General features: G+C 45.5%; 1 protein-coding gene across 1 annotated transcript; it reads left to right on the top strand.

Annotated features, from left to right (window-relative positions):
* Nucleotides 1–451: 451 nt before the first annotated feature.
* FAM163A (family with sequence similarity 163 member A) lies at nt 452–104,822 on the top strand. Its single transcript, XM_083621674.1, has 5 exons — nt 452–880; nt 90,686–90,780; nt 92,618–92,640; nt 99,219–99,333; nt 103,219–104,822. Exons 4-5 carry the CDS (start codon nt 99,241–99,243, stop codon nt 103,624–103,626), a joined length of 501 nt encoding a protein of 166 aa, XP_083477800.1. The 5' UTR covers nt 452–880; nt 90,686–90,780; nt 92,618–92,640; nt 99,219–99,240; the 3' UTR covers nt 103,627–104,822.
* The last annotated feature ends 9,297 nt before the right edge of the window (nt 104,823–114,119 follow it).

The raw sequence follows: 114,119 nt of genomic DNA on the forward strand, positions 1-114,119 counted from the left end.
CCTGCAACCTGTTGGGCCAAATGGGCTCGTAGCTCCCGCTCTCTTTCCTTTTGCTCTTCTGCTCTGCAGCTCAAGCGAAATCTCTCGGGGCCTCCTTCCCTTCAGAGGCTCCACCCTTCGGATGCTTCTCAGTCACCGAGTCGGAGCAGAACTCGAAGTTTCCGTGTGTGTGTGTTTAAGCAGATGCTGCAGCTTTTTTTTTGGGAGGTGGGGAGATGCTCTGCAGCGCCTTCTGCCCTCTTTGCCCAGCTGAGCTGTGCTCAAACAAGAGCGGCTCGCGAGGTCCCTGAACCCCAACCTGGGAAAACGCAAACCGCTTAGCTTTCTTTTCTTCCTTCCTTTTCAAAACGTCTTTTTAAACGTTGCCTTGTTTCGGCGAACTTCAGTGATTTTGCTCTCCGCGCATCACAGTCTCTAAACGGGACTGCTCGGAGCTGGCTGAAAACCGCGGCCTCGGGGAAGTCATCCCAGCAGACTGAGATTGTGGCTTCGGGCTCCTGCTGATCGCACCCCACATTTACTCCCCCCATTCGCATGCTCGTCTCTCCGCCTGGCTTCTCGCAGTGCGCGTGGGCGGAGGAAGGGGGGTCCCACTCCCCTCGGCAGAGCATGAAGCACCGGCGCCCCCTGCAGCAGGGGGGGATCCAGCACACGCTTTTGGAGAGCCCGGCCAAGAAGCACGCCAGACGCGCCTCGGCGAGAGCTTGAGGGCGCGTGGTGCGCCACCTCCCTCCTGCCCGCGCCGCTGCGCTCCCGCCGCCTCTGCTGCCAGTCTACACACTTTCCACCCGCCACTGCCTTTCCTGCTGGAACCAGGAGTGCTCAGACCCTCGCAGGATAGGCAATCGGCCCATCCAGCCAAAGCAGAGACGCCTCCGAGGTAAGTTGCTCTGGAATCCACGCTCGCCTGGGTGCATGTGTGTGTGTGTATTTTTCTCTGTTGCGCCCCTGCCTCTCCGAAAGATCTGTTGGAGGGAATCTGCAGCGAAGTGGCGGCACTGTGGGCTTTGTGACACGAGGGGAAGGGAAGTCCGAAAGGCATTTCCCTGTAAAACGGCGCGAAGGGCTTGCACAGTGTGTGTTTGTGTGGTGTGTTTGTGTAGTGACAGGGTTGGGGGACCGACCCGTCCTCGCTCCCTCCCTTTTGCGTGGAGACTCGCGGCGCGTTTCCACCTATCTCCAGCTGCCATGGTCTTTCGTTTTGTCGGCTGGAGTGACACTCCACCGCCACCCCCCTCCCTATGGAGAATGGTCACTCGGTTTCCCCTAACATCCCGCCCCTTCTTGAAGACAGCTTGCTTGTTCTGGGATCCACGGATCTGGCGCGATCGCGCCTTGAAAAACAAACCTGCGCGGCGCGGAGACGCGGTGGAGACACGCCTCGAGGCTGCTTAGCATTCAAAGGGGTCTTCGCAGACCGAAGCTTTCTTCTGTTCTTTGCTCCCTTCCAGTCAGTTCCTGAAATATATATATGGATTTGTGTGTTTTGCTTTCCTTCCCTCTGGCTTTCCTTTGTTGGAGAAGGGTGTCTTTGTGTTGGAATTCTGCCAGTTGGGGGGGGGCATGCAATGCAAATAAACACAAGATTGCTGAGTTATGCTACGGCTGGTTCCTACCCGCTCCCTTTGACAGACCTCCAAGGCGTTTTGGCTAATTGAACTCTGTTACATTTCGAGTTTCTCTCTCTGTAAAAATTAGAAGGATCATAAAATTGGGAGAAAAGAGGGTAACTCTTTGTAGCAGCCTCCGTAAACGAAGCTGGTCCTTTTGCTTGTGAGTTTATGGGTGGTGGTGGAATGAAATCCAGGCATCAAATATAACTACCGAGGGGAGCAATTCCGTATTTTGTTTTGTATTTCCCCTTTTGAGTTACACTCAGGGGTTCCTTTGCCCTGAAGGGGGGCAGGCAGAGTGGGATTTCACCCATGAGGCACACTTCATTAAGAAGTTTTCATTGGGCACTCATTTCAATGGGGCTTGTACAATCTACATCTTGGTGGATTGTATGTGAGGCTGATGAGCAAGAGCAGAGCATACTGTCTGTGTTTTTATTTTCTTCCTCAGGCACCAAAGTATCTCAGGTCAGCCCTGAGTCTGTTTTTATGTTGAATCCAGTTAAGTTGTTGGTGCGATGTAGTCACTAAAGAGACCACATTTACCAGCTCTGCACACAAACGAAACCACACCTGATTCTATCCCAGTAGTCATTACTATGGGATGTTAGGGGGGACAGTCTTCGTTTTTTGCGATCCCTCGTAGCCAAGTAAGATGGTCTTCCATGAACACGGTCTTAACAGTGAGTCCGTAAGTGACTGTGGAGGCCAATTCTGGATCCACACATCCTTCCACAGTGGGGACATAGGTTTCCGGGGTGGGAGCTGATCATGGTGAGGGTTTGCCAAACATGCCTTCCTCTTAGCACATTTCTCCCTTTTGTCCTGAGTTTGAGCGTCTTCAAAGTCCATGACACCTTTGGTAGAGGCTATTCTCCAGTTGGAGCACTCGCAGGCCAGTGTTTCCCAGTTGTTGGTGTTTCTCAAGGCAAATCTTTAAAAAAGTAGTAGAAAGTCTTTAAGTTGACCTCTGGTGGGGGACATGTCATGCTCCTTCTGGGGGTAGTTTGTTCACATTTGGTTCCCACCTTGCACTCAGGTCTCACCTGTGGCTCCTAGAAGCATGTGACAGAGGCCACACCCTGAGAACGGCTTCAACAGGCCAGCTAAACCATGTGAGGGTAGCTGATGTGTCTCAGACCCTCAGTGAGTTAGGGACTTCTTCTGCATGCAAAGGCAGGCTCCAGCAGATTGAGTGGACAAGACCAGTCCAATGGTCAAGAAAGTGGTTTCTGCATGTGGGAAGAGGGAAGTGAGTTGGCAGATGGGGCTTGTCAACCTGGGAAAGGAGCCCATCTAGGAGAAGAAAAACTCTGATTCTAAACTCCACTGCCTTCTCCTTGAGAGAAAAAAAGGTTAAGGAGCAGCCCCCCTCCCAGTTTAGTTCCAGCACCTCTCAGGTGGGTTATGCCAACTTTCAGGTGGGTACCATAGGTGCCAACTCCCTGGGGCCCTGGGTGCCCAAGCACCCACAAAATTCCCCATGAAGGCACTGGGCACCCACAAATTTCAATGTCAGGGCCATGCATGCTGCATGGCACCCACGGCCCGGGCACCCATGGTCGCGGGGCCAAGTTGGCACTCCTGGTGGGCGCCACTGCCCATTTCTAAGGAAATGAGGGAGGTGTTTGTGGTGAGTTCCAGCCCCTCTTTTTCTAGAAGAATAGGAGTGAACCCTCCACAAATTCAGGGTCCCCAAGTTGTATGCCTCCTTCTGGCAACTCTTTCAAGCCAAGATCGTGCAAATGTATTGCTCTGTGTGGATGCGCCCACAAGTAAGATGGCAGTTCTGAAGAAAGAAAGCTTTCTTTGGGTTTAAATGGTGGGATGCCTGAATCGCAGCACGCATGAGCATCTCAGGAGATGCATTCCCTCCTATCTGAAAGGAGAGGTAGGAGAGAGGCCTCTTCGTGGAAGGCACAGGCCACCCACGGGCTTGCAAAAAATCCTGAACATCTTTTTTTTTTTTAATTTGCTGCCTGAAGAACTGAGGACACACATCTAAGTCAGTTAATAGATTCTGTAAATGTATTTATATTTCAGGGTTTTATACAACAACATGTATACAAAAAAAGCTAAAGCCATTAAAAACAGGACTGGCCACTCAAAGTTTTTAAAAGTCAACCTCTTTCATAGAGCAGCTGTGTGTGAAGTGTTGCCTGTGGACAAGCAGTTTTCATGGCTCCGTCTATCCTTAAAGGAAATGTATATCATAACTTTCTTTTGAAAGGAATGTCTGCGAATTAAAACTCATTATCTTGCTGAACAGAAATCTTGGGTTGCTGTCACCGTTCAGCAGCCTGTAACACGTTCTGGTGAATGTACCTTTCAGTCCTGAAAATTGGAAGGGGTGAGAGTTATATGATTATATCTCTTAATAGTGTTTATAGCGGGGAGGGCTCAAGCTGGCAGGGGGAAGGTTTCCCTGGAAATATTTTATTTGTTTCCTTCTCCACATCCATAACAGAAAAGCACACTGTGTACTGCGTTGTGCTCTGCCTAGCCTGGTCATTTATATCCCTCCAGTGCACAACTCCATATAATAATCTCTGTCTTAGGCTTATCATGGAATTCTAAATGCTGATTCTTGCAAAAGAGCACCTCTTCTTTCTTCTTCTTTCTTTGGCGATCACTCGTAGCCGATTAAGATTGTCTTCCATAAACACGGTTTTAACAATGAGTCCGTAAGGGACGGTGGAGGCCAGTTCTGGATCCACACGTCCTCCCACAGTGGGGACTTTGGACCTATGAAAACATTCACCATATATTCTGGCTGCTATTTCTCTCCACAGTATTCATTGTGCATGATTCTGATTGTGTGTGTGAGAGAGAGAGAGAGGGGGGGGGGACTTTCAAGCATATTTTAGAATATTCTCTGCCTGCTGAGATAGACAACTTTATCTGGAGAGAGGGGGTTTTTTTTTAGCTGTAGTGTGATGTCAGTTGTAGGGCTTCTGTTATAGAACAGCATTCGGGTTTGCTCAGCAGCCAGGCAGCTGCTGTGATTAATATAGCAACAGAAAGCTTAGGTTGTGGTTCTTTGACTGAACATCTTTACTAGCAGTTTAAGGATTGCAATATACTTTGTAGGTAATTAGGAAAGAGCTTCACTTTGCAATAAAGCTAAAGGTTAATGATCAAACGGATTAAACAAATGCCGATGACACCTAAGGAGTATACCTGATTTCACTGTGCGTAATAATAATCTGTAGTTACACAGGTCTTCACTTTAGCCAGAGATCAGTTTCAAAATACTGTTTATTTGACTAGTAGCCTGCAGCCAAAGAGCTGACTAGTTGGTTCAAATCAAAACATAAAATGTATTCTCTGTGACATATAAAAGTGGTGGTGGCAGTGGCTTCTCTTGAGACTTCATGCTGCGTCTCCTTACTTCTCAGTCATCCGGAGCAGATCACAGGTGGAGCAGCCATAGCAATGCCACCCCTTGGAGTCTGCCGCCTAAGGCAGCTGCCACAGGTCACCTCATGTGTGGGCCGGCCCTGGCTATATAGCATTACACAACTAGCTGACTGTAGGTGACTCTTGTGCAAAAGTCAATTACCTAGGGTTGCCATATTTCAAACAGTGAAAATCCAGACAGAAAAGTATTCCAGATATGTCTGGGAAATTCTTGGCATACGGCAACCCTACAATTATCTTTTAAAACTTTTCTGGGCAGCCATTTGTGGTGTGTTGAACAAGGAGTAGCACGGGCTGTTTCTATGCGACCGGTGTTGATTCATTCCATTGTATTTCTAACTGGCTGCATTTAAAATCTGAATAAGAAGGGGAGGTCAGGGAGAGGAAAGGTCACATTTATTTGTTTTTCTTTCCCCCCCTTTCCACTTCCTATTTATTTTTGCCCACAGGGTCAAAATCCTCCCAGGTAGGGACAGCATAATTCAATCCACGGTCACCTTCCTTTAGCAGGCATGAGTAAATTATGGCCTTAATAAAAAACTGTTCCTGAGCAAGATAATTTAATATAGGGATGTTGCTCTTGTCAATTTGCTGTTGACTCTTATGTGACTAACTGTTGGACTTCAACCAGCGTTCATTTAGAAGAATGGGAAGCAACAGGCATTCTCTTCACTGCAGTCTGATTTTTTTCTTTCTCTCTGTGTGTGCTTGTGTCAAATTCAACAGTGGAACAGTCTCCAACGAGAGGTGGTGGAGGATTTTAAGTAGAGGCTGAATCATAGAATCATAGAATTGTGTCATTGGAAGGCACTCTAGTCCAACCCCCCTACGGATCCGGCCACTTGTCATGCATGATCCAGCTGAGTTCCCTACATTTCAAGGGGTTGGACTAGATGACCCTCAGGTTCCCTTCCAACTCTACAATTCTATGATTTCTTCCCCAAGCAATTTTGCAGTTTGAAGGTCAGAATCCTCAACATTAATGGGTTTGCTCCTGAAATGAAATATTTAACTTGGCTCCGTTACTGCCTCTTCCTTGAAAGTATGTTTCATGCTTCATTTGCCAGTGATGTTAAGAGATTTCATGCCATATTTTTGCTTTCCTCTCAGCTGGAAATCTGTAAAGGGTGTGTGCGCACACTCATGAGACGTGCAGAGGTGTGTGTGAGCGTATGTACAAATATGTTCAGTGACCATATGATGCATTCATCTGTGTGTACTTGGATCTTGTTGTACATTTTTCACCTGTTTAAATCTGTTTCAATGTGATACTATTTCACTGCAGAAGTCCCTGTATAAATGTGGATCTCCTGGGCAGTATCAGTGCCTAGTTTTAACAGAGGCTGAGGAAACAATAATTTGGCATGTACCTGTCAGTTGACTACTTCTTCTTTTTTTTACTATGGTCAGGTATTTCAATAATAGGTACTGCTGCGGCAGGAAGGTAAATGGTGTTCCCGTGTGCTCAGTGGCGTAGCGTGGGTTGTCAGCACCCGGGGCAAGGCAAGTAATTTGCGCCCCCTAACCCATGGATTTGCACCCCTAACCCGTGGATTTACGCCCCCTAACCCTAACCCCCAGATGTTGCGCCCGGTGCGGCCGGCCCCCCCTGCACCCCCCACGCTACGCCACTGCGTGTGCTCTGGCTTCCGTTACGGTGTTCTGTTGCAGAACAGCAGTGGCATACACTGAGAGAAAGAAAGTGGTGGTTGGTTCAAAACAACAGCAGAAATTTTAGAGGAAGACAGTGATTTTAAACAATGGTAGAGGTTTGAGTAAAATGCTGTGGAATCTTTGATGACTCCACATCCTTTCTTTCACATGAGGCAGCTCTGAGGAATGGAAGTGAGAGAAGTTTGAGTACAGTAAGATGGGGAGAACACTGAAAGGGGGGAAAGTGGGTGGTTTAAACCACAGTTGAGGTTTGAGTAAAGCTTGTATGGAATAATACTGAGTGGCCATTTCAAACAACAGAGGTTTGGATAAAGCAGGAGTGGAGAGACACAGAAGGGAAAGTGCCATTTAAAACAATGTCAGGCAGAGGGCTGAGTAGTAGTAGTAGTAGTAGTAGTAATAATAATAATAATAATAATAATAATAATAATAATAATAATAATTTATTATTTATACCCCGCCCATCTGGCTGGGTTTCCCCAGCCACTCTGGGCGGCTTCCAACCGAATCTTAAAATACAATGGTCTGTTAAACATTAAAAGCTTCCCTAAACAGGGCTGCCTTCAGATGTCTTCTAAAAGTCTGGTAGTTGTTTTTCTCTTTGACATCTGGTGGGAGGGCGTTCCACAGTGCGGGTGCCACTACCGAGAAGGCCCTCTGCCTGATTCCCTGTAACTTGGCTTCTCGCAGAACAAGCAGAGAGTGACACTGGGGAGAGTGGCAGTTTAAAATAAGGTTTGAGTACAGCAAGAAGGGATTTTGGAAAGCCTCTGTTCTGCCAGCTGTTTAGTGTTGGCTTCTGTGTTGCACCCATCTCTGCTATTTATCTTTGTTAAAAAACAGTTTTAAAAAATGACAACAACCTGTCCGTGCCTCTCCATCCCAGCTTTACTCAAACCTCTGCTGTGCTTTAAAATTGCCATTTTTCTCTCAGTAATATTCCGCTCCTACTTTACTGAAACTGCTGCTGTTTAAAACAGACACATTTTTCCTTTCAGTGTCTTTCCCTTCTCACTCTACTCAAACTTCTGCCTCTTTCATTCCTCAGCTGCCTCATACATGTGAGAGAAAATATGAAGAGCCCTCAAATATTCCACAGTACCTTCACACAATGTATTTCACTCCTGGCACCGTGTGTTGTCTTCAACATGAAGTTCCAGATTCAATGTACAGTGGTACCTCAGGTTACATACACTTCAGGTTACATACGCTTCAGGTTACAGACTCTGCTAACTCAGAAATAGTGCTTCAGGTTAAGAACTTTGCTTCAGGATGAGAACAGAAATCGTGCTCCGGCGGTGTGACAGCAGCAGGAGGTCCCATTAGCTAAAGTGGTGCTTCAGGTTAAGAACAGTTTCAGGTTAAGTACGGACCTCCGGAACGAATTAAGTACTTAACCTGAGGTACCACTGTAGTAATTTAGAAGATATATTTTATTAACAAGCAAACACCCATATATGTACAACATTCATAACTGAACTAGCTTGGCTCTTCAGATACAACAACGTATATAATCATGGGGTGTGGGCCCAAAAGAGGCTGCATATTAGGAGAGAGGATGAGCCATAGGCGTGGAGAGGTCTGTGTTCAAGGGAGAGTCGAGAAAAGCAAGGAGCAGGGGAGATAATGAGTGGAAGTAAAAATGGAGGTGCAAAAAAGGAGGGAGTGGGAGTCATGAGGACCGGGGTAAAGATGAAAGCGGAGGCATGAAAAGGTCTGCAGAACAGAAGGGATGGTGGATTTATAACTGGGCAGAAGGTAAAAAGAGGGCTTAGTAGCTGCAGTGTGGGGGAGAAAGAGGATGCAAGCCGTCTGTGTGCACGGAGGGGTTGCACAAAAGGAGGGTGAGGAGGCAGGGAGTGAGAGAGATACCTGGTGCAAAGTGGGTCTTCAGAATAGAAGGAAGAAGTGGCTTCAGAAGTGAGGTTGGGCTGGGGAAAAGTGAGCTTGGGTAGTTGCAAGGGGTAGGAAAAAGAAGCTCTAGAGGGTTAATGGGAAGGGAATAGCAGGGGATGGGTGAGCAGGCTGAGCCGAGGCACAGCCTCTGGTACATACATAAATAGATTATCTCCCCTCCACCCCCAGTTTCTCTTTCCTCCCGTCCTTCCCTTTGAGTTCTCCCAAACTCATCAGGCTGGATGTTAACAAAGCAGGGCGTGGATGAGCTATAATAAATGATGTCATGGCTACAAAATTAAATAAATGACCTAACGGCTGCAATATCCAACTTAATTGTTTTGTTTTTCTTCATCCTCCCATCCCTTGCTTTGTGTAACATCCAGCCTGATGAAGAATTCTAGAGAACGAAAAAGCTTTTCCTCTATTTTGTGACATTTATGGTTTGTTCAAATGGAAGTATTGACTAGTTATAGATTTTTGAGGGTCCCCCCTTTATGGACCAACATGCTTACTTTTTGCTTTTCCTGTTCCTGGAGGTGTTTTGTCACTCGGTGTAATGTATAATATGTAATACGTACTGATGCTATACAACTTAGCTGTGATTGCTAACACATTCCTGTGTGTTTTATTCAGAAGTAAGTTCTGCTGTATTGACTGGGTTTACTCTCAAGTAGGTGTGCCTTGAAATGCCCAGACTACCATCAGCTCTGTCTGTTGTTGCCCCTGGCTTTGCCTACCATTAACTATGCTGCTGTCAACTCTGTCCCTCCAGCAACAAGAGGCACCAGCTGCCACAGATCCTGTGCACACAGCTCCAGAAGTTCTGGTTTGCGTCTCCCTCTGTGTGAATGGAAAAACAAACCATGAAGCGGTAGCTTAGCATTCTATCCAAACTCTGGATTGTGGGCTTTTTTGCCTTAACAAACCATGGTTGCTAGGCCTGCAACAAATGTGGTTTGTTTATCTGCTTCCATGAAGGGAAAAGTGAAGCAGAAGGGCTTGTCTGGATGCGGTCTTGTATGGTACAGTAAACCAAGGCTTTGCATTTCGTATGACTGTGGCCAATGTGTTAAGTCATTTGGCAGTGATTTCCAGAACTGAACTTACCTGGCATTAAAAGGAGATAAGGCAAATTCCTCCATTGACATATCTCCCAACATCTGGTAGCTAAGTCTGCTCTATTCCGGTTTCTGCCAACGTAGCAGTTCGAAAGCACACCAGTGCGAGTAGATAGATACCACTATGGCAGGAAGGTAAATGGTGTTTCCGTGCACTCTGGCACTCGTCACAGTGTCCCGTTGTGCCAGAAGCACTTTAGCTGTCTGCGGACAAACACTGGCTCCCTCTGCCTGAAAGCGAGATGAGCGCTGCACCCCATAGCTGCCTTTGACTGAACTCAACCGTCCAGAGGTCATTTACCTTTTTATTTTATTTTTTACCAGCTTCCAGGTACACTGATGCAGCAAAATAGCCCAGGTTTCCCACCATAACTTTCTGTGATGCAATATGGATATAACCAACTTGTTCATTGTTGGAAGGGCAGAAGTGCTACATCTTATGTGTGTGCCTATTAATATGTAAAACGTGGCCTTTACGCAGGGCATGGCCTTTACGCAGGGGGATTGGGACTGGATATTTAAGGGCAAAGACGTGCTGAAGTAGAGACAGCCTCTGCAAATGCTTTATGGAAGCCAGAAAGGTGTTGTAAGGATCATCAACCAATAGAAAGGCTTTGTTGATAGCATGAGAAAACTCACTGGATATATGAGGCCACTTTGAAAGGGGGATTGCGTAGCTTCCTGGACTGCCTGAAATGACCGTAAAGTTGTTTGTTTTCCATGTGGAAAGTGGTACCTATTATATTTTTATTTATTTATTGAATTTATATCTTTCCCTTTCTCTTGAAGGAGCCCAGGGTGACATATGACAGTAGATAAATGGATAAATTGTTTGACAGCTGATTTTTATATTTTCTTTACAAAAGGCACTGGTAGTCAATGTCAAATTTTTGGCGTCATGAATTAGCAAATGTTTTAGAATTCAAAGGAGAGAAGTGTACCGTAGCTGTATGATGGATGGTGTTGCTGGGGGTGATGACTGATAGTTTTGACTGTAATCTTCTGAAGTGTCCTTCCTATCCTTTTTAATAACAAATATTCCTGATCATCCTCTGGAAGTGTATCTAACCAGTGATGAAGAAGGATTTGGAAATGTGGAGTTTGAAATATAATAATAATAATAATAATAATAATAATAATAATAATAATAATTTTAAAAAATGTTACTTATGCCCTGCCCTCCCTGGCCGGAGCCGGGCTCAGGGTGGCTAACACTAGTAAAATTACAATAAAAACATAATGGGGTGTGTGGAATTGATTTAAAATAAAGGTTAAAATACAATTTAAAATGCAGCCTCATTTTAATAGTAGCCCATAGATCAAAACCAAAAGGGGAGGGAAACATAAGGGTCAGACTAAGTCCAAACCAAAGGCTAGGCAGAACAGCTCTGTCTTGCAGGCCCTGCAGAAAGATGTCAAGTCCTGCAGTGCCCTAGTTTCTTGTGACAGAGCGTTCCACCAAGTCGGGGCCAGTACTGAAAAGGCCCTGGCCCTAGTTGAGACCAATCTAACCACCTTGCAACTTGGGACCTCCAAAGTGTTGTCATTTGTGGACCTTATGGTCCTCCGCGGGGCATATCAGGAGAGGCGGTCCCGTAGGTACGTGGGTCCTAGGTTGCATAGAGCTTTAAAGGTCAAAACCAGCACCTTAAACCTGACTATGTACTCCACCGGGAGCCAATGCAGTTGGTAAAGCACTGGATGAATGTCCTTCAGTTCAATGAACTCCTTCAGTTCAGATTTCGATGCTGCATTGCAAGCCAAGCTCAGATCTCTTCAGGCCCAGTTCATAAGAGGGTCTTCTCCTGCCATTGACAGCTAGTTTCCGCCATGGGCAAGCAAGCTCATTTTGGCAAAGGGGGACATGAAATGAATGGCTGGCAGTTGCCAGTTTTCCCAGCACAAGACCTTCCTGCTGGTGCCATGATCAGTGGAGAAGGAAGGCAAGCAGGCAAATTTCAGGGTCTGTGGGAATTAACAGATTGGGGAAAGTTCAGAAAAGGGCAACTGAAATGTTCAAGAGGATGGAGCAGCTGCTCTATGCAGAAAGATTACAGTATTTGAGCATTTTTAGTTTGGAGAAAAGGTGAGTAAAAGGAGACATGATGGGCAAGAGTATTGTTAGCTCAGAAATGGAAACAAGAAGAAATACCGACGAAAGAAGAATGGCAGACAAAATTAATGGACTATGCAGAATTGGATAAAATGACAGGAAGGATTCGAAACCTGCGGGACCAGAGATTTACAGAAGATTGGAAGAAATATACAAATTATTTGAAGAGCAACTGTAATCAACAAATTACACTAGTAGGACTACAATAAGTTTTGTAAGGAGAAATATATGAAATATTGCAATGAAGAGAAAGAAGAGAGATATTAGTTATGAGACTTAAATGTAATAGTGAAAGTAAGAAATGTAAATTAAGTGAAAAGATTGGAAAATTTTCAGATGTGATTGATGGAAGTCATAAAAAAATTGTATAAGATATAAAAGTATGTTTAATTATTCTTCAAAATGATATGTTAAAAAACTAATAAAAATATTTAAAAAAGGAGACATGATGGACTTCTATAAAACTATGCATGGCATGGGGAAAGGAGCTAGAGAAAAATTGTTGTTTTTCCTGTCTCTCTCATAGAAGTTGTGGATGCCCAATGTAGCTGAATGTTGGAAGATTCAAGGCAAAAAAAAAGAAAATGCTTTCTCCACACAGTTAAAGCAGTGTCTCCTTGCTTGTGGAATTGTCAGGGTTGGAGTCAGGCGTAGCACAGCAACCAAAACAACAAATCACCCAAGGCCAGTGCAGTTAGATCTTTATTCAATTAAACAAAGCACAGCTCAGGCCTAGTGGTCTCTGCAGCTCTTTCTAGGAGGCCTTGCCCCACTGAAGCAGCTGCGAGGACTGGCGGTCCCTGCCTTCCCAGTGCCCATCGAATCCATCATCGTGTTCTCATCATGGCAAAACAGTTGCCTGTAGAAGACCAGAACTCAGGATTTGAACTCATGAGCCGTCTCACCTCCTGTGGTTTCCAGAAATTGGCATTGCTGCCTCCAACTGCAGAGGCATAGCCATTATGGCTAGTGGCCTCCGTGAATTTGTCTGCTCCTCTTTGAAAGCCATCCATGTTGGTCGCCATCCCTGCCCCCTGGAGCAGTAAGCTCCATAGTTTCACTATACCCTGTGTAAAGAAGCACTTTCTTTTATCCATCTTGATTTCCCCAGGATTCAGCTTTATTGGATGTCTAGTGTAATGAGGGAGGAAAACTTTTCTCCATTCATTTTCTCTGTGCTGTGCATTTTTTAAAATAACGATACGATACGATAATCTTTATTGGCATTATCCCATACAGAACAACAAAATTGAAAATCTACACCAGACATTCAGAAACCAACAAGCCTGCTATCCCAGCCTGGTTAGCCCCCTAAAAACTGTGATACCCCATAATTAAATACAATATACTCCCATAGAGACTCCTACACTGTGTTTAAAACCAAAATCGCATTTGAATAGAAACTGTTTCTCAGGCAGCTAGTCCTAGTCTTTATAACCCTGTACCTTCTTCCAGAAGGCAGAAGCTGGAAGAGATCATTTCCGGGGTGCGCACTATCCTGCGCTATCTCTGCAGCTTTCTTATGGTACCTGGTAGCATAGATTTGATCTAAGGTAGGGTTGGACTTCAGTCATGTCTCCTTTTCCTCGCCTTGTTGTTGTTTAGTTGTGTCCGACTCTTTCTGACCCCATGGACCAGAGCAGGCCAGGCACTCCTGTCTTCCACTGCCTCCCGCAGTTTGGTCAAACTCATGCTGGTAGCTTCGAGAACACTGTCTCACCATCTCGTCGTCTGTCGTCCCCTTCTCCTTGTGCCCTCCATCTTTCCCAACATCAGGGTCTTTTCCAGGGAGTCATCTCTTCTCATGAGGTGGCCAAAGTCTTGGAGCCTCAGCTTCAGGACCTGTCCTTCCAGTGAGCACTCAGGGCTGATTTCCTTAAGAATGGAGAGGTTTGATCTTCTTGCAGTCCATGGGACTCTCAAGAGTCTCCTCCAGCACCAGAATTCAAAAGCATCCATTCTTCGGCGATCAGCCTTCTTTATGGTCCAGCTCTCACTTCCATACATCACTACATCACTACTCACCTTATCGTATACTAAAAAGTTCAAAATGTTGCAACCTTACTTCATAGGGGAGTTGCTCCACCCCCTTGGGTCATTTCAGCTGCTCTTTTCTATCTCTACAATATCCTTTTTGAGGTGTGGCGCCCAGAACTGAACACAGCATTCTGAATGTGGTCGCACTGAAGATTTATATAATTACCTTAGTTTTATTTTCAATTCCTCTCCTAATGATCCCTCGCATGGAAGTTACCTTGGCACACACTGGGTCAACATGTTCATTGAGCTTAACAGGACTTCGCTTCCTCCTCTCCCAGACCCTGTTTCCCCCCTAAATCTGCTCTGGAGGGTTTGGGGAACCCCCCAAATACTTTTAGGGAGGTGTGAGGGGAGGAGGGGGAAATTCCTGTTGCACAAGTGGACCTCATCTCCCCCCCCCCAAATACCCCACATTGCTATATTGAATTCCAACTAACATCTGCAGGTCAAGTTGCACAAAAGCAGAGGCTGGTTAAAAACTACCAGTGCCACAGCTGAGCTGCAGGATGAGTATTTTTTTCCATTAGATGACAGCATTCAGCTTCCACCTGGAGTGTAGAGAAGAAGAGGAAGAGTTTGGATTTGATAGCCCGCTTTATCACTACCCTAAGGAGTCTCAAAACGGCTAACAATCTCCTTTCCCCTTTCTCCCCCACAACAAACACCCTGTGAGGTGAGTGAGGCTGAGAGACTTCAGAGATGTGTGACTAGCCCAAGGTCACCAACAGCTGCATGTGGAGCAGCGGGGAATCGAACCCGGTTCACCAGATTATAAGTCAACTGCTCTTAACCACTACACCACATGGCCCCTGAGACACTCCCGAAAGAGGCTTATGTCTCTGGGCAGACATGCTAAGGTTGTTCGGTTACCTCCTCATTTAATATGGAAGTGCAGTTTCATCCAGAATATGGAACTGAGATCAGCACCTTTGAATAATGAACTAAGGACCACATAATTAAAGGATTCGAAACCATCTCCAACCTTGTACGGCAATTTCCTCCAGCTCATAGGCCCTATTTTGATTTACAAGTTCTTCAGGAATTAGCCTTGCTCTTTTCAAAGGTTTATCTCCCCCTCTGGCGCAGTGCACAATTAATATAAACTATCATTGGGTGCCACTGGAAGAGCCGCAATTACAAAACTTCAAACAGAAATATTACCCCCCAAAAAGGTGACAATTAAATACGGAGCCATATCAAAAAAATATTTCACAGCCTCATTCATGAGCTAGACAGTCTAGACATCAGCGGCTGCACTCCTTTAATTTGATCACCTACTATTTTAGGGTAATGCCACTTCTTCACTAATGGAAAAGTAACTGGGGCAAAAAAAGACCCCCCAAAACCTCCTGCTAAGGCCAAAGTGCACATTATATATTACAGTATAGACAAGCAGGTGTATTGAGTTATAAATGGCTAATGGCAGATTCAGTGTAGTGCACAGTAAAGGTAAAGGGACCCCTGACCATTAGGTCCAGTCGTGGCCGACTCTGGGGTTGCGGCGCTTATCTCGCTTTATTGGCCGAGGGAGCCAGCATACAGCTTCCAGGTCATGTGGCCAGCATGACTAAGCCGCTTCTGGCGAACCAGAGCAGTGCACAGAAACGCCGTTTACCTTCCTGCCAGAGCAGTACCTATTTATCTACTTGCACCTTGACATGCTTTCAAACTGCTAGGTTGGCAGGAGCAGGGACTGAGCAACGGGAGCTCACCCTGTCGCGGGGATTCGAACTGCCGACCTTCTGATCAGCAAATCCTAGGCTCTGTGGTTTAATCCACAGCGCCACCTGCGTCCCGTAGTGCACAGTATACTTAGACAAATGCTGGACATGCCTTCAGAATGGAACTGCCTTGGATATTCCTGGGCAAGGCACAAAGGGGTACAGCACTTCCCCTGCTGAGCTGCAGCTTCCCTTAGTTAAGCAAGAAGAAGAAGAAGAAGCAAATAACCAAGATGGACCACGCAGCCACCTCAACCTACAGGAAGAACTCTCTCGTCTGCACATCTAGTAAAACCAAATGCTGCATCTGATGTTATGGGACATTTGGGGAAACTGGATACCACCCTGGGCAGCACTTGCAATACCAGATTGTCTGGTGCGAAAGGGGACACTGGGCACCCCTAGCGTCCAACCACACAGCGGTGGCGCTCCTGTCAGTGCCGCTGGATTTCTGCCACTTCCAGTAAGCCTGCGGGGAAGTCTCATTGGGCGGGAGAAGCCCACAATGAGCACTTCCCCCAAGGCATGTTCAAATCTGGAGCTCTCCTTGGCTGCTTCTTCTAGGGAAGCATCCTTTTGATAGGGGTGAGGGGCTATTTTCAGTTGAGAAGTGACAGATTGGAGGACAGCATTCCTATTGCCCTCTCCAGCTCCAACAGAGCCATTTCCCTTCTACTGAGATCCAAGCGAATTTACCCTTGCAAGCATGCATCTGGCTTCCCTCGGATGGGAAAGCAGTTGGGTGGGGGGATCTGAGTGGCAAAGCACAAAATGGGGGACAGTGACGCACCCCACAATCTACGCTTGTCAGCTGAAACTCTCCTCTCAAAGCTGCGTTTCCCTAGAAGCAGCAGCTGTTGGAGTCTTAATGAGCACGTTGGCATGCAACTGGTGTGTCCTCTGGCCCTAAGCCAGGGTTGCCGTAATTTGATATTGGCACCTAGGAATTTGAAAAATGTTTTTGGGATTAGTCTAAGCCGTGCAATGAGGTACAAATTAGATAAAGTGATACCACCCCTTCTGAGTGGGGCTTATGTTGCTGTACGAGTTGGCAAGGTTGTGTGTGATGCAAAGGTCACTGATATTTAAAACAGTATTTCTCACATGTCTGATACTTTCAGAGTCAGAATTACCAACCCTTGGAGACGCTTACGCCCTGGGCCTGTGACTTACCTGTGCTTCTTTACCGGAAGGAAATATGCCTACACTAGTGACTTAGGCAGGTGTGCAAAGGGCAGAATCATGTATGATTGGTTCGCACTCAGCAGAAATCACCTGCCTCTAGCAGAGGCTGATTGGCTGCCGCCTGTCTAGTTTGGTATTTTGGATTCATTAAAGTCCAAAATTCATTAAGGGGACATCCATTGCTCAGCAGTAGATCACCTGCAATACAGTGGTACCTCTGGTTACGTACTTAATTCGTTCCGGAGGTCCGTTTTTAACCTGAAACTGTTCTTAACCTGAAGCACCACTTTAGCTAATGGGGCCTCCCGCTGCTGCCGGAGCACGATTTCTGTTCTCATCCTGAAGCAACGTTCTTAACTCGAGGTACTATTTCTGGGTTAGCGGAGTCTGTAACTTGAAGCGTATGTAAACCGAGGTACCACTGTACACACAAAACGTCGCTAGTTCAGGCCTGGATAACTTTTGTGTGCAACCCTAGACAACCTCTGCCCGTCAAGGGGAAACTTTAAAACTGTGGTTGTTGTTGTTTTGGAGGTAAAGAAGTCAACCAGCAGCTGTTTCTAATCCCATCCTCATCTGCAGCAGAGTCTGGAAAAGAGGGGTGCAGTGGGATCCCCAGCCAGGAAGCCCTCTGGAACCACCTTGGCAATGCCATCTTCTCTGAGCTTTCCTGCTTGGGGCCGGGGTATCCTTTATTGGGCCAAGCAGAGGGAGTGGGGAGGGGTGGCTGTACTTGCTGGCTCACATGGCTTTAAGCAGGGAAAGGTCTGGCTGAGTTTAGAGGGGCTTACTGCCAAGTGAGTGTGTCTATGGTCCCTTCCAGTTTAATCCAGATTGTCCCTTTCTGATGTTAAATCCAGCAAGTAAAACAAACGGTTGCCAACGACTCGTTTGGTAATCTCAATGGCCGATGTTCAAATTAAACCCCAGTCTGGAAGCAGCCAAAATCCCTTCACCTGAAGCCTGGCTGTCTATCTGCCTAGTTCCCTACCTAGTATAAAAACATCTCTTGGTGAAGCGACAGCAGTCTTGTGACAGCAAAGTATACAAGGAAATAAACAAATGCCAAAGAGAAGCAGACCTGTATGGTAATGTATTTGGCCACAGATTCTATCCCTGATTATACAGCAACTCTAGTTCTAGCAATTTATTGGTTCCTTGTGGTTTAGTAACAGTAGTAGTAGTAGTAGTAGTAATTGTTGTTGTTGTTATTTATATGCCACACATCAGTAAGCAGTAGACTCGTAATCTGGTGAACCGGGTTCGCTTCCCTGCTCCTCCACATGCAGCTGCTGGGTGACCTTGGGCTAGTCACACTTCTTTGAAGTCTCTCAGCCCCACTCACCTCACAGAGTCTTTGTTGTGGGGGAGGAAGGGAAAGGAGATTGTTGGCCGCTTTGAGACTCCTTTGGGTAGTGATAAAGCGGGATATCAAATCCAAACTACATCTGACTGGGTTGCCCCAGCTACTCTGAGCAGCTTCCAGCAAAAGATAAAAACACTGCCCCATTTCAAACATTAAAAACTTCCCTATACAGGGCTGCCAAACATGGCACAAGTGTTGCAGGTCACTGCAGCAACTCCATTGCCATCCATGTCTCTTGGTCCTACAAACAGCACTCTGGGCCTCCCCTTCAAAACACCCTCACCCAACAGTCCTGCATACAAGTCCTGCTCATGGTTTTAGAGCAAGAGGCTGGTTGATAGAATAAGCAAGGGTCGTTGTTATGTACTGAGTTGAATAGGATCCAAAATGCAGCAGTCTGATTGGTCCTAGAACAATAGGATTCAGAATGCAGCAGTCCGATTGGTTCTAGAACAATGGAGCAGTATGATTGGTCTGCAGGAGCCACCCAATCCAGCTCCAGGTGGAAGTGAATCCACAACCTGATTGGCCTACAGGAGAACCCCGGAATTAGCCAATCACGTGCAGCCCATTGTGTAAATAATGTATATAAAGCATATATTGTGGGGGAACTTCCATTCCTCCTCACCACTATGAGCTGAGTAAAAAGCTTGAAATCCACTCTCGACTCCGAGTATATTTCAGTCGTCTAGATCAGGGCCAGGTTTCTGGGGGGCCTTGGGCACCTTGTCCCCTTGTTTTTCTCCTTGAAACACCCCCTTCCCCCTTTGTCTCACCCCTTTGAAATCAAATCAAATCTTGACTAATATGGCAACCCCCTATTTGCAGGGAAGGTTATATCAGTGGTTTTTTAAAAAGCAAAAAAAGGTGCCAGTACTCACCATGAAGTTGTTACAGTAAGTCAGTGGCGTAGCATGGGTTGTCAGCACCCGGGGCAAGGCAAGTAATTTACGCCCCCTAACCCGTGGATTTGCGCCCCCTAACCCGTGGATTTGCGCCCCCTAACCCATTGATTTGCCCTAACCCCAGATGTTGCGCCCGGTGCGGTCCGCCCCCCCTGCACCCCCCACGCTACGCCACTGCAGTAAGTGCCACACTTTTAACATTTTGAGAGGGAAGGTGCTTGTACTGTGCACCCCTGAATGCCCCCAGGAAAAAAAGCACTGGTTATAATCCATTTTGTGCCAATAATGCACTTTCTCGGGTCACATCCTGTTGGGGTACACTGCAGGGCTTTGTCAGTCTCCCTCACCAGGTTTAACTTGTCTGTGAGTGAAATTTGTAAAATAGGAAGCACTATAGTAACTTAATTGCCTCTGTGTCCTAATATACTCTTGGCCCAGTATACCTGAAGGAGCGTCTCCACCCGCAGCGTTCTGCCCGGACACTGGGGTCCAGCACTGAGGGCCTTCTGGCGGTTCCCTTACTGTGAGAAGTGAAGTTACAGGGAACCAGGCAGAGGGCCTTCTCGGTGGTGGCACCTGCCCTTTGGAACGCCCTCCCACCAGATGTCAAAGAGAACTTTTAGAAGACCTCTGAAGGCAGCCCTATTTAGGAAAGCTTTAAATACCGGATGAATCATTATATTTTAATATTCTGCTGGAAGCCACCCAGAGTGGCTGGGGAAACCCAGCCAGATGGGCAGGGTATAAATATTATTATTATTATTATTATTATTATTATTATTATTATTATACCAGCACACCAGTTTCCAGCCCCTCTCTTTCAGAAGCCTGCAAACAGTATTTTTTTTAAAAAAAATTAAGTCTGTGGAAACACCAACTGAGAAGGAAAAAGAGAGCAACATTGCACACTAATTCAAAAACATGCCTACCTGTGTGTGTACACAGCTGCCACTTTAGATTACGTTATTGCTCAAAGGTGTGTACGATTGCAAATGGCTGTGTACAAAAGGGCACTCTGCAAAAATGACCCCTGTCCATTTCAAATGCTACGTGTGCACAGAGCCTTGATGTTAGCCAAAAGACCATGCTGTACATCTTCAATAAGATGGAGTGACTAAAAAAAACACCTTTCACAGAATCTTTCCAAAACCAAAACAAAACCTGTCCATTGACCTAGGTCTCAGATCCTATCCCAGATGCCATGTGAGTGTAGAACCACACGAAGTAGCACTGTTTTCAGACATCTGGTTTAAGGATCATATTGCCTTATCAAGGATGGGAAAGTTTTCTAAACTGCTAGTTTCTCCAACTGCACAGTAAAAACAAAGCTTCCTGGGTAGAGATGTTTCTTTAGAGCAATTTCCCTCTTAGGGGCAAAGGCTAGGCTTTATTGCAGATGTCTAATCTTACACCCAGATCTTCTATTACTCTTCGTTTGTCCCTGTCCTTGTTCTTGTCGTGTTCCCATCAGCTTTTACTTAATTGCATTCTCTTGGAAATGTGAATTGTCATAGCTTTCCTCTGCATCACCATATCTGGAAGGGACAGGAAATTATCCGTGGTTTGAGAGAACTGAGTTGGTCAAGCTGTGATGAGGTTAGATAAGGAAATGGCATTAGAGATCTTCATTTGTGGGCAGATTGAACTTGCAGAGCAAACGGCTCCCTTGTCGTGACCCAGGCCTCGAGCTCAGGGCGAGAGGGGAAGGATGAGCAGTCTAGGGCTGGATCTAGAAATGGGTTTCAGGAAAATGCGTTGTAAACCTCAAAGTGGGAAATCACGTTGGCGAAAGACGGGACTCCACAGCGCCATCTGGTGTTGCAGTGTTATAACGCATATTAAACGCTTTTTCTTTGCTAATGTAGTAAGGTAAAGGGACCCCTGACCATTAGGTCCAGTCGTGGCCGACTCTGGGGTTGCGGCGCTCATCTCGCTTTATTGGCTGAGGGAGCCGGCGTACAGCTTCCGGGTCATGTGGCCAGCATGACTAAGCCACTTCTGGCAAACCAGAGCAGCGCACGGAAACGCCGTTTACCTTCCCGCCGGAACGGTACCTATTTATCTACTTGCACTTTGACGTGCTTTCGAACTGCTAGGTTGGCAGGAGCAGGGACCGAGCAACGGGAGCTCACCCCATTGCGGGGATTCGAACCGCTGACCTTCTGATCAGCAAGTCCTAAGCTCTGTGGTTTAACCCACAGCGCCACCCACGTCCCCTTTGCTAATGTAGCTGAGTCCTAAGTCAGAAGCTGCTATGCTGATGGCTGAGGAACAGCCTGCTAACACCGAACATGAAGGTGGTGCCTAGGAACCAGCTAAGTGAGGAGTTTGTGGACAGAACTGGGACTAGAACCCCGATGAACCTCTTCTCCCAAGCCTGAGAAGGTACCAGGAAAGTGCCCATCTTCAGGCCAGGGGTCTGGCTGTTAAGAATCCCCATTCTTCTAGCAAGGGGGTGGAGCTTAAGAGAGGTAGACTGATGGCAGGAGCTTTTAAGGCCTTTAGTCCAATCAGCTGCATAATTTGAGCCAATATGTGTTGGACTTTGCGCATGTACTCTGTATATGCAAACATCATGTCCAAATATGGACGCCTTGCAGGCTACAAGATGGGATAGTCATACCTGGTGGAGTGGGGTCAGAAAGCAGAACTTTACTTCCCTATCCCATGTAAGGAGAAAATGGTTCAAACAAGACCAAGGTCTTTCTAAAATACCTAAGTCATTTTGCCTTTGTACCACTGTATTTAAGACAGAAAATTGCAAATGCTTTGTGTGACTCAGGAACTTGCATACTTCAGAGTTCGTATCTCTGCTGTTAGACTAAGCAACTGAGGGCTCATCCACACGTTCTTTTGTGTTGCATTTCTAGTCACAGATCTGGGCTTTCCAAGTCTGTGTCCAGGTGTCGTGTTTTTTTGGTCCTGGCACTTTCCCCAAGGAAACGCACATTTTGCAGCTAAATCAGATCAAACGGCAATCGAGGGTGGTTTCGTTTTGTTTTTTGCGGATTGCAAAGGTGAGTGTGGCTGAACCCTGAATTACTCTTGACCTGTTTGAGCTCTGCAGAGACACTGTTTTGGATAGAGAATTAGGAAAGAGCACAATCACTTAGGCCCAAACATAGGATGTGACTTCAAAACGCCTTAAATAGATATTTTGGTCTAGGGTCATTTTAAACAGTTGGACTTCATGCTGGAGGTATGCAGTGTCAAATCCTTTTGCCATCCTGCTTCAGTTTTCCAGATGGTCCGCAGGCAGATGGTTCTCGTGGGTCCGGTTATCTGGTTATCTTCCCTCTCTTTCTCTTTCAGTTCTTCCTTTGTGCTGTAAAGTTTCCATTCAGACAATTTCCTAAACACACACACACACACACACACACACACACACACACTCTTTATAAAAGTTTCTGTTCCATCTGTTAATAGCAGCTAATAATACCTCTTGCCCAAGGGGACTCTGAAACTTAATTAAAAAGTTTGTTTCAGTGTTTGAAGATCTCTGAATGAAATATTGCATACATGTACCTACTACTTCGCTCAGCTGGCAAATGGTATTTCTCTATCTTATGGGAGTTGCTATCTACAAACTGCAGGAGAAAACGAACTGGTCATAATCATTTTTAAATGAATTTTAAATATTCTGATTTTCTTTGATGGCTGTAGATTTTGCCTTGGAGCAAGCTCCAGTGGCACAGTCTGTAGTGTCTCGTGTTCCTCCCCTTTGGACTTAAAAGGACCTCTTTGGTTAGAGGCCTGGTCAGCAACTCATTTGAAACTGACTTATATGGAGTCAGATCATAGGTCCATCTAACTCAGCATTGTCTGCACTGAGTGGCAGTGGCTCTTCAGGATTTGTGGCAGGGTCTCATCCTAGCCCTACCTGAAGATGCCCAGGATTGAACCTTCCGCATGCAAAGCCACTGTTCTTCCACTGAGCTATAGCTCTTCGCTGTGCAGTTTTGAACCTCAATTGTTTTGAACCACCAGGCAGAGGGCCTTCTCGGTAGTGGCACCTGCCCTCCCACCAGATATCAAAGAGAAAAATATCTACCAAACTTTTAGAAGACATCTAAAGGCAGCCCTGTTTAGGGAAGCTTTTAATGTTTAATAGGTTATTGTATTTTAGTGTTTTGTTGGAAGCTGCCCAGAGTGGCTGGGGGGACCCAGCCCGATGGGCAGGGTAATAATAATAATAATAATAATAATAATAATAATAATAATAATAATCTCTTCAGAAATGAGCCCTCCACCCTGTCTCTGCTTGCATGTTGCTTTCCCTCATGAGCCAAAAGCCTGAAGAGGAGGGCAGTGCTTAGGTGTCAGAAGCTGCTAAACCAGGGGTCGGCAACCTGTAGCCCATGGGCCACAAGCAGCCCATGGGGGTTGTTTAAACGGCCCCTGAGCCGCGCCGCCCACTTGATGAGTCCCCGCGTGCTGCGCTAAACAGGCACAACATGGAGCAGGGACTCACTTCCGCAGCACTGGAAATCGCGTCTGCGCAGACACAGACGCGATCCACAGAGCGATCTCTGTGGCAGTGAACCGGCCCAGGCGAGGTAAACCTTGCTGACCCCTGTGCTAAACCCTGTCGCATGAGGTGTGTCACATAACTGCAGCCTCTCAGAAGAGTCTTTTAGGCTGACCATTGGCTCCTCCCGGCCAGGAAGGAGCAGGGCAGGCCCAAGACATTTTGGCACCTGAGGCGAACCACAAAATGGTGCCTTCCCCACCAGGGAGGAAGGGGTGAGAGGGGTGGCCCAATGGAGGTGGTGGAACCAACAGTAGCTCGCTGTGATTTGTTGCAAAGCATTGTGAGGATAAAATCCTGACTCCGCTGTTATAGCAGATGAGTATCATTGGGTGTCTAGAGCACTGTCTAGTCCTGTTGTGTTGGATCAGTTTCAGTTAGTAAGGCTGGAGGATGTGGTCATGGCAGTGGCGCAGCCTGGGGGGTGTGTCAGAGGGGTTGTTGCCCCAGGTGCAATTTTCAAGGGGGCGCAAACTAGGCACCCTCACAAAGGTGCCCCCAGCCCACCCCTCCTCTCTGCCGATGTTGGGAGGAGTCACTCACCACGTCGGCCGCCGGGGCTTCCCCTTGTGTGGGTGGGCAGGGGGCTCTGCATGGCCCCACTTTACGGGGTGGGGTCATGTCTGGGCTTGCTGGAGCCCTCGGGGGGGGGGGGGTGTGCACTGCCTGGAGCCCCCAAAACAGGCTCTCTCACCAAGCCAGAGCTGTGGAGATGCAATCTGCTCCTGGCCGGGCCTTTGGGGCTGGGGTGGCGGAGGTGCCTCCTCTCTCCTTGCGGTCAGCTAAGGGACACCCGCGTGGGCCCTGCCACTGAGCCAGCAGAGAGGGAAGGAGGTGTAGACTGCCAACCAATGAGTGAGGAAGGGAGAATGCTTGGTGCACCTCCCTGTCAGCAGTTAAGAGGTGAAGTGTGACCAGTCGCGGCAGCAGCATCCATGCACCCTATTTTCAAATAAGAGAGGTTTATAACCAAGATAAGAAAATTGGCTTTCAGGTGGAAAAATCAAAGTTGGAAACAGAACTGTTAGAACCCAATGCTAAGATATTATCAAGAATGTATAATCTGCTGTTGAAATGGAGTACTGAGGAAGAAACAGTAAAATCTGCTATGATTAAATGGGCACAAGATGTTGGACATAACATTATGTTTGCTGACTGGGAACAGTTGTGGACCACTGGGATTAAATTTACGGCATGTAATGCCCTAAGAGAGAATATTATGAAAATGATATACAGGTGGTACATGACCCCAGTCAAGCTTGCAAAAATCTACCATTTGCCCGAGAATAAATGTTGGAAATGTAATGAAATTGAAGGTACATTCTTTCACCTTTGGTGGACATGTCCGAAGAAAGCAGATTAAGGCTTTCTGGGAGATGATTTATAATGAAATGAAAAAGGTGCTTAAATGCACATTTGTGAAGAAACCAGAGGCCTTTCTCCTAGGCATAGTTGGCCAATTGGTGCCAAAGAAGGACAGAACTTTCTTTATGTATGCTACAGCAGCAGCAAGAATACTTATTGCGAAGCATTGGAAGACGCAAGATCTACCCACCTTGGAAGAATGGCAGATGCAAGTAATTGATTATATGGAGATGGCTGAGATGACTGGCAGAATCCGAGACCAGGGAGAAGAATTGGTGGAAGAAGATTGGAGGAAATTTAAAATTTATTTACAGAAGTATTGTAAAATGTATGAATGTGGATGATATTAAAAAAAAAGAAGAAGTTCTAGTAACAAGAGATAAAAATTTGGAAACTATAAATTTGGGAGGTAAACATTTAAGGACAAAGTAGACGATATGAATTTGCTGAGCTAATTGTTAAAGAAGGATACAAAAAAGGGAGGTGTGAGGAAGTCAGGAAAATAAGTTAACCAAAGATGAAAAATTAGAAAAGAGTGATTTGTGTTTGTTATATGTTATTTATGTCATTTGTGGTGTTTTTGATTGTTTTTTTTCTTTTTTGTGAAAGATTGTATTGTTGATTTTTACTTTTCTGTGTGTTTTATGTATCTTTTTATTGTTAAACTTAATAAAATATTATTATAAAATAATAATAATAATAATAATAATAATAATAATAATAATAAAGCAGCATCCATGCACCCAGGCTGCTGTAGCCACTGTGCATGTACACTCCTTCACCCGCCAAGCCACCTCTGCCTCCCTGCGTGCCACTCTGGACTCGGGCAGCCCCCTCCACACACAACAGTCAAGAAGTGTGACTAGGCAATGGCTGAGGGGAGGGGAGGGCAGCAGGTGGCTCACCAACCCCCCCACCATCCTGCTGCCACCGTTGCAGAAAATGGTACAAGGTGTTAACGGAGAAATCTGAGGGCTCTCTTGGACAAAAAAACAAGGACACCAGCCAGGAATACCAGAGCAAAACAGCAGCCAGTAGGCTTGGTCTTTATTGAAGACTGTCGCGACAGGACTCCCACCTGCCACAAGGTGGAACAAGATGGAAGCCCCGAACAAAAGAGCCCCCAAACTTTTATTAGCTACTAATCCCCATGTTACACCGCCCCAAACTACATTACTAATACATCACGGTTACATCATGAAAGGGGAGGTCTGGTGGCAGGAATCTGAGCATCCTGGACCCTGTCCCATGGTTCCCCTTGCCCTCCACCAAACACCCATCAAGTGTAACAAAAGAGATATTTACATTTCCCTGTTTCCCAGCCAAGTTAACCACACCCTTTTGTTTTCACCTGGGTTTGTTATTTCTGAAATGGCTACCTGTCTGGCACTCAGGTATCAGGATGCCAGGGATTATCACTCAGTCAGAGGGGCTGCTGAGTAGCTGAGCTCACATGTCTTTTTTTTTAAAAAATTTCTTTTTATTCGTTTTCCTTCAATAATACAAACAGCAATAAACAACAGATACTAACCTAAATTGAACAACATAAACTAGCCTAAATTTCCATTACAATCTTTCGATAGTTACAACATCTTATTAATATCCCTATTATATACGCATGTTGACCTCCCTCCCTCCCGATTTCGGGCTTCTTACACGTCTTTATGAATTTCTGAAGTTTTCCCTGTGAGCCAGTACATAGATACATTTATCAGTGAATTGTTACATTTGGTATCGTGCAGCAAAGGCCCTTTGAATAGATAGGAAGAAACAGTGATGAAGTGTTTTGTGGGGACAAATCACAAAAGTCACAAAAATGGTTGTGCTGATTTTGGTAGTGGGCTGCATGTGCATGATATCTGCTGGAGGGGCAACCCCCTCCCAACCTATACATAAATTCCTGCAACAAGGGCGAAAAAATGTGCAGTATATGTTATGATGTTCTCCATGTTCCTGTGGAGGCGCATAGATCTTATATGTGTAGCAGTTGATGTAATGCTAGACTCAGTTTTTCTGTCCAGTTTATGAGAAATGCAGTGATGCCTACGACTGTTCTTCAGGGACTGAAATGCTAATCTCTGTCTTTTAGAAGGAACTGGGAAAGAACAGCTTTAGACAGAAGGTTCATGAGGTTGAGACTAGAGCTGGAAGACTTATGACACTCCCATAGAGCAGAATACCTAATATGCTGGAGGCTGTTCTTCTCTCACAGTTCCCCCCGTGCTTTAGTACACTTCTCTCAACAGCAGTTGCCGAGGCCTGGTTGGCACATCTTTACTTGGTTTTTTAAAATGTTGCTTCAAAAGTGGTTCATGCTGAAAGAGAAAAAACAAATGAAGAAAAAATAAACGAGTATAGCTCAAAATAGAAGTGCATTTAGGACACTTTAGGCAGCTGAGTTGAGACTGCAAATGCACATAATAAACAACCTAAAGTTAGGGGCAAACAGTGAGGTAGATAAGTTTGCTGATGATGCTGTTGTTTAGTCGTTTAGTCGTGTCCGACTCTTCGTTACCCCATGGACCAGAGCAGGCCAGGCACTCCTGTCTTCCACTGCCTCCCACAGTTTGGTCAAACTCATGCTGGTATCTTCGAGAACAGTATCCAACCATCTCGTCCTCTGTTGTCCCCTTCTCCTTGTGCCCTCCATCTTTCCCAACATCAGGGTCTTTTCCAGGGAGTCTTCTCTTCTCATGAGGTGGCTAAAGTACTGGAGCCTCAGCTTCAGGATCTGGCCTTCCAGTGAGCACTCAGGGCTGATTTCCTTCAGAATGGAGAGGTTTGATCTTCTTGCAGTCCCTGGGACTCTCGAGTCTCCTCCAGCACCATAATTCAAAAGCATCAATTTGTCAGCGATCAGCCTTCTTTATGGTCCAGCTCTCACTTCCATACATCACTACTGGGAAAACCATGGCTTTTACTATACGGTTTTCCCAGTAGTGATGTATAGAAGTGAAAGCTGGACCACATTGCTGATGATACCACATTGTTAAGGGCAGTTAAAATAAAAAGAGATGGTGAGGAGCAATAAAAGGATCTCTCAAGACTACGTGAATGGGCAGTCATTGGCAAGTCTTATTCAGTGTAAGGAAGTGAAAAGAGATGCATACTGGGGCATTTTCTCTCTCCCAATTTCACATATGCATTCATGGGGTCTGAACCAATGACTGACTAGGAATGAAAGCTTGGGGTCGAAGTGGATAGCTCCATGAAGATGTCAACTCTGTGTGTGGCAGCCGTGGAAAAGGTGAATGCTATGCTAGGGATAATTAGGAAAGGAGTTGAAAATAAAACTGCCAGCATCATAATGGCATTGTGAAAATCTATGGTGTAAATGCGCTTGGCACACTGTGTACAGTTCCAGTCTCCTCAACTCAAACAGGATATTGGAGAGGAAACGGTTCAGAAAATGATGACCCAAATTATTAAGGAGTTGGGGCAACTGCCCTAAAAAGAAAGGTTATGCTATTTGGGAGTTTTTAGTGTAGGAAAAGGGTAAGGTGGAGGGGGATTTAAAATCATGCATATTATGGAGAATATGGCTAAGGGAGAACAAAGACTGTCTCCTAGCACCAGAGCTTGGTGCCATCCAAGAAGGATGAATATTGGAGTTTCAGGACAGGCGAAAGAAAGTGCTTCTTCACAAAGCACACAAAGGGCACATAAACGGGAATCTGATACTGCAAAATCCACCAGCTTAGATGGCTTTAAAAGAGGATTAGGCAAATTCGTGGAAAACAACGGATTGTTCCGCCTCCACTGGTGGAAACAGTGTGCTCTGAATACCAGTACCTAGGAATCATAAGCGTGGAGGTCGCTGCTGTGGTCAGGTCCTTCTTGCGTTCTTCCCAGAGGGTTGACCCCCGTGAGAGCAGAGTGCTAAGCTAGATGGGGCTTTGGGCTGAACAGCAGGGCTCTTCTTACATTCTTGATGCCCTGTCACCCTTTGCCTTCCATTTTGCTTTCCTCTCAACTCATATTTCAAAGATTCCTGTACCGTGATACCTCGGGTTACATACGCTTCAGGTTACAGACCCTGCTAACCCAGAAATAGTGCTTCAGGTTAAGAACTTTGCTTCAGGATGAGAACAGAAATTGTGCTCCGGCGGCGCGGCAGCAGCAGGAGGCCCCATTAGCTAAAGTGGTGCTTCAGGTTAAGAACTTTGCTTCAGGATGAGAACAGAAATTGTGCTCCTGCGGCACGGCGGCAGCAGGAGACCCCATTAGCTAAAGTGGTGCTTCAGGTTAAGAACAGTTTCAGGTTAAGTACAGACCTCCAGAACGAATTAAATACTTAACCCAAGGTACCACTGTATTGCAGAGGTTGGTTCTTCATGGTCCCTTCCAACTGTACGGTTCCATGATTCTGTGTCTCAGCTACTCTCAACCATTGGCTTAAATGGTTGTACCTACACAGTTTCACCCAAGTGTCTGCATCCTTTGACTCTTTCTGCCCCAGGGGAGGAAAAGTGAGAGCTGCCAGAAGAAAACAATGTTAGGAATCCAGGATTTTTGCCTAGCTGTGATTTGGAAGGGAACAAACAAATGATTTGTGTAAACAGAAGGGGATAGCGAAAAGGGGAGTTCCTGCTCTCATTGATATTTAGTTTAGTGTGAACCTGGAAGTCCCAGACAGCAGAGTGAGTTATTCTAGAATTTCTAAATCTAGATCTATTCTAGAATTTCTAAATCAACTGTCACCAACTTTCTATAAGTCTTGGGAGATCACAGGTCCTTGTTCAGCAGTTTTGGAGTTTTCCTTTATAATTTGCAAATGTGTACATTTCCATGTACTCAGGAGAGTCCCGCACAGGGGTGCCAACTTGAATAAAATATTGTGGGGGCACAGGTAAGCCCCGCCTTGCATAATCGATGCAGTGCACACACACACCATTTGAGTGGGAAGGTTTGCCAACTTTCTGGGGTCTGCTCCCCCAATCTTTTATTGTGGGGAGCAAAGCCCACACACCCCCTAGGAGTTGGTTCCAATGGTCCCGCAGGTGTGCAGAAATCACTGCCTTATGTTTTGGCCGCCCCATTTCACTTGCAAATGTACTCAACCATCACAATTATCTTTAGATGGAAGGAAGATGGTGGCGATGATAAACATTCAACTATCACCCAGTTTGGAAAAATTCCACACTTTCACTGAATCGTATGCCAGCTTTAGCCCGCTGGCTGTTTAGAGGTCGCTACTTTTATATAGCATTTCCCCTAATTGCTCAAAACAGGACAGACACACAATACAACTTCCCCCTATGTAAAAGGCAACACCTCCTGCAAGAATCCATGCTCTCCTAATTCCCCCACATGTCTGGAGAGTGTAGTACACATTTGTATCTGTCACATCCTATCCTCACGCACGGCCGGCTTCTCCTCGTGGCTCTTCCCTCCCTACCCAACCAGAACCCTCTCTTGGGGATGGCCCATCACTAATTCATTTCTTTCTCTGTCCTTTTTTTTCCTTTTCTTCCCTCCTTCTTTCTTTCTCCCTACCTTTTAAATAAGTTGCTTGCCCTCTACCTGTCTGTGCTGCCTCCTAGAATAAAAACATCAGCACTTCTCTGCTTAGGAAGAAAGAAGAAAGCATCAAATATTGAACAGGTTCAGCAAGGTGCAGTCGTACCAGCTCCAAGGAGATGGGCTGTTTAGCTCAGTCATTGCAGGCTTCTGACATACTCATTGCTCTATTGCTACCTGAAGATACCAATCTGGACTTAGAATGGAAACAATTATCAATACAACGACCCCTTATTTTATCCTATCATGCACTGTCCAAATTTTCTGTCTTCAGCAAACCAATTAATGGTCTGATAGCGCTGGATGAGCTGCAAAGTTTTCATCCAGAGCCAACACAGAATTATAAGTCCCTTGTGATCTTCAAGCTGCCCATGTTTTGCAGCCTGGGCTTAATCTTGCTTTCTGAAGGATGCATCTGAAAATACCTTTGGGTCCTGGCAAAGGAGCACAGGTGACTTAACAGAGTGAATTCATCTAAATGTCTTTCTAAGAGCTTCTAACAACAGCGCCATGCCAGAGGCAGAAACGGCACTTTTCAAAGGGGAAAAAGAGGCACCCAGCTTTGGAAGAGGGTTTCAGAACTTTGTGAGCTAGGTCTGGTGCACAGCTTCATTACTCCTGATTTAGAGTCTTGATGGAAGGGGAAATAATAGCAGCTCTTCTGCACTCTTCCAGACACTGACTTAGAAGCCCCTTCCCATCTCTCCACAACAGGTGCAAAACAGTGGCATCAGTGTATCAGGGCAAGTATCGGAATCAATAGTTCACATGTTCCCAAGGTCAGATTGGTAAACTGCCAGGGGCAGAGGTAGACAAGCCTAGCATCAAAAGTGGCTGGGGCATTTCTTCCCTCCACCCCCTATCAGACACCTCCTCCTTTCCCTCTTCCTCCCTGGGCAGTAGTCTGCCAGGAGAAGGACAGATCACTCTTTCCAGAAGTCTGAACTGATAAATTGTGGAGGGCTTTTGCAGACCTAAGGGATGTGGGTGGCGCTGTGGGTTCAACCACAGAGCCTAGCACTTGCCAATCAGAAGGTCGGCGGTTCGAATCCCTGCGACGGGGTGAGCTCCTGTTGTTCGGTCCCTGCTCCTGCCAACCTAGCAGTTCGAAAGCATATCAAAGTGCAAGTAGATAAATAGGTACTGCTCCGGCGGGAAGGTAAACAGCGTTTCCGTACGCTGCTCTGGTTCACCAGAAGCGGCTTAGTCATGCTGGCCACATGACCCGGAAGATATACGCCAGCTCCCTCGACCAATAAAGCGAGATGAGCGCCGCAACCCCAGAGTCGGCCATGACTGGACCTAATGGTCAGGGGTCCCTTTACCTTTGCAGACCTAGGGCTCCAGGTTGTCCTTTCAGGCTCTAATATGAGTGGTTTGGGTCAACTCATGCTGCTATTATTTTTTTTTCAAAGTTAATCAGCTGCTGGAGAAAGTGATGCCATGATTATGGAGAGAGCTGCATATATAACCTAGAATTGTAGAGTTGGGAGGAACTCTGAGGGCCATCTAGTCCAACCTCCTACAATGCAGGAATCTCAACTGTTTGAGCCTTTGAGCCTTCTGGGTTCCCATTCCCTCCCTAACTGCCAGTTTTTAGGGAAACCATGGTTTACATTTGCTCTCCAAACCAAAATTGGAAACCCTGGTTTGAACAGGATTTATACTAAGCCAGCCAAACACTACCGTAAACAAAGGCTGCTGGCTCTTTCTCTTATTGAAGTATGTCCGTATGTCTGAGAAGTTGCACAGTTGGTAAATATGCCTAAAGTAAGCAGGACTACAGTCTCCAAATAAAACATAGGTCCAACATAGTAAAAAATTTAAAGACATGGGAAAGCAGGCTGCTCCTCTGCTGTCTGCGGGCTGCTGTCCAAGACACAGAAGCCCTGCTGGTTGACAACCTTACACATATCTTTTCAGAATCCGTTCCCCCCCGGGATAGTGCAGAATAAAGGGGGAAATTTGGTAGCCTGCTTGGCCCTTAAAACAAGGGCAGAAGCACGTTGCCTTTATTTATTCTATTTGATTCCTAAGGAAAACACAGGTAGCTATGAAAGGAGAGAGCTGCACAGAAAAAGGGGATTTAGCTAAGCTGTGTAAGTGATTAACTGATCCTGCCAGGCGCTGTGGCTTGGAATGTCTGAATCCCATCTGGCGGCTCTTTCGGCTAAACGAGGTATGAATTAAATTAGCTGCTCAAGGAAAGGTTTCATGAACCTGGCACGTTTCAATGCAAATACTCTGCTTCATCATTGGGGTGCTGTAGCCATCACCATACAGAGTTGTGCTGATTTAGAGGGAGGTGTAATCCTGACTCACCGGGATAAAACCACCTGCAGCCTGTTCTGGGTCTGAGAAGTGGACGGTGCTGGAAACGGAGAAATGGAAGCCAGCTGGTATGTGGAGAAGGGATTAAGCAATCACCATGCAGACGAATCCTATGAATGTTTATTAGGAATTTAAGTCCTTCTGTGTTGCACAGGGCTTCCTTCAAGGAAAGTATGCAGCCAGTCAGGACCCACAACTTGTAACCCCCTGGCCTGCATTCATGCTGAACAGATTTTGGCTGCTTTCATCCAATTTCCAGTATGCTGTTAACTGCTAGCTTTGGCACTGTCACTTCTCAAGGACTTGAATGGATTGGTTGCCCATTTTGTTAGAGGGTGGTGCTCATAATGCCAAGGTTGCAGGTTTGATCGCAGCTGCATATTCCTACATTGCAGAGGGTTGGACTAGATGATCCTTAGCGTCCCTCCCAACTCTATGATTCTGTGATATGAGCATGCAAAATGACCAGGACTTCTTGGAATCTGTTTTGACAGAAATGACACATATTCTGGGTCATGCTCTCCTACTGGTAACATGTATTTTAAGGGCATTATACCTGACGACTGGGGAATAACAGTTTGTCTACTTATGATTGCTCAGGAATCTGTCAAAAAAGGGAAAAATCCCACACTACCCAGAGACGTCTTTAGCATATGCGCCGCTGGAGTGCAAATATCCGCCCAGTACCCCCAAATTTAGTTTAGCCCCCAAATTAACCTTTTTTATGCTTATGTCACTATTATCATTTGATAAATAGTGCTCACACCTGCACGGCTCCAAAAGGAGTTTTTTTGTTTTGTTTAAAACCAGCTTTTCTAAAGAAGACAAAGAACACATTGGGAGTCATTGTAAAGACGACGCATGCACTTACGGTCGTAGGGAGGTGTCTGAAAGATGAGATGGGCGGGCATTGTGCGCATGCATGGGAGAGCCATCTTGGGCAGCCTTTCATTGTGGGAGCAACCTGATTTCTAGATGAGCTGGGATGGCCCTTGCGGGCGCGCATATATGAGTCCTTCTTGGGAAGGTTCTGGAGCCTGCGCACGCTCCCGTCACTAGATAGGCACGTTCTCTTTCTGTCTGTATCTCCCACTTTCCTGTCACTCCCTCTCTTCCTGGCTTTGGTGAGTGAGACTTTCCAGAGAGCTCTCCCTTCAGCAACATTAGCTTAGGCGGCGGCTTCAGCGGTGGGCGCCTGGCGCCCCCAGAATTTGGCGCCCGGGTAACCCGCACCCCTTGCACCCATGTGTAAAAACGGCCCTGGCACCACCATCTCTTGATTCCTGTTAAAGTTTGGGAAATAGCTTATATCTATGTCTAACTTTTATTACAGAAGGCAGACAAAAAAGACAATAAATCTCTATAAAAGTGAGTCCAACATATATAAAAACATAATAAAACATTAAATATTAAAAAGCTTCCCTAAACAGAGCTGCATTCAGATGGTTCAGGGTTGGATAACTCCAACCTCTCTCCGATGAAAACAGCCCCTCCAAGTGTCCCTATTTTCCAAGGACCTCCCTGATTTAGAGAAGCTGTTTTGGTCTGATTTGATTCCTGAGGATGTCCCTATTTTCACTGGAGAAATGTTGGAGGGTATGGAGTTATCCAGCCCCTGAGCCGTCTGAAGGCAATGCTGTATAGGGAAGTTTTCTTAATGTTTAATTATGTTTTTATATATGTTGTAAGCCGCCCAGAGTGACTGGGGCAACCCAGTAAGATGTGTGGGGTATAAATAGTAAAATTATCATTATGCAATGGGACATCCCTATTTTCATTGGAGAAATATTGGAGGGTATGTGAAAATAGTGATGTCCAAAGGAAAAGGGGGACATTCCAGGATCAAATTAGAAACTGGGACGGCTTCTGTAAAACCGGGACTGTCCCTGGAAAATAGGGACACCTGGAGGGTCTGAGGTATACATATCCAGAAACCTGCTTCCACACAGTGTCGCTAGGTGGATCTGAGTGTACGCATGCAAAAGAAAACAACTGCATGGGTAACTTTTTTTTTCCAGTGGCCTCTACACACACAGCTGTTACTGCAATTAAATTGGTCCATACTTTTAGATCAGTTGTGGTTCAATTAAGCCAGCCCAGCATGAAGACAGAGCAAGCAGGCATGGTAAAGGTAAAGGTAAAGGTAAAGGTAAAGGTAAAGGTAAAGGTAAAGGTAAAGGTAAAGGTAAAGGTAAAGGTAAAGGTACCCCTGCCCGTACGGGCCAGTCGTGTCCGACTCTAGGGTTGTGCGCCCATCTCACTTAAGAGGCCGGGGGCCAGCGCTGTCCGGAGACACTTCCAGGTCACATAGCCAGCGTGACGAAGCTGCTCTGGCAAGCCAGCACCAGCGCAGCACATGGAAACGCCATTTACCTTCCCGCTAGAAAGCAGTACCTATTTATCTACTTGCACTTAGGGGTGCTTTCGAACTGCTAGGTGGGCAGGAGCAGGGACCGAGCAACGGGAGCTCACCCCGTCATGGGGATTCGAACCGCCGACCATACGATCTGCAAGTCCTAGGCATCTGAGGTTTTACCCACAGCGCCACCCACATCCCTATGTAGTAAAACCATATCCCCCCAAGAAGTGAAAATAGAGGGGCACATGCAAAATATACCCATTGCTTATGGATCAAGATTTATTCTTCTCCACTCTCCCATGTTGCAGTCTTAACCACTAAGCTGCTGCTACAGCCGCCAACAAAATTGACTTCACTGGCTTTTATGAACGTTCCCTCTGGTAGGTTTGTGTGTTGAGATGACAAGTTGCGGATGAATGAAAGCAACTCTTTGAGGTCTGTTTAGGGCTCTGGCCGTAGGGCGTGCTTGGGTGCTTGAACTTGTTCTGAACTTGCTGTGCTCTGCTGTTGTCAAGATGCCTGGAGCACTCAGTGTGTTAAACGAATTGTGGCCTCGAAGCTACAAAACCAAACGAAAACACCCACACAACCATGAACCCTAGGTCCTGTCAGCATTTAAATAGCCGTTTCCTGCTAGTTCCCCCTCAGGCTGCACATCTGTGAGTCTGGCAATGTCTCTCCTCAGAGATTCCCTCCATATTGTCTCTTTGGAACTCTTTGTACCTGTCACGGAAAACATGTCTTTAAAAAGCCTTTGGTGGCAGTAGAGGAAAACCAGGATGGAGCAGTCTAGTGGGAAATAAAACAGCACACCACCCCTCAGCCCAGGGATCCAAGAATTGTTTTGTGTGGCTTCCTGACAGCCTCACAGGCCTGGAAGCGACTTCACTAAAAAAAATAAAAATAAAAATGGCTTCCCTTTTGAGGGCTTCAATTATAGGCCTAAATAAAGGTTGTGGTACCGGTCACTTCTTTCCAAGCCCCCTCGAGGTTACAGATGAAAGGCGTGTATAACTTGTCAGAACTGGATGTCAAATGAAACTGCAAACACACAAGATATAGTACAGTCTGTTTCCATTTTCTGTTGTCAGTTTCTCATTTTCAATTATCTGGGAAATGGGAATAAATTAGCAGCCCCTGGGAATTTACAACATGCAAAGCAAGGGGGAGAGAGAGAACAGCCTTGGGAGAACTCATCACCTCAGCGCTTCCTCAATAGCTCATTTTATTCTCCCTCTGCTATACATCCCCAGATGTGTGTTTACTATTTGCTTTAATTTTGTCCTGCCATAGTGCATAGGACCAGCAGCTTTTCCTCACTGATGCTTTTTCCAGTATTGTTGTTTATACTGTTTAACTGCCATAGTGTTTGATAGCTTTAATGGTGAATTGTCTTGATGGACTTTGGTTAAGCTGAAAAGTGCAGAATAAATAGATTTAAAAGACCTAAAATTCTAAGTTGTTGGGAATTCCATTGCTTTCTATGTGGGGAGAACACCTTTACCTCAGCAAAAACATGTATTTCTAAAAATGTGATTGCTGCTATAACAGTGTTACAAGGCAAACATGAGGTTGGAATCCCTCTTTTTTTGAGGTGGGGGAAGTTCTGGCTGGTATTTCATTATGAGAATTAAGCCAACTGTGTTATATTTCAACAGCATTTTGCATTTTTCTGTTTTCTCTCTTTGTTAAAAAAAGTGTTACCTTGCTTAAGTGTTATAAAATGGGGGAAACACACAAACAATCAATACATCTATCTTTCTGGGGAAAATATTTGTAGATTGTGTATTGGGATGGCGTTTAGGGAGCAGCCCAAAGCTTGCTAAATTGTAAACCCTCGTTTAATTCCTACACTGAAGGTCCTTTTTTAATCTGCAAAATTCTTCAGGATGAACAGATGTCTTTTCTGTGCTAGACAAACTGGAATCGATTATGCACCTAAAAGTCCACAGTATCTTCTCCTGGAGAACACATTCTTGGAATCCACCATGACTTTAAAAATGTGTCTGAGCACCAGCTGAAATATAAATAGCAGAGGAAAAGCTGAGGGGAGAATTATAATACATCAACCATGACATCAAGAACAGAAGGTTTAGCATCCAAGAGAGGCATTAATGACCTCCCCTCCCAATGTTAGGACTTCTTGGGCATCCTTTTAAAGCTTTCTGGAAGAAATCACCTCTGTTTGTCCTTACGAAGTAGATTCATGCACTGGATTACGGCCAAAGCTAAGAGAAAGATGCCAAATGGTTCCTTGAGGTCTCCCAGCTGGGCAAAAGGTTAGCAAAGGCACCATTCCACTAATGGTGATGAGGATGTAACCATTTTTGAGAGGGGGGAGCTATTCTGTAAGTGCCCTCACAGCGACCAGTCTTGGGTTGTTGTTGTTGTTTAGTCGTTTAGTCGTGTCCAACTCTTCGTGACCTCATGGACCAGAGCACGCCAGGAACTCCTGTCTTCCACTGCCTCCCACAGTTTGGTCAAACTCATGCTAGTAGATTCGAGAACACTGTCCAACCATCTCGTCCTCTGTCGTCCCCTTCTCCTTGTGCCCTCCATCTTTCCCAGCAACAGGGTCTTTTCCAGGGAGTCTTCTCTTCTCCTGAGGTGGCCAAAGTATTGGAGCCTCAGCTTCAGGACCTGTCCTTCCAGTGAGCACTCAGGGCTGATTTCCTTAAGAATGGAGAGGTTTGATCTTCTTGCAGTCCATGGGACTCTCAAGAGTCTCCTCCAGCACCATAATTCAAAAGCATCAATTCTTCGGCGATCAGCCTTCTTTATGGTCCAGCTCTCACTTCCATACATCACTACTGGGAAAACCATGGCTTTAACTATACGGACCTTTGTTGGTAAGGTGATGTCTCTGCTTTTTTAGATGCTGTCTAGTTTTGCCATCGCCTTTCTCCCAAGGAGCAGGCGTTTTTTAAATTCGTGACTGCTGTCACCATCTGCAGTGATCATGGAGCCCAAGAAAGTAAAATCTCTCACACCCAGTCTTGGGTAGGAAATGGCAAAACATGGAGTTCAGCCGTACCTGATATGCCTTTGTTTATAGGACACCAAACTAGTGTAGGATTATTGGCGATATAGAAGTTAAAAGGCCCTTCTTAATGGCAGTCATTCAAACTGTTTCACATACTGCAGTATCATCCTATGGTACCAACACAGCCTTGTAGGGTAGATCAGTATTATAATCTTCTGTGCTCCACATACAGAGGCAAGGCTAGGAGAATATGACTTCACTCGGGTCACCAAGTGACTTCACAGCAGAGGCAAAATTTCAGCCGTGGTCTCCGAGACCCTGTGCTAGATCGACAGTGTGTGAGTTCATCTCCGAATTTAGCAACCAAATCGCAAGCTGGAGACTTCCCTTTCTTTCTTTTCAAATGTAGGGCTTGGAATGGGAGGCCACAAGGCAGCAGCAGCAGCGGCTTTTACCACCTGTTTTTCACAGAGTCCTTCTGGCCACCCCCCTCCCTTGCCTGCTGTACCAAATTTGAGTGTGCCGTACGGCAAGTTTAGGGAGCGGGAAGGACAGAAAGACCAGGAGGGTTGGAAGAGAATCGGTGCAACCCTCCCCCCGCAGCTGCCTCTTCTCCAAATTTAGCAGCTTGTTTTAAAAGGCAAGGGACGTGGGCGGCACTGTAAGTTACACCACAGAGCCTAGGACGTGCCGATCAGAAGGTCGGCGGTTCGAATCCCCGCGACGGGGTGAGCTCCCTTTGCTCGGTCCCTGCTCCTGCCAACCTAGCAGTTCGAAAGCACACCAAAGTGCAAGTAGATAAATACCGTATTTTTCGTCCCATAGGACGCTCTGTCCCATAGGACGCACCTAGTTTTTTTGGGGGGGAAATAAAGGAAAAAAAATTTTCCTTTATTTCCCCCCCAAAAGCAGGTCGGAGAAACCGAACCAGGTCAAGGAACAGCGGGATGGCGGCGCTGCGCCTCCCTGCTGTCCCCCAAGCTTGTGGGGCTGGCCGATGTTTGTCCGGCGCGCGGGCTGCTCTGCTTCAGGGCGCCGGGTGGCAGGCTGCTATCCGCAGCGTGGGGAGCCCTGCGGGGAACTCCTGCAGGGCTCCCCATGCTGCGGATGTCTGTCCGGCGCGTGGGCTGCTCTGCTTCAGGGTGCCGGGAGGCAGGCTGCTATCCACAGCGTGGGGAGCCCTGCGGGGAACTCCCGCAGGGCTGCCTAGGCTGCGGATGTGTTCCCGAAGCGCCGGGCGCTCTGCTTTCAGGGTGCCCGGCACGCCGGAAAGCAGGCTACTATCCGCAGCCTAGACAGCCTTACGGGAACTCCCGCAGGGCAGCCTAAGCTGCGGATGTCTTCCTGAAGCCTGGAGAGCGAGAGGGGTCGGTGCGCACCGACCCCTCTCGCTCTCCAAGCTTCAGCGAAAGCCTGCATTCGCCCCATAGGACGCACCCAGATTTCCCCTTCATTTTTGGAGGGGGAAAAGTGCGTCCTATAGGGCGAAAAATACGGTAGGTACCGCTCCGGCGGGAAGGTAAACGGCGTTTCCGTGCGCTGCTCTGGTTTGCCAGAAGCGGCTTAGTCATGCTGGCCACATGACCCGGAAGCTGTACTCCGGCTCCCTCGGCCAATAAAGCGAGATGAGTGCCGCAGCCCCAGAGTCGGTCACAACTGGACCTAATGGTCAGGGGTCCCTTTACCTTTACCTTTAAAGGGCAGCGAGTGTGAGATGGCGTACTAGAGCCTGTACTTCAATCATAAGAACTGGCAAGTCCTGGGAACTGCGAAAGGAGCAGCCTTCCAGGCCATCAAGAGTCACAGTGGGGGCAAGTCAGATGGGAAGTTCATGCATGGGAGACTTGATGAATTCCCTTCTCCTTGCTGTGTGGAGCATGAAGAAGTTGCCTTGGAGCGATGGAGCAGGGACAGCAGCATGTGGCTTGGCAAGCTTTTCTTCCGTGCTGTCTTGTGAGCCGATGACTTTTAAAAGTGAGAACTGGGCCTCCGGTTCTGACATTTGCTACAAGCAGAAGAAACAGAGTGGGGAAGAGAGAGAGACAGATATCCATCGAACAAATGCCTCTGAGGTTATATATATATATATAACTATATGCGCAGCTGCCCTCATGTTAAACTTTTCCCTGACAGATTGAATTCTCATCTGGACACCATAATGCATTTCCTGTCCGTCATGAAAAGACCGAAAGTTTGGAAGTGGGAGGGAAGAAGCATCTGTAAGGAAGAATAATAAGCTTTATTGAGGGAAATCTGATTATTCATTTCAGAGAAATGTTGTGCAGAGAGTTTCAGCTGTGCCTATTTACTAGGGATGCACAGACAACCCCCTTTTTCTGGTATCTATTCCTTATAAATCTTTGCATCTGCTGGATATTTTGAAGAGCTTTTTGGAGATGCCTTATTAATTTTTGTTTGTGTGAGTGGCTTAAGTGGCCATGCTTCAGGTTTAGCTCCCACGCCATAAAGATATTTCTGTGTTTCCTCCAACAAGAGCAAATAGCAGTGGTGGTGGGGGAGTAAATAGCAGTCATGGGCGGGGCTTGGCTGGGGATCATAACATGTAAAAAAATGGTGTGAGGGTGGGTTACAGACCCAGTCTAGGGCTTTGAGGAGATGATTTGCACATGCATATTGAGCACTTGATAACTGCATAAATAGATGGTGTTTTGAATATGGCAATGAACTCTCGCAGACCACATATTCAACTTTCATATACACTGGTACCTCGGGTTACATACGCTTCAGGTTACAGATTCCGCTAACCCAGTAATAGCACCTCAGGTTAAGAACTTGGCTTCAGGATGAGAACAGAAATCGTGCTCTGGCAGTGTGGCAGCAGCAGGAGGCCCCATTAGCTAAAGTGGTGCTTCAGGTTAAGAACAGTTTCAGGTTAAGAACGGACCTCCAAAACGAATTAAGTACTTAACCCGAGGTACCACTGTAGCCACAAATGACCTATTCAGACAGTCTAAATCATGGGTAGGCAAACTAAGGCCTGGGGGCCGGATCCGGCCCAATTGCCTTCTAAATCTGGCCCGCGGACGGTCCGGGAATCAACATGTTTTTACATGAGTAGAATGTGTCCTTTTATTTAAAACGCATCTCTGGGTTATTTGTGGGGCATAGGGATTCGTTCATTCCCCCCCCTTCAAAATATAGTCTGGCCCCCCCACAAGGTCTGAGGGACGGTGGACCAGCCCCCTGCTGAAAATGTTTGCTGACCCCTGGTCTAAATCCCTCAGACACAGATCTGCCTCCTGTCTCCCTCAGCCTCCGTGAATTGGAGGATACCTTCTGCAGCAAGGAAGCGTTTTGTACTTATATAGGTTCCCCATGTGATGTGCAATCCCGATTCAGAAATCATCCCTCTAATGCTGTGCTTTCAAACTTGGGTCCCCAGCTGTTATTAGACTACAACTCCCATCACCCCTAGCTAGCAGGGCCAGTGGTCAAGGATGATGGGATTTGTAGTTCAACAAAAGCTGGGGACCCACGTTTGAGAAACACTGCACTCATCCTGCTCCCCACAGGGCCAGCTTAATAATAATAATAAATGTATTTATTTATACCCCGCCCATCTGGCTAGGTTTCCCCAGCCACTCTGGGTGGCTCCCAACCGAATATTAAAAACACAATACAGCATCAAACATTAAAAACTTCCCTTCAGATCAACACCAAACATTCAAAACTTCCCTTCAGATGTTTTCTAAAAGTCAGAAAGTTGCTTATTTCCTTGACATGTGATGGGAGGGCGTTCCACAGGGCGGGTGCCACCACCGAGAAGGCCTTCTGCCTGGTTCCCTGTAACCTCACTTCCTGCAGTGAGGGAACCGCCAGAAGGCCCTTGGAGCTGGACCTCAGTGTCCGGGCTGAACGATGGGGGTGGAGACGCTCCTTTGGGTATACATTAGAAAGAGTGGGGCAACAATCTCAGGTAGCAGATGATTACAGGTGGCATGTAGCACCTGCAGCTTTGGTTGCCCGCTGCTGTACCCTTTGGTCGAAGAACGGAGTTCTCTGTGCCATTACATACAGCCTGCAGTGCGCCCGAATAACTAGCCCACTGTCATCCAGTTTTCCAGTACTGAAATCAAATTCTGCTGCCAGTCCACTTGGCTTCTATACGTGGAACGGTGGGCAAAGCTTCTTATCCTTTGCCTCAAGCAGCAAAATGTCTCGGGCTGGTCCTAACTCTCATCACATGAAGGATTTAAAACAACATGCAGTCCTTACATTTCATTCACAGATTCAAATATCGGGTGGTAAGATATAATGTGATAAGAAATCGAGCGAAGAGCATTTTGCACGTGCACCAGCCCTGAGAATCTTGGCCTCGCAATACCATAGCAGGGGCTGCCTGGCTAATATCACATAGCGGCCTAAGTGCCAAAATAATCTCAGTCTGATTTAAGTCATCCAGATCAGGGAGGGCTTAGACCGTTCCCTACTGTTTGTCAATGCAATCCGTTTTGAAAAGGTAGCCCCTCTTGCTATTTTTTCCAATTAGGCCTTTTAGAAGATTCTGGTAAGGCTGAAAGTGGTTTAATTTGACAGACAGACACTTCATTGAATTAAGCAAACACAATGGAGCTGGCGAGAGAGAGGGCCGCTCAGGCAGAATGCAGACCGGTGGAAGAACGGAGGGGAGGGAGGTTTGGATGACGTGGGCTCGACTGTTCATCTAATATTCTTTATCACTGCCAATTTGCAATAAAAAGAGGTTAGTGGAGTTGGAAAACAAACAACTCTCAGCGTTGTTTGCCAGCTGCAGTCCTTCAGTTTTGCCTCTGAAATGAGAGATCTCTGCCTCTGGGGAAATAAAACCTCTTTGCTTTCCTGAGTGGTCTTCAGATGGAAGCAAGGGTGGATCAGCTATTCTGCTACATATTCCAGAATGAAGCATCCCAGCCAAATCCAAGATCCCCAAATGGATCCCAGCACTGGGAAGACTATATATTATCGGACTCATGGGCAGTGTGAGCAGCAGAATGCATTTTTGTCACGAAGCATCAGCGACCCCAGGCAGAAGCGCACCACAAACCTGGTGCTCTCCAGTTTGTTGTTGGACTACAATATTATTATTATTATTATTATTTGTATAACTGTGTTGGCTGTAGCTGTTGGGAATTGTAGTTCAACAGCATCTGTAGGGCTCCAGGGTGATGAAGGCTGCCATGTAGTTTTCCTTCAGAAGTTCAAGTCTTTTGTTACAGCCCTGAGCCAGACAATCCACTGGGAAGTTCTTCTGTGGTTAAGATGCATCAGCAGCAGCACCAGAAAGAAAGAAAGAAAGAAAGAAAGAAAGAAAGAAAGAAAGAAAGAAAGAGCGAGCATGTGTAGGGGGTGCATTTCAGAGGCAGGGACAAGCTTTGCTCTCTCTCTCTCTCTCTCTCTCTCTCTCTCTCTCAATTCATCTTTATTGGTTTTTAACAAGAGAAATGCTTTCTTAACATAAAATCACAGTATAATTGAAATATACTCGGAGTCTAGTGTGGATTTCATGCTCTTTATTCAGCTCATAGTGGTGAGGAGGAATGGAAGTTCCCCGGAAATGTCTGCTTTATATACATTATTTACACAATGGGCCCCACATGATTGGCTAATTCCGGGATTCTCCTGTAGGCCAATCAGGTTGCGGATTCACCTCCAACTGGAGTTGGATTGAGTGGCTCCCGTGGACCAATCAGACTGCTGCATTCTGGATCCTATTGTTCTAGGACCAATCAGACTGCTGCAATTTGGATCCTAGTCAACTCAGTACATAACAATAACGTTTCCGTTTCTTGTTGATGTACATGTATTTCTAAATCATAATAAAGAAAGACAGACATATTCTTAATCATTCAACTCCTTAATATTCTAATTACTTCTGACTTCCCTCCCCTTCTTACCTGGGTTCTTTAGAGTTCTTGGTTGAATGTATATCATAATACATATAGTTTATTGCTACTTTTTGATGTTTCTCATTTGACTGGTTTCTAAACCAGTCAAAAATTTTCATTCTCCACAGTGGTCTTTCAGGTATTGTTTAAATATATTCCAATCTTTACTAAATTTCTGTTTCCCTTGATCCCTTATCTATCCTGTCACTTTATCCATTAGAGCTTTGTTTTCTCAGCACTTTACAAGGCATTAGAGGCAGAATACATTTCCGTTTGAGGAGTCCCTCCCTGCAGTCTTGCAATCTAATAGTCAACAATAAAAAACAACAACCAATGTGCCGCAAGAGCCACAGCCTACATGTAGCACGTCTGATTGAAACAGTTGTGTTTTTCTTCCCTGTTTACTTCTGCCATCAGCTTCCTCAGTTGCTTCCCATGTTAATTTTTAGATTGTAAGCTCCTCGGGGCATGAATCTGTAAAGCACCAATTTTGCTATATAAATAATTAGGTACCTGGGGCAGCATTTAACTCATGAGTCCTGAAGGAAGAAGCCATGTACAAGGACTTCCATTTGCGTGTTCAGACCCAGAAACCTCCCCCCTAAATAAATTCACACTTGACTAAAAATTTTGGTTTGGTTTTTGGCAGAATTTAGGCCACAACTTTATTGATTACAGCAAGTGACTGGTTGCATAGGCTCTGGTTCGACTAGCTCCCTGCCATGCAGGTAGCGCTGACCCAGGGTTCCAGCATAGGTCAGCCAAGGGGGAACACCTGGATAAGCGGAAAGCCGGGAATGGGCTAACTCCACCACCCAGATGCCCCCCTGGACTCAGGCATGGGCACAGCCCCCTCTCAGGGGTTGACCAAACCATCGAGTCCCTGGATTCCTTTAACGGAATACCCTTCACATAGGGATGGCGAGAGTGTTCTCCCATCCCTATCACCTGAACCAGAGCCTATCCGCAACCTTACAAGTTGTGACGATTTGCTACATGGCAGGCGGAACCCAAATGGCAACAGCCAATCAGCCAAGTGGGGGAAATTCCTGCCGTGCCCCTGTCCCAACGACAGACAACACATGACGGCATAGCAAGGTCAAGCGCAAAGCCCTAAAAGTAGGGAGAGGTGGGCGGGTGTTCCGAATGCAGGCGCCGAAAGAGGAAGCTCTGGGTCACGTGCATGGGCATAAAGAGGTCCCTCGAATGGTTTGGACTGTGTTCTATTGGCCAGATTGCACCCAGCTACGAGGGACCTACCAATTGGGTGTTGTGGCTGACCAATCATACCCACCCACAACACGGGGTGTCGGTTTTCCAGGTCTCACTGCAATACGTGCCCTCTTTAAGGGAGGACCCAATTTGTGCAATTGGGGCTTTCTCCCCTTCCCCGGGCACCTCCCCCTGCACCCCTGAAGTAGGTTCAGGGGCGTCAAGAGAACCACCAGAACCTGAGGGGAGGAGAAGATGGGTCATTCCATATGGCAGGCCTAAATACTTGCACTGACGCCTTAGGGTGAAGTTGAATGTCTCTCTTGTTTCCCCCCATGTGCTGTGAAACATCACGTAAATTGGATGATGGCATTTCAGTAAAGAGAGGGATACAGGTGGCACTGTGGGTTAAACCACAGAGCCTAGGACTTGCTTATCAGAAGGTCAGTGGTTCGAATCCCCGCAATGGGGTGAGCTCCCGTTGCTCGGTCCCTGCTCCTGCCCACCTAGCAGTTCAAAAGTATGTCAAAGTGCAAGTAGATAAATAGGTACCACTCTGGCGGGAAGGTGAACGGCGTTTCCGTGTGCTGCTCTGGTTCGCCAGAAGCGGCTTAGTCATGCTGGCCACATGACCCGGAAGGTGTACGCCGGCTCCCTCGGCCAATAAAGCGAGATGAGCGCCGCAACCCCAGAGTCAGCCACAACTGGACCTAATGGTCAGGGGTCCCTTTACCTTACTATTTCAGTAAAGAAGTGGGAAGGGAGGGATACAAGAGGTGTTTGTGTGCAGATTCCTATCCTGCCTGTTTCCCTTGCCATGCCTTTGAGCGCCAACAACAACAAAGAAGACAGAATGGTTCACGGGTCAGAGGATTTGGGGTTGTCCGTGGTGGTTCTGCATGGGTCCTCTTGCAAGTGTGAAGAAGCCCTCAGTCTCTTGATTCCCTTGGATTTCTGAAGTTTCTTTTTGCAAGGCTTTGTCCTTTGGAAGTGCTAATGGCTCTGCAGCTCCTAGGGGTAGAAGAGTTGTTATGCATGGTGCATTATAAATTATTATTACCGTATTTTTCGCTCTATAAGACGCACCAGACCACAAGATGCACCTAGTTTTTGGAGGAGGAAAACAAGAAAAAAAATATTCTGAATCTCCGAAGCCAGAACAGCAAGAGGGATCGCTGGGCAGTGAAAGCAGCAATCCCTCTTGCTGTTCTGGCTTTTGGGATAGCTGCTCAGCCTGCATTCACTCCATAAGACGCACATGCATTTCCCCTTACTTTTTAGGAGGGAAAACGTGAGTCTTATAGAGCAAAAAATACGGTATTTTTTGATAACATTTTATTAAATTTTACAAAAATAACAACAAAAGCATCATCAACAAATTTTAAACTACAATTTTGACTTCCCTCCCCTCCCTTCCTTGGTTTCACTGTTCAATACTCGTTCACGCACATCCTTAACACCTTGTACTCTTCATATTTCAATTTTTAATCTTCTCCATCTTGTTACAAGTGTCTTTTAAAGTTATTCGAATGTAAAAATCTGTACACAAAGCTTAAAAGATATGCATTAAACATTTATCCCTTTTTTGAAATTCAAAGTCCCCGCTTTCTTGGTTCACCGATTTATCCTGTGTAGTTCAATACAGTAGTTCATTTTGCCAATCTTCTTTATCTTCTTTGGCAAAGGCTTCTTCTTTCTGTAGGAGCTAGTAGGTCCTAGCCTGGCGTCCACTCTTAAGTACAGGAACAAAGTCTTTTGTTCGGTAAGTCCAACAAAACCTGTACATCTCAATATCATAGCTTCAGGGTTTTTTAAACAACAATCATTTCCCACAATCCTTTCCAGTCTTTATAAGTCTTCTCCCAGGCCTTTTTAATGATTTTACATTGCCACCACATACAATGACTTTTTATTGTCCTCCCTTCCTGTTTCTTCTCTATCGCAATCAAAGCCTCCCAGATCAATTCACCCCAGGTGCATTATAAATTAAATAATAACTGTTAAGTTGTGGGTGAACATATCAGACGACACAGCGATTCTTCAAACAGCTCTTGTTTATTCACAGGCCAGAAGTGAACTGACTGAAGGGCTCAGTCAGCCTGCTTATATAGAGCTCCAGTACAACGTTACTGTAGCAACTTTCTAAAACTATCCAATCACTGAACATCACTTTCGAAAACTATCCAATCACTGAACGTCACTTTCGATCCTTCATTTGCATAACTATCTACAGTATTCCCCTGCTGGCCCAGGGTGAGAACTTCAGTACATAACAATAACCTTTGTTTAGCTTTATTCCCAGAGGCAGCCAGTGGGCCTAGCATGCCAAGAGCAGGGCTCCACCCATCTCGGTCAGTCCGGTACATTTCTCTGGGATATTTCTGCCCAAGGGCCTCCTGCCTTGTCCATTCCCAACAAGGCACTCTGGCTTGGCTTTTTCAAGTGAGCCAGCAGCATTCAACATCAGAAAGCTGACTGGTGTGATAACTGCAATACAGACCACGCACGGCACATTCTTTTCTTCATTGTGGACTGGATTGAGATCTGGACGAAGGATGGTCAGTTGGCCTCCTGTGGGATGGAAACTGTCTCCTTAACCAATGTTTTCTGGCTCTTGGTAGTCCTGCTATGTAAATATTAGTCAAGGTTTGGTAAAATGTTTGCCATTGGTTTTACTCGTTAAGAAAAGGAATGTTTTCAGGTTGTGCTAGGTGGAGAAAGCCACTCCCGACATCAGGGGGGGGGTTTGCGGGCTCACACCTACTAACATCCGTGCAGGGCTGGCTGCAGCCCCACGCGATCAGGGGAATCCTCGGGCTGCGTCACACCTTGGGCCAGCCAATCGGCTGGCTGCAGGGGCGGAGCTAGCTGGGTCATTTAAGGACGGCGCAGCCACGAGAACGCCCCTTTTCCTCTGGTTTCCCTCTGACTTTGCTATGGACCTCGGTTGGTCGCCACAAGGGGCCTGGTAGGAGTTTTTCCACTTGGCTAATTGGCATTGTTTTTAAAGCCATTTGGTTTTTTCGCCTACCTCGTAGCAAAACGTCACAACTCCTTGGTTTTGGCGGTAAGGCATTGGTAGGGGTATTATTATGCTGATGAGTCGGGGGGAGCGCCATCACCTCCCCCAAATATATAGGGGTAGCCCGATAAAGGATTCCGGGGGGCGTCGCCTCGTCCAAAACCTATGGAGGCTAGGGCCTAAAGCGCGCTCCCGAGCGGTGACCCCTCAGGGAGCGCCTAGGGATGTGCATCTCGGGGGCTCCCCCTGTTGGTGTTCAACCCCTTCCGGTTTTATCCCGGATAGTCTGATAGGACCAATTCCTAAAGCCAATACCGCTCTTACCTGTAACGAATAAAGTTGTGGCCATTTGTTGCCCATTAACCTTAAATTCTGGTGTCCGGTGTCTTTATTCTATTCCAACTGGTGGGGGGCAGGAATCGCCACGCAACAGTCCATGCTTTAATGTTACATCTGCCGTAAGGTTTTGTACGTTTTGTCCTGGCAAATGTTGAGTGTGTGTGTGCATCAGAACCACTAAGGCCAGCCCTTTATTGCTAGGTCGGTGCCAACGTTATTGCAGGACATAAATAAATGAGGAGCTCAGTTGGTCAGCCTGTATAGCAAATCACTGATTTAGATAATTTGTGGTAAGGAAATCATGGGCCTATTTTACCCCCTGGGAGGTATTACTGAATTTGGGAATGTTGTAGATCTAATGACCATAATCCTTCAATGAGGACCAGCTTGTACCCCAGGCCAGAAATAGAAGAAACCTTGGAAGAGGAGAGCATTTCTGTCACTGGTCCCAGTGCATACTGGGATCAAGGCGAGTTGATGCATCCTGAGGTTGCAATCTTGGAAGAGCCCCACCTGGTGGGACTATGAAACCAGTGCCTCCCCGACTGGAAACAGAAAACACACCGCAGATTCTCCTATAGATCCTCTACCATCTTACTTAGGACCCCAGCAGTAGCAGAGACAGCAAATTGCCCAAACCGTACACTTCCGGAAGTTGCAGCACATGACTGGGAACACGATGCCTCCCATATCTGACTCTTGCACAAGAGGAGGAGGAGACAAAAACCAACCTGTACTCTAGATCTGAGCCATTCTGATACTCCAGGAAGCGGAAGGTCAGCAGAGACAATGAAACTGTTCAATTGTTCGCTTGCAAATGCTGATTCGATATTTCATTCTTCTCAACTTCTGTCTCCTTTGCGGCACAGCTCCCATACTGCTTCAGCATGCCTTGCCTTGGACCTGATCCTGACACTCTTGCCTTGATTGACAGCTCCCCAGTCTTGCGAGCTTGATGGGGGATTTAGGCAAACCCCTCAGTTGTGGTGGGAGTTTCCCAATTTAAGTTTCCTACCACTGCACCAATTACTAATGTGAGAGTCCCACATTATGGTGGATTCATGGATGGTGGTTGTTTTTCAGGTTGAACAACATGAATTTCTGAGGTGGGAGAAGTATAGATGAGCGGTCTAAGAGAGGGAAGAACGAAATGTACAGAGGAAAATAGGGAGGGAGTGAAATTATAAAAGGAACCAAGATGAAAACAGACATGACACAGCTAAGAATAAAGGGAAATGAAATAAGGCATTGGCAGCTAGAATATAGTAGAAAAGGTGTCTGAGTTCAAAGAGCAGCAATTGCTTAAAGTTGGAAAGATTGCAGGAGCTTAAGGAGAAAGGAAAGGCAATGATGTGGCTGCAAAAACAAATTTTGTGAGGGGGAGAAAAGACTGTTGACGGCAGCGACTATGTTGAAGAAAAGGAACAACTAGCAATTTAGGAAGTTAATAGAATAAACTCAGTGAAAGGAGGGAAAAAAACCTGTAACGAAAAGCTTAAAGGGTGTTTACGTTTCCTCTCTGAAAAGTGACTCACATAGAACGAAGACATTGAGAAAGGGGAAAACATTGCTTGTAAATTACCAGATACTAATAATAAACCAATGAAGTTGGGGGGAGATTATGAATGTTTCTAAAACAGGCTACAAAATTGTAAATATATAATCAGAATGTGGCAGAGGTTCTACGATGCACGTAGCCCCAGAACGGCTGTCGTGCGGAACATATGTAGCAATGAGCCTCACTCTGCAGCCCCCACAACACTTTTTGCCACAGTTGCCCCATTCATGATGTGAGTACTGCCTGAAAAGAGCTCACCTGGAAACCAGAATTATAAAGAACACAGCAAAGGGCTCAGTTTTGTTGTTTAGTCATTTGGTCGTGTCCCCATGGACCAGAGCACGCCAGGCACTCCTGTCCTCCACTGCCTCCCGCAGTTTGGTCAAACTCATGCTGGTAGCTTCGGGAACACTTTCCAACCATCTCGTCCTCTGTCGTCCCCTTCTCCTTGTGCCCTCCATCTTTCCCAACATCAGGGTCTTTTTCAGGGAGTCTTCTCTTCTCATGAGGTGGCCAAAGTATTGGAGCCTCAGCTTCACGATCTGTCCTTCCAGTGAGCACTCCGGGCTGATTTCCTTCAGAATGGATAGGTTTGATCTTCTTGCAGTCCATGGGACTCTCCAGAGTCTCCTCCAGCACCATAATTCAAAAGCATCAATTCTTCGGTCTGTGAAAACTCATAGAACAAGTAGAATGGAGAAGCACTGTAAAAAAAGTCAGACCGACTGCAGACATGAGAATAGCAAATGGAAAATAGCTTAACATAAATGCATTCATTAAGAAAAAAATAAGCTGCAAAAATGTAGAAAATGGCAGTGTGACAAAGTTTAATGAAAATGTTGCTAGTGTACAAATAGATGACTTTACTTGCTGAAAATCCCAGCGCCCGTCACAGTGCCAGACAAGCCATCAAGAGCCCTGCTGGATGAGGCCAGAAGCCCATCTAAGCAGGCATCCTGTTCCCACAGTGGCCAGTGGGAAGCCTGCAAGTGGAACTGTGTACCACAGCACCTTCTCCATCTGTGATTCCCGGCAACCAGTCTTGAGTGCCATCCTGCCTCAATCAAAACAAACAAACAAAAATTTATTTATTTATTTTTTTCCTTTCCAGTAGCACCTTAAAGACCAACTAAGTTAGTTCTTGGTATGAGCTTTCGTGTGCATGCACACTTCGTCAGATACACTGAAACAGAAGTTGCCAGATCCTTCTATATAGTGAGAAGGTGGGGAGGGGTATTACTCAGAAGGGTGGTGGGAATGGGTGGTTGGCAGATAGCTGAGATGAGCCTGTTGACGGCTCTTAACGACTGCAATAGGTCTTACAGGAAAAAGCAAGGGGTGAGAAGGTGAAAAATGGCTTTGTCATGTATAATGAGATAAGAATCCAATGTCTTTGTTCAGACCAGGTCTCTCCATGGTTTTAAGTTTGGTAATGAGTTGCAATTCAGCAGCTTCTCTTTCCAGTCTATTTCTGAAATTCCTTTGTAGTAATACAGCTACTTTGAGATCTTGTATAGAATGTCCTGGGAGATTGAAGTGTTCTCCTACTGGTTTCTCTGTCTTGTGATTCTTGATGTCCGATTTATGTCCGTTTATTCTTTGGCGTAAGGTTTGGCCTGTTTGTCCAATATAGAGAGCTGAGGGACACTGTTGGCATTTGATGGCATATACAATGTTAGACGATGAGCAATTAAATAGTCCCGAGATGGTATGTGTGATGTTGTTGGGGCCAGTAATGGTGTTGTCCGGGTGTATGTGGCAGCAAAGTTGGCATCTGGGTTTATTGCAGGCTCTGGTGCCAGTGTCCGTGTTACGTCTGGTTGTAGTATTATTGTGGGTTAGGAGTTGTTTAAGATTGGGTGGCTGTCTGTAGGCAATGAAAGGTCTTCCTCCCAGAGCTTGAGAAAGAGAACTGTCATTGTCCAGGAGAGGTTGTAGATCTCTGATGATGCGTTGTACTGTTTTGACTTGGGAGCTGTATGTGATGACTAGAGGTGTTCTGTTATTTTCTTTTTTGGGTCTGTCTTGCAGCAAGTTCTCTCTGGGTATCTGTCTGGCTCTGTTGATCTGTTGTCTAACTTCATCTGCTGGGTATTTTAGTTCTAAAAAGGTTTGCTGTAGATCTCTTAGGTGAGAGTCTCTGTCTGTAGAATTGGAACAGATACGGCTGTAACGTAGTGCCTGGCTATATACAATGGACTGTTTGGTATGTTTGGGATGGTAGCTAGAGGCATGTAGATATGTTTGTCGGTCAGTTGGTTTACGGTATAAGGTGGTGTCTATGCGTCCATCCTGTATTTTTATAGTAGTGTCCAAAAAATGTATTTCTTGCATAGATTGATTCATTGTTAGGTTGATTGTGGGGTGAAAATCATTGAATTTCTGGTGGAAGGTGTCCAGGGTCTGTTGACCATGTGATTGGAACAGATACGGCTGTAACGTAGTGCCTGGCTATATACAATGGACTGTTTGGTATGTTTGGGATGGTAGCTAGAGGCATGTAGATATGTTTGTCGGTCAGTTGGTTTACGGTATAAGGTGGTGTCTATGCGTCCATCCTGTATTTTTATAGTAGTGTCCAAAAAATGTATTTCTTGCATAGATTGATTCATTGTTAGGTTGATTGTGGGGTGAAAATCATTGAATTTCTGGTGGAAGGTGTCCAGGGTCTGTTGACCATGTGTATATGCCATCAAATGCCAACAGTGTCCCTCAGCTCTCTATATTGGACAAACAGGCCAAACCTTATGCCAAAGAATAAACGGACATAAATCAGACATCAAGAATCACAAGACAGAGAAACCAGTAGGAGAACACTTCAATCTCCCAGGACATTCTATACAAGATCTCAAAGTAGCTGTATTACTACAAAGGAATTTCAGAAATAGACTGGAAAGAGAAGCTGCTGAATTGCAACTCATTACCAAACTTAAAACCATGGAGAGACCTGGTCTGAACAAAGACATTGGATTCTTATCTCATTATACATGACAAAGCCATTTTTCACCTTCTCACCCCTTGCTTTTTCCTGTAAGACCTATTGCAGTCGTTAAGAGCCGTCAACAGGCTCATCTCAGCTATCTGCCAACCACCCATTCCCACCACCCTTCTGAGTAATACCCCTCCCCACCTTCTCACTATATAGAAGGATCTGGCAACTTCTGTTTCAGTGTATCTGACGAAGTGTGCATGCACACGAAAGCTCATACCAAGAACTAACTTAGTTGGTCTTTAAGGTGCTACTGGAAAGGAAAAAAAAAAATAAAATTTTTTTGTTTTGTTTTGACTATGGCAGACCAACACGGCTACCTATCTGTAACTGAATCCTGCCTCAATGTCAGGGACTGGTTGGGCACAGAGGAATGGTGGGAGGAAGCTGCTTGGGAAACCCCAGGGGAAGAAGGCTCAGAGCCCATGGACTGGTGGAGGGGCAATGAAGAGGGAGAAGACATCCATTGGAAGCTGGAGAGGCAACAGGGCTTAGTGAGCTGGGAGAGTCTGTAGCAGAGAGTAGTCCAGAATCAGAGGCAGAAGCTGGAGCAGGAGAGTGGGATGAGGGAGACCAAGAGGCAGAGATGGGTCAACCTTGTGAAGAATCACGGGCTTCTCCCCTTCCTGTGTGACAAGGTCCCCACCCCACTTGTCTCCCAGAACCAGAAGGGGCGTGAAAAGGGTGGAGGAGAGGTTAACTGCATGCACCCGCAGTCTCCAATTGCTTGGGAGAAAACCCTGAAGAGGAGGGGATGGGCGGCTGGGGGAAAGCAGCGACCTTCAGCCTTAGCAACTGCTTCATGGAGACAAGACCTACTGGAGATGTGTTGCTGTGTTCATTAGGTCTGACGCTCCTGTTTTTGCTAACAAAGAGTTAGCTTCAACTTGCTCAGTGTGATTTACTGCTGGCTCATTCCTGTCACTCCACTACTAGAGGTAGTACAGCCATCATGGCTATTAACTATTGGTAGCCTTATTCTCCTGAGACGCGGGTGGCACTGTGGGTTAAACCACAGAGCCTAGGACTTGCCGATCAGAAGGTCAGCGGTTCGAATCCCTGTGACGGGGTGAGCTCCCGTTGCTCGGTCCCTGCTCCTGCCCACCTAGCAGTTCGAAAGCACGTCAAAGTGCAAGTAGATAAATAGGTACCGCTCCGGCGGGAAGGTAAACGGCATTTCCGTGTGCTGCTCTGGTTCACCAGAAGCGGCTTAGTCATGCTGGCCACATGATCTGGAAGCTGTATGCCGGCTCCCTTGGCCAATAAAGCAAGATGAGCGCCGCAACCCCAGAGTCGGCCACGACTGGACCTAAGGCTTTACTAGCCTTATTCTCCATGAATAACCCCCCTTTGAAAGCCATCCTGGTTGGCGGCCATCACTATAAGAACATAAAAATGTACCCCAGGTGAGAGCTGGGGTGGGTCTCATGTCTGAAATGTTTATGCTCTAAGTTTCTTCCAGTCTGATGTCCTTTGACACTGATTGGCACAAGACCTATTGGCATTATTTTTGTTGTTGTGATCATATAGCTCTTTGCGTGTGGGGTGTCTTTGTGCTTTCAAAATGTGTCTGGAATGTGTAGTTCTTGACAAGACTGGGGCTGCCCTTTCTATCCCAGTGACTGTGGGCCAGTGAAGGTACAGCCTGGGAATGGGAGGATTATGTGAAAAAAAAAGGGGGGGGTCAGCTGCTTGCACTGGTTCCCTTTTCTTTTCTTCCTGCAAAGACACTCTCTGGAGTGAAGTGGTAGACTGAGACTGACAATGAGGAGGAGCAAGAGGATTATATGATAGTGGGGAGTTCGAAACAAGGGATGCAGCTGCAAATCACCTTGGGACATATATGTGCTGGACCCGGGGGTAACCCGTGAAACGTGGTCCAGGACCGGTCCAGAATCCAAAGGTTCCGCTAGGAGTCAGTCCAACAGGGCCAAGGCAGGACACGAGGCAGGAAACCAGACAAGGACAGGTACAGGATCTCAGGCAGGATCTAGCACACAGCAATGTTGCTCCCGCAACCTGGGGTCCGACAGCCTTTTATCTTTGTCGGGGTAGTGGCCAGTCCTGATCCCCCGGCGACTCACCTCCCTGTCTCGCCCGAAGGCGAGCACTCCTCCTGCGAGTACTCAGGTCTCTCCTTCTCTCAGACCTTCGTCTCTGCAGCTCGGGAGACGTCGGTGGGTTACTAGACCCAGAGGCCACCTCAGCCTCCCCTGACCCAACTGGTAGTGGAGCAGCTGTAAGTGATGGCCCAGATGAAGGCAACGAGGGAATCCCCACATCTGGAGCCAGGGCAGGCTCAGGCCGCTGGCTCGGCCCAGCTGGTGTTTGTTGCAGGGGAACCTGTGCAGACTGGGACTCTTCAGGTTCAGGCCCCAGACTTGGTTCAGATGCCGCCTGAGGCAAAGGATCCGGTGCAGACTGAGTCTCCTCTGGTTCCGAGCCCGAGCCCGAGTCCCAGGCCATCACAATATATGTGGAAGGTGATTCACAAATCACCAAAGTTGTGTTCTACAGGGAGCAAGTTTCAGGCTTTCCACTGCAGGCATTGTAACCTTCCAATAGCTGGACTTTACTCCTGAAGGCGCCGTCCTCCATTGTCTTCTGAGACAGTCAGATGCCAACCAATCCACAACAACATCAAAGCCCTGCTGGATGATATTCCAGGCCCATCCAAACATACCAAAGACACATCTTTTTTGATATAGGCATTTTGATACATACTGTGTCAATATTGTTCACATGAAAGTTTCAGGTGCACACAATGTGATGGTCATTGCAAAGCCTGCTGTCACAATGAAGGTCACTGCCGCAAGGTGTTTTTTTTACAAAATCTCTTAGCTGGCAAGCATTTTCTTTCACAGCAATATATTAAGGCACAATTTGGTTTCTATCTATGAGAGTCAATTTAAAAATTCCACCGAGATAGCGGATATTGTTTCAAATACTGTATATCATAACAGAACAAACCTATAGCCGGAGTGAAAAATCTCTGCCTGCCTAATCATATTTTTTTGATGGTGGGGAGATGGACTACAGCAAAAAAAAAAAAAAAGTGCATGCAAAATACAGAAACAGTGAACTTTAAATTCACACTTGTAAAAATAATAGGTATCTTACATGTTTAGGTATTCTTGGTTGACTTTGGGGGTGGGGGCAGAATATGACTGCCAAGCATTTATGTGAAATGACTGTACTGGTCATTACTTGGGATGGCTGGGGCAGGCTATTGGCTGCCGTTTATATAGCTTTCAAATCATCCAACATTTATTATCTCTATAATGTCACCTTATCACTTCCCCACAACCAACCCACAATACCAGACGTCTTTGCTGCACGCCCCCCCTCATTCTGAAGTCACCTTGGCAAGGGCAGGAACATGAAAGAGTGAATAATTCTATACCTGGGCAGCAGTGCCCATGGTCACTAACGATAATGGGAAATGTAGTTCCTATGATTCCCTTTTTTCACATTTTATTTATAGTTTTCAGTTTTACAACAAATACATATTTATTAAAATCATCTCATTATCCCCGACTTCCCTTCCCCACCTTCTGTGGTTCATTAAATACCCCCTATTCGACTGCATATCCAAAATGCTACTTCACCCTTTTATTTTCACCTTCAGTCTTATTTCATTTTATTAAACTTTCTCTGCTCTGATTATTCTAGTACTGCTAGTGTTTTAAGATGTTTACAATAATTCCTCATATATTCCACAAATTTCACCCATTCTTTCTAAATAATCTCCTTCTCTTGGTCTCAATTACAGATAGGTAGCCGTGTTGGTCTGCCATAGTCAAAACAAAAAAATTTTTTTCCTTCCAGTAGCACCTTAAAGACCAACTAAGTTAGTTCTTGGTATGAGCTTTCTGAAGAAGTGTGCATGCACACGAAAGCTCATACCAAGAACTAACTTAGTTGGTCTTTAAGGTGCTACTGGAAGGAAAAAAAATTTTTTGTCTTGGTCTCAATTTCTGCTTCTTAACTCAGCCAGTTCAGCATATTCCCACAGTTTCACCTGTCATTCCGTTTTTAGTCAGTGTTACTCCTTCCTTCTATTTCTGGGCATATAACATCCGTGCCGATGTCGTAGCACACATAAATAAGTTCTTTTGAACTTTTGGAATCTTCTCCCCCATTATTCCTAAAAGAAAGGCTTCTGGCTTCTTCTTAAAAAATACTTTCATCATTTTTCTCATTTCATTATATATCATTTCCCAGAAGTCCTTTACTAATTTGCAAGTCCAACACATCTGATTAAAAAGTTCTTCCTTTTTCTTTACATTTCCAACAAATATCTGTTTAGGACTTACACATTTTCGCTAGTTTACTATACCACCGATACATCATTTTCATATAGTTCTCCTTCAGGCTGTGAATTTCAAATCTCTTTTCCACAGTCTTTCCCATGCCAGCAATTCAATATTATGCCCAATATCTCTTGTATCATCGCTGACTTTACCAGCTCTTTTCTTGTTTCCCATTCTAATAGTATCTTATATATTTTAGAATTTTTCCTTTCTGTACTTTCTATCACTTCTCTTTCAAATTGTGAACTCCATGGCAGAAATCCTGTTCTTTTATCTGCTTTGAACAGTTCATTAATTTGGTAATATTGGAACCAGTGTATTACCACCTATTTCCTATGCTTCCTGGTTTTGTTGGTCACTTCTGTGTATGTTCTCAGCAGCATCCAGACCTCAACTCTGAAGCCTTTCCTTAGTAAGTTTGAGGGCTGAAAAATCAGGTGCTGTTGGAAATTGTGTCTTTGATTCAATGTTATCTAGGCAGGGTCTTAAAGAGATGAAATGGAGCCTGGGGTAAAACATAAGACTTGTTCACATGTTCCACAGAACGCAGGCTGAAAAACCTATGCCAAAAAATGGGCAAAGTCATGCTAAAGTGGCATTTTGGTCTGCCATCTTGATTCTAAATGGCACTTGGCATCCAACAGCTGCCTGCACTTCAGGAATCCTTCTGCTGAGTTTGAAGACGGTATCTCAAGAGGCAACCAACTCATGCCAAAAAAAAAAACGACAGGTGAAGTCACACCGGCAGCCAAACGCCAATGGAGACCTCCACTGTGGGAATCCTTGTGCCAAGTTTGGTGGTGATATTTTGAGAGACAGCAGAACCTATGTCAAAAAATGGGTGAAGTCACACCCAAGTAGCATTTTGGTCTGCCATCTTGATTCAAAATAGCACCCAGTGTCCAAATGGCAATGGAGTTTGCTACCTTGGGAACCCATGTGCCAGGTTTGGTGATTATATCAGCCAAACCTATGCCAAAAAAAAAGGTGAAGTCACACCAAAGTCATGTTTTGGTCTTCCATCTTGGTTCAAAACAGTGCCTAGTGTCTAAATGGTGATTGAGCCTTCCATTCCCACCTCAGGAACCCTCATGCAGAGTTTGCCGGTGGTATCTTGAGAGGCAACCAAACCCATGCCAAAAAACAGGCAAAGTCATGCCAAAGCAACGTTTTGATCCACCATCTTGATTCAAAATGGTGACCGGCATCCAGGTGTCAATAAAATGTGCTTCCCCCACCTCAGGGATCCTCATGCCTGGTCTGGTGACAATATCTAGAGGGATACGCAAAGCCATAGAGAACAAAGAAAGAAACGGGCAAGCCGACAAACCACTTTCCAAAATATGTAGTTGATTTATTTATTTATTTATTTATTAAGAACACGGAATATTGAAATCATAAATATGTTATAGAGTTCTGTATGTAGCATTTAATTATGGCTATTTCATAATTAAATAATATCAATAATAATATCAATTATTATTTATTTCATTTATTTGTCTTTCTTGCAAAAAAGATTCAAAGCAATGGTAGAGAGAGGAAAAAAGATCATACGACCCAATTCAAGGAACTATAACATCAAAATCAATAATGGCAAACTAAAAGCAATTAGTAGTAAACAGCAAAAATACTCTCTCCATCCTAGAATACAAGATGACAATGAAAAATGCAAGTAAAAATAGCTGCAAGACCACAGCAGCATTCTCACTCATATGCCTGGGAGAATAAGGAACTTCCTTGCCTCGTGCCAAAAAGATGTCAAGGTCAAACCGGGGGGGGGGGGATTCCAGAAAGAGGAGGGGGCTGCCACTGAAAAAGCCTGTTCTGTTGTTACCACCCACCCAACTTCTCTTGAAGGGGCCATGTGGAAAAGGGTTTGACTGTGATCTCAGGGTCTGGGTAGGTCATAGCTGTCAACTTACAGATTTGAAAATAAGGGACCAGCAGCCTCGAAAATAAGGGATCAGCAACCAAAATAAGGGATTTTGGTCAACCAGCAGCCAAACGAAGCCTCAAGCGGTGGTTCCCGCAGCGCAGCAACCCGGCAAAGGGGATGCAGCAAGGAAAACCACCATCACCTCTCTGCTGGGAAGCGCTGAGCAAAGGCGAGTCCCCAGGCAACGCAGCTGATTCGATCGGCACAAGGCATGCAAGCTCCACCCCCCAGTCGTTCTTAGACTCCTTATTGGGTGAGCAACGCAGCCAAGCGTTGCAGTTGGAGCCTCCCTCCTCCCTGGCCGGCAGGGAGGGAGAGAGAGGAGCTGCTTCCTTTGAAACCCGGGAAATTTAAGGGACATCATCAATAAAGGTACAGCAGTGAGACACGGAGCTGGGATAAGGGACTTTCCCGCCAAATAAGGGACAGTAGACAGCCATGGGGTATGTTCATAGCAGGGAAGGCAGTCTGCAGAGGCGGTTTAAGGGAAGTGTGACTGGTTTGGTCACACTGGGCGCTAAGCCTTTGGGCCACCTCAGGAGAAGCTGCTGCTATGAATTAGAATAGAAGGCTGAATTTTGGCATCAGTGAAGTTTGAGACTCCAAGCTCTGCCACTGCAGTCTGTGAAGTACTGGGGTCCCAAACCATGTAAAGATTTATATGGTTTATTATTGGGGGGGGGGGAGATATTCAGGAGAGAAGGAAAATATCCTCTAAAGCAGGGGTCTGCAAACTAAGGTCCATGGGCCGGATCAGGCCCAATTGCCTTCAGGATCCGGCCCGTGGACTGTCCGTGGATCGGCGTGGGGATTCTGTTTGTTCAGGCTGCACCATTCCCACACACACACACCACGACGGCGCTTCCTCCCTCCCTCCTCCTGGCTTCTCCCTGCCCTGCCTAGAGGAGGAAGGGGGCTGGGCTGGGCTGGCTGAACACCATTTTAAGCAGCCCATCTCCGGAGTCAGCCCTTTCACGCTGCTCATCTTCCCTCTGCCACCGCCGTCCTGGTGCTCCTGTGGGCTAGAGAGCGGAGTGGATAAGCTCGCTCTTCCTACCCACGAAAAGCAGCGGCAGTGGCGGCGGCGGCGGCAGCCCCAGGGAAGGTAATTGCAGCAGCTGGGGCTGGGGCTGGGAGGTGGGGAGGAGGACTGCTTGCCCCCCTCACCTCTTCTTCCAGCTCCCCCCCAAGTGCTCATTCTCTGGCCTGCCACAAGGTCTGAGGGACGATGGACCAGCCCACAGCTAAAAATTTTTGCTGACCCCTGCTCTAAAGTGACCTGGACCCTATAACCCATCTGGTTATGGCCTGTAATAGGATTGGGATATGTGCAGGCAAAATTAGATGGGGCATGTAAAGGTAAAGGGACCCCTGACCGTTAGGTCCAGTCGTGGCCGACTCTGGAGTTGCGGTGCTCATCTCGCTTTATTGGCCGAGGGAGCCGGCGTACAGCTTCCGGGTCATGTGGCCAACATGACTAAGCCGCTTCTGGTGAACCAGAGCAGCGCACGGAAACGCCGTTTACCTTCCCGCCGGAGCGGTACCTATTTATCTACTTGCACTTTGACGTGCTTTCGAACTGCTAGGTTGGCAGGAGTAGGGGAGCAAGGGGAGCTCACCCCGTCGTGGGGATTCGCATCGCCGATCTTCTGATCGGCAAGTCCTAGGCTCTGTGGTTTAACCCACAGCGCCACCCACATCCCAGGATTGGGATACATGCAGGCAAAACTAGATGGGGCATGGGAGACATTCAAATAGGATCTCTATATGTAGGGTGTTATGTACTGAGTTGAATAGGACCCAAAAGGGAGCAGTCTGATTGGTCCTAGAACAATCGGATCCAGAATGCAGCAGTCTGATTGGTCCACAGGGGCCACCCAATCCAGCTCCAGGTGGAAGGGAATCCACAACCTGATTGGCCTACAGGAGAATCCCAGAAGTAGCCAATCACGTGGGGCCCATTGTGTAAATAATGTACATAAGGCAGACATTCTGGGGGAACTTCCATTCCTCCTCACCACTGTGAGCTGAATAAAGAGCATGAAATCCACTCTTGACTCCGAGTATATTTCATAGAGTATAAACAGCAACTGGGGCAGGGGCTGCCGGTTCAGGCTAAGACCATGGTGCTACGGCAGCAAAGGAATATCCATTTCCCAACATTTCCTGGTTAAAATTGCTTCTCCCGATCTCCCTTGAAACTACATATCTGCCTACAAGGCAAAACACACAGAGATATTAAGGCATCTCTCTGTTTCACCTCCCCACCGGCACTGTGAACCTAATCCATCCCATTCCTTATCGCTTTAACACTTGAAAAGGAAAGAAAAAAGACAAGAAGCTCTGATTTCAGGTCTCCCACACGTTGAGCCAGGTTCTTTGAATGGCGGGAAATGGAACACATAATGGTAAAACAGAGGTAGTTGCGTGTTTAGTGAGGAACCTTTTGTTGCCCGTATCTTTGAGCAAACAGGAGCAATTAATTCCATACTCATCCTCTCGCCAAAAAGAACTGAAGAGAACAGGTGTTTATCAGCACTATGGAAGCCAAGAGCATGAAGCAATGGGTTCAACTTGTACCAAGACAGGCGCATGCTAGATATCCAGGAACGCTCCTTCATGGCTGAAAACAGCCAGATTGTGGGAAGCGATAGCAGAATACTGCTTTCTATAGGGTTTTTGTTTTTTTAAGCAGTCCAAGCTACTCTGCTATTGCAGGAAGGATCAGGATGTCCAGAGGTCAATCATTTCTCCTGGTACTGGCCAGAATGTAATGTTACAGAGGAGTGCTAATAAATTTAAAAATGTCACTATTGTTGTCTGTTGCAACAAAGACAAGACGGATGGGGGAAGCTGGTAAGAGATGTCTTGAACCTGCCACTCCATGCCACTCCATGGAGAAGGGGAAGAGGCAACAAGAGCCTTTATGAAAGGTGACAGAAGTCGTGTGTGGCTGTAACTCAATGTACCTGCTGAGTGGCTTCCCGGGGAAGCATGTTTTGCAAAGTGTGGTTTGACTCAGCTTTCACAGACCAGGGACTCAGATATACAGCTGCAGATAAAACTTTTTAAGTGTGTTGCAAAGTGCATTATGGAGGGATGCAGGTGGCGCTGTGGGTTAAACCACAGAGCCTAGGACTTGCAAGTAGATAAATAGGTACCGCTCCAGCGGGAAGGTAAACGGCATTTCCGTGTGCTGCTCTGGTTCGCCAGAAGTGGCTTAGTCATGCTGGCCACATGACCCGGAAGCTGTACACCGGCTCCCTCGGCCAATAAAGCGAGATGAGCGCTGCAACCCCAGAGTCGGCCACGACTGGACCTAATGTTCAGGGGTCCCTTTACCTTTTAAAGTGCATTATACAAATGTGGCGCTAGATGGCGATGGTGAGCTACGGCAAATTCAATATATTTTTCCAAACTTTTTTAAAAAAAGCATTTTCACATTGAAAAAGCATTTTTATATGTGTGTCGATTCCACCCAAGTCAAAGAGAGTAGTGGCGGACCTCACTGCTCCTAGGAGACCTGTCCACCACTCCTTTGCCTCACTGACCCTTCTGGTGCACATGAAGCCCAGGGACCTAACAAATATTTCTTAAGTATATTGTGCAGACTAGTGATCCTTTTCATATCCCTGAACCAAAAACAAAACTGAACTTTCCACCCACTACTACCACCAAACTTAAACAATAAAAAGCTATTTTAATTTAAAAAAAAAATAATTTGCACACACACACAATCAGTCCAAAGCCAATTCAGTGTTACAGAGACAACTGGCTCAAAGAGCTGTAGCCAGATTGTTGACCAGGGCTGGTTCTAGGGATCAGATGACACCCTTGCTAGAAAAAATCCACCAGCTACTGGTCAGTTTCAAAGTGCTGGTTATCACCTACATGACTTAGGTCCAAGCGACCTGAAATACCATATTCCTTCACGTGAACCTGCCCAGGTTTTGAAATCTTCAGGTCTGGGGACCTGTTTCTCAGTCCCGCCATCATCACAGGCATGGGGATACAGGACAGGTCCTTCTCTGCGGCTGCTCCCAGACTCTGGAACTCCCTCCCAACAGAAGCCGGACAGGCTCCCTCCTTGCTGTTCTTTCTGCCAGTCTGTTGGAACAGACTTTCTTGTTCCAACAGGCTTTTGGGAGTCAGCTGCTTTTAATGAAAGGTCTGGTGTCATGCTGTGTTTATTGTAATTATTGGTATGTTTTGAACATAATTTATATATGTATACAGTCATACCCCTTGTTACGTTCAGCTCAGGTTACATCTTTTCAGGTTGCGTCCTGCAGTGACCCAGAAGTACCGGAAAGGGTTACTTCTGGGTTTCGCTGCTTGTGCATGCGCAGACGCACAAAATGACATCACACGCATGCGCAGAAGTGGCAAATTGCAACTCGCGTGTGCGCAGACACAGGTTGCATTCCTTTCAGGTTGTGAACGGGGCTCCAGTTTTAATTCTGCCAATGTTTAATTGCATTTTAATGATTGCTTTTGCTATGTTTTTAGCAGTTCTTGTTTTTATCTTTAAAGCCACCCCGAGTCCCATCGGGGGGGGGGGGAGGTGGGACATGAAAAATAATAACGAAAACAATGAATAAAAGTTAGGATAAAAGATTTCTGTTAGGGGGGCTAAGGTTAAATAAACAGATCAAATTGAAAACAAGTTATATATTTAATATTGAATGATCTAGTCCTTTTTATCTGATGCTTCGTTGTACTTATGGTTTATGTCTTCGTTACACCATTAGACCCATTAACTTGCCCCGATCGTCTTTGCAATTCAGCACTATCAGTACAGATGTTTAAAGGCTTCCCATGTGGATTGGAACTGATTTGGTCCTGGAGGTGAGCTGAAGAGATTACCAGACTTTTATAAGCTAGGGCTGGAGCCAGCCTAGCACAACTTCAAACACAGCTGAATCTGAATCTGAACTAAAACATTTAATGGGTTAATTTCCAGCTAGTCCTCACTGAATAATTGAAATATAGGAGTCATTAAAACATAGGACTCAAGTAGTATCCTATAAATATTACAAAATGGCCTTGTTCACTTAATTACTTAACATAAGAACGTAAGAAGAGCCAGCCGGATCAGACCAGTGTCCCTTCTAGTCCAGCATCCTTTACTCACAGCGGCCAACCAGATTCCTGTAGGAAATCAGCAAGCAGGATTCGAACACAGGAGCACTCTCTCCTCCTTGCGCTTTCAGCAAGTGGTACTGGGAAGTGTTCCTGCCTCTGACCATGGAGGCACAGCATAGCCATCCATGCTAGTAGCTGCTAATAGCGTTGATATCAGGGGCTGGACTGAGGAGGAATGGTGGGAACCCCCCTTTCCCTTCTCCTGAACCTTCCCAAGGGCGGGAGGACAGTATTCAGGGCCGTCTTTACCCAGGGGTGCAAGGGGTGTGGTCACCCGGGCGCCGAATTCTGGGGAGCAGCAGATGTATACCTACTGTATACCGGTCCCTTTCGATCGGCGGCAGTGAAAAGCAATGGAGCGAAAGTCCCTGCCCCTCTTCTCCATTGCTCTGTTACTCCATAGCATCAAATACCGTATTTTTCGCTCTATAAGACGCACCAGACCATAAGACGCGCCTAGTTTTTGGAGGAGGAAAACAAGAAAAAAAATATTCTGAATCTCAGAAGCCAGAACAACAAAAGGGATCACTGCACAGCGATCCCTCTTGCTGTTCTGGCTTTTGGGATAGCTGCGCAGCCTGCATTCGCTCCATAAGACGCACACACATTTCCCCTTACTTTTTAGGAGGGAAAAGTGAGTCTTATAGAGCAAAAAATACAGTATTCCTGCCGAGGCAGGAAACAAAAGTAGTTACTTCTGCTGCATCGTTGTTTCAGGTCAACAACTTTGCCTTCCCCCAACCAAAAAAAGCTCTCAACAATTTTTAGCCCCCCCCCCAAAAAAAATCTGGGGGTAGCTAAACTAAGTTTGGGGGCACTGGGCGGATCTTTGCACCCAAGCAGCACATATGCTAAAGACGGCCCTGACAGTATTGATTTAAAACAGTGGTTTGCAGAAGGGCATAGTCCAGAGAGGAAAAGCTGGGAAAAAGTGGGTGAGGAACAGCTCGAAGAGGAAACACCAGCAGAGAGACAGCTGGCAGAGTCAGTGTCCTTGGACAGCATTCCTGACCCCCCCCCCCCTTCGCCTAAGACTAGACGGGCTTTGAGAGTGATAGAACAGAAAGCTCAGCGGCAACAAACTCAGATTACCCGGCGTAGGAGTGACGTAGATTAATGGGGACAGAGGGGGTAAACCTTTACTGGGAGCAACGCCATTTCTAGAGAGATATGCATTCCTTTGTCTCTTGCCGTGATTATTAAAGAAACTGACTGGTGAGAACACTCCTTTCATTTGATCTGCTTATTTACTGCCACCAGGGGAGGGATCTGATTCCCCAAAGCCTGACAGTTATCCTCCCGGAATTTTTCTAATCCATGTGGTGCATGGAAAAAGTCCTTTCTTTTAACTGTCCTGAAACTTTCAACATGCAGTTTCAATGGATGTCCACAAGTTCTAGAGTTAGAGAGAGATAGAGACACAGAGAGAAACTTTTCTCTATCCACCTTATAATTTTATGAACTTCTATCACGTCCCCCGTTACCTTTTCTCCAAACTGAACAAGTCTCAAATGCAGCAGTATTTCATGGCAGGGGAAAACCGAATGTTCTGGCATGTGCTGCAGTTCCTCCCATAAAACGCTGGCAGCTTGGAGGCACCCTGAGTCTTAATTTGTAATTTAATTTGTGACTATGTGTGTTTGATTCCCATATCCCTCTTCCTGTTCAGAGATGCCTGCAGCTGTAGCACATGAGCAAGAAAAGATGGTAGGCCTATTGACTTAGGGCTTGTCCACACTTACCTATCCTCCATGCTTTCCAGGCCCAGTCCACACTTTAAAGCTCCATGTCCAATCTCCCTTTATTTTGCTCTAGAGTTTTCCCAGTGAAAAGCTGCTCTTTAAAGCTCAGTCAAAATAAACAGCGGTATGTAGAAAACCTGAGTTGCCATTTGGTCCAGTTCAGCTTCAAAGAGCAGGTTTTCATAGGGAAAACCTCGTGGTGATGGGAGCTTGGACGTGGCCCTAAAAACGCAGGCCTGTGCTTGGAAAGAGCTGGGCAAAACAGCAGAGCTCTTCAAAATAAAGGAGGGAAGGCAAAACAAGCTCTCGTGAGAGACCTGGGTTTGTCTGGCCCTACAAGAAGATCCTGAGAAGCAAAGGGGCCTTCCCCCTTGCCACTGCTATTAGACGCCCCCATAACGCAATTAAGAAGATGGGCTGCCAATTACACAAGGACGTTCTTGACTACATACGGAGTAATTAGCAATATTTGACCACACTCCAGTAATAACTGTTCAGTTGCCAATATTTAACCGATCAAGTAACCAGCCTTCCAAATGGATTGTTTCTGGGTCTTGCTGGGACTTTTAGTGTAATGAAAGAGCAGAGCAGGGACTAATGTCTTAAAACTATTGTGGGTTATGCTGTCAGTGCCATGACTGTTGGCAAAACCTCACATTGACTTGCATAGTGTGCACATTTTGGCATAGACGTCATTGGAGGAGAATAAATATAGAACATCACTGTGTTATTAATTTACAGAGTCACTTTTCGGAGCATAACTTCACATTAGAGTGCAGCATCAATTAAAGCAAATGTATCTCTGCACCAACTGGCCCCAGTGGACTTTAACACCATTTCCATTCTCTGCCATGGATTGCCTGCTCTCCCTCCCTCGCCCCCTCCCTGCTTTTAACTCCTTATGTCCTATCTGTTTCATTATTTCTGAAACCCCCAACGTAAAAATGCAGATAAATAGCCATCTTTAAATCAAATACAAACACAGTGACCTTTCTGAATTGCAAACAGCAAAAATGTTTTTACAAACATGTGAGCTACCCTTCTGGCAGGGCTTTTCCCCCCAGGGAGAACTCACCAGAACTCAGTTCCAACACCTCTCAGGTGGTTTCTGGAACCTCTCAGGTGAGTGCCATTGCCATTCTAAGAGAAAGAAGGAAACATTCACGGTGACTTCCAGCTCCTCTTTTTGTAGAAAAATAGCACTGCCTTCTGGATCAGGGCAAGGGCAAGGGCTATGGGGTATACAGTGGTACCTCGGGTTACATACGCGTCAGGTTACAGACTCCACTAACCCAGAAATAGTACCTCGGGTTAAGAACTTTGCTTCAGGATGAGAACAGAAATCGTGCGGCGGCAGCAGCAGTGGGGAGCCCCATTAGCTAAAGTGGTGCTTCAGGTTAAGAACAGTTTCAGGTTAAGAACGGACCTCTGGAACGAATTAAGTACGTAGCCAGAGGTACCACTGTAATTCCCTATATGGCTTAGGACCCTCGTACCTACGGGACCGCCTCTCCTGGTATGTCCCACAGAGGACCTTACGGTCTTCAAACAAAAACATCCTGAAGGTCCCAGGCCACAGGGAGGTTAGGCTGGCCTCAACCAGAGCCAGGGCCTTTTCGGCCGTGGCCCCGATCTGGTGGAACACTCTGTCACAAGAGACTATGGCCCTGCGGGACTTGACATCTTTCTGCAGGGCCTGTAAGTCAGAGCTGTTCCACCAGGCCTTTGGCCAAGGCACAGTCTTACCCCCTCTCTCCTCCTGTAATCTTCATAGAACTCTAGCCCAATGGTTGCCATTAATTTGATTCTGAACTGATTTTAGAATGTATTTCAATTAACTGACTGTGGTTTTATGTAAACTGTGCTATTTTTACTGTTGTTAGCCGCTCTGAGCCCGGCTTTGGCTGGGGAGGGCGGGATATAAATAAAAAAATATTATTATTATTTTTATCTCTGGACATTGACCACACTGCCTGGAGCTGATGGAAGCTGGAGTCCATTGACAACTGGAGGGCCACACAGATCCCTCATTCCTTATTTGTTTCCTACAACAGCCAACCATATGCTTTGAGAAACTCACAAGCACAGGGGCATAGAGGTGAAGTTTTCCCCCCGGCAGCATCTGGTATTCCGAGGTTTACTGCCTGTGCACATGGAGGTTCGTTTAGCTCTCATGGCTGTTAGCTACTGAAAAACCAATCCTTAAAAAAAAGCAAACAAAAGCTTGTTGTTGTTGTTTAGTTGTTTAGTCGTGTCTGACTCTTCGTGACCCCACGGACCAGAGCACGCCAGGCACTCCTGTCTTCCACTGCCTCCCGCAGTTTGGTCAAACTCATGTTGGTAGCTTCAAGAACAATGTCCCACCATCTCGTCCTCTGTCGTCCCCTTCTCCTTGTGCCCTCCATCTTTCCCAACATCAGGGTCTTTTCCAGGGAGTCTTCTCTTCTCATGAGGTGGCCAAAGTATTGGAGCCTCAGCTTCAGGATCTGTCCTTCCAGTGAGCACTCAGGGCTTATTTCCTTCAGAATGGATAGGTTTGATCTTCTTGCAGTCCATGGGACTCTCAAGAGTCTCCTCCAGCACCAGAATTCAAAAGCGTCAATTCTTCGACGATCAGCCTTCTTTATGGTTCAGCTCTCACTTCCATACATCACTACTGGGAAAACCATGGCTTTAACTATACGGACCTTTGTTGGCAAGGTGATGTCTCTGCTTTTTAGGATGCTGTCTAGGTTTGTCATTGCTTTTCTCCCAAGGAGCAGGCGTCTTTTAATTTCGTGACTACTGTCACCATCTGCAGTGATCGTGGAGCCCAAGAAAGTAAAATCTCTCACTGCCTCCATTTCTTCCCCCTCTATTTGCCAGGAGGTGATGGGACTAGTGGCCATGATCTTTGTTTTTTTGATGTTGAGCTTCAGACCATATTTTGCGCTCTCCTCTTTCACCCTCAATAAAAGGTTCTTTAATTCCTCCTCACTTTCTGCCATCAAGGTTGTGTCATCTGCATATCTGAGGTTGCTGATATTTCTTCCAGCAATCTTAATTCCGGCTAGGGATTCATCCAGCCCAGCCTTTCGCATGGTGAATTCTGCATATAAGTTAAATAAGCAAGGAGAAAATATACAGCCTTGTCGTACACCTTTCCCAATTTTGAACTGCTCTACTTTCCTTTGAACCACATCAGTAAGGCTGAGAGGGGGGTCTTGTTGTCTCGGCAGCCCAGGACCTCCAGACATACTGCCCAGGTTTGCGCCCCAGGGAGGTCACATTGGTGTGTTTATAGAAACACCGTTTTGGCGGGGATGGAAACCGTGGCAGAGAGTGTTGAGCGAAGGCACCATGTGGGGATCACAATTGAAAACAGAGGACTGCCCTTGGCTAGAAGTGCACACTGCTTGCTTCTGCTTCTGCTCAACCTGTATACAGTAGTACCTTGGGTTAAGAATTTACCGTATTTTTCGCTCTATAAGACACACCAGACTACAAGACGCACCTAGTTTTTGGAGGAGGAAAGCAAGAAAAAAAAAATTCTGAATCTCAGAAGCCAGAACAGCAAGAGGGATCGCTGCGCAGTGAAAGCAGCAATCCCTCTTGCTGTTCTGGCTTCTGGGATAGCTGCGCAGCCTGCATTCGCTCCATAAGATGCACACACATTTCCCCTTACTTTTTAGGAGGGAAAAAGTGAGTCTTATAGAGCAAAAAATACGGTAATTCGTTCTGGAGGTCCGTTCTTAACCTGAAACTGTTCTTAACCTGAAGCACCACTTTAGCTAATGGGGCCTCCTGCTGCGATTTCTGTTCTCATCCTGAAGCAAAGTTCTTAACCGGAGGTACTATTTCTGGGTTAGCGGAGTCTGTAACCTGAAGCATCTGTAATCCGAGGTACCACTGTATTTGTAAATAAAGCAAATATTACAAAAGCACCATACGTCTTTCCTGGTTGGTGCTGGCCCTTGAACTTTTTTACCACTGAAAGCGAGCAGTAGGCAATAAGAAATTTGTTGTATCTGCATTTGCATCTTCCCGACCGTCGCTTCAGCAGAAGGAGAGAACAATAGGCTGTGTACACACTTAGGTCTTCAAAACACACTCAGAGAACATTCTTTTCTTGTAAGAATCCTGGGAGTCGGAGTTTGCTAAGGGCTGCTGGGAATAGCAATTCCACCAGGGGGAATTATTTGAGGAAAAGAACGTCCTTCGAACTTGCTATAAAGTTGCTGTCAGAATTTTATGTTGTGAACTGCCCTGTGATCTTCGGATACAGTGGTACCTCGGGTTACATACGCTTCAGGTTACATACGCTTCAGATTACAGACTCCGCTAACCCAGAAATAGTGCTTCAGCTTAAGAACTTTGCTTCAGGATGAGAACAGAAATCGTGCTCCAGCGGCGCGGCAGCAGCAGAAGGCCCCCACTAGCTAAAGTGGTGCTTCAGGTTAAGAACAGTTTCAGGTTAAGTACGGACCTCCAGAACGAATTAAGTACTTAACCCGAGGTACCACTGTATAGGGATATAGGATCAGTTAAATAAATAAATAATAGATAGATAGATAGATAGATAGATAGATAGATAGATAGATGATAGATAGATAGATGATAGATAGATGATAGGAGAACATTCCAGGAAACCTTCTCCTATCTTTCATCTCCCTCTGTGCTCTTCCCAAATCTGATCTGGAGGGTTCAGGGTTCAGAATTGATTTGGGGGGCACATCCAGGGAGGTGATGATGGGGAATTACATCACACAAGTGGAATTCCTTGGGTGAAATGGGATGACTTTGCAGGATACAACCCTCTATTACCTTCCTGTTGAAATAGTCGTCTTGTAGTTCATGGCTGTTTTCAGAATCCCCACCCCACCCCTACCCCCTGGCCACCCTTTTCTCAAACACATGTTTTAGTAATAGAAAACCAGACCATACGACAGAATCCGGGACCTGGGAGAAGAGGTGGTGGAAGAAGACTGGAAGAAATTTAAAGACTATCTTCAGAAACATTGTAAAATTAATGAATGTTAAAATGATGTTGGACTGAAAATAAGTGGCATTAGCAACAAAGTTAATAAGAATATGCAAAAATGAATTGATAAATGGATGAAAATACAGAGTTACAACATGTTAAGTTATAGAGTTAAGATAAATGAAAGAGGGTAAGGATTTGCTGACTTGATTATTTAAATGGGAATACAAAAGGGGAGGTGTGAAGAGGCCAAGGAAATAAGATAATGAGTCAGGGTTACAAAAAACGGATTTGTTTTTATTTTCGTTTTCTTATTTTATGTATTCTTCTATGTTTCTTTTATTGTATTTATTTCTTTTTATATAATCTTTTAAATTCATGTTTTTGTAAAACTCCAATAAATATCTTTTTTTAAAAAAAGAAAAAGAAAACCAGACCATACGGGACTTGCCAGGACATAAAACTCATTTTCTACTTATCATGGATCAAGCTTCCGAAATCAACTGATTGACATCTTCTTCTTATGCTTTAGTATCATTCCTGATGTATTACAGCAGCAGTCCAGCCAGCAGATTGGCTATGTCAGGTGCAGAAGGGAGAAGGAAACAATGGTTTTGCAGTTGCTAGAAATGCTACCCAGTTTTGGGGGAAAGGAGGCCTCTCCGATAGTTGCTAGTTAGTCACTGTCTCATGCCACATAACAGGCAAAGCTGATGTTCAGGGACAAAGCACAGTGGAAACTAAGTAAGAGGATGTACCGTATTTTTCGCTCTGTAAGACGCACCAGACCACAAGACGCACCTAGTTTTTGGAGGAGGAAAAAAAGAAAAAAAAATATTCTGCATCTCAGAAGCCAGAACAGCAAGAGGGATCGCTGGGCAGTGAAAGCAGCAATCCCTCTTGCTGTTCTGGCTTCTGGGATAGCTGCGCAGCCTGCATTCGCTCCATAAGACGCACACACATTTCCCCTTACTTTTTAGGAGGGGAAAAGTGAGTCTTATAGATCAAAAAATACGGTAAGTCGTGGGTAGGCAAACTAAGGTCCGGGGGCCGAATCCGGCCCAATCGCCTTCTAAATCCCGCCCGTGGATGGTCCAGGAATCAGCGTGTTTTTACATGAGTAGAATGTGTCCTTTTATTTAAAATGCATCTCTGGGTTCTTTGTGGGGCATAGGAATATTTCCATTCCCCCCCCAAAAAAATATTGTCCCCCACAAGGTCTGAGGGACAGTGGATTGGCTCCCTGCTGAAAAAGTTTGCTGACCCCTGATGTAAGTAAATGAAATTTTAGAACTGAAAATCTGGGTTGTTCTTACGCTTTTGTTTTCTCATGTTGTTTATTTTAATGTGGAAGTACATAGCTAATGGCAAAGTTGTGCTGTATGTTGTTAATCGAAAAATCAACTAAGAATTTGGGGGGGCAGGGAGAGAAACAAAATAATAAGCTGGATAGATTCACAGTTCAATATTTAGGTTGTGTAGACACTGCCGTGCTGCGTTTTAAGCTGCTCATATATATGTAGCCTTAGAAGTTCCACTGTGTTAAATACGTCTGTGAAAATGTAGCTGGGACACTCATTCTCTCATGAAGCATGGATGACAAACTGTTTCCTGGGGGGCCAGAACAAATTGCGCCCTTCTGATCTGCCAGCTGAATGCTCAGTTTCTTTTTCATCCACAGACATTTGTGTTTCCTTTAATGGTTTCCAATGATGACGTGACGTTTTGTTTACCTTGATTAGAGCAACATTAGATCAAAGCATATGATGGAATCCAGTCTCAGTATGTGATATTTTAGCGGCATCTGTTAAAGACAAGAGTGCCTGGGGCATTAGGGTAGGCATAGGTCATGCTCCTTCTGGGGGGTTTTGTCCACCTTTGGTCCCCACCCTGCGCTCACCTCTCACCTGTGGCTCCCAGAAGCTATCAGCATGCAATAACAGCCACACCCTGGGAAATGGCTTGAGCTGGCTGGCTAAACTAAGTGAGGGTAGCCAATGGGTCTCAAACCCTTGGTGAGTTAGGGGCTGTGGGAATGTTCAGGGAGGCAGGAGAGGATATATTGTTTATTAATATCCTTCCTAACTTGCGTTAGCAAGTTCTTTTACATAGCAGAGTTTTATATTCCCTTTTAAATGCGCAGCGGGTAGCTGGTTGCAGGCTTGTGTAAGCCTCTCACTATCATACAATTCAGTATTGTATTTTCCTGGTGAGTTTCCTTTTATGCCTCTTACAAGAATAAACACACCGCAATCTTATTTGAAGTCAATAAAAGAAAGTTTACTCACAGCATCAGTTCATCATCATCATCTTCATCATTTTTAATTTGTATACCGTCTTTCTATCTTACAATACTCAAGGAGGTTTACAAGCTGAAGAAACAAAAAATGTACATCTTATAACAATCTAATGCAATACAAAAATGTGATAATAAAACATAACTTTTAAATAGGCAGCCTACATCAAAACAGCAACCTTCAACCATCAATTAGAATAGTATAACATAATAATAACATATAAAAGTTAAACAGAAATCCACTCAACAGTTACAATAAATAATTTCTAAACTATAATCAGTAAAACAACAGCAAGCCACAGTACATAAAACAATACAATACACATTGAGAAGCAGAGGGTGGGGCAAGGCAGGTGGAAGGAGGCCTTGCCTGATGGAGTCTCTCCCCTCACAGTTGGATCCCTGAAGACAGACAGTTACAGATATGTTCGCGCGGATCTACCCCATAAGGAGGAATGATCCCAGTGCCTCTGCTAGTTAGCAGACCACTCCTAGCTAAAAAGCTGGTCCAACGAAGGATGGAGTCAAAGAGAGAGAGTGTGTACTGCGTGTCCTGTCCTTTTGTGTTACCTGGACAGGTAAGGTCACGCCCACCTCTAGTCACATGCAAAGGAAGTATGTCCCAGCCAGGAGGAAACAGGAAGCTTTTGACTGGCTGGACCAAACATTCCCCTGCATGTCCACTCTAGGAAAATAAGGAATGTTGTACTTGACTGCTACTTATGTATCACATCCCACAGGGACTCCCCCTTCATGCCAAGACAGGCTCCTGGGGATTGAACAAACAAGACCAATAGTTGACCACCACTGGTCAAGAAGGCAGTTTCTGCACATGCTGTAGAGGGAAACGAGGGGCAGCCTCGAAACAGACAAATGCCAACAAATATTAAAGATAACAGGCAAAAGAGGAGTTTTTAAAAAACCACGTTCTAATGCATCACCTAAATCAAAACAATAATTTCCCACAATGCTATCACTTCTAAATGTTTTGCTCCTACCAAAATCGAAACATGAATCCACATTTTAATCCACAACCAACCCATGCACTAGTATATTGACTGCACAAATAAAGCTTTTATCTAATGACCCAGAGCGGCTCATTTGTTTATTTCTATGCAAGTCAATGGACTGAAAGTTCTAGTCTTGGAATAAAATGTTCAAATGTTAATAACATCATTGCCCTCCCAGCCTCACAAATGCAGGCAAACCCCACTGCAGCCAACCACAGACAACCAACTACACCCTGCCCCCCAACACCTCTCACTACCAAGGAAATGTCTTAAACATTTATTAAAGAGAACCTACCCAGCTGACGCTGACACAAAACCCCACATGTACACTATATAAAAGAAAATAAGCCTCACCCCCCCCTCCTCTACCACCCTCTTCTTCCCCAATCTTATACTGTACTCATCAATGGTGGTAGAAGGTGGGAAAGTAGCTTTCCCTTGAAGTTACTAAGGCTGCAGTCCTATCCATGTTTACTTGGGAGTAAGGTGAACTGAACCTATGCATCGGATTTAACTGTTGGTCCTTTTTGAAAATTTGTTTTGCAAATACATAATCAGTTATTTTGAAAGCAGGTGAACTGACGCTGTACATTTGCAGAGTAAGAGGTGGGTAAAATGTTAAGTGGGACGGTCTAAACCACAGAGCCCAGGGCTTGCCGATCAGAAGGTCGGTGGTTTGAATCCCCGCAATGCGGTGAGCTCCCGTTGTTTGGTCCCAGCTCCTGCCCACCTAGCAGTTTGAAAGCACATCAAAGGCAAGTAGATAAATAGGTACCGCTCCGGCGGGAAGGTCAACAGCGTTTCCATGCGCTGCTCTGGTTTCGCCAGAAGTGGCTTAGTCATGCTGGCCACATGACCTGGAAGCTGTCTGTGGGCAAAACGCCAGCTTCCTCAGCCTATAGAGTGAGATGAGTGCCGCAACCCCAGAGTCGTCCGCAACTGGACCTAATGGTCAGGGGTCCCTTTACCTTTACCCTTAAAATGTTAAGTAAACTTGTTGGATGCTGGAAAGAGACTGCTTTTGGCAGAGCAAACAGACCACAATCTTGAAATAACCATGGAGCTCAGTGGGGTGTTCCAAATTATAGTTCCAGGAGAGCAAGACAAGAGAACATTCAATATTCAGAACCCAAATAATGCAATGCAACAGAGACTATTCAAATCAGTTATTCTAAATCAGTAAATCTGATAAGAAATCAGTTTTATAAATCAGCTGTTCCAAAGGCTTTCTCCTAAATTATGTCTCCATTCGCAAGCAAGCATCAAGCTTGCTTGCTAGGACCTTTTAGAGCAGGTGTGGCTAAATTATGGCTCTTCCAATACAGGTACTGTTGGATTCCAGCTGCCATCAGCCCAAGCTAGCAAGGCCAGTGACAGGGATGAAGGGAACTACTTGGTCTCACTAGAACAGTAACGGGGAACATGAAGCCCTCTAGATAATGCCAGACTCCAGTTCCCATTAGCCCCAGCCAACATGGCCTATGGACATGGAAGATGGGACTTGTAGTCCAGTAACCTTTGGATAGCCAGAGGTTCCCTACTATTGCACTGGAAGGCAACAGAATAAGTGGAACAGAATGTTGTGAATTGGCTTTTGTATAAAGAGCAATATGTTTTTATGCGATGATGATGATGATGATTGCAATGATGATGATTTCAGTTGTTGTAGACTGCCACGGAAACCTGCAAACAGGCTAGGAGATGGGGACATATAATTTAAGACAACATGAAAATAAATAATGAGCACGTTTCCTATACAAAACTGAAATTAATGAGCACCATACGAAAGCCTAGCTCCATGAATTTCAGTAGATCTGTCATGTGGGGGCAGCTCCCAATGAGTTGCGCTAATTATCTCCAATCCAAAGACAGCATCTTTGAAGCATCTATACGGAATATTGACTGATGTAGCCTGGTATCCTTCCTATGGGAAAGTTATGTAATTCTAAAGTACTCATCTCATTACTGCTGTGTGCCGCTCAGTGAGCAATGCAAGGGCCATTATCCCATCCCTCTTATTGCAAACATTATTTGACATTTCACCCTCGTCTTTTTTTTTCCAGTGAAGGGGAAAAAAAGCCACCCACACCGACATTTATACTTCATAGATTATTTTCACATGTACCCAAGTATAAATTTGAATTGTGCGGACATTGGCCGGCCTTGAATGACCAACTGGTGGGGTGGATCTGCCTGGGATAGGGTCCTGTAGAAAAAAGACAGTCATGGAACCAAGAAACTACACAAAACAAATGAAATACCGTGAAAATCCCTGAAACAAGAAGTAATCGACTAGAAATATTATCTTATGAGTTCTTTGTGGTGTAAATGGGCATTGTTGTCTTGGAAGATGTTTAGTAGGGCCAATTCTGGGGTGATGTCTAATACTTGCTTTTACATATTTCTCGTATGGCTGTTGTCCAGAATAGTTGGATTTTGGGGCACTCCCACCACATGTGGAGGTATGTGCCTGTGGAGGTGTACCCTCTCTAGCATTTTGGTGAGGTTCCTGGGCATAACCCACCTACTTTCAGCAGCCAGAAGCATCATAGCCAGACACTGGAGAGACCTGTGAGGAGTAAGCATGGATCAATGGTACCAAATAGTATGGGAAACAGACCTACTAGAAAAATTAACCAATAAACTGAAACTGACACGGAGACAAACAGGAGAAGATGCCTTTGGCTCCCCTTTATCACATACACAGCCCAACAAGACAATGACAATAATCCACCAACAGCATACAAATCAATATGGCTAACCTGATCCAAAACACCCACCCACCCCACTCACACATGAAAACAAAGTTCACCACAGCCAATCACAAACAACCACACCCTAGGCCAACCCCAACCTCTCTCACCACCAAAGAAACACAAATGAACAGCGGAGAACCTGCACGAGCAACGCTGACACCAAACCCTACATACATTAAGCAAAATACAAACATTGCCACCCGACCCCACCCTCACCCATCTCCCCCCCCTCCACCCCTTTCCCCCCCCCAATGTCTCAACAAATGGAACTGATTTGTAAAAATGTTACATGGAAAAAATACAAGAGACATTACACATACTTCTGTAAAACAAGAAAATCTTTAATAAAAAGAAAGAAAGAAAAAGAAATATTATCTTATAGAATTAAACCAAATAACAAAAATCAAAAAGTTTAAGGAAAAAATTAGAAAAACCTAGAACTGAACAAAGCCTTAACCTCGTTTCACTGATCTATTCAGTTTCCTCAGAAGGAAATAGAAAAAACATAAACCTTAAATGACCAAATTCAAAGAAAGGGGGTAAAACTCCCAAAAATCCTGAAGTATTATAATCCTAGCTCAACCTAGGTGAAGCAAAGCGCAGTAATAAAGGATTGAGGACTCATAGGTACAGTTTCTAAAACTGAGTTTACAAAAAAGGTTTGAAAACCTAAATGGCAAGTTTTAGACACAGCCCAATTTAAAGAAAGCCAAGCAATAGTAATAAGGAGTTGAGGACTCGGCTGTGGAAATTTTAGTATTGCCTTTACAAAAAGGTTTAAAAAACCTAAATGGCACAAATTCAAAGAAAGGAATACAAGATAAGCTGTTTTAGATTTTAAACAAACTCAAGAACAGGTCTAGATGTTACTGCCCATGGTCTAGATGTTACTGCTGATGTTAAAGACTAATGAGTGGAGTAAGGTCAGTATGGTGCAAACGCACCACCAGGAGCTCCAGATTGGCTCCACCACGAGAGCCAGTGTGGTGTAGTGGTTAAGAGCAGTAGACTCGTAATCTGGTGAACCTGGTTTGCTTCCCCACTGCTCCACATGCAGCTGCTGGGTGACCTTGGGCTAGTCTCTCAGCCTCACTCACCTCACAGAATGTTTGTTGTGGGGGAGGAAGGGAAAGGAGAATGTGAGCCGCTTTGAGACTCCTGAAGGGGAGTGATAAAGCGGGATATCAAATCCAAACTCTTCTTCTTCTTCTTCACCACCAGTGTGTTGGATCTCCGCACTGCCTCCCCTTTCTCTCCCAGTAAGCAACAGTGACCCTCCTGCTGGGAAGGAGGCCAGTGTGTCTGAGTTGTACCTCTGCCTCACCCATCAAGCCATTTCTAGATACACATGCATGCAAGAGTCCTTATTGCTACAAAGTGGAAGAGTGAAATCCCCACTACCCATGAATGGATCCAAAAGCTAACAGATTATGCAGAGCTAGATAGTTTATCAGGGAAAAAAACAAAGAATAAACCAAAACAGGAATTTATTTCAAAATGGGAAGTCTTCAAAGTTAATTTGAAAAACAACTGCAATAGTTTAAACTCTGTCGCAGCATTTGAATAACTTTAGTAGTAGATTTAAGAAAGATATGAAATTTAAGATAAATCAATAACTAGTTAATTTAAGATAAAAATGTGTTTTTGGCAACAAATAATAGATAATTGAAACAAGGAATGGATGGGAGGTAGGGTCTGTAGTTTAAGGACCGGTGTTGCTTTATTGATTTGTAACTAATATTGCCTTTATTACTGTTCTGTTTGTATTCTTGTCTTGTTTCTTTCTTTTTTTGAGTATTAATTTTTTTAAAAAAGATACACATGCATGCAACACAGGCTGTTGATATCTATATCGGTATTCTACAGACCAATATCCTGATTCATTTTCCTTCTGTATCTAACGTTCCAGGAGTGGGTCAATTTCCCTACCCTGGTTTGCTTGCTTTGTTAGAGGCCAGATGCCATGGACCACAACACTCTGTTCCTGTGCAAACATAGTAGGGTATACCACCATACCATTGTGTTACTCACATCTTGCCACCACCCACTTATTTGCTACCTAGAGGAAGGACTGCAGGATTCCCAGTGCCTTACACTCTACTCAGGAGGACTCCCTGGTCCTGAATGGGGTAACTGTGCCCCTGAAGGACCAGGTGCACAGCCTGGGAGTCATTTTGGACTCACAGCTGTCCATGGAGGCGCAGGTCAATTCTGTATCCAGGGCAGCTGTCTACCAGCTCCACCTGGTACGCAGGCTGAGACCCTCCCTGCCCACGGACTGTCTCGCCAGAGTGGTGCACGCTCTGGTTATCTCCCGCTTGGACTACTGCAATGCGCTCTACGTGGGGCTACCTTTTAAGGTGACCCGGAAACTGCAACTAATCCAGAATGCGGCAGCTAGACTGGTGACTGGGAGCGGCCACTGAAAACATATAACATGGCTCCTGAAAGACCTACATTGGCACCCAGTACGTTTCCGAGCACAATTCAAAGTGTTGGTGCTGATCTTTAAAGCCCTAAACAGCCTCAGTCCTGTATACCTGAAGGAGCGTCTCCACCCCCATCGTTCAACCCAGACACTGAGGTCCAGCACCGAGGGCCTTCTGGCGGTTCCCTCACTGCGAGAAGCGAAGTTACAGGGAACCAGGCAGAGGGCCTTCTTGGTAGTGTTGCCCGCCCTGTGGAACGCCCTCCCACCAGATGTCAAAGGAAAAAAACAACTATCTGACTTTTAGAAGACATCTGAAGGTAGCCCTTTTTAGGGAAGCTTTTAATATCTGCTGCTGTATTGTTTTTAATATTCAGTTGGAAGCTGCCCAGAATGGCTGGGAAACCCAGCCAGATGGATGGGGTATAAATAAATTATTATTATTATTATTATTATTATTATTATTATTATTATTATTATGGAATAGGGGGGCTGCCAAATTCCAAATCTGCCTGGCACTTTCAGCCAGAGACCTTCCTACTGTCCCATCCGGCATTGACTAAACATAGTACAAAAAATAGTCAATTTTCCGTTGGCTCTCTTGGCTCTAACAAAGATTTTTAAAAAGTCTAATAAAAACAGCTAAAAAGACGGCTGTAAAAGGCTATAAAAGGCTATAAAAGGTTTGTAATCCGGAGGGTTCATGAAGGAGAAGTTGTTACAGCCGCCATCTTCGGGCGTCTCCTCCTCTAACAAAGAGCTTACTCTGTGTTCTCATGGGACCAACACATGCGCTGCCTTCTGGGCAGGGATACCTTGCTTGCAACATCATGATATTGTGCCTTTCCCAGACCTGTCAGCCATAGCCGGTAGGGAAACAAACAACATTGCGTGATGACACACCCTTTTCTCTAGAGGTCAAAGCAGTTCATGGAACAATTCATCCCAGCCAGATAGTCACTGTGCAGCAGTAGGAGCTGCCCCTAAATGCTGTGCCATAATGTAAACGATGTTTGCGGCTGCAGTTGCTGCTGCCCAGGATACTTCCTGTGGCCTGGCATTCTGCTGCTTCCCTCTCCCCTGTGTGCTTTCTCCGCTGCCTGCCTGCCTGTTTGCTTGCTTGCTCTGAACCTTGGGATAATTGCATGCTGTTCTCAGAACTCTAAATCAAATCATGGCTCCTGTGAAATGAAGTTTTCTGGATGCAAAGAGCTCCTGGCTCCATAAATCATAGCCTGTTCTTGGACATTGCTCACTCGAGGGAAGTCACCAAAGGTCACTCTCTGCTGCTGCGTCCCAACGGCTTGCAATTACCCTTCCTTACTATCAAAGCCATTTGAATGCTGCTAATCTAACAGGCATCTCTTCCCCCCTGTGCTCTTTCAAAAACAGAAGGGCACAGCTTGGCCATCAAAATGTGTTTGTCCCAGCCTCCCCACCGTAGGTCGTTCTTTGTCCTACCCTGCTTTTTCTTTATTAATGTAATGTTTTTAGGAGACGTGTTTCTTACAGTCCTTGACTACTGTTTTCTCCCAGCCGTCTTGTCACATAGACAAATGACAGTAGCTTCCATTTTACAGATGACGGGGGGAAGAGGGGTGAATTGAAGGTTAAGAGTGCCAACTGCTCAAGGTACGGATGCACAAAGTGCATCCAAATGATTCTGTGGGTTGTATTTCCATCTTGCTTAAAAGCTGCATCACATGTTCAAGAAACCTCTCCTCAAAAATAGATAGGCAATTTCTGAAAAGGTAGGGTTTCCCCAATTCTTACTAGTTCACATGCCAGCATGATTCATTTAGCATTGTTCTTCATCCAAATGTGCAGAGACTCATTTTATTTGCTTATGGTTCCTGACGGAACAGCATAAAAACAGCTGCTGTGCATCCATTTGGTCTAAGTGATGCTCACCCCTATTCAAAGCTATTGTACATGCATCCAGTCTAACTAGTGTTCATTATAGTTCCCTCTCAAATTGCTGGCTGACTTCTTACTGGGCAAAGTGCAAGTCTAGTGGTTATCCGAGGGCCAAATATGGCTTGATATTAAGCATTTGACTTACCCTTGTGTGTCTGAGGCCAGTTTGCTAAGGGCACTTCCAGACTCTTGCTATTTTCATGGAGGACTCAATCACATACCAGGAAATTCAGGTTACACAATTATAGTCGACTGGGAGCTCTTACGCAACAAACCCACTTCCCCAAAATATCAGACTTCCTGAGATCAGGAACCTGATACGGAGATGCAGTGGGAAGTGTGGGTTGACACTGGCCTTGACACAAATGTTATCTAACTTTGCTGCAAAGAAATCAGAAAGAAAGCTCCTGACACAGCCAGCATCATCCCTGCAAACGTGTATCAGGACGAATGCTCAATAAATGGGTTGCCTGGAAGTGCCCTAAATAGCAGTCACTGCCCAAATGATCTGGATCAAGGCCATGGTATTTGGGGAAAGGGGATTTAACCCTTTGCCTGCAATGTGGTCCCGATTCAGATCACCTCACCCTCTTCAGCTGCTATTTGCCCTCAAGGAAAGCTGCCAGGAGTGCCGAGCAGTTGTCCTCTGAGTGCAAATAACGGCAGTGGGGTGAAGTGGGAGGGAATCCAGATCGAAACCATGGTAGAAAAGGGTTAAAGTCCTGCTCCCCACAAGCTATGGTCCTGGTTGAAAGTGACTTCCGTATCCAGTGCTTTTTTTTGCTGGGGGGATGCAGGGGGACGCATACCCCTAAACATTTTGTGAATCTAAGTTTGGCCTCATTGAGGGGCAGTATTTCAATATGAGTAGGGAAATGAGAGTACCCCTAAAAATGTTTTTAGGGGGGGAAAGCACTGGCTGCTAATCAGCAAACAAAACTGAAGTGTGAAAGACTTGACATCATCCCTATTTTGGCACATAGTTCCAAACTACTCAGTAATAGGCCAGGGCCCTTTTCGAGGTGCACATGTTGCACAAGTCGCTGTCTCCCATCCTTCCTCCTTGGCAGACCCATTGTAACTTCTGGTTGCTATATGTGGGACACTTATTCATAGCAAATATTTTCAAGCACATGGCTGATGCATGGAATTGCACCAGTGTCCTTAAAGTGTAACATGAGCTTTGAGATGCAATTATAACCTTCATAGATTTGGACATATGCTATGGAGTCAGATATGCAGGAAAACGTGCTGAAGAACTCACCCTACCCATTTACCGCTGATGTTGACACAAGAAAACTCTTTAAAATCTTCTGACGAAATGCAACTTGACAGAAAAGGCAAAGGGTCATGGACCAGTTTCCAAAGAGCACTGATAAGATGCTTTTACCTTTTTTCCAGGTGTGTACATAGCCATATCCTCCTCTTAACACTGTTCAAAGTGGGTCCAGTAGTTCCACCGCTCTCTGTGTAATATACCTTGCCATAGTAGCTTTTCATCTTTCCATTTCATCAGCTTCCCTTAACAGAGGGAAAGCTCAGAACAAAGCACACCTGATGAAGGTTGACTTCCTCTGGCAGCTGGTCCCACCATAAATCCTTTTGTGCAAATGCTTCTCAGAGACCTCTTTTAACGAAATGGAAATGGAAAAGAGGAAACTCACTTGGGGATTCAGCGAATTGCAAAATGTCTCGAGGCAAGAGTGGATTTACTTACAGAACTGGCAGTAAATCCATTTGTTCCCTTTCATCTGAAAGAGAGAGCAAGAATGAGCTCTTCTGCCTTTACTTGTCAAAAGGAAAAGATCTGGGGGCAGATGTATATGCCTTCCGACTCTTGTTTTAAGTAATGAAATCTTTGAAAAAAGCAATGCCTAGCTTTTCATGGCTACCTCTAGTGGAGAATTTGAAGTCTTTTAATTCACCTGCAAAATTTTAATCTCCTAATCGCATTCTGAAAAAGGAACTTCAACTTCCAAGGTCACATATGTCTTTTGGAAAATGTTATTCTGAATAAAATGTTCATTTGTGTGTTTTCCATTCCCTCTTGCACTGGGCTTGCCATCTAGATTGCTAAGTGGCCAGTTTGGCCCAGTTGATTGGGCCGTGTGGGTCTCCCCAGCATGGGTGTAGCCAAGATTTTTGTTGGGGGGTTCCTAACTTGCAATTGGAGCATCTTCATATTGACCATTCAGAAAGCTACCATGGGGGAACTATAAACCCTGCTCTGGTTGGATGACTTCCAGGAGTAAACCTGTGCTTAATTATTGGTGCAAATGCAGCCAATCGCGCTGAGTCTACATCGATTTGAACAGCAGCTTCTTTTTAATGTGAGCCATTTCCCCGCTGGCATCGCAAAGCTTGTTTTAGAACAGAGCATGGCTTGCTGCTCCATCCTGGTGCTGTCACACTTTTGCTAAGGGCTGAGAGCTGGACTTGTCGCAGGTGTTTTGAATGCGGAGGCCTAGGGCACAATGACTCCAAATCTGTCCTTGACTCATTCTAGCCAGAATAATCTCTTCCCCTTAGGTTGCAGAGAAGAGGAGGAAGGCATTCAGATAAGTGCTTTTAAAAAGAGAAAGAGAGAGGTAATGAAAGCACTGGCTGCAGCCCAAGGCCTCAGCCTTTTGGCTGGGCAGCTGTGAGCGGCAATGAGGGACTTTTGCCTTAATGCAATCCAGCTCAGACTGGATCTGAATGGGTCCAGCTGCAACCGAGTCATCTTCTGCAGAGCATGCCACAGGGCCAAGGTTTCAGTGTATTTAACCAAAGGGATGATTTGGCACCTTCTCACCCCACTGGAGTCTCACCTGATGCCTTTGCTTTCCTTGCCACAGATATCCTTTCAGGTTTGCCTAGGGGATTGAATTAAATTAGGCATCAGGAGACTGGCTTAGCCATGCCTAGTGTAGCACAATCATAGGCTGGAAGCAACTTGCGAATCTGGGCTCAGACCACCACAGAAGGGTGCTGGCAAGAAGACCAAAGGATTGGGAGGACCACGCCACGTGTGTGAGGTCGGGAGGAGCCAGGGATGGAGCCGAACGTGGCTGGGAGGCTGCTTTGGTCCTGTGGGAATGTTCAGGGATGCAGGAGAGGATATATTGTTTGATTATATCCTTTCCAACTTATGTTAACAAGTTCTACAATTTAGCAGAGTAACATTCCCCTTTTTAAACTTGCACAGCGGATGCGTTTGCTCAGGCTTGCTAAAGCCTCTATAGTAAGCTTCATTGGTAATTTCCCCTTTAGTCCCTCATAAAAAGATAGACACGGCACACGCCGCACTGCTTTTGCAGGATACAGATCCTTCTGTAACTCTGCAGGTGGCGAGATTTCTGAATGCGGTTATCTCACACTCAAAAACCACCAAAAAACAACAACAACATCAAAACTAATTGGACTGTTATGTTGAGAGTGCATGTCGGAGTTCGTCTTTAGTTTTCCTTTTCTGTCATCCATCCCTTGGAGCTCTCCTGGCCCCAAGCCGTCACTTGGCTCTGCTCAATGACCCACCCTTGCATCGTGGTGTTCACCTTCTGTTGTCGGATATATCTGTTTTTATGTCCCTGTGTTTTTATGTTTGTACATATTTTATGGGCTAATAGCCGTAAATAAATAAATAAATAAAAATAAAAATAAACAGTCTTCTATAAAAGTATAAAAAGAATTTACTCACTCACATTCTGTTCACAAATGGATCCCAGAAGGCACTTAAGTTAGAAAAGTAATATACCTGGAAACTATCCCATAAGGAGACAGTCCCTTTGTACTCTCTTGGCTGCAAGCCAAGAGAGCATCTTAGGCTGAGCAGATGTTGCTCCTTTGACGAATGTGGTCAGAGAGAGAGAGATGGCTGACCAGTCCTGCTCTTTTGTTACCTGGGCAGGTGAGGCCACGTCCACCTCTAGTCACATGCAGAAGAAGTCTGTCCCAGCTTAGGAGAAACAGAAAGTTCCAATTGGCTGGTCCAGACATCCCCTTTTATGTCCACTCTAGGGGTGTTGTATTTGACTGCTCTTGTGTTTCACATCCCACAGAACCTACTTCCCCTCCATGGCAGGAGGAGAAGGAGCTGGCCACAGGAGCCACAGCACACCATGGTGTTGCTTCTATTGCTTGTAGGCTCTGGCAACGGCCTTCTGTAAAACTGTCTGTTTACATTGAGAAGGGTGGTTCATTTTTATTTTATGTATAAAATATCATAAAGGTATTCATCACAGCGGTTTATGACAATATGAAAACATTGTGTGCCGTTGGATATTCCTGCTCAATTAAAAAAAATAAAAATTGCTGGTTGAAGCTGTATAGTCTGGAAAACATTGTTATCGTACAATTAGAAAACCAGCCCCAACATAATCTATCTGCACAGGAACCAGTTTTCCCCAGACTGTTTATAAGTGGCAGAAAAGCCAACCTCTCACTGACGTTCTACAGGATGAACAGATGATTACTTCTCAGCATGGACAGACTCAGTATAATGAGAAGGCTTTTCCTACATACACATTTGGCAGAAACATGATCGTTTACAGCAGGGGCTGGGAACTTGTCACCCTCAAATGTTATTAGACTACAGCACCCATAATCCCTGACTGTTAGCCATGTCCACAATGTCTGGAGGGCCACAGGTTCCTCATCCTTCAATTTTTAAAAGCATCCTTACGTAGGAGAGAATTGCAGGTGGACTTGGGAGGTGGGAGAGTTGGGTGGAACATCAGTGACAGGAACTGGAGTGAAACAAGTAGGTTTCCTGGCAAGAAGCATGAAAATGGAGCTGGGAGTGAGCTTTTGAGCATCACCAGTTTTGATGGTCACCAACATTCACTAGGCTGGCCCATTTAAAAGCAAGTTGCCACAACCATGCAGGGCACAGCAATTTGCCCAAGATGTAGGAGTTGGAAGGGAGGGGAGAAACATGCAATATATGGCATTAATACTTCACCTGGAATCTTTTAACATTTGCTAGAGTATTACTGGCAAAGATCTGGAAAAATAAACACTCATCAGAAGAGTGAGGCTGACTTACAAGTGCATCATACATGTTTAAACCCATCACATACAGATTTGGTTTAAGACATTTTAAAATTATGCTTGGAGTTTATTATTTTTTGTTCTTCATGGAATGCCTGTATTGCTAAGGCAAACTTTGCATTCATCTAGTTACCTGTGGCGTGTTGAGTGTTGCTTACAGGTGAGCAGACAGAGAAGCTTTGGTAGATAAGAAGACAGCTGGTTCTCTACGTAGTTTTTTCAGGCCATTGACGTGTTACCTAACATAGGTAAAGTAGTAACAGGCAAAGTAGTTAAGAAAGAACAATGTGTTAATACCTTTTGTGGGGTTATTTGCAAGACTGGTGGCAAGAGCATATGGGTGTGTTTATTGGAAAAATTAATTAAAAGATGAAAGCATGCTTTGGTTGTCATAGATTCTGCATCCTGTCTTAGATACCCACTTAACGTTCTTTGAATGTCATGTGTACAGAATAATGGCCCAGCTAATTCCGTAACTGTTCAATCGTCTGTATGAATAATCTCCTACATTTGTACCAATAAACTGCTCAAAAGTGATGTTGTCAATTCAGAAGTGCTGGGTGGATATGTTCCTATTCTCACACCTCCTTCCGTGACATCACTGGCTAGAAAGGTCTGTCCTGGGGAAAGGGAATTCTCTCGGGGGCAGGACTTTCCGTTCTGGAGGTCAGCTCTGCGAGAGAATCCAAGGCTGCAAAAACGGAAAAAGAGAAATTAAAAAGGCAATGACTGTGCTCTCTGCATAAATCTTCTCCTGCAGCAAAACATGCAGGTCACCTCCTTGCTCAGAAGGGAGGATAAGAATAGACTTGTACTGTGATACCTGGGCTCCGGTTTCTTGAAGGAAGCGGCCTCTCATACACTGGGAGCTAATTTTGGGACTTAAACTTTGCAAGAGAGATGGGGACTTGAGTTCCCATGGCAACCAAAGGAGGGGCACCCGAATTGCTCCTCTTTCTGCCAGTTCCAGTATTACTGATTGGAACAGGAGGATTGGTAAAATGAAAGGACAGTCTTCCGAGGTTGCAAATTATGTGTTGATGCTGGTGAATAGGGGGTGCAGCTAACTATATCTCAGTGACGCAAGTTGTGGGAGTCCCAGTGCATGGCTGTCAGAGATTTGGGGAGGGGGGCGGTCAGAGAAAACCTCCAGGGAGTTGCTGTTCTATCTATGCCACAAAACTGGCATAAACCTGATATCAATAACTGTCATGTCCCCCCCCCAAAGGACCCTGGGAACTGACATTTCTATTTAAAACCCCTTCACAAATGTTAGGGATGCTTGGGGAGAAGGAAATATCATTCAACTAATTCATGAAATAGAATCGGACAACTGTCTCTCTGAAAATCAGGGGTCCAGATTTTTGCGGAAAGGGCTCCGAAACTCTATGGTGGCGGCAAAAGCACATGAGCAGTATTAGGGATGTGCCCCGAACATAAGATTTGGTTCAGGTTCTGCTTCAACACTCCAGAAAACAGCCTGAGTTACCTCTCACAAGTTGAGAGACCGCTTCAACTGCCATCCTTGGGGAACATAGCACTGCTCCCTTATTGACACAATATCCAACTCACTTAGGGAACTCATTACCACAAGATGTGAGTATCAGACAGATTCATGGAGGACTAATCTACTAGTGATCATTAACCATGATAGCTTAATACATTCTCCAGACTTAGTGTGCCTCTCTGAGTAGCAGCTGCTGGAGACCAGCAACACGACGTATCGTTCCTCGTCCTTTATGATGCCCTGTTTTGTGAGTTTGCTGAGGCATCTTTACGGCCAGAGGAGGAAGCAGGTATCGCCTAGGCCATGCATAGGCAACCTAAGGCCTGGGGGCTGGATTCGGCCCAATCGCCTTCTAAATCCAGCCCATGGATTGTCTGGGAATCAGCGTGTTTTTACATGAGTAGAATGTGTCCTTTTATTTAAAATACATCTCTGGGTTATTTGTGGGGCCTGCCTGGTGTTTTTACATGAATAGTGTTATGTACTGAAGTTCTCACCCTGGGCCAGCAGGGGGATACTGTAGATAGTTCAGGTCCACATATGCAAATAAGGGATCGAAAGTGACGTTCAGTGATTGGATAGTTACAGAAAGTTGTTACAGTTATGTTGTACTGGAACTCTATATAAGCAGGCTGGCTGAACCCTTCAGTTCAGTTCTGTTCTGGCCTGCGAATAAACAAGAGCTGTTTGAAGAATCGCTGTGTCATCTGATATGTTCACCCACAACTTAACAGTTTTGTTTTGTTTTGTAATGGGAACACCCAGCTTGGGCATTTTATCCCTTTTGAATAACGAAGAATTCTGTTCCATAGGGAGATGAGGGGCCAGTTTGCTGTTTCTGTCATCTGGGCTGCTCAATCCGTTTCACGAGTCAATAAATAAACTGCAAGGGAAACTTTAATTGTGTCCGATAGGAAGGAAATCAGGCCCTTCAGTTTGCGAGTGTGACTCAACAAGAGGGAAGGATTGTTAATTAAATGTGACTACATCAGCTGGGGCCAACTTTTGCAGTACTAGGAAATAAATGAAGCTGACATGCACTGTGTGGGACTGTGTCAGTCAACCTAGAAATGTAAGCACTTTCTTTGCTTCCTTCACCCCTTCCATTAGCTTCAGCCCATTCCAATGTAGCTGAAATGTATGCCAAACAGGTCCCTAAAGTCACTGTCGCTTGATGTTTTCCTGCACAGACTCCAAGAGGATGGTGGCAGTCTTTCAGAAAGGGGGCGGGTGAGGTTTTCCTGCGAGAGAAGGGTTAGGATGAACTGCTCAGCTCTCACTCATTTCAGCAGAGCTCCTCCCAGTGGAGGTTGCGATCTAGATTTTCAATTAAAGTACTTCTAATTCTAACTGAGATTCTGGGGCACAGCCTCATTGAAATGAACATGAGCCATGCAAGATTACTGGAAAGATATATTTAAAAAAAAAAAAAAAACACCTCACAATGTAACATAACTAGGGTGGAATCTAGACACATATAAAAAAAACTGCTGTGAAAATACTTTTTTAAAAAACGTTTTGAAAAATATATTGAATTTGTCACAGCTCACCATCGCCATCTAGTGTCAGAATTGTATAATCCACACTTACAACGTTTTATTTGCAGCTGTATAGCTGAGTCCTAGGTTGGGGTGGTGGAGGTTGATGTTACAGAATTCAGGGGTCAGCAAACTTTTCCAGCAGGAGGCCAGTCCATTGTCCCTCAGACCTTGTGGGGTGCCAGACTAGTTTTTTTTTGGGGGGGTGAATGAATTCGTATGCCCCACAAATAAGCCAGAGATGCATTTTAAATAAAAGGACGCATTCTACTCATGTAAAAACATGCTGATTCCCGGACCATCTGCAGGTCGGATTTAGAAGGCGATTGGGCCGAATCCAGCCCCCAGGCCTTAGTTTGCCTACCCATGTTACAGATAGTAGACAGTAGGTAACTATTACACTCGTGTAGTGTCCTTTGTGCAACTTAACAAGTTTATCTGGGTTTGGTTTTTTTAATTATTTATGTTTATATTGCATTACAGATATTGATAGCTATATCAAATATAATACAAAACCACCTACAAATATATTACAATGATTGCTCAGTTGCCCAACTGTCAATCTGTGTAAGATGATGGCTTTAGTGATTCACATTTGCACCCACTGCAAAGAATGTACACGCTGGATTGTATGTTGCAAAATGGCCACCTTCATCTGCTGCATATAAAGGCAGCAGGCTACATGTGTGTAAAACTCCAGGCATGTTCAGTCCTGACCAAACCAAACAATGGAACAGAAAATCTGCCAAGTGGAATTGTTTTAGGATGCATATATTTCTTAACTATGTGCATTTAAAAAAAAATCAGGAAAAATACCAGTATTCTTAAAACGTTCACAAGGCAATATTTTTTGTCCAAAGTTGGGCTTGGAGAAAAGCAGCCATTTGGCAAACCTAATTTCTAGATTCTGCGGTAAATGAAATGATGAGTTTCTAATTGTGCTTTGCTTTCTCCTCTGTAGAAATGGACTGATCTCTGTGTGACGATGTGGAGCTTTTGACAGCAGCCTGCACCTCTCAGGACCATGTGACAGGTGCCATTTGAGATAGTTTCAGAGTAAGTATTTAGCTTGCCTGCCCTTTCTGTCATATCTTCATTTGGGAGCATAGCTGTCAAGCGTCCCTTATTTGGCGGGACACTCCCTTATCCCAGTGCCATGTTCCGCTGCTGTCCCTTATTGATGATGTCCCTTAAATTTCCCGGGTTTCAAAGGAAGCAGCTCCTCTTCCTCCCTCCCTGCTGGCCAAGGAGGAGGGAGGCTCCAACTGTGTTGCTTGGCTGCATTGCTCACCCAATAAGAAGTCTAAGAACGACTGGGGGGTGGAGCTTGCATGCCTTATGCTGATCAAATCGGCCGCGTTGCCTAGGGACTCGCCTTTGCTCAGCGCTTCCCAGTGGAGAGGTGACCGTGGTTTTCCTTGAGGCTTGAGGCTTCGTTTGGCTGCTGGCTGGGCTTTCTGCCTTTGGCTCGGAGGGGCTCAGAAGTTGAACATACCTGTGCTTGGAAAATCCCTTATTTTGGCTGCTGATCCCTTATTTTCGAGGCTGCTGGTCCCTTATTTTCAAATCTGTAAGTTGACAGCTATGTTTGGGAGCCCCCAGCAGTAAAAGAGTGCTAAGTCGAAATTCATTTCCAGACCAGAGTTATTTCCTCTGAGATCAGCAGGACCCCAAAGATTCAGCAGGAAAGCGGTTGTTGGGACATCTGAGGACTGTGGCGGCAGGAGGGTTGCACCTCAATGCCTCTTGCCCTGTAAGGCAGGGTCACCCATTTGGCACCCACAAAGGCCTTCACTGCTGTCCCTGATCAGGGCCCCCAGATTCTTGAGCTTTCATTTAAAATACCGTATTTTTCACTCCATAAGACGGATTTTTCCCCTCCTAAAAAGTAAGGGGAAATGTGTGTGCGTCTTTTGTTGCGAAAGCAGGCAGGAGTCTCTGCTCAGCACTCCCTTTCACGAGCCGCGTGCAGCGTGTGTGCGGCTCTTGGGGGCTTTTCCCTGAGGAGGGAGGGCATAAAATTTATTTATGTTTATATTGCATTACAGACATTGATAGCTGTATCAAATATAATACACAACCACCTACAAATATATTACAATGATTGCTCAGTTGCCCAACTGTCAATCTGTGTAAGATGATGGCTTTAGTGATTCACATCTCCCTCTCCCTCCTCAGGGAAAAGCCTGCAAGCGCCGCACACACACTCCACACGGCTCGTGAAAGGGAGTGCTGAGCAGAGCCTGGGATGCATATAGGCTCTGCTCAGCGCTTCCTTTAAAGAATTTTTTTTTCTTGCATTCCCCCTCTAAAAACTAGGTGTGTCTTATGGTCAGGTGCGCCTTATGGGGTAAAAAATACGGTAATAACAAGCATTCAGTCCCTTTAGAAAGAAAGTTATCAAGCAAAATGTGCAGGTATCCTTCTAAGCAATTTCTGCGAAATGAGTCAGCCTGCCAGTGTTTTTAGCCAATGAGTGAAGTCAGAGCTCCTCCAGCCCTATGAACTGCAGGCCTCTTGTTCCTTTCGGTGACTCCATCCAGTCTGCCTTGTTGCCTTCTGTTCTTGGAACTCTTTCTCAACATCAGTAGGATAGCACATCTGCGCTCTTCCTTCTCAAATGCTACCTTAACCAGCCATCCTTTCCTCTGTCTTCCATTTTTCCATGGCCGGCTTTTAGGCTACCAGTTCCTTCAGGCAGAACTTGTTCTTCTTTACCCCCATGTTACTCTGTCAAGTGCCATCTACGCACTGATGCCACAATACAAACAACAATTTGGTGAACATCTAGCTAGGTCCTGGAGGGTGGCGTAGCCGCTTCCCACTGCTGATAAGAGATCAGAGAATGAAAGAATGGGATTAATTTATCTATTGCCTCTGTTCTGTCTTGTAGGCCCAGCGCACCCTTCACTGAACGTAAGTACCCCATAACATTTCAAATCCTACTTCCTGTTGGGTTGTGTATTAGTTGTTGATTCCAACCGTGAGCTGCTCTGTGAGCTGTTGATGGGCAGAAAGGCGGGGAATTAATGTGCAGCCAAATAATTAAAATAAAAATAAAAAGATATTATAGAAGATTGGCTTCACGGAGGATAGGCCTACCGGTAGCTATATCATACCAAATCTGCATCCTATACTCAAAGTGAGCTCTTTGTCTGAGTCCTGGGTCCTTATGTAGCCAAGGCATCACCATCCATATACAAGAGAGAGGTATCAGCAAGCTTGGAAGAACACAAAGGTTTGCATAAGTCTTTGAGAAAAATCCCAAGAGGGTAATATAATAATAATAATCCTTTAAGGGACTGAACATGCTCCGTGGCCATGCTGGTTGTGTGTGAGTTTGGATCGGAATGGAGTATTCTGACATAAGGCATAGCTGGCTGAAATAATAATAATAATAATAATAATAATAATAATAATAATAATAATAATTTATTTATACCCCTCCCATCTGGCTGGGTTTCCCCAGCCACTCTGGGCGGCTTCCACAGAGACCAAAAATACACTAAGGTGTCACACATTAAAAACTTCCCTGAACAGGGCTGCCTTAAGATGTCTTCTGAATGTCAGGTAGTTGTTTATCTCTTTGACATCTGATGGGAGGGCGTTCCACAGGGCGGGTGCCACTACCGAGAAGGCCCTCTGCCTGGTTCCCTGTAGCTTTGCTTCTCGCAATGAGGGAACCGCCAGAAGGCCCTCGGCGCTGGACCTCCTTCAGGTATACTGAGCACACCACAACATTTTGTTGAAGGTCCCACTTCTAACCCCAGAGTGGCTGGGGCACCTGAGTCAGATGGGCAGCATATAAATATTAAAAATTGCTTTTTTTTTTTTTTTAAAAAAAGCTAAATAGAACCTTCTGGCCAAGTAGCCCAGTCCTCTACGTACCCCAAAACTGCAATGTTCTTTAAGTTCCATTCTACAGGTAGCTGCAGAATGAGTGTGTCCTCTTTTCAAGCAGAGGAAGCAACCCATAATCTCACTGAAAGCGGATTTCTTGTCCTCACCATCTGACTAAGAAGGACAAGAACACTGGATGTATGCTAATCCCTTTTACACACCCCAATCTCTTTGCCAATTGCCAACATTGTTTTAGGGGCAGCCAATGGGATGCCATCCAGGTGTTTTGGACTACAGCATCCATCATCCCTGACCATTGACCATTCTGATCGGGGCTGATGGGACTCCATTAGCCCACTGGCAAGAGCAAATGTCTCCTTATGACTGACACTGCCCCATTGGCAATGCAATCCATATCCATTTGCATATCTTCAAATTAAACACACTCCCTGCCATTTCTCACATGACACACCTTGGATACTCAGGTTCAAATACGGCATGGTCTTGGGACCCTTTGCCTCAATTGGCTTTGCCCCTCAAGACTGTCCAATCAGACTGCAGCCGGAAACTCGATGTTGTAGTGACAGCGACTCTGCTAATTTTCCTGTTGTTTCAGAGTATCCCTTTCACCCAGCTTCAGTTTAATCACCTCTTGTCTCAGGTAATCTGTCTCACCGCAGATAACAGACACTTCAGGTTTTGTCCCCAAGAGGCCACATTGTTCAGTTTTCATGCAATCTCACTTCACTGTTTTAGGCTGGCAGAACCAGCCCTCCTTGCGAATGATGCTGAGGAGATGATGATGAATGATCCGGAGGGCAGGTAGGAATGTGATCTCCCTCATCCACCTCTAACGGGTCCGGCCAGCCACCTGCCTGCCTTGACTGACTGGCTCATAGCCAGCCAACACGGCCACAGTCTAGGGCGTGTCATTTGAGGGGCTGAGCCTTAATCTTTGCAAATTTCTTCAGTCTTAAAAATATGCTCTGGGGCGTGAGGAATGCAAATCTGCTGTTGATTCTTTGTGTGACTGGACAACGTTTAGCTCAGTAGGTTTAGGTTTGATGAAGAAGCACACGAAAAAACTTTTGGGAAACCCAAGAATGTTAATTTTACCTTCTGATAATGCCATGCTAAATGAGAATATGAATCTATAAGTGCAATCACATTTATGCAATTTTACACAAGTTGCTACTTACCAAGCAAAACCAAATTACGTTAATTTAACCAAAATATCTTTTGAATTCTCAAGTCATGTTACAACTTTCTGGCACTCCTCATTTTTGGAAGTTGGAAGTTGAAATGTTCAACATACCCCACCGCACTCCTCCCTACTAATGCCCTCTTCCTCCTGCGTTCCTCCTGGTGCACCTGAAAAGGTAACAGAGGTATGGATGCCTCATTCCTCTCTCTGAGGAAGTTATCCTCTGATGATTCTTCCTCAAAGTGAGGCACTGAAGGCAAAGTCACCTGGAGAGCAGCTGGGCTGCTGCCAATTTGGTGCAATGGCAGGAAATTGCTTTATAAAATAATCTTAAATATTTCAAGTTACTTATGAACGATAAGCAGTTTATCCCCGCTTCTGATGTGTGGCATGAAGGCTCATAGTTCAAAACTGGATGAGGCAATTAGGTAAAGGTAAAGGGACCCCTGACCATTAGGTCCCGTCGTGGCCGACTCTGGGGTTGCGGCGCTCATCTCGCTTTACTGGCCAAGGGAGCCGGCGTACAGCTTCCGGGTCATGTGGCCAGCATGACTAAGCCGCTTCTGGTGAACCAGAGCAGCGCACGGAAACGCCGTTTACCTTCCCGCTGGAGTGCTACCTATTTATCTACTTGCACTTTGATGTGCTTTCAAACTGCTAGGTTGGCAGGAACTGGGACCGAGCAACGGGAGCTCACCCCATCGTGGGGATTCAAACCACCGACCTTCTGATCAGCAAGTCCTAGTTTCTGTGGTTTAACCCACAGCGCCACCCGCATGCCCTTCCCTTAAAAAAAAAAAAAGGTCAAAAATGTGTGCTCTGTGATGTTCTCCTCACAAGAAATTACTCTTTATTGGAAAAAGCCATATGCCTGCTGTTTTCCAATGGAAGGGCAATGTTTGAGATCTCTAGATGCAACCTAACATTGAGAACAACCCCTGACATAGTCTGTCAAAAGCCACATTCTACCAAGGCAGTAGTATAAAATCTCTATTAGTTTTGGAGACGCTTTATCTTGCCATTTCAAGACGCTCTGGATTTGTCCCTGGAGTATCTAGAAGATAAGGGACTGACCATTCCAGGAAGCAAGCCCCAGATCCAGAGCTCTTGCAGAGGAAAATCAAATACTGCGAGATGTTTAGTTTGTTTTGTAACAGATTGATTGAGGAATCAATACAAACTTTCATTTGCTTTGGCTTTTAATGAAACTGATGTGCTGTGCCTCAGCTGTTCTTTTAATTAGGAATAAAGGCATTACACAACCCGCAACTCAATGGAATAAGAGACTAGCTGCTAGAATGGGGGTGTTTGAATCTGATCCTCAACGTCGTGAGAGCTAAAAGTCATCTTTAATGTTTCCTTTTAAATTCCCAATTCCAGCAGCACCCCAGAACCGCTACCACACTAGACAGACTAACAGTATCTTTAACTCTTGATCCCACAGATTAAATGTGGCTCTCGCTGGTTAAAACTTGATTCATCAGTGAAGCTTCAATAGATTAATCAACTGACTTAACTGGTTCAGCCCACTGCCTTTCTAAAATCTTATTTAAATGTAATTTTAAAAAGCCATTTTTAAAATAAGTAACAACATAAGACAATAACAGTAGAGAACAGCAACAATACTTGGAGGCATCGGGGCAGGAGTGGGAAGATTTCATGCTTGTCTGATCTTTTGTTGTTGTTTAGTCGTTTAGTCGTGTCCGACTCTTCGTGACCCCATGGACCAGAGCACACCAGGCACTCCTGTCTTCCACTGCCTCCTGCAGTTTGGTCAAACTCATGCTGGTAGCTTCAAGAACACTATCCAACCACCTCGTCCTCTGTTGTCCCCTTCTCCTTGTGCCCTCCATCTTTCCCAACATCAGGGTCTTTTCCAGGGAGTCTTCCCTTCTCATGAGGTGGCCAAAGTATTGGAGTCTCAGCTTCAGGATCTGTCCTTCCAGTGAGCACTCAGGGCTGATTTCCTTAAGAATGGATAGGTTTGATCTTCTTGCAGTCCATGGGACTCTCAAGAGTCTCCTCCAGCACAATAATTCAAAAGCATCAATTCTTTGACGATCAGCCTTCTTTATGGTCCAGCTCTCACTTCCATACATCACTACTGGGAAAACCATAGCTTTAACTATACGGACCTTTGTTGGCAAGGTGATGTCTCTGCTTTTTAGGATGCTGTCTAGGTTTGTCATTGCTTTTCTCCCAAGAAGCAGGCGTCTTTTAATTTTGTGACTCCTGTCACCATCTGCAGTGATCATGGAGCCCAAGAAAGTAAAATCTCTCACTGCCTCCATTTCTTCCCCCTCTATTTGCCAGGAGGTGATGGGACCAGTGGCCATGATCTTCGTTTTTTTGATGTTGAGCTTCAGACCATATTTTGCGCTCTCCTCTTTCACCCTCATTAAAAGGTTCTTTAATTCCTCCTTACTTTCTGCCATCAATGTTGTGTCATCTGCATATCTGAGGTTGCTGATATTTCTTCCGACAATCTTAATTCCGGCTAGGGATTCATCCAGCCCAGCCTTTCGCATGATGAATTCTGCATATAAGTTAAATAAGCAGGGAGACAATATTCAGCCTGATCTACTTTGGCTTTTTTACTAGCACCCCAAGGCCAACGGAGGAGGAGTAAAGGAGTAAAGGAGACGCAGGGTACTTCCATAATGTTTCTGTTTTCGAGTGGGATGCAGTCACATGTCTGCAAAATTTGGTTGCACAGCTGTAGTTGACCGGGATGTCTTGCACAACAGATCCACATCCCCCGAGGGAAAGTGATGGGGAAATGCACAGGGAAGTCTGGGTGGACACTGGAAGCAACATCATTTAACCTGCCCACAAACAGATCAGAATGAATGCTCATTAAATAGTCAATGTCATCTAATTCCCTGCAGACAAGATAGTGAAATAGCACCAAGCACACAGTCTGAGCTTGTAGTGAGCAAGCTCAGGCATGTCCTACCTCGGTGAGTTCACTTAGTGAAAAAGAACGGACCAAATTCCTAACGGTAAAGCGAACTATTGCAGTCAAATAAAAAAATTGTATCGAAAACGTACAATCTACTCCTTGAGCGGGAATTGAAAGATGAAGTAATAAAAGAAATAAGGATAAAGGGGTCACAAGATCTGGGCAAGACAATACATTTAGATAGGTGGGAAAAATTATGGAGTGTCGACATAAATTTCACAGCTTGTTATTTGATAAGAGAAAATATAATGAAAATGTGTTATTGTTGGTACCTCATCCCAGTCAAATTGGCAAAGATCTATTAAAAATATTCAAACCTTTGTTGGAGATGTAAAACGGAGGTGGAAACAATGCACCATATGTGGTGGGGGTGTAAGGTGATTAAACAATTTTGGACCAAGATACATGAAGAGTTGAAAAGAATATTTAAAAGCACAATTCTCAAAAAACCAGAAGCATATCTGATAGGCTTGATAACCAACGATATCCCCAAAGATAAAAAGAATATATACCTCTACGTGACAGCAGCGGCTAGATTACTAGTGGCAAAAAAAAAATGGAAAACAGAAAAAAATACCAGAATTATTAGAATGGAGAATTAAGATCAGTGAATTTATGGAGATGGCAAAATTAATGGCATCAATTAGGGGCTGCCCCAAGCAAAAAATTAAGAGAGAGTGGGAGTGTGTAGAGATATATATGAAAAAAGATGGACATGGAAATTAAGTTTAACATAAACGTAAAAGGAAAGACTCGCAAGGATACGAGGTGATATTATAAAGGATATGACTATTAGGTATAAATAACTGCTAACACAACAAGAAACAATAATACAAATGCCAGTAAGATCTCACATGGGTGAGGGGAAGTCGGGGGGGGGGAAGCAGAGGGTGGTACTTGGAAAATTATTGAGAATGTGATATAAAAGCAAAATGATTGTGTTTGTAATTTGAATTACTTTGAATGATTGTGGTCCCCCACCCGCCCAGTTTTTACTTCTTTTTCTGTCACAAAAACTTTAAATAAAATTTATTTTTTAAAAAAAAAAGAACGAACCAAGGAGGAAACATAACTTCCTTCCAGGTGAGGAATGTGAGCTAGCTGAGTCTAGGAATACAGTTCTATGATCTTAACCCCTTCATGCATTAAGTAGCACTAACCTTTCTAGTTATATGTGACTGCAATTTCCCACAATTCAGAGGCATATGGTCTCCAATAGGGGAGGCAGAACACAGCCAGCATGACAAGTAACCTCTGAGGATGTCTCTGAGCTCATTTTGAAGTGAAGAATCTACTCCTGGTTACCCTAAGCTTTCTTTATTTCAGCAGTCTTGGAGGGGAAAGCCACTTTCTTATTGTTGCTGAAGAATTTTAGATCTACGGCAAACCACCCAGAGATCTACTAGTTGTGCACCTCAATCTTACCTTCTGGCTCCCCTTGCTATAGGGATTCTGAATTTTTACTAGTTATCTTTGTTGCTCTTCTAGAGTTTGATGGAGAATCGGTCGGATGACAGCAGGAACTGTTGTAATCACTGGAGGAATACTAGCGACAGTGATCTTACTGTGTATCATTGCTGTTCTGTGCTATTGTAGGCTACAGGTAAGAATCTATGCTTTTATGGGTTGTTTTGCTTCTGTGTCCAAAGAAAGCTTCCCATTTTAAACAGCTCTATTGCAGTATTTCAAATCTATTAGTTCAGGTTGCAATCCTGTGAGTAAACGCCACTGAAAATAGCCGTACTTGTTTCCGAGTCAACACACATAGGATTGTTCTGTTAGCAATTTTTGCAGGAGCCCTGTAAAGTAGGTCAGTATTATCCCCATATTACGGGTGGCGCTGTGGGTAAAACCTCAGTGCCTAGGACTTGCTGATCGTAAGGTCGGCGGTTCGAATCCCCGTGGCGGGGTGAGCTCCCGTCGTTCGGTCCCAGTTCCTGCCCACCTAGCAGTCCGAAAGCACCCTTAAAGTGCAAGCAGATAAACTATTGTTCAGTCGTTTAGTCGTGTCCGACTCTTCGTGACCCCATGGACCAGAGCACGCCAGGCACTTCTGTCCTCCACTGCCTCCCGCAGTTTGATCAAACTTATGCTGGTAGCTTCAAGAACACCATCCAACCATCTCATCCTCAGTAGATAAATAGGTACTGCTTTATAGCGGGAAGGTAAACGGCATTTCCGTGTGCGGCACTGGTGCTGGCTTGCCAGATGCAGCTTGTCACGCTGGCCACGTGACCCGAAAGTGTCTCCGGACAGCGCTGGCTCCCGGCCTCTTGAGCGAGATGAGCGCACATCCCTAGAGTCGGTCACGACTGGCCCGTAAGGGCAGGGGTACCTTTACCTTTACCTTTAAGGTTCAGAGAAAGCATCTTGGTCAAAGGGCACGTGGGTGAGATGACAGTTGAATAAGGGCCTTCCCAGGTCGCAATTCACACTCTCAGCCACCATCAGGGCTGGTCAGACAATTTCTCTGCACGGAGACAGAATTCTGCTAAGTCCAAAGAACCTCATTCCAGTTATGGATGGGGTGGAATGCAGAAGTGGGAGGGGCAAAAACCAGGTGAAAGAATTAAGTAATGTAACACAATATGAAGTGAATAAGAAAGAAAAAATTCCTCCAGTGGAACAACTTAAAGCAAACCAAAATAAATTAGAATAAGAACAAATATTTTATGGTACTTATCTCTGGTAGATAGCTATCTGTCTCTATTTTTGCTTTGTGTATTTGAAATATACTCGGAGTCTAGTGTGGATTTCATGCTCAATATTCAGCTCATAGTAGTGAGGAGGAATGGAAGTTCCCCCAAAATGTCTGCTTTATATACATTATTTTCACAATGGGCCCCACGTGATTGGCTATTTCCAGGATTCTCCTGTAGGCCAATCAGGTTGCAGATTCACTTCCACCTGGAGTTGGATTGGGTGGCTCCTGCAGACCAATCAGACTGCTGCATTCTGGATCCTATTGTTCTAGGACCAATTAGACTGCTGCATTCTGAATCCTATTGTTCTAGGACCAATCAGACTGCTGCAATTTGGATCCTATTCAACTTAGTTCATAACAGTATTTTTTTTCATTACAAGAAAACATTGTTGACAGTGCAGGTCTTTGCAAGACTGTAATCTTAATAATAATACACAACACTACCAAACTACGCAATAATAATAATACACCACACTACCAAACTACACAATAAACTACTGCTTCATTCAGTTCAGAATGTTTCTCCAAATCTCTTTGCAGAAGTCAAAAGGCGTTATATATTAATTGGCATCTTCCGTATACATGCATAATTAACATATAGAACATTTAGACCTATAAACGTTGCCATTGGTTTTCGTGCATAAACTTATGCAGAGGACTTTTCGCCTCTCCCATTCGGAATGGAAGGAACCTCGGCATGCCATTTCGTCCTGCATGGTGAATCTTTGCCCTCAAACGCAGAAACGCCACATGTGCAACGCATATTTCCTTCCTTCCTTCCTTCCTTCCTTCCTTCCTTCCTTCCTTCCTTCCCTCCCTCCCACAAACTCACGTTCACAGACCCCTCTCAAAACCTCTTCTGGCAGTATTCTAGACCCACAGAGCTCACAGCCTGCAGTTGTCTGAAGCCTCTGTGCATTGATCTCTCCTACTGCCCTCTCCACCAAACTCTGAGCCCCCAGCGGCATCTCAGTGGCGGGAGAACAAAGGGAAGGTGCCTGGCAACTGGCCAAACTTCTGTGCCCAAGAAGGGGCTTTAATTTCCCATGCCTGGTGTTATAAGAAAAACACCTCTTAATTCCCTTATGGGGTACCCAAGAGCCCGTATAGAGTCCTTATGTAGGTTCTCTATCGGTAGGAGAAAATAACAGAGGCCAACCAGAGAATATTGAGAAGCAAAGTAGCTAGTAAGCCTGATCTTAGCTGGGACACAGGTGGCGCTGTGGGTTAAACCACAGAGCCTAGGACTTGCCGATCAGAAGGTCGGCGGTTCGAATCCCCGCAACGGGGTGAGCTCCCGTTGCTCAGTCCCTGCTCCTGCCAACCTAGCAGTTCGAAAGCACATCAAGTGCAAGTAGATAAATAGGTACCGCTCCGGCAGGAAGGTAAACAGCGTTTCCAGGCACTGCTCTGGTTTGCCAGAAGCGGCTTAGTCATGCTGGCCACATGACCCGGAAGCTGTACACCGGCTCCCTTGGCCAATAAAGCGAGATGAGCGCCGCAACCCCAGAGTCGGCCATGACTGGACCTAATGGTCAGGGGTCCCTTTAGGCCTGATCTTTATCAAACTGTTGCAACAGGGTCCCCACTCCCCACATGCAGGAGGAAGGAGGAACCCAGAACCTTGGAGTCCAAGATCTTATATAGACTTTTGAAATTGCCCATCCTGGAGCCCAAGACCCCCCCCCCCGAAACATCATACATACATCACAGAAGAAGGCGGTCAACAGCAGAGGAGGCGGTCTACAGCAGAAATCCTGTTTGCCAGGGTACCTGATAATGGTCACTGGTTGCATTACCTGGGCATCCTGGCCATTCTTTTGTGATGGTAAATACTCAGTTCCTGAATCCAGGTCACAGGCTCACCCTATTCATACACAGATACACCCTTAAGACAGGATTTGTGAGCAAAGAGACAATGGGGAGGTTTCCCCATTTCCTCAGAGAAACATTTGAGAAACAATTTGGGAGAGTCAAAATGGTTTCAGGGCTATTTTCCTGTACTGTTTCAGACATGTGGTTTATATATTTACGTATGTGTTTGCCTGGTACATTTGTGAACATTTATTTTATATCTTAGACCTTCTAATTCTCATAACACCTGGCATCATAGGATGCCCGGGGAGAGGGTTTGCCCAAAACAACCTCATGGGCTCAATAGAGAGACTATGGTGGCTGCCACTATACTAAAGGTAAAGGGACCCCTGACCATTAGGTCCATTTGTGGACAACTCTGGGGTTGCGGCGCTCATCTCGCTTTATTGGCCGAGGGAACCAGCTTCCGGGTCATGTGGCCAGCATGACTAAGCCGCTTCTGGCGAACCAGAGCAGCACACGGAAACGCCGTTTACCATCCCGCCGGAGCGGTACCTATTTATCTACTTGCACTTTGACTTGGCTCTGCTCAATGACCCACCCTTGCATCGTGGTGTTCACCTCCTGTTGTCGGATATATCTGTTTTTTATGTCCCTGTGTTTTTATGTTTGTACATATTTTATGGGCTAATAGCCGTAAATAAATAAATTGAAATTGAGGACTTTGACGTGCTTTCGAACTGCTAGGTTGGCAGGAGCAGGGACCAAGCAACGGGAGCTCACCCCGTCGCGGGGATTCGAACCACCGACCTTCTGATCGGCAAGCCCAAGCGGCACAGTGGTTTAACCCACAGCGCCACCTGCGTCCCTCTTGCCACTCTACTAAAGACATGCTAAGCATTACATTTTTTAATGCCCTTTTGTTTTTGCGTGTGCCACCTAACCCCATTTCTTTCCCTCCTGCTTTAGTATTATTGCTGCAAGAAGGATGACACTGATGAAGAGGAAGAGGAGGAAGAGGAGGAGGAGCAGGAGGAGACCGACCTTCCTTCACACTCGCACTATGCCATGTGCAACGCTTGCAACTCTCGCATCATGGACGGACAGGGCAACTCCTCTTTCCCGCCCCATGAGATTAACAAGCCAGGCAATCGGAACCATTGCCCGACCTGCTCCCCGTACGGCTCCCCCTTTTACATACGGACCGCTGACCTGGTGCGTAACGGGGGCGAGAGGATCACCTACATGCCTACATGCTGCAAAGAAATGGGGCTGCCCCTCAAAATGGCTGGCCTCCAGAGTTTCCCGGTGACCCATCACCACTGCATCATCCACGAGACCTTTCCCAACTCGAGGGCTTTCAGTACAGAAGTCTGATCACAATCGGTTACGGCCGCAGGGTGCTTTGGTTTGATCCCCTTGGGGCAGTGGGGATTGCTAGGGAAACCTTTCAACAAAAACGGAACGTGCATCCAAGACCCGACATTGTTCCTGATCGTCGCAGCAAGGCTCTTCTAATAAGAGGGAAAGTGGTGACATTGCGCCCAAGACATTGAACTTGGCGGTTTCTGAACCTGCAAACAGTGTTGGGTCCACTGAAGGGTCTTGTCTAAGGAGGGCTATGTACAGTACAAACTAACTTGTATTTAAACACTCTTGCAGGTCCACCCTGACCCCCACAAACATATTTGGTGTCTACCTGTAGAAAACCCTATTTGTCTGTCTCTCTCTCTCTCTCCAAAGCAATAGCCACTGGTCTCCCTTGACAGGTAATATGAGTGCATAATAAGTCAGCCAACACACCATTTATTGTACACTGTCCTATCCAGTAATGATGGTGGCATTAGTGAGAAGGATGGCAAAATCCTTGCTAAACTCACTTCCAGTGCTCCTGTTCATTGGAAGCGGAGAGGAGAAAAACAAATAAATGGAATTAATATCCTTGTAATATAATAGTTACAAACGGAATGCTATTCTCTGTACTAGAATGTAAAAATAGGTGAACCATTCTCTGCTTATTACACAAACACACACACACACACACACAAGCACGTAATATGCAAAAGATAAAGGAAAGGAACTGGGAGATTGGGAAGTGGTGAAATTACTAGCATTCTGCATTTGGGTGGCTTTTCTACTGCAAAAAAAAAGACTCTGTTCTCTCAATTTCCTTAACTCTCACAGGCTTTCATAGAAATGATGACTTCTGACATCCACAAACTGCACCACTGAGGAGTTAGTGGCCTCTCGCCCACCTCCCTTTCCCTAGTATTCAAAGCCCATGTTTAGGGCAGCCTCCTGATACACCTTTGATGAAACCGCAAAATATAATATTTTTTTATAAGTAAGTCCTGATATGGAATGTGGAGGATGACTACAAACCATGTTTCACAAGGCTAAGAAGGGCCACGGGTGAAGTGAGTGTTGAAAGCTAAGGCAAAGCTTGAGAGTTTCATGAAATTTGCAAGACAATATCATGCGCCTCTTTAAAAAGGACTCTGGATCTGCGGAAGGATTTGTACTGGGTTGTGTTATGGATTTGTTTCTCTTACAATGTTTGCAATTTCACCCTTTGTTATTTGTCAAGTGTTGTTTCTGTATTCGAATTACTAAGGGCTCCATCCACCCGGGAGGGTCTCTCAGGGTCCTCCGTCACCAGCTTGGCATGGAAGGTGTCTCAATTTGCCAGTTTTTCTATCTGTTTGGACCCCGCCCAGCTGAAGAAACACAATGATCCACTGCCCTTCAGCACATAAATGTTGGCTCTCATCATTTATAGCACATTGAAAGCACAAGGTTTTGCCTAAAGGATCCTGGGAACTGTAGCTTACCCCTCACAGAGCCACACCCCCCAGCACCCTGAACAAGCTACAGTTTCCAGGATTCTGTGGCAGAAATAATGCCCTTTCAGTGTATAGTGTGCCCAATAACATTGTAAGTGAGATGGGCATGATCTGGAATCTGGATGGTAGCACTTCACCCTGATAACCACGGCTCCACTGGTGATAAAATAGTTTCTAGATGGCCACTTCAGATTGCATATAGACCTAGCATGTCAGCGGGAAGCTTTCGTTCCAAGCAAACGCTTTCTCATGCAAAAACTCCTTGCGTACAGAAGACAAGCATGTGAGGGAAGGGGGAGGAGTACAGCACACACATTGCAACCACAAGGTCCCAGATTCAATGCCTGTCATCTCCAGATAGGGCTGGAAAAGTCTCCTGTCTAAAACCCTGGAGAACAGCTCCCGTTCAGTAGAGACAATGCTGGACTTTTCAGGATCTGACACACATGATGAACTGAGTTAGGATAAGATAGCTTTCCAAGTTCCTAACCAGAAGACTAGGTTTTCCCGGGTAAGAAGTCTCTGCCCACGGAAAATTAGTTCTGTAATGTAAGAATATTTTTGGAACAGTCATACCACCGCCTACTTGCATACTGAAGCGGCAACAGTTCTAACACCCAATGAGCTCTTTTTAGAGTTTCTACACAAGTGGGAGTTCTGATGTATAAAACTGGTGGCTTCCATATGCGGGAGAAGTCTCTTGGACTTCTATATGCAAATATGCCCAAACAAGGCTTGGTCGGTGAAACATTAACATTGGCAGCATGGTAGGAAAGGGGATGCAGGTGGCTCTGTGGGTTAAACCACAGAGCCTAGGACTTGCTGATCAGAAGGTCGGTGGTTTGAATCCCCACGACGGGGTGAGCTCCCGTTGCTCGGTCCCTGCTCCTGCCAACCTAGCAGTTCAAAAGCACGTCAAAGTGCAAGTAGATAAATAGGTACTGCTCCGGCGGGAAGGTAAAGGGTGTTTCCGTGCGCTGCTCTGGTTCGCTAGAAGCGGCTTAGTCATGCTGGCCACATGACCCGGAAGCTGTACGCCGGCTCCCTCGGCCTATAGAGCAGGATGAGCGTGCAACCCCATAGTCGGCCATGACTGGTCAGGGGTCCTTTTACCTTTACCTAGGTGACTGGAAAGACTGAAGCGAGTGTGAGAGTGAGAGATTGGGCTGGAGGCATGGATGGATGGATGGACTGGGAGCAGAATTCCCCTCCTTCACCGCTGTTGCGTTCCCAGTCATACTGGGTGTGTTCTGCTGGCCACATATCCCCTCCTCCCTCCCAAACTTCAGCCCCTAGAATAGTGGTCCCCAGTTAGCTAAGTACAGCAAACCCTCTGCTTTACAAAAGGCAAGCTATGGACCCCCTACTTTTGAAAAGTTTTCTCTCTCTATGGTGGTTTTCATGATGTGAATGGTGCCACGGACCACCTGGGTGGGTTACGTGGACCCCCAGAGATGTGCGGACCACAAATTGGGAACCACTTCCCTAGGGGCTTCCACAATCTCTTGATCAAGGATGCATTTGTCAAAGCAAGACAGTTTTCTGGGCTTGTCTGGAGTTCAGGGGTGCAAGAAGAGACACCCAGCAAAGACCTCACCTGTCTTAATTTCTCAGAGGCATATTAACATATGCAAATGCCATGTGAAAAAATTGTGCCCTAGGCCTTGTTTGGGGCCCCTTTAAGTACCTACTGACACCTCTGCACATACTATATTCCAGCCATAGGCAAACTCGGCCCTCCAGACGTTTGGGACTACAATTCCTACCATCCCTGACCACTGGTCCTGTTAGCTAGGGATGATGGGAATTGTAGTCCCAAATATCTGGAGGGACAGAGTTTGCCTATGCCTGCTGTACTCGTAGCAAGCTCACGGGTGCGGGGGGGAGGTGTTTAAATTTTTGAGACACTTGAAACAAGAATTACATAACATTTACAACCTGGTTACACAGAGTTGCTCGTCTGGAGAGCCTGGTGTGGAGTGATGAGAGCAACCATTACACCCAGAAGTCAGTCCCATTGCCTCAGCTGGGATTTACTATCAGGAAATGTGCATGGGATTGCAGCCTCATTCTGCTTTAGCAAAACATGCCAAAATCTTTTGGCACTTGTAAGACATAAAATGTATTGGGGTCCTGAGCTTTGAGCCTGTTTCATCAGATCCCTGCAGAGGTCTAGACCGGGTTGCAGTGGGCGGCGGGGGGTGGGGGTAGCGAATGCACAAACAAGAGCCTCAAATGTACATTTAGAGTGACAGGTGATCTGTCCTAAAACAACCTGCTAATTTTGCAAATCCACCCAACTGGGTTATGTACAGCTTTGTGAGCTGTCAACAGTTCTTGGAACCTGCAAACCATCTGAGGACTCACTGAACTTCCTTGGTGGAGAGTTTTTTTACACACACACACACACACACACACACAGACAGACACTCCACACTGCATCTTTCCTTGCTGGGAAAATAGGCACAATCCACCAAATATTAGTCATGACTAACACCCAGAAAAATGAGGTGGTTAACTGGGCCATGCTGCCAGTCTGCATTGGAACAATGCAATTTTAAAATGTCCCTGTATTTTGTTTTGTTTTGTTTTAAACCTGCACTCCAGGAGAAAACTAACCTGGCAAGGAGATAGGCTTAGTTAGTTCTACCGCCTCCTCCTGACTTATACTGAATGTGTAGCTCCTGCTATTTTGTGTAGCTCCTGCTAAATTCCAGTGAAAGCAACACAACAGGACCGACAGAAATCCATTATATACATCGCACTACACATAAAAATGGCTTCCAATTGGTTTCTGGGTGCGATTCAAAGTCCTTCAACTGACCTATTTGCCCTAAGCCAGCCTTTGTCAACCTGGTACTGCCCAGATGTTCTGGACTACAAGTCCCATTAGCTCTAGCCAGCATGGCTGATAGGAGTTGCTATTCAAAACATCTGGAGGGCATTAGGTTTGCTAAGGCTGCCTTAAACAGTCTGGGAGGAGGGCTCACCTTCTCCCATGTGATCCTGCCAATTACATCATTATTGGAGAACTGCTTTGGATGTCCTCACCACCAGAGGTTGGGTGAGTAGCAAGCAGGGACAAGGCCTTCTCATCTCCTCGAAATGTCCTCTTGGCATCCACTCTCCTTTTTCAGCGCCAAGTAAAAGGCGAATAAGACTTTTCTTAAATCACCTTTGTTACTCTGACTGCTTTGTCTGATACGTCATTCCTCAATTTTTGCATTGTTTTTATTTTATTTTGCCAGCTGCCTTGAGAAATGTTTTAAATATCTAAATATTTTAGATATTTAAAATTTAGGAGAAATTTTTTAGTTGACCCGTTTCCCTGGTGTGCTAAATTAGCGCATGGTGGGAGTTCTTGGTTTTTTGAACTAAAATCAGGACAAAACAAGACACACACCTTCCATTGGTAGCAGGATATAGTACAGTTCACACCCCTCCTATCTCCTGCTGAGTAGTCACATTGCGGTGCCATCAGAATTGCAGCAGCCATCAAGGTACCAAAGGACTGGCATTGCAAGGACAGGAGCTGCAGTTTGGGTTCCCTCCACGTGGTCCAAGTCTTCTCACATTACTAAAAGGAGTGTAGCTGCACAGACTCATCTGCCTTTGTTGTAACATGGATACAGACATTGCTGGACTACAACCCCCTCAAAAAAAATTCAATACCCTGCTACGCAAATACAGTTATTACAATACACAAAGCGCAACCGGCTGAATAATAATTATTGTGATCATTTTATTATTTCCTAACGTAAAGGTCTAGCCCAGGATGTGCAACATATACAGTTCATATATATGGTATATGTTGTTGTTGTTTAGTCGTTTAGTCGTGTCCGACTCTTCGTGACCCCATGGACCAGAGCACGCCAGGCATTCCTGTCTTCCACTGCCTCCCGCAGTTTGGTCAGACTCATGCTGGTAGCTTCAAGAACACTGTCCCACCATCTCGTCCTCTGCTGTCCCCTTCTCCTTGTGCCCTCAGTCTTTCCCAACATCAGGGTATTTTCCAGGGAGTCTTCTCTTCTCATGAGGTGGCCAAAGTATTGGAGTCTCAGCTTCAGGATCTGTCCTTCCAGTGAGCACTCCGGGCTGATTTCCTTCAGAATGGAGAGGTTTGATCTTCTTGCAGTCCATGGGACTCTCAAGAGTCTCCTCCAGCACCATAATTCAAAAGCGTCAATTCTTCGGCGATCAGCCTCCTTTATGGTTCAGCTCTTATTTCCTTACATCTTTTCTTATTGTTTCTTCTTGGAAGTTCCTGTTTAACACAATCCTTAGGTGAAAACAGAAAAGCCCTCAAGGTAGTGAGAACAACACAGCTGATGTAGGCTGCTGGCACAAGCTGGCTGGTGCAGCTACAAACAATAAGAAAGCCTCAGGACTGTGTTATACAGGAACTCACAAGAAACAATGATGAAATATACTCAGAGTTGCAAAGTGATTTCATGCTCTTTATTCAGCTCATAGTGGTGAGGAGGAATGAATGAATGTCCCCTCAAAGTATCTGCTTTATATACATTATTTACACAATGGGCTGCACATGATTGGCTAATTCCGGAATTCTACTGTAAGCCAATCAAGTTGTGGATTCACTTCTATCTGGAGCATGACTGGGTGGTTCCTGCCAACCAATCATACTGCTGCATTATTCTAGGACCAATCAGACTGCTGCATTCTGAATCCTATTGTTCTAGGACCAATCAGACTGCTGCCTTTTGGATCCTATTGTTCTAGGACCAATCAGACTGCTGCAGTTTGGATCCTATTCAACTCAGTACATAACAAATGAGAAAAGAAGAAATGAATTATCATAGGTTATATACCATATATATGAACTGCATATGTTGCACACACTGGGCTAGACCTTTCCGTTAGGAAATAATCAATAAATGTTCACAGTTATTATTATTCAGCCTGTTGCACTTCGTGTATTGTTGACTACAACTCCTATCATCCCTGACCACTGGCCATGCAGCTGGGGCTCATGGGAGCTGAAGTCCAATAACATCTGGGGGGCGCCATGTTGGCTACCCCGATGCAGCATGTGGATCACATGGCTACCCAGCATAATGGGAGAAATGGCTGTTAGATAACACATTTCTCACTCAAAGTTCATTGCTTTCAACAGTATTTAGTGACAACTAATTTCATTTGGGTTGCATCCAATAAAGTTTTCTACTAGTCCTAGGTAGAAAACTGTGGTCAGCGGTTCTTAACAAGTGTACTAGTGGACTAAATGCATGCAGAATTTATTTTGGTCCCCTGGTTACCAGTTTCTACTCAAGCGAGTATTTCTGTGGTAATATCGCTACTGTTTGACCTACATGCCTTAATTTAAATCCTATTTGCAAGGTTTAAGAGAGTTGTCCTGATGCAGAAGGGAAATTTGTGTGCAGTTCTGGGTGGGAATATTCATCATGCTGCTCACCTGATCTCCACCGCAATTAGCTGAGGTATTGGGTGCTGGTGCACATTTTATTTTTATCTTTATTTATTCCAGCTATGTATAAACCGCTTGATCACCCAAGCTTCTAAGTGGTTTTCGTCTAGGGCCGCTCACTGCACACAGCAAAGTGCAAACAGGACTGGATTGAGGAGGTTTTTCAAGCCAACTGCTCATGCAGGAACATCAGCCCATTGCAGTAAATATAGTTTGAGAAGAAACTACATTTTTCTTGGAGCATGGTTTAATGAGGCTTAAAACTACTGCCAGGTATTTAAAGATAGGTTCAAACCAAGGCCAAATTGCAACTCGGCCATTGTGACCCCCAACTTCTAGAATTAAAACGAGCCGATATTATGCTAGTCCAAACCCTGTCACAATTTTGTAGAGAGAAATGATTATTTCAGTGCTGAGTGACCTTTTGCAGACACATCCCCATCTTGAATTAAAAACTTTCCTTCAAAATATTTGCAGAACAAAATCTCAGTAGTGTCTCCGCTATATTTGCCATCCTCCCCAATGGAAGTGGGCCCACTGGGGGCGGGGGGAGGAGGCGGATAGCCCAATATGCACTGCTCCTTGCCTTGTGCTGCCACCCAAACTCCTGAATCCAAACTTGGAGTGTTGACATTCTGCACTGCACATCTCTCCTGGGTGCATCACGGGTGCTGACCCTGAAAACCTGTTCCCTCCTTGGCACACAGGTAAAACATGGGTGTGTCCTCTTTTCCAAGCCACAGGTGAGGGTTGTTTTTTTTTGCTCAAGGTGCTGATTCCTCCCCCAATCTCCTCCCCTCCCTTCTTCACTGAAGAAAACTACCAACCATAACCTTTTGCACGGCTTCCGTAGCACGTAGAGGAGAGGCAGGGGCAAACAGTATCAATACAAGAAAGTATGACTGAAAGGAGAAGGTCCCGATCCATTGTTTTTGTACTTCAGAACTGCTGTTTGTCTTCAACGTGTTTCCTTTGTTGCTTAGCAATGGAGCCAGGTTAGAAGTTAAAATGGAAAAAACAATAATACAGACTTTGAAATACTAAAGTAGATGTCTGATGTCTTCCATTACGTTTATCCATTTGTCCATTGCTGGATCAAAACCTGCGGTTTGTGGGGCCACTAGGTGGCGCATCGGAAGATGGCTGACAATAACATCTCTCCGACCCACACAAGGTAATTTGGAGGCTATGATGGGGGTAATTAGCCTCCTTAACCCCCCCAGGATTGTGGGGGGGATGGCCCTTGCCTGCTGTGCCCTATACCACCCCCGAATTTGTGGGGGTGGGGGCACTAGGCACAAAGCCCTCCTGTGGGATTCCGGCACTCCTGGACGCCGTCCCTGATTCGCGCCACTAGTTGCAAGCATCTTCAAAAGAAACAATTTGGACGAGATAAATTGCACATGCTTCAAGGAAAAAGGGGAGTAAAGACTGCTGACAGAAGAGATCTCTGATAACAAGACAAGAATAAAATATGAGAAGATACGTCAAGATACGGTACGACAAATGACTGAGGGGGGAAAAAACCTGCCTTCCTTTTTCTTATGTGATTTAACAAGAATCCCCTCCCCTAATGAGTCAGAAATTAAGGACTTAAACTGTGGATTTAAGGCTGTGTTGAGATAAACTTTTGAACCAAAGCAATGTTTCAAGATGAAGCTGGAAAGCTAAGATTTTTGGAATGACGCAGTTAAAAATGCCGTCGCCATTTTGGGAGGCATTGTTGGAGCTCTTGGGTCTGGGAGGAGAAAGAGAGAAATAGAGTTGTTTACATATCGTGGATCAACTCCTCGGTGGGACTTAAGAGCAACAAATGCCAAATTCATGATGGAAAGAGCGATGCTATCTACGAAGGAGATATATGGAAACCATCTGGACTTAGTGGAGGAACGGGAAATCCACACAGGATTATTATTTTGCTTATCGGCTTAAGGAGACTAACAGAAGAGATCGTAAAGGAAAAATAGAAATTATATGAACAAGATATGATGTGGAAACACCAAGATAAGACTGGATAGAATTATGAACTTTGTCTGGACTGATTGGGACTGATTTGGACATTAACACAGTAATAAGAAGATGATCTGAATCCCCCTTTGGATCTTGAAGTATGGGTTCCCCCAACAAAATTTAAAAATTTGGCTTTGTAATTTGGAATTATGTGATGTGATTTAATTTGATGTGATTGGCCAGTTAATAAAAATTATTTAAAAAAAAAACCTGCGGCTTGTGGCTGGGACCCCTGGTGATGTACAAAGGGTGGGCCTTCCAGTGGCCAAGCTCCACTCAACCGTCATGGCTTTTCTCAACGAATCTTGGGAACTGGAATTTATTAAGGGTACTGAGAGCTGTACCTCATCAAGCTACAGCGTTCGGAGTGGTTTAACTACCATTCCCTCTTAGCAGGGAACTCCGGGAACTGGAGCTCAGCGAGGGGAACGGGGGTCTCCTAACAGCTCTCAGCCCCCTTAACAAACTGCGGTGCCCAGGATTCTTTGGGGGAAGCCATGACTGCTTAAAGTGGTATGATACTGCTTTAAACGTATAGTGCAGATGGAGCCAGACTTATAGGTGTGTTCTTCAGGGCACAATCCAGGGTGCCATGTCAGCTCATCTGAAGGCCAAACCAGCTCCACCAGACTGTAAAACCTTGGCCCCCGAGCCTGTCCATCAGTTTAAGTAACTCATCTCATAGGAGAGAATGTGGCACAACCTTCGTATTCTCAAAATGAAAGGAAGTAAACAAATTCTCAATGACAATAGTCTAAGCTCCCCCGCCATTTTGTCCTGTCCCACCTTAGGAATTCGGCCTCCTGTTGGTGTCTTCTGCTGCTCGCTCTTCTAGGTCTTTGTTTCCTATTTTTTAACTGGAAGTGTGCCACTCTGGCCCTCAGGGCAGGCAGACAACTTCCCACTGGAAATGGAATCTTCACCATTTGTGGCCCTGATGTCTACCTGGGGCTGTGGGTCCTCAGGTATCAGAGTCCTCTTCAGCCACAGAAGGGAAACTTAAGTGTGCAGCATCAACCGCTTTCAGTGTGAACCCTTTGGATAGGCTAGACTTGGTGAAAATACTAAGGGCCTGGCCTCTTCTTGCCTGAGTCAACAGAACCATACTTTTGACCAGGTCTACTTCAATTGCTGGATGTGGGTGGCGCTGTGGGTTAAACCACTGAGCTTAGGGCTTGCCGATCAGAAGGTCAGCGGTTCGAATCCCCATGATGGGGTGAGCTCCCATTGCTCGGTCCCTGCTCCTGCCAACCTAGCAGTTCAAAAGCACGTCAAAGTGCAAGTAGATAAATAGGTACTGCCCCGGCGGGAAGGTAAACGGCGTTTCCGTGCGCTGCTCTGGTTCGACCGGAAGCGGCTTAGTCACGCATCTTAAACAGTTGGTGCAGACATGGGCACGTCAAGCTGTGTTGGAAGAAAGCAAGTATGGCCTTCTCACCTGAGGTTTCCACATGATCGTCAACCATGTCCTTATCATCTTACTTCCCTTTGTACAAATTCCCACAAATCTTTCACAGGAATGATGGATAGTGGTAACTGAAAGGGAGAATGCACAGCCTCCGATCTGTGTG

The sequence above is a fragment of the Podarcis filfolensis genome, assembly GCF_964270895.1.
Source record: "Podarcis filfolensis genome assembly, chromosome: 6".
NCBI lineage: Eukaryota > Metazoa > Chordata > Lepidosauria > Squamata > Lacertidae > Podarcis > Podarcis filfolensis.

What these genes read in the sequence shown, in the direction of transcription:
- FAM163A (XM_083621674.1), top strand. Translation starts at nt 99,241, where the DNA reads ATGACAGCAGGAACTGTTGTAATCACTGGAGGAATACTAGCGACAGTG. An exon ending in TGTGCTATTGTAGGCTACAG is followed by an intron (nt 99,334 to 103,218) that starts GTAAGAATCTAT and finishes CTCCTGCTTTAG; the next exon opens with TATTATTGCTGCAAGAAGGA.